This window comes from Dermacentor andersoni, chromosome 11 (genome assembly GCF_023375885.2).
Source record: "Dermacentor andersoni chromosome 11, qqDerAnde1_hic_scaffold, whole genome shotgun sequence".
NCBI lineage: Eukaryota > Metazoa > Arthropoda > Arachnida > Ixodida > Ixodidae > Dermacentor > Dermacentor andersoni.
Window position 1 is genome coordinate 76,493,355 of NC_092824.1, and position 121,896 is coordinate 76,615,250.

General features: G+C 46.0%; 2 protein-coding genes across 6 annotated transcripts; one reads left to right on the plus strand and one right to left on the minus strand.

The window, feature by feature from the left end:
• Positions 1–35,303: 35,303 nt before the first annotated feature.
• LOC129382068 (uncharacterized) lies at positions 35,304–41,812 on the plus strand. The gene is made up of 4 exons (XM_055065412.2): positions 35,304–35,656; positions 37,886–37,969; positions 39,194–39,289; positions 40,779–41,812. Exons 1-4 carry the CDS (start codon positions 35,457–35,459, stop codon positions 41,230–41,232), a joined length of 834 nt encoding a protein of 277 aa, XP_054921387.1. The 5' UTR covers positions 35,304–35,456; the 3' UTR covers positions 41,233–41,812.
• Positions 41,813–60,727: 18,915 nt separating this feature from the next.
• On the minus strand, positions 60,728–121,633 carry LOC129382072 (uncharacterized). Of its 5 annotated transcripts, none has more exons than XM_055065428.2 (8): positions 121,544–121,633; positions 105,201–105,298; positions 98,384–98,585; positions 91,558–91,609; positions 81,964–82,058; positions 76,572–76,657; positions 73,739–73,964; positions 60,728–60,856 (listed from the first exon to the last, which is right to left on the minus strand). In XM_055065428.2, exons 1-8 carry the CDS (start codon positions 121,556–121,558, stop codon positions 60,839–60,841), a joined length of 792 nt encoding a protein of 263 aa, XP_054921403.1. In that variant the 5' UTR covers positions 121,559–121,633; the 3' UTR covers positions 60,728–60,838. The 5 variants fall into 5 exon arrangements, with proteins under 5 accessions (XP_054921403.1, XP_054921404.1, XP_054921402.1 ...); XM_055065429.1 differs by lacking the exon at positions 121,544–121,633 and adding an exon at positions 113,634–113,833 and having other exon boundaries at positions 73,891–73,964; XM_055065427.1 differs by lacking the exon at positions 121,544–121,633 and adding an exon at positions 113,634–113,833.
• Between the last annotated feature and the right edge of the window lie 263 nt (positions 121,634–121,896).

Below are 121,896 nucleotides of genomic sequence, written 5' to 3' on the forward strand. Positions count from 1 at the left end.
GAAAGTATTTTTGGGGGCAGCGAAACTGACAGATTTATTATGCGCAGGGACCCTCATTTTAGTGCGCTGCTCGTACGCGCAATAAAGCACACTGCGAAGCGCATATTCTCAAGCGTGAGTAAGCATACCTCTAAAACCATCCGACTAGATTTATTGTAGAGACCAAGCGAAAATTTATGACACAACCTTCGGGAGCGCTACGTACGGGCCCCATATTCCCCAATAGAGTAGTGCAGCATATGAAGATGCAAGCAAGCGAAAGCGTTATAACAGTAACTGTAGCAACTTGGACAGTGCACTTTTAAAAAAACTTCAGCTATCTTCTAAAGCTACTGAGCTGCCCAAGGCTAGTTTTAGCTCATAATTTATTCGCTGAAGCCTTAATGCAGGTCAGGAACTGTAATTTCCGAGGGGGTTTGAATTTAATGCTAACAGGTAAGTATAATACTTTCAATAACTTTACCATTGCCCGTAGAATCACCGTGCTAAAGTCACACCAAGGTAATATGCGGGAGGATGAATTTTAATTTCACGGAACTTTTCAACCATACCTCCTGCAGATTACATAATGCTAGTGCTTGAGCTTCTTAAATAAATACTTTATGGTAGCTATTGCAATTTAGGAATTGTAGCCGAAGAGCTTCCATGACGTACCCCTTGAAATAAATTTTCAGATTGGCACCAGTTTGGAGAGAAGCACCATCAAACTCACCGTAATCATGCATTCAAGCACAAAAACTGAAACACCCACGTATATTGCTCAGCATTTTGGGAAACAATATCTCGAAGCTTTCGTCATTCCCGAGGTTCATTTCTAGTGTATACGTATTGCAGGATCACCGGCTACGAATCGTAAATTGCAATATGTGCCGTAAAGTGATGAAGTAATTAAATAGCGAATTTCCTTAAAAAGGAACAATCTGCGTTTAAATATCTAGTGCTTGTAATGTCAGCCCGTTCGAGTATTCCAGCTCAAAGAAAAAAAATTATGCCATCTGCCCCAGGCGATATTTAAAAATCGCATAAAACGTAAAAATGACCATTCCGTATATGCATATAAAGATACATCGCCAACTCTCGCTTAATGTATCTGCCCTTAGGCCCTACCAAAAAGAGGGACGCTCAAAGGAAAGGCCAGGATATTGCCCTCTATTGAGTTTACTGACTTACGAAACGAAGGCAAGAACAGGTAGACAAGGACAAATATATGGGGCGATTGTGCATGAGCGCTGTAGGTGCGCGCGTAATGATGAACAGAGAAACAAATCATAACAAAAGTCTCAACCGAAGATGTCATCATAAATTACAGCAGCCCACTTTTGACTCTCTGCCGCTAGTGATGGGTGAGGTCTTGGGCTGAGGATCTCGACCTGCAGAGGGCGCCAGAGAACATTAATGGCAAAACGCAGGTACCACGACAATCGCATTGGCAGTGGCTAAAGATTTCGTGTTCTCTGACGCCGTTTCCAAGCCATGACAAACCAACTAGTCCAACAATACGTTACTGTCAGTCTAATGATTTCGCCCTCTGAGATGGGCCTTCCACCAAACTGTCCAAAGGTTATTCATTGACCATCAAGCGTTCGCACTGATGATGTCAATGCTTTTTCATCTGTTTCTTAAATTATGATTAGGATCTTTTTTTTATGTATTATGAATTATCAAGAGCACTTGTCAGAAATGTCTTCTTCGCATTCTTGGCACCAGCGGAGAATATTTGCGTTATTCAAGGCGCGACGGCTAACTCCGGATAATGCGGCAAGGTTCGGACAAGTGACAATCTTGTCCAGTTTAACATGCACGTACGAGCGAGACAACACCAGTACCCGATTTGTGTGTCTCGTCCTTCCTGTTTTTCTCTGCATTTCGTAGTGCGCCTGTTTTTGTTTTTTTTTCACGATTACCCACTGACTAGCTCAGCAAGACTCTATTTCGATGTAACGAGTATTTTTCCCGATTGAACTTTATTCTCCTGGAGTACACTTACACGTTTTTTGCACGTGTATGTGGAACCTCTGTGGCCTCTTGCTTGTACACCTTGCACAGAAGACAACAAAGGCGGCAATATTGAACCCATCATCTGGACCGGAATTTTCTAATTCCTTTCGCTAAATTACATATATGCCACTCTTACCATCCACCGTGCAATATGCAGCTGATACCATTCTTAGCACGAGTGGAGCGTCGCTCTGACCACTGACGAAGCGTAAAAAGGAATGACAAAGGCATAAGATTTTTAAAGTCGCAGTTCCGGCTGAAATGCGAAGCATCCATTGCGGTAGCAAATTAGTAGATAGCTATACAAAGTAAGCATATTAGTTTTATCGGCCGTTAAAGCTTTAAGACATTCGCTTACTGACTCGATTACCGAGGTACACAGGAACACATCTCGCTCGATGACCGTGGAAACTCGCTGTCAAAACGCTGGAAGGAGTAAGCGCGGCAGGAGCAGCGAACAAATTTACCTTCGTGCTGTCGCTCGCTGCAGCGCGAACTAAACGTCAAAAGCAGAGCGCAAACGGTGCTACTGGCATTCCGCGTACTTTGTCCACATCGCAGATCCCTTTGAAGATGAGGACCTCGCGGGCGCGAACTTTGTCCACTTCGTAGATCACTTGCAACATCCCCCCCCCCCCGTGCCTCGCGCGCGACAGAAGACGGCGCGCTTCCGCTCCGCCTTCCTCAATCGCGCGCTTCGCTCAAGATTGAGTAGCAATCGTTGGCTGAGCCTCGCAAGCTTTCACTCGTACATACAGTGTATATATATAAGGCGCGCGGCGACGATGTTATCGTGTTTGGACTTTATGCGGAACATCACGGCGACGGCGACGACAACATAAATGCGCTTGGAGTGTCCTTATAATTTCTACCGCAATAATGAATCCCGGCTCTGGTACAACAAGTGCTTTTTTTAGACGTGAGAGCTTTCGGGATAGCGTGAGAGGAGGATTTCCTCATGAACGTGCAGAACAGTTATAATTGTGGAAGCGACCGCGTAAAGTGTTGCGCATCTGGCGAACTATTCGGGCATAAAATGATCTTTATTTACTTATGGGGACGGATATTTCTGAAATGGAAATACGCTTCAGGCTGAGCTATTGCAGGCCTATAGCCTGCCAAACTAACTATGCCTGTGGTACAACCACCGTCGCCACCACCACAACCACCACCATCATCATCATGATCATCATTATTATTATTATTATTATTATTATTATTATTATTATTATTATTCCTCCTTGTAGGCAAGTTTAGGCCTCCCCTTTCATATTTACCGTCGGACTGCCTTCATCCTTTACAGAGAAGCTATCAAAAATAGCGACTACGGCTCCAGACTTAAGGGAAGGAAGTTCACAAGGTGATGCAGATGTTTACTGCGAAACGATCTCCGACGTACTGCAGACGACTCAGTGGAATCTTTTCGAATCACCGTCCTCTCAAAGAATATGCGAAGTTGGACTTTTCTTAATTCGAGAAGGCTCTTGTCTGGCCGCGGAACATACGTGAACCGGAAGAGTCGCAATCTACCGAAATGTACTAAAGGCAGCCCGATTCTGCGCGGATTGTTGATTACGACGATGTTAAAGACAACATCGAAGTGAGTGCAGCGTTTGTCTTTTTTTTTTTCTTTTCAGGCTATGTAGAGTCAGGCGCCTGTTCACGAAGTCGAATCATGGCCACCAAGGCTCCATTATTTGACGCCTGTCATCCGCATGGAGCCAGACCTGCAGCAACGATGGTATGTTCGTGCATTCACGGTTCGCGCTATCGCTATGCATATCTGCAGAGTCAGGATGCACATCCCTTTGTGGAAGGGATGCCTGATTTGCATATCGCGCATGGGCGTGCACCTGTCAGAACGAAACACCATAGGCAGCGCATTTAATAACAGCGCCGCATAGGGCCTTACACATCACACGAGGGGGAACGAGAATTGAAAATAACTTGCTTTTCTTTTATTTTTATTTTTCACACTGAGCAGTCCCGGGGGCTTTCTTAACCGTGCCAGTCCGGAATTAAAATATTGGGCAAAATAGCTTTGAATGATTTAGAGAATAGCGAGACGTAAATGCTGTGCTCGAAATAACGACGAAAGCAACTCCATTGGTGTACTATGCGCGTCCTTTAGGAGGACACGTGCGCTTTTAGTGTCTGATTTTTCTGCACAGATTGTGATAATGTTGCTTGAGAACGCACGCAAACTCAATATGTGTTGCTGATTCCTGAAGTTACCGATCGCAGGTTGCGCAGGGCTTCCAGCTTTTCTGTGTTGGTATTCAGTGACCTTTAATAAAACAGAATAGACGTGTATGTAATGCACTCTGCAATGCTATCCTGCGCTGTTTCAGCGTTACCAAGATGCGTTGGGGAAAGCCCGTATAGTTATAACAATTTCTTCTTAAAAATGATTATGAGTTTAGAGATAGAATGCAAAATTTGGAGGATGCTTAAGCTTCCTTAAGAGTGGAACGCTATAGCATTCGAAGACCCCTGACTGCTTTTTATGCTTCCCGGCAACTGCAGCTTATGTAACCGTAACGTTCCCTGGGAAACGCTGGCGGTGAACGCTATGTACGAAGGCAAGCTTTCTGGTAGAAATGCGACCTCCTGCGGGGGCAATCTCCTCTTACTGTTTCACACTTTTAAATTTCAATTTGCGACGAGCTAACATAAAAGATGTGCGTTGTCGGTGGTTTTTATTAAATCATTCTGTTTTTGGGTTGCTGTACTCAAAATTCCGAGAAATAACTTTGTAAAGAATGAAAGACAAGGTATGAACACTTTGGTGGTAGAAAGGTGGTTGGGTAAGCGTGGTTTCAAATTCGGTGCATATTTTTCTTTTTTTTTTTGTATATCGTGTCGGACGTGGTTGTTGAACTTATGCCCATATATACGTATGTTTTTTTTTGTCCACGCCTGCAATAGCCTGCTAAGGCTGTCAGTATTAATGAATGAATGAATGAATGAAATTATGTTAGTCGAAGCGACGTCCAATGTCCGACGCCATACACGGGACGCCGACACCGGATTTCCTGCGACATGGGGGCGCTTAAAGCTATCGCGTTAAAAGGATGTGCAAATGCAAATGCTTTGCGCACGTGGTTACTATTTCCGACGCATGGGAACACTTACAGTCATGGAATCCACAACTTATATCGTGTTCTGGTGTTCTAAGCCAATAACGTTGGTTTAATTTGTTCCGTAGATTACCAATAAACTGGGCTGGTCGGCAGCTTGAGTACACTTGCACTCATAAACGAATAAAGTTCGAGAAACTTGCAGCTGAAATTATTTAAAATTCGTCCTTACACTTCGGCGCTCGTGTTTGTGCTTCTTTCGCTAACCCCTCGTTCTTTATTGTTATTTCTTTCGGCACTTCAGCGCTTCGCATTGCGAAAATCGCGCCATGAACTTCCACCTTCACCTGCGCATGCAGATATTACTTTGCACTTATTGTAATGCGGATCCTGTTTCAGGGTCGAGCTCACACATGCTGCAAAATGTGCGACATATTTTGTCAACTTCATTAAGCGTACCTGTTTGCCTATTGAATTTTTCCTTACCAGGTACCCCAGTAATAGAGGAAGATAGAAGTAACTCACATATAAACTGCAAGAAAGTAAGAATACGTGGGCGCCAAACAAGTTCTAAAAAGTTCACCTGTCGTTATTCCTCCACCTTTATCCGGCATTTTATAGACATTATGCGTTCTTTAGATAAGTGATTTATCGGCGAGACTCTGTCATTGAGTGATACATACAACTAAGAAAGAGTAATCTTACTTTACCTATGGTAATTTTTTGTCTAACAACTTTCGACGGCTTTTATTCACAACGAAACTTTTGTAATGAAAACAATAAAAGAAACACTAAAGAAATTTTTTTACGTGAATTAGAGATTTTTTTTTAATGTTCTTTCTCTTTCTCCTTTAATGACCGTCACCCATCCCGAAAGCGCGTTGTTATACACATGCACAACAGATGTCAGCACTGCAGTTCTTGAGGCTGACTTTTTCCAAGACAGTTGTTTGTTACGAACATCTTATCCAGATGTTTGGCAAGGCAATTGCACGAGGAGAAAAAACGATAGCTGGGACATGTTCCAGCAAGTTGCCGCAATTTTCCGATTACGCTAATGAAGCGGCTGCCGCTGACGGGGATAACTATGTGCTCGTCCAGTTTGAAGACGACACCCTCCTTTCCATACTTGCATTGAAGTCTTTGGTCGTTGAATATGTCTCGTCCAAAGTTCTATTGAACTGATATTTTTCAATCTGTAAAGAGCTCCGTCTTCCCTCTATCCGTGGGTATTCACTATTGGGAGCTGCTGATTAGAAAAGCTAATTAACGACTGCTGCATTTAATTACTTGATTGCAACAAGCTGGCGAATCTTAAACAAACAAATGAACGCCCTCTGAAGGAGTACGTTCATCCTATGGTTTTTTATGCCACGTGCAAGCAACGGACGAAGAAATGTTCGTTGTAACTTAAGGTGGAAGTAAACTGTTAGGGCCGACAATGGAGAAGTTCTGTCGCACTCCGGTGAACTGTGAATAGGCCAGTTCCTTTGTTGAATATACACAGTAGACGTAAATCCACAGTATGCATTTGACTTTATACTGCCTACACAAGCACGCAGGCCTTATACAGTGTCATGTATTTTTGGTTCTTAAGCTATGGGCAGTAAATCTCTAGGAAAAGCTCAAGAAGTGGTGTGATTTGTATGTACTCATACAGGCTGATCCCGGAAATATTTTGGCCATGTGAGTGAAGCAAGCTGTGGAATCGCTAGGTACTATCTCAAGTGAATGGCAAACTCTTCGAAGTGTGCTCTCTAGGAGCAGGTAAATATAGCACACGCCGGTTCGTCACGTGAACCTGCTTGAGCCAATATTGATCCCTCTGTCTTCTAGGATTTGAAAGTTTGGGAACATTTTCAGGATTACTATAGCGTTTGTTATGCTCATTAAAAAAGAAAACTTTTTTTTTACAGATACGCTGACATACTTAAGTGAAAGGGATCACAATCATGAAAATACTTTTCCTCGTTCAGTTATTCCAAACATGACTGATTTGTTATAATTCCTTTCTGAATATTCACATATATATGTTATAAGTATTTTAGCACCTTCCTGCCTAAGTAATTGCGTAACCTTGCAACGGGTGGAATTAAAATAGAATTTCTTGGAGCATTCTGCATTCTCCTTTCATAGTCACGGAACAGGCGCAACCTCATCTTCTGTATTCCTGCCACTCGGGAACAGGCCTTCGCAGTGACCCTCAGTTCATTTGATGGTAGTGTTCCTTCTATTACGGTTACTTCCAATACAGTCGCCTCTCGAGAATGTCTTGCGTATTTTGAGCGGTCAACGCGACGAAACGAGGGCTAACGCTCGCAAGCGATTTGGCGAGTGCCAAACCAGGTGTAGCAAAGGCCTGTGAAGCGTCTGCATATGGCGTTGAACGCAATCTCTAGTGGTCTAACCTAAAGCACCTTAGTCTAACCTGCTCTCGCTATTCCTGTGCGTCTCCACCGAACCCCTCGAAGCTTTAAAATTCAGACGCAGAGTAAACTAATGCGTGCCGTGAGATCCTGTACGACTACGGCACTTTAAGCTGTCAAGAGTTGCATCAGCACTCTGTTTGTGCTTAGCTGATTGCTAGCTCCTGGTCATTAGCTTCCCTAACTCGAGGAAAGCAGTTAAACGCTACTCAAAGACATCGCGTCCGTCTGCGTGGAATGAATGCAACTGTTTTTCCACAGCGTCAGCAGGAATCTTTTTATTTTGTTTTATTGGCACGAATAAATGCAGCGATGTTAGCACCAAATATGGAGCCGCCTACTTCTTTTACGTTGGTCTTTCAATACATTTTATGTGCATATGAGTAACGTTGTCGTTGGGAGCACTTATTCGCCCATGTGCTACAACGAAAGTAATGTTTCGAACTTAATCTTGTTATTATAAGGACGATACGCGGTTACCGTTGCGTAAGACAGACGTATTTCGCGCAATTAAAAAAAAATCAGTTAGTTAAAGCGGGCAGCATGCTATGCGTTGTAACATTTGTGGGCATTTGGTGTCTTGGTTCCTTGTCGTGAGCAGCTTTTAAGAAACACGTGTCTGGTAGGCACCACGGTTCAAGTATAGCTAAAAAAACAAAAAAGAACGGGGCTTTAAAACATCACTTTTGTGCGTACGTTGCATCCACAGATATATATTCAATGGTGGAGCCCTGGAATAGGGGCCCACCCTTGCCGGAAGAGGCTCCAAGTCGCCGGCGCCCAAGAAGACGACGAATACCTCGAGACGCTAAATCCTTGAAAGAACCAAATAATGTTTCTCTCTCTCTCTCTCTCTCAATTTCATCTGGCAGTTCACTAATATCTTCGAGGTGCTGCGTGATCCCCTGCGTTACGTTCTTGCGTGCATCACTGCATAAATTTTTGCTTCGAACAGCTAAACATGCTGCAGAAATTAATTTTTATTTCTTCTTTGTGGTGATGCTCGCGCTTTTGGGAATGTCAGCTGAATGCTCAAAATAAATAGACAAAAAAATACGCTTTAATCCTTGAGCCTCTGTAAAGCAAATGCTCGCAGCCATGAATTTAAGCAGTCTGGTTTCTTGCTTTCAGAGCAGCACGTGCCACTAGCGTTGCTGCATTGCCCGCTCGCGAAAACAGCCTGTTCGGGCATTCTTCTTCTTGTGGACTTTGAGGCCGTGCTTTGAAAGTGAAAGTATAAATAAGAGCTGGTGCACTTTCTGAGGACGAAATGAGGGCAGCCTTAAGGGTGTCCTAATTTAAATTCTTCTTAGCCGAGCAGGTAGATTGAAGCGGCGAAGTTGCTGAAAATTTTATGCAAATCTTAGAGTAACTGAAAGTACTGGTGTTCGTGAAGTAGCAAAAGTTCTAGGGAAGGGTGTGGTACGCTCTCACGCTCCCTTAGTCTTCTTAACCTGTAATATCTGCTTATGGTATAGCCAAAAATGGTAATCAGCAGAGCTTCGCAAGTAAATGAAACGGCGGTTTTCTTTCTTATTTTTTTTTTTGCTTCGGCTGAATCATTTGTAGCAGAGGGGGTTCAGGTTGTGAAACAAGGCGTAAATTTATTGCGGCATAATTTAGCCACCGAGTCAAGAATGCGCATACCAAATTGTAATGAAAGGGACAGCGCCTGTCTTGTATTCATGCGTGGCTCCAATCATTTGGCTCCAACCGGCGGTAGCCAAAATTATTCCGAGAGCACAACAGTGGGCTTCCTTTCCTTTGTCGTTCAACAATGGCATTACAATACTTTTAATAGGGCGCCTCTATTACTACATTGTTGCGGACTCAATGGGCCTTTATGGAGCTATTGCAGTGACGCAGCGCTGGTGAACGAGGTCTGCTGCACGGTTATTCATCTACAGCAAGGACTAGCCGCGTACATTGCCCTCTTCTATGCTTCTTTTCTTTCGATGATTTGTATCGCTATTTCCTTTCTATTGAGACGGCGATAAGTAGTCATCTAGGCCGCTCTAATACTCTAAACGTGTCTTCCTTTTTTCGACGGATGACAGGTTACCGCTCCCATTAGCTTTGAATCATGGTGTCTCTGGAAGTGCACCGTCTTTAAGATCCTTGTTGTGTAAGTACTGCACTACACACGGCTGAGTAGCCTCCGGAATGTTTCTGCAGCCGGCGCGTGTCTTTCCTAATAGTGACATTTTGCTCCCTTTATTTTTTTTACTCTTTTATTTGCTGCGTTATTTTCGCTTCGAGGCAGCCAGCTGGGGCGTCAAATGGCAGTCGATCGAGGCACGGCCCTCTGTGTTGTTGTACACACTTTTTCTTCCGATTTATTGTTTACCTCATTTGTGTAGTTGACGTATTTATTGAAGCTATAGAAGCTAGCCTAAGGAGCCTTTTACTGCATGAACTTTTCAAATCTGTCCGATATGAGGGGAGACAGTCGAAAACGACATGTCGCGTCCCCATGCTGCCAGGAGGTGAGCTTCACGGCCGATATGGACACTCTTTCTTTCTTTCTAGACGACGAAGTGTCTTCTTGACAGAACGCTTGTTTCTGTGCTCTCTGCATTTTTGGTGAACTCTTTGCCTTTCGGGGTGCCTTACCTCCCCGTCTTGCGACCATGGACGCGGAGCATGCCACAGGCCCTCCTGGCCAGAAGTCATCACGGCTGTCAACCGCAAGGAAGCGAGTTGGCTCCCCCAGCGACACCGAGGACACCGAGCTGTACTCTATGTCGGAAGACGACTCATCCGACGACGGCTTCATACCCGTCCGGAGTAAGAGGGCGAAGAGAAAGATCGCCAACACAGCGCCGTCACCTCCTGCGAGCACTACGACTATGAAGTCAAGGCCTGCGCGCTGGCCACACGTCATCATCTTTATGCCGGAAGAACCGTCAAGCAACCTACGGTTGCTGAACAGGCAAGCCCTATCCTTTTTTCTGGAACGTGCGGTGCCGGATCAAATTAAAGACATCAGAATAAACCCACGCAAGAATATACTCGCCATAGACGTGTACAACGCGAGTGCGCTTGGAACACTTCAAGAAATCACGGAGCTTGGCGGAATCAAAATGCGCCCCTTCATCCCGATCGACGACACATCGATAGCCGGTGTAATTTACGACATTGACATTGCCATTCCCAATGAAGATTTACCTAGCCTCATCAAGCCGGCAAACGAGGGCACGATCATTACGCAAGTGCGCCGTCTTGGGAATACGCGCTGCGTAAAAGTAATCTTCAAGGGGGATTGCATACCCTCCCACGTTAAAGTCGGACATTTTCGACATCCAGTTCGACCATTCATCCAGAAGCCGCTTCAATGCCATCAGTGCTTCAGGCTAGGACACGTAAAGGGCGTGTGTCCGAACTCGCTTCTGTGTCCCCGTTGCGCTGAACCTCATGCAGAAGTGACCTGCGGTGCCACAGTTCTGAAGTGCGCCAACTGTAGCGGCCCTCACGCAGCCTCGTCGAAAGACTGCCCCCGCATCAAGAGGGAGCGCGCGGTTCTGAAGCAAATGGCCAGAGACAATTCGGCCCACAGGGAGGCAGCCGAAGTAGTCCGGCGTCGGCGTCGACGTCGGCACCGTCGTAAGTCTTCAAAGAAGGCGCATGAGCGAAGCGATAGTACCCGCTCCACTACGGTACCACTTAGTCGCGACGCGATAGGGCCCACCACTTCCACGAGGGCATCAGATAAGACTCTTTCTTTAGAGGAATGGCCTACGCTACCGAGCCGCTCCCTTGCTAAGGAACCTCAGAAGGTAACGGCGCCACCGGAGCCTTCTCCGGCCATTGATGATTCACCTAAAACAGATCAAGTCATCTCGGTGCTACGTTCCCTCATGGAGGCCATCCGAACGATTTTAGTTGAGATGGGGACACCGTCTGCTCGAAGCGCACTTAAAGTGCTGGACGCCTTAAGCCCAGTGCTTGAATCCCTCAACTAGAAAGATGGCTACCCATACCCCATCCTTCCGAAAAGAAGTCAAGGCAGCGTCCGTCATGCAGTGGAACGCCAGAGGGCTAAAATCACGAATTTCAGATTTCCGTCAGTATGTGTACACCAATGTGTTTCCACTCATCGTCATTTGTGAGCCCAACTTGTCGAAACCAATCAGACTGTCAGGGTACGAATGTTTCATGTCATCAACAAATAGTGCATGCAGCAAAATCATCATTTTTGTTCGTCGTGAACTCACCTATGTTTTGCAACCGATTGCGCCCCACGACGACAATCAGTATATATGCGTCACAGTTAAAAAGAACAAACTCTTGTTTACTCTCATAGGCGTGTATGTATCGCCTTCCAACAATTTCGACACTAAAAGATTAGCGGATATCTTGAGTGTTTGCCCCGCTCCATGGGTCATCATAGGAGATTTCAATGCACACCATCCAGCATGGGGAAGTACAAAGACAAATGCAAGAGGACGAAGATTATCAAGCATCGCCTACAACTATGGCCTTACTCTCTTGAACGATGGTAGCCCCACCTTTCTTCGAGGCGTGACATACGGCAGCTGCCTCGACCTTGCTTTTGTCTCCAACTCTCTCACCAGATATGTGAAGTGGTTTCCAGATATTGAGACCCATGGGAGTGATCACATTCCCACCTATCTGAACATCAAAGGCTTGATGTCTAGATCTGGCCCACGGAATACCATTCGGACGATTCAATGGGCCAACTTCAAATCTGATATGGAAGATGCCTGCAGCGAGGGCCTGCCCTCTGGGTTAGAACAAACAATTAAAAATACGATGCGGAACGCCACTCGCATACTGACGATCTCTCACACGCGAAACGACTTCGACATAGAATTAGAGCGACTTCGCGCACTTCGTCGCCGGGCGGAACGTCGATATCGGCGTACAAGATCAATCCATGACCTTAGGGCAGCCAGGAGGATACAAAAGAAGATTCAGCGTCGAATGAATAGATTAGCGTCGGAACGTTGGGCAACGTTTTGCCAAACACTCGACCCCCGCAAGCCGCTGTCTCACATTTGGAAAACGGTGCAAGGTCTGCGTTGCCTTCCGGAACAGCGTTTTCCATTCAAGGCACTCGCGCTTTTCCAAGGGCGGCAAGACATCGATGTCGCAGAAGACTTTTGTGTGCGAATGGCAGACCAAGCGACACGCCCAGATCCTCCAGCCCGAGATGATGTCCCCCATTCCCGAGATTGCCGCATGGACCTTCCTTTTACAATGGAGGAGCTCGAGGCGGCACTAGCTCTCTGCAGGCGCTCATCATCTCCGGGTCCAGATGGTATATCATACCGAGCCTTGTGCTATCTCGGAGAATCCGCACGGACAGCACTATTGAGTCTCTACAACACCTCATGGCAGGAGGGAAATGTTCCTGACGAATGGAAAGTGAGCCGCCTGGTGCCAATATTGAAGCAGGGCAAATCCCCACTAGAGCTCAGCTCTTACCGCCCGATAGCGTTGGCCAGCTGTGTAGGAAAGATAATGGAACGGATGATCCTTGGCCGCCTGGAATGGTACCTTGAACACTACAAGATTTATCCGAGTTCCATGGCTGGTTTCCGACGTGACCGCTCTTCCATCGACAATGTAGTTGATCTCGTTTCATATGTCCAGCACGAAAGGTCCCGTAAACGTTTATCTGCAGCTTTATTCTTAGATGTGAAAGGGGCATACGATAACGTATTGCATGAGGCTATTCTCGACGCTCTTGTGACGGTTGGCCTAGGTGGCCGAGTATTTTTATGGATTGCAAGTTACCTATCTGCAAGATCATTCTATGTATTAACTGACGATGGCCCAACTACGCGACGCTATACCAGCAAGGGCGTTCCTCAAGGCGGTGCTCTCAGCCCGACGCTATTCAACCTCGCTCTTATTGGGCTTGCTGAACACTTGCCAACTACCACCAATATTTCAGTATACGCAGACGACATCTGTCTCTGGACTTCGGCAGTCACACGTCCTCAGATACGTGCACGGCTTCAGAGAGCGGCTACTTTGACAGCGAGCTACTTGTGTGAACAAGGTCTCAGCATATCGCCAGAAAAATGCGCCCTAGTGGCGTTTACTCGCAAACCAATGACGCCTTATGTCATCTCAATCAACGGGCGGACCATTTCCTATGTCAGAACCTACAGATTTCTAGGCGTAATTATCGACCGAGACCTCTGTTGGAGCCCGCACGTGGCTTACATGAAACGACGCCTAACAGCAACCTCCCAGTTGTTTAAATACCTGACAGGAAAGACGTGGGGGATGTCAGTAGACGCAATGCTGAGACTCTACAGAGCTCTCTTTCTCGGTTTTTTAAGATACAGTCTACCTGTACTGAACAACACCTGCAAGACAAATATTCGTGTTCTGCAAGCAGCGCAAGCTCAAGCACTCAGAGTTTGTCTTGGTTTGCCGAGATGCACGTCAACTGAGGCAACTATTGCGATTGCTCGGGACCATCCAATGCAGACTCACATCACGGTGGAAACCCTGAGAACGCATATCAGACATTTGGCACGGGCCCCCTATCACCACCTTGCAACACTACCTTCAGACAGGCACCAAGCATCATTCTCAAAAACTATTGTCAAGTACAACGACAAACTTCCCACGGGCTTCACCGCTGCATCTAAACCATCGATGCGCCCTTGGTGCCTTGTCAGCCCCACAGTCCATCTCAACGTGCCAGGAATCGGGGAAAAGTCTGAGCTGTCGTCGCCTGTGCTGAAACAACTGTCTCTGCTTCTTCTGCACGAGAAGTACGCAGACAGTGCACATATTTATACTGACGGTTCCACAAACATCCAGTGTTCGTCCGGTGCTGCAGTCGTCCCAGAAAGAGGTATTACCATCAGCTTTAGGACTGACCACCCAACGACATCTACATCTGCGGAACTAGCTGCTCTTCGAGCTGCACTTTGTTTTGTCAATCGGGAACCACCTCGACAATGGTCAATTTTCAGCGACTCAAAGGCAGCCCTACAATCTGTACTATCAGCTCTGCGTCGCGGGCCATCTGAACAGCTCGTATTCGATATTAGATGCCTACTTCATACATCACATGAGAAAGGACATCACGTGACGTTTCAGTGGCTGCCAAGTCACTGCGGCGTCATCGGAAATGAAGACGCCGATAAAGCCGCTCGGACAGCTCTTGAAGACACACAGGAAGAGGCCATACCACTTTCACGTTCCGACGCAGCCAGCAGACTTCAAGTGCTTGCACAGGAGATCACGCTCTCTCTATGGTGCACACCAAGCAGCCAGACCAACCGCAGCGATCATCAACACGACCTGCCCTCCTTGATGCATCTCTGTATGCCAACCGGACTCCTCCGAAGTGAGGCCACCCTGCTTTATCGCTTATGGCTAGGGGTGGCCTTCACGAAATCTTACTCGTTTCGCATTGGAATGGCCGACAACGCTCTCTGCAATGCCTGTCTTTGCGAGGAGACGCTGGAACACATTCTGTGCGACTGTCCTGAATATAATGTTCAGAGACAGTCCATGGCGTCCGTTCTAGCGCACCTTGACAGTAGACCATTGTCAGTTGCAACCATTTTCACATATCGCCGACTGAAGACATCGCAGCTGAAGGCGACGAAGGGACTACTTCGGTTTATGAAGGATACGGGCTTGGACAAGCGACTGTGACAGTGATGTCACGTACCACACAAGAGTGACAGACTGTAACCAACGATGTGTGTGCCGTGTTATGTGCCCTCTATCTCTTCTCCCCATCTTTCATCCCCCCATCCCCCTCCCATGTGTAGGGTAGCAAACCGGTTAGGCAAAACTGGTTAACCTCCCTGCCTTCCTTCTCCACTTTTTCCTTCCTTCCTTCCTTCCTTTCTGTTGCCTTGACCAGTGTCCGCAAGGCTCATTCTTTCGTTGCATTGCGCCACCACTGTTACGTTGACGTCACCAGCACCGCCTCTTCTCTTTTGTTTTTTTAATGTCTGCGTGAGAGTTCTTAGGGTACTTCATGGACTTTGTGGGCACTAACTACCTATCTGTGTATGTATGTTTGCATCGAACCGTATTCCCGCCAACCTGGGTCACTGTGTCGTTCGTGGTCGAATGGCTAGAGCATCGCGCTGCTTTGCTGAGAGAACAGGGTTCGAAACAAATCGTCAGAACAGCTTGAGTCACTGAGTTTGGGGCAATGTGTACATTTATGCTGCTCTTCAACGAATCAACGTAGATAGATAGATAGATAGATAGATAGATAGATAGATAGATAGATAGATAGATAGATAGATAGATAGATAGATAGATAGATAGATAGATAGATAGATAGATAGATAGATAGATAGATAGATAGATAGATAGATAGATAGATAGATAGATAGATAGATAGATAGATAGATAGATAGATAGATAGATAGATAGATAGATAGATAGATAGATAGATAGATAGATAGATAGATAGATAGATAGATAGATAGATAGATAGATAGATAGATAGATAGATAGATAGATAGATAGATAGATAGATAGATAGATAGATAGATAGATAGATAGATAGATAGATAGATAGATAGATAGATAGATAGATAGATAGATAGATAGATAGATAGATAGATAGATAGATAGATAGATATTGAATCACTGGGAATTACTGAGCCGAAGTTTTTCGTCCATGCGTACGCTCCCCCAAGAACAGCTGCCTTTGAACAACAGCCACAGCCGTCTGGCGGTAAAGTCATTCGGAACGCCCCTCACTTCCACCGTTGCCCGTCCCTCGAGAGTCCAATAAACAGAGTTGTTGCTTCCGGAAAGTGCATGAAATACTCAACGAATGCCAACACATTAAAATGTCGCCCATCGCTAAATATATAAATTTGTCTCTTAACATATAATTTGCTAAATATCACGAAAGAAGATCACTAAAGTGGCAACACTAGTCACTTGGAGGCCCTTGGTCAAAAACATCGCGAATCGGCCTGCTGTGTTGAAGGATCCGGGCTCAAAACCAACCATTGGACCAACTTCGCTCGCAGCGTATGTAACACCGGGTACGCGGCACTTCTCAGTGAACCTCTCTGACACCAACATGGGCTGGTTACTCTCTACTTGGTATTTGCCACTTTTCAGTGACTTTCTTTGACGCCAACTTGGGCCACTGGTGTGCGCTGCACTTCAATGAGCCTCTTCGATGCCAACATGCTCACTGGGCATGTGGCCCAGGGTATGTGCCACTCTTCAATGACCCCCTTTGACGCCGACATGTTCACTACTGGGCATTGTGCCCAAGGGAATCTGCCACCCCTCAATGACAAAAAAAAAATGCTTTATAACTTCTGCCGGCGCTGGTCGGAATCAAACGTGCGACATATATATTGAGACAGTCTTGTCTGAATATATAATCACACAGGCGCCACGCGCGAATTAGGCTGCACACCCGCTAGACATGCGCAGCGTGTGATGTAAAAACCGCGAGAAAGGAGCCTGTCTGCATACACGCCTTGTGACGCAATTTCGGTAGTGGCAGTTCGGTGCCTCGCTACATTGCTTGAATGATGGGCGCATTCACATCAGCCTTCATTGGGAGGCGAGTTCTGCGGAGATCTTTTTTACTTTTCAGAAGAGCAGCCCAAGTACAAATGAGTCGATTCATCACATGCAGGCGAAATCGTCTCCTTTCATCATTCTTCCAAGCTTTCTTCAAGTTCACGACCTACTCCGGATAGCAAATCTAACACATTAGCGTTGAGGGGAGCAAATAACCATGATAAATAAACGATGCCTTAGATGAAGTTCTTGCTCGCTTCTGGGAAAGATCGAGTGAAGCCAGAAGGCTAAGGTTTCTCTCTATCTGTTTTTACATATTGGAATATCCCATGTTTATTAGAAGTCATTGCTGCAGCAAATAAAGCATGTGGGGAGAGAGTTTGCCATACCATCAAATGGTATTTTCAGTCCGTCTTCTTCGTTGTTTGTATTTGCTTATGTGAAGTAAAATGCCAGTGCTAACAAACCTTTTTTTATGACGACGGTGTCGTTGATGATCTGAAACCATGGCGAATACCAAACGAAGGCGATTGCTCGAGATTAGAGTGGTGCAGAAAAAAAAACGTTAATTGATTGTATAGACTTTCAAAAGCGAACAATTGAAACAACGAGGAGCAGAAGATAAGAAGTGTGATTAGAGTCAGACGCCAATGATATAGTTTGTGCTTTTATTTAAAAGAAACGAAGATGTACAAAGCTCACACAGCGCAGATAAACCAAAAGCAGCGTCAGCAATTTAGTCGGCGGCATTCACAAAGGTAATTTTCTTTTGCATTGCATGCTTTCCTGTGTGTGTGTGCCTCAGCGGGGGCCTTCCGAAAGACGACAGTTTCAGCGACAGATCAAACTCCGCAGTAGTATTGCCAACGCACTCCTTTCGGGAGAAACTTGTTTATCAGTACAGTTCCGACTAGTGTTATCATTATCTTCCAAACCAGAAGGGTAGACCATGAGGGAATACGCAGGTTTCTTTGCTTGTGTTACTATTTTTCCTCGTTTTCACTTTCCTATGCCAAATGCTTCTATGATTTGCTTGTGTTGGCCTCGTTTTCATTTTGCTGCTCTCGGTGTTAACTTTACTGCCTCTCGTTTCCGACATAGCCACAACGTAAGGCTGCAGTACATATAAATAAAGTAAATAAGATGAAACTTACCCGAAACCTCTTGCGGAAGTGTCAACTCAAATTTGTCACGGCGAACTCGCATTCGCGGACAAGGGCGTTCATTGTGTGCGAAGCCTTAACAGGATAACGTGAGTGCACGTTTTCGGTGTGCCGGGGATTTGGGCAGTGCCATTCCTCCAGACGACGAACCCATTAGTGGGCCGCGAGTATTTGTGCCATCGATCCTTACTCATCCACGTGCCCTCTAAGTGACTTCCGTGCTAGCACGTGCCAGCCTTGTCTATAGATATCCTGGCGTTTACCGAGTTCGAAATCTGGGCAAACTGAGAGCCATTTCGCACACCCTCTCTCTCTCTCTCTGAACCGGTAATTCGTCCGTCTCTTTAACGGGTGCCGTGTGAGCACGTGGCGCTGCTTAATCACGCTCATTGGAGGTGTGCAGGCAATGCACAACTGCGCGGCAGGTCTCTGCGTTGGTACACAAACCCACCAGCTGTGCTTGAACTCGAAAATTGGAAAAACGTGAGTGACAAACTTAAATGTTCGTTTTTTTTTTTTTCAATGCCCACGTTTCTCGAAGCCCTTAATAAATTTCCGGGTTACGCTGCAAGCGCTCTTCTCAATCACGAGCACTGCGCCTTGTGCGCAAACCGAACTTCTACGCGCATAATTGCCCTTTCGTACGAACAATTACTTGACGAATGATTCCGTTAGTGAAAAGCATCGTCTGTTCGTTTAGTATTGCGCAGTTTTTAATTTTCACACTTCGATATTTTGAGAAGTGAAAACTACTTGAATCTCGCTTGTACTTTGTCGCCTATTTTCCATTCACTTCATTTTATTGCCTTAAGACCTCATCAAGGGTGCTACAATAAAATATGTTTCTTTTGTAAGCAACTATTCTGAGTTCTTATTGTCTGCCACCAAGTACCGGTGCTCTTGCCTGTATAAATGTTTTTTATTGTGAGATAAAGCAGGATTCCTCTTTGGCCGCTAGTTGCTACACTAAACAAACATTGTACACTTTAGTGACCACTAGACGAGAGACAAAGGTGACATGAAGAAAGCCGCACAGAAGAATATATGCCACTCAACTCGAATATGTGCGACCTGCGTCACATATCGTACAGACCATTAAAATGTGCGTATCTCCCCAACACAATGCACCTACGTCATATGTGTGCACCAACGCCTATTCATTACACGTTTTTTATACGCGAACATTCCGATAACCGACTTGCTGCTCCTCGCCTCTGCTTTATCGCCAGAATGCTCTTCATGTTGTCATACTCTGTGCGTAGTACAATTTATTGCTGCCGGAGAATCCGACGACAATATAGTTGTCAGCGTTTCAAACGTTACCGAATCTACAAATCTAGAGATTTTTGCAATCTCGACGTGTCGTGAGCTCTGGCTACGAACTTTTGTTTGCACGAGACTGCTTTAACGTATAACGTATAGCCCACTTATGCAATCGTCAGAGTTACGGCTATGATTTAAATAGCAGGCAGTTTCCCCTAAAGATTATTTCAATCACAGATTCGGAAATCTCTGTTTACAGTGAGAGAAATAGTCCATGATGATCACTCGTGAAATCGTGCGTGATCCCTTACGAAATAGCTCGAGCAGTTGAAGGTAAAAATTTGGAAGCTGCATGTATGCCGTCTTTATGCATTGCTGTTACTCGGACGTGCTGACCAGCTAGGTGCAATCTGTAGAAGCGCGCTGAAGCGGGCGGACTTAGCGATAACCGCTAAATCAGGAGTGGTAACCTGAAGATGTCGTGCTTTTCTACGTAACGACAATCTAGTGTTATTACGTTTTCAAATGACAAGCTTTCCTGGCGACAAACCTGACAATACGTTAGGTTCGCTTGCATGAATACAAGGAGTTGCTGTCGCTACTGTGAAGGGGGCCCTCGTAGACTGCTATCTCATCGCATCGATTGAAAGAAAAGACGCGAAACTACTGTCATGCCGTGTGCTGCGATGACGCGTCAACGCTCTCTGGAAAGCGACACCAGTTTCGATTTAAATCGCAGGATGCCGGATACGAGCATGCAAATCATGGTACACATATAGTGTCAGAACGATGCTGTAGGTAGTCGGAGGTACTACTATCGCGTTCATATAAGCGTGGCTTAGCAACTGTTGCCGAAGCCCAGTGGACACAATTGTAGTCGACTGCAGCAGTTTCAGAGCTAGGAGTCAAAAGAACCGCAATGCTACTGCAAATAGGTACTACAAAGCGAGATAGAAACGGCATTGCCGCGTGAAACTAAAGGAATGTACTGTTGGGGGAGTTGCTTTGACATAGTTCTATTTTTCAGAGCTATGACGAGACAACAAAACGAACAAAACTACAGATGAGACTTTGTTTTGCCTTGTCCGTGGTTTCATGTCCTTGCCCCCAATATAAGTACTTCTAGAGGAAAAATAAAGCGACACTCTCACGTGTGTCGCTCTGGATCTTACAGATGTTTTCCTAACTGTAGGTGTGAGGTTAAGGAGCATGTATTCTTGCAGCGAACAAAACATTTGATGGCCTGCGAAACTGTAAAAAGAAAGAAAAGTTTTGCGATTAGTCATGTTTTAGGATACGGAGGAGAACAATAGCTCTTTTCCATTTATTTTCGAACATAAGCTTCAGTTGTAGATTTTTTTTATGTATATTTAGAAATTCTAGCCGAGTTAGCCAGAATGACTTTGAACCTGTTGGTTGAAAACGCAAGCCAAGCTTCATTCTCGAAGAAGTAGCATGAGTTCACGAGGCTGCAAAAATAGCTTAAAACAGCTTCCGCGGAAATGCAAGAACGTCGCAGTAACAGGCGCGCCCTTCCCCATGAACTGCCTACTTTCTTTTTTTTTTTACGAGTGACAGCAGATACAGATTTGTATGTCTTTGAAATGAGGTCACAAGAATATGTTTCCTTTCATTTAAAAAGAAAAACATGCTCGAAGCGCCATCTTTGTCCACACTTACTTGGTTAGACTTGCCCACACAGTGACGAAACGAAGCATTGGTGTTTCAGTAATTAATAACGGGGAGTGCGAAGTTTCTCAGCTGACAGGTTGCATTAATATCTCTTGGTCGTCATCTCTCTTAGGCAAGTGCCGCTTCCACGTGGTTTACAAAAGTGCATTTCTTTGAGAAACGGAAAGGCACCGGAAGCCATTTCCTGGAAGGGCAAACAAACGCGGGAGGAAAGCAACCTCTTTCGTGATTAATTATCTTGTCGCCATCTTTTCATACCACGTCCTACGCTTTCGTTGCGTAAAGAGAAGAGTGCTGTAATCTAAGTTTGAGATAAGCTCCAAGGTCCACAAAGGAGACGTTGCTGTGCACTCGGGTGAAATACGAACATGTCTGTTTTTTTTTACTTTTTTTACATAAGTTTCTATAGTACATACTCTACTTAATACTTCCTACATGGGCATGCGTACTTCTTGTCTAAATGTTTTTAGTTTTATGTCTTTTTCGTTGGCTAGGCCCACAGTAAGTTCGTAGGTAAAAATTAAGAACTGGTCCGCTATGTGCACTTGGGATCGGTATATTTTTATACAGGCTGCTTCGAAGAATGTGGTGGACATAAGACGACAAAAAATAATGTTTTCTAACATCGCTGCACATGATGTTAAAAAGCAACTTACGAAGTTTACAGAAGGGTCTGTATGGATTTTCCATAAGTAAATTTTCTGGCGGGAAGTCTCTAAATTAAGTTTTGAGTGTTGATTCGCGGAATGGAACGGTAGCTGGCCTATATTCAAAATCGACTGCCCCTTTCGCAATTTTTGATGAACGTTCTTGTTGCAACAGACTCTACCAAGCTTATACCATCACTCTAAGCTTAATATGGGAAACTCTCTGGCTGCTATCAATCAGTTTCCGTGAAAATCATTGATAGTACACAGATCTGTGTACAATTTACCGGGGGTTCTCCTAGAAAGCATATGCGGGGACCTTCGATTGTTCTCGGTGGCTCCCCTTTGCTTCGTGCTCTGTTTCTAGTCACAGCAATTAAGTCTTTTACATTGGCTAATTGCACATTTTGTCGCGTAATATTCATCTATACTTACAAAACTGCATTACATGTTTCCAATATTGGTAATATTTCAACGCTACATTAGTCAAGTACAATAAGTAGTAACAATCATATTGCTATTTAGTGCACTGAACACAGAAATGAGAAAAATATAGCATGAATAATACTTATAATGACCGCAACATGATTTAGGCACAAACCATATTCGCCCTGAAGGCTAAATTGCAACGTTGGCTTTCGGAGCCATAAAAACTAAGAATATTATTTGTATATTTCCTTTGGTTATTTAAATTCTAAAACTTTGGACAATAGCTATAAAGAAATTAAGTGAATGTTTTCGAATGGTTGTCACTACTTTAATCGAAATGGTGTCTTTGCGCAAGGACACCAAATATAGGCAGCCGCTTACCGGGTCAGTGTATCTTCTGTTTCTTTGGAGTTCATTTCTTGTGTGTTTTCTCCTAATTAACCATTTTCTAGAACGGCAATAAATGAGTAAACGAGACAAGAAGACATAGATGAAAAGGACAGCCTGAGAAGAACAGTAGCAGTTCATTCGTTTTTTTCGTATTTTTTTCCGCGGACTAACATTCTGCGTTATACCATCCACCAACAAGCCCGACTTCCAGCGGTATATAAGGCTATATTTGGTCTAGGGCAAGATAGCAAAAACGCTGTTGTGTGGTAACGCAGGGCAGCGTTCTGCGCCCATCTAAGCAGATGGCGCTTGAAGTATAAAGTACTGACATTGACTGATACTTACCAATACTAAGCGGGCGACGCGGTTGTAAGTTAGCGCCGTGTGTGTTCCACCCTCTTTTCTGTGTCTTGTGTCGTTAGCGCTGTTTTTAAACACTATGGAAAACCACCAACTCGTCCATTCTGCCGATCATTGCCTGTCAGTACTTAGGTCGTCTTCTCGATTGTGCATGCGTTTCGCGGTAATTTTAGATTGGGAATCAAAATTGTCGTTTATGGCAGTTGATTGTTCTGGCCTACCATATAAGAGATTTTCTTAACACAGGAAACAGGCATTTGTCGAAGACAACGAATTAGTTAGCAATTAAACATGAGCAAAATGCGTGACGCAGTGAGTGAGTGAAGCAAGCTGCGGAATATTCGGAAGGTATTATCTCGAGTGTTGGGCATTCTTGGAGGGGTGCTTTCAGGCACGAGTAAATGCAGCAGATGCTGGTGTGTCACATGAACTTACTTAGAGCAATGTTACTCACTCTGAGTTCTAGCCGTTTAAAGTTTTGGCACATTTTCAATGTTATACTATAGCATTTGTCACTCTCATTAAGCTAAAAAAAGCACACAAGAAATAACGGGCCTATTTCAGAGGTAGGCGGAAAGACCTAAGCAACGTGATCATTACCATGGAAAAGCTGTCCCTCGTTCCTTTAATCCAAAGATGGGTAAAAGCAGGCAAGGAAGTTTTTTTCTCAGCATTCGATTACACACTCAAGACATGTTCTCTTTGACGTGGAAGCTATAGCTAAATTATTCCGAGAACACAACATATTGCTTCATTTTCTTTGTCGTCCACTTGTACCTACAGTACTTGTACAGTACTCCACACCTGTCACCTTACAACGAACATAGTCAGCGAGTGTTAATTCCGTTCGCTTAACATCAGGCTTGTTTTAGCAGTGGATATTTTACTGCCATTGTCGCTGCAAATTGGCAGTCGCGTAATTTTTTGCCACATCATTAAGAAGCTGGCGTCAAAGTCACTTGCAGGTAATTTGCTAAAAGCTTTCGTCTAGGACTGTTCCTTCCAGTACAGTTGCATGTCGGGGACGCATTGTGTGCTTCCAGTGGTCCGTGCGACGAAGCAAGGGCTAATGCTGTCAAGTGGTTTAGTCTGTGTGCGGCGTTTATCGCAAAGGCACGCGAAACAGCTGCATTTAGCATGGAACGCCATGTCAAGCCATGTATCCTGCTTTTCTCTATCTCTCTCTTTGTCCATCAAATCGTCCAAAGCTTTCAAATTAAAACGCCGGGTATGCGTGCCGTCCCAACCTGTACGACGTCAGCGCTTTCAGCTTCCGAAGGTTTACAGCAGAACTCCGTTGGCGCGTCTTCAATTATTGCAAGCTCCTAATATTTAGCTTCCCTTAGCCGAGTCAAATCTTCCAACGTTGCTCAAGGAGCTCGCATCAGTTCAGGGGCAATAAACGCGACTCTTGTTTCTCCTGCAACTTAATAAGCCTTTCTTTCGTTTTTCGTTGGGATGAATAAATAAGGAGGTACTGTCTGGTACTGTCAGCTAAACAAATACTGTCCGTTATTTTTTTTTTTTGTCTCACATGAGTTTTCTTTTTTTTACGTATTATGCCCGCTTGAGCAACGTTCTCGTGGGGTGGATTCCTTCTGCGCATGCAATGCACAAAAGTAACGTGTCGAATTTAGTTCTGTTACTTTCAGGACTACACAACTTGTCTTACGAGCGCGTAAACCCGAGATATCTTGCGCAACTTCATGAAGCAGTCAGTGAAAGTGGGCAGCATGCGAGTAGTTGTAGCGTTTTTCAACCTTCGCGTCGTGGTTTCTTGTCTTGTGATTTGATTCCAAGCGCCTAACTCTTGAGAATAACGCGTTGAGGACGTGCCATAGTTCAAGTAAGGCCAAAAAAAAAATCTCCATTTTGGGACATTGCATTTGTGCTTAAGGCAACGTTCGACCGAAACTTACTCAGCTTGATTCTGCTTTTAAAGAACATGTTCGAGGTGCTCCATGAACTCCCTCCTCATATTGCGGTGGTGCGAGGTAAGCACGTTGCAGAATATTGCCTTCTTTTCTTCTTTGTGACGCAGTTCGGCGCGATCCTGAAGGACCGCTGATCGCTACAAATAAATAAACAAAACATTTTTTTGATCGTCAGACCTTTAGTAAAACAAATGTTCGCACCCGTGAATTCCAGCAGTTCGGTTTCTTGCCTTCCAAGCAACTTGTGTCGCCAGCGCCAGCAATAAACTACTTCATCACTCGCACACGACAACAGCGTTTTTAGGCATTCTTCTCTTCGGGAAATTCCTGGAAATTTTCTTCGGAAATGAAAGCATAAATAAAAGCAGTGTAGCATGTCAGGATCAAATGAGGGCCGTCTTCTAGAGCGCCTTAATTTAAATTCTTGCTCGCTAGCCGAGCAGATTGATTGAAACCGCGAACTTGCTTCATTTTCTCATGAATGTTAGATCAAACGAAAGCACTGTTCCTGAAGTAGGAAGGGTCTCCGAGGGAACGGGTCTGGTACGCTTTCGTGTTTTCTTAGGCTGCTTCACCTTGATTACTTCGTTAGATTATAGCGAAAATGTTTGTTGCGCAGCAGTTTTGTGCAATGCAATCAAACTGCAATTATTTCTTTTATTTTATATTATAGATACATATATATATATATATATATATATATATATATATATATATATATATATATATATATATATATATATATATATATATATATATATATATATATATTATATTTTCCACCTAATCATTTCAACCAGATGTGGCTTAGGTTTCGAAACAACTTGTAGCGTTACTTTCGTAATAATTTAGTCACAGAATCAACCATGCGCTTGGGCAAATGTGATGAAACAGAAGGCACCTGTTACATGCACAGCAATAACACAACATATTGCTTCCTTTTCTTTGTCGTCCACTTCTGTCATTACAGTACTTTTCATCGAGAATACTTTTGGCAGTGCTTGCGCCGCGATCCCACACCGGCCAACTTTATTTTCATTTTTTTTTTTTTTTGAATTGCCGACCGAGAGTGCCAACCTTTTAAGCTGGCGCTTCTAGTACCATATGTTATTATGCCCGCAAGGGGTGTTTATGGGAAAATTAAAGTGGGACACTTCTGACGGGACCCCAGACCTGCAGGACGGTCAGCCAACTTCATCTATAGCTATAGCCGACGATCGTCCTCCTGTGTTCCTGCTTTCGTGTAACGTGCCCTGGTTCTTGCTCTGCAAACGCTTGTGAGCCTTCCTAGGACAATTTCTGGCACTCTCAATACACACAAAAAAGGAACACGGTATTCGGTCAACTGTTTTCTTGTTAAAGTGGGGCCTTTTATCGTGCTTTAGTAGCGGTACCAATTAAGAGCTAAGAACTGGTTTTGCTTTGTCGGTCCACATTCATTGCGCTGAGTTGGCGTTAGAGACCACCTCCTCAACGCAACCCCAAAGAATGGCCCAGCTGTTTGCCCTGTTATTGGATCTACACCACTCTGCCAGAAACAAGTTGCCCCTCATCCACCACCGTCGCTATATAATGGACTCAAGCACCAATGCGCAGTTGAGGTGCACCTAAGGAAGCCTAACCCGAAATTTCAACTAAACATCATGGCGATCATTTCTGTCGTCTTCACCATTGAAATGGGACGGTCATCAATGGTAACCATAGCGTGCTTGAGCTAGGTTAACTAAAACAGCATGCTTTGCGACGTATATTGCAGTCTAGCATCCTGCATGTCTACACTTTAAATTATCTCAGTCTCATTAAAAACTATATCTGCAGTATACTCCACAGTTACCTATGCCTGTAGTAGGCTCGGCTCGGCGGATCTCTTTCCAGTTATTTTTTTCTCACCGCTACTCTAAGTTTCTTGCTTGTGCCGACGGTTAGCACTCCCATCAGTTTTGACTTGCTGCGCTTGTACAAGGTGTATGTTTTCTACTGTGCGTCTGCATGCGCGTTAGTGTGTGAATGTGCGTGAGTGTGAGTGTGCGTGTGTGCGCGTGTGTGTGTGCTCACGTGCGCGTGGCTGTGCGCGTGTGCGAGAGAGAGACAGAAAACTGGGATACCGCTAACACTAGCGAAAGAAGCTGAACGTTCCGGTATAGGAGGGGAAATAAACGTTAATCGTATGACGTCAGGTCAAACAAATGACTGCAACCGCGCCTTCGAGCGGTCTGGTTCTTTATTTTCATAGGAAGACATGGCGCGAGCTCCAGAAAGAAGCCGCTTTATCACCCACGCGTGAAAATAACGTCTTTAGGCGTTCCTCTGTCCGGAATATTTGAGGTCGCGCTTCGAAAATGACAACAAAAAGTAATAAAGAAATGGATAAAGCAAAACAAGAAAGGCACATTCTGAGGAATAATAGAGGTCAGTCTTTACGGCGTCTTATATTGAATTCTTGTCCGCTGGCAGGGCGCATGGATTGAAATTGCGCGAAGTGGCTGGATTTTCTTTGGGAACGTGTGAAAGAAAGACAGCGTTGACAAAGGAGCAAAGAAGAGTTTGGTACGCTGTTGTGCTTATTTGGGCACCTTTACCTACAGCCTTCCTGTATAAGACACACACACACGCACAAAAATAATAAAGAGCGAGAGAGAGAGAGAGCATTGCTTTATACTATAAATGAAACTGACACCTTTTAATATCATTTCTAGGTTTCGCTTTATTATTTTTTTGTACATATGGTTCCAGTTTTAAAATAGCTTGTAACATTATTTGAAAAGAATTTAACCACGGAATAGATAATGCGCCTGCGAAAATGTGATGAAGCGGAATGCGCGTGTTATATATGCATGCGCTCCTTCATCAGGAGCTAGCTACAGCTGTCAGTCATTCATCTCACTCTATTCCAAGAGGTATATCATCACGTCCTGCTACACGACGATCTTATTTCACCATCGGGGTAGATCTCCCGCCGCAATGATCATCGGCACAAGGTTGGCATAAAAAAATGCAATACTAAAGCTGTTTTTCAGTCTTACCTTCCCCGGACGTCTGTCGAATCGAACCGCCTCCCTCCCGATACTGCAGCCATTGAAGATAATCAAGGATTTCGCGGTGCACTAACAGCCTTTGTTTGTTTTGGAGAATGATGAAATTGTTTTAACAAAACTCACTGTATCGTATTGATTATCTTTGTATCCTATATTACCCACTCCCCGCTGTAATGCCTTTGGCCCTGAGGGTATAATAAGTAAATGAATAAAAAATAAATAATTATGAGAGCGCAATAATGAAAACAGTTGAAATTTTGAGGTGAGTCAGTGCACTTCCACGTTTGCTTACAGCCTCCCTTTTCTGCCATTCTCCGTTTTTGCTCAATCTGTTTCTTACGAGCTGTAAACAAACATTAGATCTGCTGAATGGTCATCCAGGTTTAGCTGTTGTTATTGTTGTTGTTGGCTCAGAACATGACACGAGCCTACTAGAGGGATTGGCCACACTGGGTTGAGAACTGCCCCCAACAAAGCACACAGAGGGCTAAAAAAGCAAACTAATCATGCTAACATTGTCCTCCTCTTCTGTCTTTCTTTCGCGTCGCGTCTCGAAGTCCTTGCTGCGACGCAAACGCAAAAGGTACATAGGGCTGCCACAGTACGATGGTTGACTTTTTTAGGAAATAAACGAGATGTTTGATCAACTCTTTCTTCGTTATGTGGGGTCATTGGTGTTATTTTGTTGTAGAAGCAGTTAAAAGCTGGAAACATGTTTGGCTCTGTCCGTCCGAATTTTCGCCGTTACTCCGACGTCATACGACCTCCTCTCCCCCTCCAAACCGACTGGACCACCAGTTTGCCTTAGTACTTTATCCTGGCCACATGAGGAAAATCAAACTAAGCTTTAACCATTACCATCACTGGTGATTGAGCGCGTGCGCCAACAATAATGCGGAGATAAGAGCCGGATGATCTAAACACTGAGCTAGCGCGGTACAATTGTTCTAACAATATGACGCTGCAGTTGTTGGTTGGTTGTTGGTTGGTTGGTTGCAGTTGGTTGTTCATGAAAACATGACGGGCCACCGCTATCGCATTCTACTGCTGTTGCAGTAAGTAACATTATAGGCGTGGAATTACTGAAGTACGTTGATACTTCTCACAGTCATCACCATTATGAGATCATTCCCCTTGTCGTTTGGATGTCTGCCGCCGAGGTAAATGTCCGCCGGTCTCTGTCAGAAAAATCCCGAAGTCCTCGAGGAGTTTATAAACAAGTGAATAAAATGGAGTTGAGGTCCGATGTTCAACGTCCTAGCCACTTCTAGTAATCCACTTCAAAGAATGGAATTATGCTATGTGCCACAGTCGAGGTTTCAAAGCACTGCATTGCCTAAGAAAAACGCACGGTAAAAACGTTGCTTTCAGGAACACACCGTTGAAATTATAGCTTTTTAGGTTCTCATTGGCATTCCTTTTTTACGTTCTCCTCCATCGCTTCAATACTCTGCTGTTTCAGGCTGTTGGTAAGGTTTCCTTCCTCAAAATGCCATCTATCATCAATGTGCACCCGTTGTTAACTTCAGTTAACACTTATCGATGGAGGAGAACGAAAAAAAGGAATGCCAATGAGAACCTAAAAAGCTATATTTTCAACGGTGTGTTCCTGAAAGCAACGTTTGTACCGTGTGTTTTTCTTAGGCAATGCATTGCTTTGAAACCTCGATTGTGGCACATAGCATAATTCCATTCGTTATTATTAACACTTATTAGTTAACGCCAACAGCAAAAAATTATCAATTCCACTAGATTTCTTTTAATGAGTTGTTTATGCCACTGAAGCACTCCTAGCAAGCCCGTAGCGCTAATAATTGCAGAGTTTTCTTGTTAGCAGCCTTTAAACAGCACCTTGGAGACGACGCGTGTACCACGTAGTTGGTGCTATGACGTAAGTTCCAACATGTCGCCTCGCCTCCGAGATTTTTCAGTGAACCGTGAGCAGCCGCGGGCCTTGAATTATCTCGGAGGTCACATCGAGGAGCAACGCTTCTGGCGAGCCCTAATGGTGGCGTTGTTTTTTTGTTTTTTTTTGCGAGAGCAATAATCTGGACTCTCCAGGCGCATTTCCGCGATGGGCGTCGCCGTGAGGTTCCTTATAAAGTACAAGGGCGATAAAATTGTCCCTGAGTGCCGTATGCTTTATGTGCCAGGGAAAGCGTGCGATGGTGAGCCGGCGAAGCGGCTGAATCTCGCGCATGCAATGAAGGAAAGTGAGGAGGAAGCGCGCCGTCTTGCGTCGCGCGAGAGGCTGTGGGCGGAGGCCAGGGAGGAGGGCGCGTTCTACTCCGGGCTGCTGTATATTGAAAGCCACCTGCGACGGGGCCAGACACCGCCGTGCGCTGTTTTCGCGGCCTAGTTCGCGTTGATGCGAGAGACAGCAAGAAAGTCATTTAGCTCGCTGCTGCTGACGCGCTTCCTCACTCCAGCGTTCTGATAGCGACTTTCCTCGGTCATGGAGAGCGATGCGTTCATGTTTGCTTGCGCGCGCATGACACCATGCATGTTAATTTAATTAGCATGCCTATGTTGACAATTTTACACGGCTGTTAAAGCTGCTATCCCTACTTCACATAGCTGTCCACTAATTTGCTATCTCAATCGATGCTTCGCCTTGTGGGCGAAACTGCGACTTTTATTTCAGTTTCGGCATCAAACACAGCTTTTTAGAGCTTTTCGCGGCGCGTCCACTCGCCATGCAAACGTTACATTTTGCACGGAGGCTCTTCTCTATCTATACACTATCCTAAACAGGCTTCTTACACAGTCCAAGCATTCGTTGCAGTTGTCGTTTGACAGCGAGACATAATGCTGTGCGTGTATTTTGCAATTCTTGTTTGGTAAACGTACACAAATGTCACCAATGTCATGATGTTATGTCACCGTGAAATTTAATATCTGTGTTTCAAAACAAACGTCCCTCCCAGATATCTCAATGTTGGCTGATTCCTGCGCATGAAGAATCTACCCGCACCTTAATTATTTTTATCCCGCCGCCTACTCTGTCTCGCCTGCCCCTTTCTGCTTTTAATCCTGACAGGGACATTCCGTAGTTGTGTATGATCTCAATCCCATGCGGCTGCCTTTCCGTCTGCTAACTTTAGAAATGTGTCATTCCCATTTCCCCCATTGCAAACGCTCCTTCTTCGTTTGAATGCTTTTTTTCTAGCTCATTAGTTACACTTATTGTTAGTTACTACTGGCAGGATGTAGAACTGCGACTCGTCGCTTGAAAGTCTACCGTAGAACCATTCATGGATGCTAACGTAAAACACCTAAGTGCTTTTTTTTTTCGAACTGCTATTACTGAAGAACCGCGAAGGGCGTCTAAGCCAATGCATGGATGGGTTAAATGCGCCTATTGTAATTCGCGCCGCGCAGATGGCGACAAGAGCGGGAACAGCCATTTGCAGCAAAGAGGCGCGCCCTGGTGATGTTTGTAAGAAGACTAATTCCTGTCGTTCGGTGCACGTAGTCTCGGATTCCATGTCCCGGAACGGCGTTCCCCAAAATCGATGAACCATCCGTCGACGAATTCGCCCTGCGCGTTCGAGCTGACTAGAATGAGTTCCGCCACCTCGTGGCATCCGATTGTAGCTCAGCACGTTGATTCAGCTTCGTTTTGCGAGGTGGCACGGCAGTAGACGAAACTGTTAGCAGTAGCATGCCGCTGTGGTTATGTCCTACACCGGCGGTGTGCTCGTGGACAACTTTGTCCGCAAAGTCAGACACTTAGATCTTACTCCATCGCAGTGCTCGTCGCGTTCAGCACAAATGGGACGTTGCTCTACTGTCTACTAGTGCTGCCGAACCGATGGATATTTAGTTTTAAACTGTACAAATGTGTAGAGGATACATATCATCTCTATATATTCGAATATACTTTATCGTATTTAAGAATACATACAAAGCAACTAAACCACATTAACGTAAACATTCTGCAATTGAATTTACCATGGAACCCTCTTTCTGTCTCGTTAGTTCCAGCATCGCAAGAATCCATCTCGTATAATTACTAATTAAGCACCTGTCGCGACAAAGAATGCTAATCGCGTTACCATCGCTACTCAGCTCAGTAGTATGAATGCGCCGTCAACTTTTTTTCGTCCAATTTATTATTTCTTCATACATTCTACATTTCCGTTAAATAAACAAGTAATGCCTCATTTGCTTTCCTTGTTATCATTGTCCTGTTGGCTTCATCTAGTTGTGACTTACGAAAAACCGGGCCCCTCGGTTTCCCTTCTCCTCGATTACTTTCTAGTAATTCAATAATTGCTTGCGGAAGGTACTAATCGGTCACTGCAGTCCATGACATTTGTGTTATGAAGTAAGTGTAAGTCTAATCATTTACTTTCTTTTTTCTGTAATATGTACAAGCCTGGCCGGAACAAAAGTCTTCAAGACTGCGTGTGGGATATTGGTATGACTCCATTCTTGGCCAATGTCGCAGAATGATTCCATTAAGAGGACAAAAGGGGCCTTAAATATAATAAATTGATAGCTTCCCATCGAGAGCGGCCACTTCATGGATAGTATTTGCAGCAATGTCTTAGCAACGGTACTAGAAATAACGGAGGTTGCTACGGAGCTGCAACTGGGTTGCTGCGATTACTGGATGTATTATGTCGTGGGCCCGTAAGTTTCTTACCCTGCTATCTTACCCTACGTTACCCTGCTACCTTTGACAAGATTTCGAAGACAACAATTGGTCGGCCGCAAAAAAAAAGCCGCAGGCCTGCGCGGCCCACGCAGCAGTCACAGTGTATGCTGGAGGAGCGGCTCCTTAGGGGCTCCATTTTCGGTGCCACGCACCACAGGGGGTCTTCGCGGCGAAGTCTCTTCGTGTCGTTTCCACGAGAACGATCTGAACTGTCCGCCCGGCGTCTATTTCGAATACATGCAGAGTGTTCTTCAAGATTACATTTCATGACTTATGAAATCGCTAGGCGAATTTTGTAAATGACGTGAGGCGTAAAATGCTATGGAAGGTAGCTCGAAATCGCGCACCACAGGGGGTCTTCGCGGCGAAGTCTCTTCGTGTCGGTTCCACGAGAACGATCTGAACTGTCCGCCCGGCGTCTGTTTCGAACACATGCAGAGTGTTCTTCAAGATTACATTTCATGACTTATGAAATCGCTAAGCGAATTTTGTAAATGACGTGAGGCGTAAAATGCCATGAAAGGTAGCTCGAAATCGCAAGCGGTTTGAGAGGTAGCAAGCTAAAGACTAGCATAGCTCCCATTCGTACATGCCGAAGACGCGGCGCATTGCAGTGGCATAGCTGACGTCAAACTACAGTAGTGTAACCGCATTTCGCATCTATAAGCCGCTTGACATGACGACGGCGTTTACTTCATATTATATTTTGGAGGGTGGTAGTGGTGGAGAGGGGAGCAGCTCCTAAAACATGGTGCTGACGACAAAGAAGTGGGAAAATAGAGCTTGCGAAGCAATTAGCTATTACAGAGGACATGTCACATTGTAGCGACTGTGGAAAAAAAAAAGACAATGGCACAACTGTTGGTCCCAAAAACTCGTTATTGGGAGGACGTGTGCCCAGAAAATCAGGTGAGACTCATGCACACCGATAGTGGCGAGCGTGGTCTTCGATCGTCGAAAAATTTGATATGCGGATTAGACGCATCGGCTATTCTAAACATAACTAATTGAGCCTTCTAGCGTAATCGCTGGTGCCTGCGTAATTTCTGCAATGTACACCACTGTTCTCCTCGCGCACACAATCGGATTATACAAGGCTCGGCGACAACATGAACGACAGATAAAACCCGCGACAACATTCGAGAAAAGGCCGATACAGAGATGCCCGTCTTGCACTGGGCGTTTACTTTGAACATTTCGGTTATAGTCAGGGAAAGCCGGTCTCCGGGAAAGATAGATAAGGGGTGCTATTCTCGACACGCATGGCGGCTGCACGGCCGCCATTATCCGCCATGTTGACTCTCTGATTGGCTGTGGCGAGCTCACGTGCCTTCAAATTTGTGCCGGGAAACGGAAGTTTTGCGAAATGTCATTTTGCGTTTTCATCAAGATGACGAAACGTGACGTGGAGCTGCAAATTTTATGGACTAATACATTTTTTGGTCCTTGGCAGATATATTGTGATGTTAGCGCTTCAAAAAGAATGTGAGCGGTAGCGTGCAGAAGCCAGTGCAATGCATCTGCAATTGCGCGAATATGTGCTGGCGATCCAAGATATGCGCCATGCCAGCTTGCTGATTGGCTGAAGGAGTATCTCGTGAGGAGCGTCACAGGAAGGGCTGTTTCGTAAACGTCATTTTGACGATGCGTGACGTTGTGCTGGGCCGCCATTGCGGAGATTTTCCGCCATAATTTTTGCTGCGATGAGCCGCGCGAATTATGCTAATGAGCAGCCATATGCAATGACAGCCGAGAGGAATGCGTATCGCCACATTTTCCCCGCCGTTTGGCGCCACGAAAATATTTTGTTCATAACGCGTGCTCATAGTATTTGCATCGCTCTCGGGTAGTGTTGGCATTTGTGTTTGGGGCCATCATTTTTTAAAAGAACGAGTTTATACGAAATAAGATTGGTTGAACATAGCAAACTTTCGGAAATGTTGTCCACTTTTCACTGCTGCATTTGTATTGTAATCAAGATTAATGCCTTTTCGCACAATCAAAAGTTATGACAACGGCCTCTTTCTAATTTATAAAAAGAAATGTACGCAAGGCGGCGCCTTGAAGTTTCCTCCCGCACCAGCGAAATGAACAAGAGATGGCAGCGCCGGCGCTTGCGTCGCGCTAGTGGATATCTCTGGCGCGCGCAACGCTATCGGTGATATTCGGCCGTTTCTCAGCCAGCCGAGTCGGGCTGAGTCACTTGCGTTTCACGAAATTGCGATAACGTGGCCGAACGTGCGCGCATCACCACTGGTAGGTCGCGTATGTTGTCTCAAGCAAGAAAACAAGCGCGTTGGCGCCAACATGCGATGACTCATTCCATTTTCCGGGGACACGCATCCTAGCTATTGAAGCAGACGACGGCTTGTACGCAGCAGACGACGGAAGCGAGAAGCGTTTTCGACGGAATCATCATATGCTTTGAGATAGCTACTTTATTTTTACTGCGGAGGAAAACTGTTTTGCTTTACTTATAACGCTACATTCAGTGCCTTCATTTCAGTTTCTTAGGCGAAACGTCAAGTTGGCGTCACGTTACGTAAGCAAAACTGGGCCACCAGCGCCATTTTGTTTGCGTCGCGCCTACGTCATGCATCGAAGAAAATGGCGGAATGTCCAGAATAGCGCCCATGAACGCGTGGCAATATAGAAGCTGGCCTTGCCATGAGGCGCGCATGCGGACAACGTCCGAAAATTGTGCCGAGGGCTGTGGCGCCCTCTGCAAGGCGTGTGACAGAGCACCGAGTTGCGACTAGTTTCACACCGTTTGCTCTTTTTATCGAAACAGCAGTGACGCTCGCTCGTGTGCCCTTAGCGATAAAACTGCAGTCTTTTCTCGGCACGGACGCTTCCTCTAAACCGAATGCTGCTGCATGGTGAATTGTCAACCAGTAACAAACTCGTTGAAGACAGAGCGTGCACTGCTCAGTTGTGGTGTGCAGCAATGGCCGAAGAAAACACCGTGGTTCCGCCGTCTCCGACAAACACCACGAAAGATGACGCAGAGCCGAGTACAAGCAAAGCCGGAACCGAGGAAGCCTCTAACGTGGAAGAGAACTTCAGGTAAGGCCTGCCAGTTTTCAAATTTTCAAAGGACTAAGCTCGCTCAGAGTACACCTGGTACGCAGTCTACCATATTCAGATCAGTTTTAACCGAAATATCTTTATTTGCTGCAAACAGTTTCTAGTTTCTTAACCAGAAAGTGTCTTCAGTAATAAAGGTCCTGTTTCTTTTTTTTTGTTGGGGCTTGTCAGCGTACGGGTGTTTAGAAAGTTCTGCCATGTACTGTAGATCTTGCGTAAGTACTGCTACGTAACTTGTCAACATCCCAGAATCATGAGCAGTAAATTGGAAATTAAATATGGCTCGAACAGACTAGAAATATGTTGCAACAGAACTGCTTGTTGGCCTAGTTGGTGCTTGCCGAAAGACATGTTTAGTGTTCAATGAGTGTTCAATTGTGGCAAAAAACATGTCTTTTAACAGACTAGAACTTAGACGGCATACACAGCGGTCACCTGCTAAAGGGTTTCGCGCATGCGCAGTAAGCGACGTGTTTAGGGTCGTGGCAAAGCACGTCATTCACGCGTTTCTAGAGTACACAGTCTGGCCAGTCTGATATCCAGCGGTTCGTAGGCGGCAAGAGAATAAAACGAGGACAAAGATTACATCGTAGTTGTTTTTAGCGTTTGAACTCGCGCTTATTGCTGCTTATGTATAGGGCGACGTTTAGCTAATGTAGGAAATCTTGGACAAGTGCGCCAAGTTGGGTGGGTTGGTAAAGCGAACAGATTTTATACTCGTCTTAACAGAGTGGTCTCTTGAGATCGCTGGCTTTTTTTCTTAGTCTGTCTTTCTTCCACCTGTTTGTTATGCGCATTAGTCAGCTGCGCACACCGAGGCGAATTGCTAGTGGCCGGCGTAGCACCCCTAAGATGATTTTTGACTGTGGAATACTCTTCCCAGCGTCCAGCTGGCTAGTATTTAGTAACGGCACCGGGGGAAATTGAAAACACCAGCCAACGCGAGACCGCCGCACGTACTAATGCACGCATATGTACACGGTCGTCCACTTCCAATTTGAACACGGCTCCGGGCGGCCGGCGAGGCCGGCCGCCCGGAGCCGTGTTCAAATTGGAAGTGGACGACCGTGTACAGTGCCGTCCACTGCTGTGTAGAGCACGCGAACGGCCGGCTTTGCTCTCCGGGACGCCACCTGACAACGATTAATGGGTCTGAGACAGCGTGCACAAATGCATGCGCGGCCTAATAAACCTGCAAGCTTGCGCGTGTTGCATTCAACCAGAACAGATGTTCGTAAGCGCCTTTGTTATCTCGAAAAGCCCGTGAGTGCGCTTCATTCGTGGCGAAATGACCGGCGCGCGTTATCAGCCCATGCGCTTAATTCTATGACATTTGCCGTGCCGCAAGCGCCATCAGACCGAGTGCAGGCTAGGGAAAACAAAGGCGCTTTTCAACGTCGCTACTCGTCAAAAACAGTTTTGCATGTTTATCAGGCCGCGCATGCTCCTGGGCACGCTATCTCGCATCCAGCAACCGCCGTCAGGTGTCGCCCTGCAGAGCGAAGCCGGCAGCTCGTGCGCTCTACACAGCAGTGGAAGGCACTGTACAGCCACTTTGATAGTTCATACACAATTTGGCGGATGTGCGGCGCTGGCTTAGTCAAAGCTTGCCACCACCCTAAACGCTGGGAGGTGGCGCTATTGATGATGGCTATTATTTACTGACATCACCTTTGAAACGGGGCGGTGACAAATCGCCACCTAGCCTGCTCGAGTTATTCAAGTATGCCATGCGTGCTTGTCTTTCTTTGGTATTTGTATACATCTTATTCTTTTATCTCTTCCTCAAGACTTTACTACTTACTTGTATCGCTGCCTGTGTGTAACGAATCAGGTCGTATCAATCACTTTCCTGCATTTGTTTCACTAATACTCTAAATGTATCTTGCTTATCCCGACTACTGACCGATTGAGGCTTCCGTCCACTTCAAAGCTCCTAGTGGATGGCCTTTCTGTAGCCATCCGGGCTGCAGGAAGGTGAGTAAAACTTAACTTCATTGCCATAAATTATAACTAACTTAAGCAGCAACGCTCCTTGCTCGTTTGCTGTTAAAATATAAAAATGTCCTTAAACATGCTTGCGCAATTAAGTAAAAAAAAAAAAACTGTTTCCGTTGCTGCTACAATGAATAATGCCATCCGCATTAATATGCGAGTACATCACATGACGTTATCGGTAATTTATGTTGATGTGGCTCTATATACAAGGGCTACCGAAGAGTCAATTAAGGAAGCCGAAGCTTCAGAACGCCAGCTATCTGAAGAGGTGGGGCCAGTCCAGGCTTCAGAAAGGTGAGCAAAGCTTTCGTTCATAACTCCATTGCCTGAAGTCAGAACTAATTTGAACCGAGAAACTTCTAAATCGTTCGCTGTAAAATGTGGAAACTTTGCCCTCATGAAAAGGTGCGTTAAGAAATTTTGCTAGATAAACATGAGGTACAGGCAAAGCTTTTCAGTGAGGGTGGCATCTAATTTTTTTATAATATTACGGCACGCGGAGCAAACTCTAAAGACCACTCTGTAGCCTGGCACAGCGTGTGCGTCATCCAGCGGCGGTGGAAGGTGGGGGCGCCAGGTTCGTCAGGTTACGGTGGCGCAAGAACCAACCGACCTCATTATAGTCCACCGCCTGCACCGTGCTGCGGCGCCTTGACGCATGCGCATCTAATGCCAATCTAGGAGTCCCAGGACAATACTAAACTGCGAGCTCGCTGCATTGTGCAGGGGTACGCGCCGCCATAGAGCTTCATACATTGTGCGCGCCGCCACCAACACCGGAGGAAGGAAAAAGTTAGGAAGGAGCATAGGGGAACGCCGTTGAAGCCAAGCCTGTCGGCCCAACACGTGATCGCACGCGCAGCAGGTCAGCCGAAACGCTAGTGGACTTATAATGTTCCGGCGGACAGCACATACACCAGCAGCAAAAGTAGTAGACTCCTTTCCTTGCTACACGAACGAGGCCGTTTAACGTAGCGTTGACGACGCGCCCTCTTCACTTCGTCTTTTAGAGCGGAGCTCGTCCGTTCCTGCGTTTAACGTCGGCGTCCCTCGACGTAACCGAGCGAACGCAGAGCGCAGGAGGGGTGTGAAACACGCCGATAGCGAAGAGCGCACGAGGTGGGAAGCGGAGGAGGGTATGGCGACAGCGTCGGAAGAAAATGGTAGTGCTGCGCAAGACGGGCTCTGTGGCAACGACCACCAAGAGAGGTGCGAGAGTAGCGCGCTCGTGTGTGGTCACTGATGGTGCGTGCGTGTGTGTGGGCTGCATGACAAAGCGCTGCATGAGCGGAGGTCTGTCTGCGGTAGCTGCTGTGAATCGCGCCCATGCGTCACCCTCGCGCTGCCTCTCGCGATCTCCCGATTAGGAAGGCGCCTCATTTCGCTGCGTTTGCAATGTGCCGCACGAGACAACTTGTCCGCGACAGCCGATATATCGCATTGGGGAGTTTCGCATGAGGGAGTATCGTAACCATCTGTTAGTTTTGTTCTTTATTTTCTCTTTCTTTTTTTTTGCAGCCAAGCAGACTTGGCGTCTGTGGAGACTCCGAGCACTTCACGCGTAAGCCAGGACCTCATGGTGGTGGTTGCAGCTGCTGTGGCGGTCCCGATTGCGTGAGTGCGTTTTGCGCATCCGTATAATTGCTATGGGAATAAAGAAAATGTTTTATAACAAACGGTTTGTGTTTGCAATTCGCAATGGGGGAAAATGAACGAGGGGTTTATATATATGGAATATATCAGCTTTGTTACTCTAGCGTATTTAAAGGGAGCGTCGAATATTTTTGGGAAGCAGTTCGTTAAGAAGTAGTAAAGCACGAGTAATCGAAACAAACTGACTGGCTGTATATGTTTGGTAATCCAAAATTCACTGTGAGTAATTAGTCCTTGGCGCGAGAAGTAGAGCGTCTAGCAGTGCATATTATGATACTTCAGGACGTGTCAAGGATCTTCAGTAAGATAAGCCGTAATTTTTTTTTAATACCGGAGGTGTTAAATGTATGCAACTACATCATATTAAGTTTGTTTAACGTGAATAGCTAATGTAAACAGTCGAGTAAAGGAATTTTTTGTAAAACAAGTTTCCTCTTTAGTGAAGATGTTTGGTGCTACTAAAGCTGCGAATCTACACAATCAGTGGATTTTTTTCGTTGATAACTCATTGTAATGCTTTTATTCTTTTTTCAATATATGGCATTTGTTAGAAGTTAATAAATGTTCTGAGGGGCAAAAACACCGAGTTACTTTTAGCTGTGTCAGCAAAGACTATTTTGAATGTAGCCGCAGCAGCAACTTTTGCGAGGCTGTTGTAGTTTTGTTGTATAGTTCATTTAGCGGTATCAGTGATTCAATTCAGTGGAAGCGCGTGATTTTCAATACTTCACGAGTCTACGCCTCTCATTTAAGCTCTGAAAAGGTCAACTTGCTCATGGCAAGATTGATAATGGCGTAGATTTCAGTGTAAAATCACTATTCGCATCGTGTACATTCCTCGAGCCAACTGTGTTCCCTAGCCAATTTTAGGAAAAACAGTGATATTTCCTTTGAAGCAGTCATTAATGCAATGTGAAGGGTAATATGTTCCTATGTAACATGTGTGTTCCTGTGTAACCATTCCATTCCAGTGTAACCGCCAATTTGACTATATGATCGGTCAATTCTCAGAGGCTGCATGTCAGAACCCACGCGAAATGCACCTGTTAGACCAAATGAGAAGAAAGGGGGTTAACCAAGGGACCCGATTTTTATTGGTCATACCATAAGAAGCCAACAAACACTGACACCAAGGACATCATAGGGGAAATTACTTGTGCTTAATAAATGAAATAAAGAAACGATAAATTAATGGAAATCAAAGTGGATCATCAAACAACTTGCCGCAGGTGGGGAACGATCGCACAACCTTCACATCACGCTATTACGCATTACGCTGTTCAACCAAAGGAAAATATCATACGCGATCCGGCCAGCGGGTAGCATTTAGTGGCTCGGAATCTCGTTCAGACGACTACGCTGTTGCGTCCATCCACTTCGCTTTCGGTGAAAACGATGTGCCTATAATACTACTTTGAAATACCGAGACCGCTTATCCGCCCCCTTCTAGGAAAACTGATGGAACTAGCCAAGACCACCAAGGAAGCAGGCGTGTCGGCGATGAGTGCGGCGAGGTTATCGGCCATTCACACGACCTGGAAACTCCTCCTAGCACGCCGATGGCTGGGGGAGCACGCGTTTGCGAGGGATCTGCTGGGTCTTCGCCTCCGCATGACGTGCGGGTTCTGCGTCGCCGACGACCTACGTGCGAAAGGCTTTACGACTGCGAAGAATGTGCAAAGTCTTACGTTCACAGGGGCCGGTGCCTCGCCGTTCACCGCCGCAGGTACGCGTCCGAGTGTCTGTTTGAGTGCCCGGAGTGCGATTCTCACTTCGTCCGCAGAGCAAGCTTAGACAGACATCTCACGCTCGATCATCACAAGTGTCGTGTGTGCCCAGCCACGTTCCCGGAAATTTCTGGACTGGCAGCCCACCTTATCGCGCACTCGCTTGATTTTATGTGACCACGTTGCACGCGCGATTGGGATTTCCTTGGCGAACGGCACGTTTGGTAGCCCTTGCGAAGACTCGACATTTGTGGGTCCAAAGAGGTTTCTGGTAGGAATTCTGCGCTTGAAGGAACAAAATATCCAATTCCTTCCTCAAGAAGAGTGAAATGGTATTGCAAGGCAATGTCTGCCAATGGGTGTTACGATGCCCGGGCAAGCTTCCGGATGTAGTACATGAGCTCGTCGATGTTCCAAATGACAAGAATTTGTTAGTTAGGTGACAAGGAGCTGTTATTACACTTTGCTTTGCCTGCCTCATTCCATGTATCCCGTGCTCTGAACAACTGCTAGAATAAAAGGTTCCCTGCAAAGCTAACTGCACTGTTCTTTTTTTTATTACTCGTGTGCAGCCCAAGAATGCCTGCATAGAAATCATGTGTCACCACCGAATGAACTCCTTTAGGAATGTTTTTGACGTCTTTCATTCCGAAAATTTGTATTCCTTTTGTTATTGTTTTCTTATCTGTTAACGAAGTGTGAACCCTTATTATCCGTCGAGTAGAAAAAAGGCAATAAATATCTGATTAAGTATGAAGTTTATGTTCTTTGTCACGTTGAATACCTCATCTCAGTAAAACATTTGCCAGAAAGAGTCTCACGATGACTGTTTACGGTAATGCAGTAACGTAGCGACACTACGTATTGCCACCGTCCTAACAGGTCACGTGTCTCCTGCCTAGTGATGAAGCCGGAATCATTTCTCGCGCTTCTCTCTCTCTGATCACGCAGCGCCATCTAATGGCGCCCGCAAGACATCCACGCGTTGGCCTACGAGAAGAGACCCATGGCGCGCCAATGCGTGCGAACGCTTGGAATTGTTTGCTCGCCGGCCGCACCCATCGTGACTCATACTCGGGGACCGAAGTTGGGTCATTTAAGGGTGGCGAGCCACATACGGAGTCCTTTCGTGGCGCTGCCTGGTAAAGGGCCCGACTGGTGTCCCTGAGGAAACCGCTTGATGTGGCTTCTGTGCCACCCAGCACAGAAGAAATGGCAAATATTTTCCAATGTCAGATTCCGTTGCTCGACGTGGCCCGCCTCCAAATCGGCTAGGCAAAATGCAGTCGGGCTCCACTCTCGCACTTCAAACTCCGTGTTTTCAAAACGCGCAGACTTGGTCTAATACATTTCAAGATTTACAAAATTGCTGCGTGCATTCTGCAAATGGTTTGAGGCGTAAGATGCCATAGATGATGGCTCGAAATCGCAAGCGATTTCAGAAAGAGCCAGCTAACGCGTTGCGTAGTACCTGTTTGCACCGCGCGTTGCAATGGTGTAGCAGACTTCAAGCCATGTTTCAGCGTTACCGCATCTCCCATCTATACACCGCTGTTATGACTACGTATATTGTATTTTTTTTATTCCTAAAGTGCTGACGACTACATGATGCGAAAGTGGCACTTGTGAAAGAATCCCCCGAATTAAACTAGACGTTCTACTGCCGCCATTAGATATCTGCCGCAACATCGCTCTATTGTGCTTATTCCACAAATATATTTACACTAATAAACGAACTCGGTTACAGCTGCAAATACCCCACTCTTTGTCACGCATATTACATAATCAGTTCACTTTCATGCACATATACGGTAAAACAAATGCATTTAATTCATGTGCACTACCTCGTGCCATTCGTCTTTGGAATGATCTCCCTGATAACATAGCCTCCATATCTAACCCTGACACGTTCCGCTGCCAGTTACTGACGCTTTGCCCATTTAATACCGTTCACGAATGCCCCATCTAGTGTATTTGATTGCGTGTTTTTGCAATGTTGTACATTATTTTCATAAACACTGTTCCTTTTGCTCTGTTAATGGTAACAAGTGTTCATGTGCCGTCAGACATTGCTTTGAATATTGTATAACACGGCAACCTTTTATATAGAACTGGTTCCTGTTGGAAATAGGTACTTTTTATGTCGTTACTGTTTAAAATTCCCCCGTATCTTTATGCCCTGCCATAGGGCCTCTAAGGTTCTTTTGAATGAATGAATGAATAAATAAATAAATAAACACAGAGCAGATTTACAAGCCACTCTTGCCAAGAGGAGCGTAAGGTGACTGGGTGCGACAAACTTGTCTAGTACTGTGGCGCCCTCTGCGAGACGTGCAACGAAGCACAGTGCTTCTTCCTCGCGTCCCCGTAGCGGAAAACCTAAGCTCAAACTAATTGTTTAGTTCCCACACTTGCTTGGCACCGCATTCTGCTTGTCGTCGATCAGTAACAAAGACACAAATGACACAAATGTCATTTCTGTCACAAATGACAGAAGAAAAAAAAAACTGGCCCTCCCTTTCCGTCGAACTCCACCTTGTAGCATTTTGGGAGGCAGTCCCAGGTAAGCCCTCCTGCTTTTAAAATTTGATTTGAAGTCACTCAGAGTCCACCTGGGGTGTAGTCTGTAGCACATTCAGATTCGTTTCGACCGAAATATCTTTATTTGCGGCATACAATTTCTGATTCTGTCGGCGGTCATTTTTTTTTTCGCGTGGGGGTACCAGTGTGTGAGTAATTACAAAGTACTGCGATATCTTGCGCAACTGCGGCGACGTAACATGTCAATGCGCTCTCTTGCAGTAACCTCATAAATTAAAGTAAATCTCTTGCAGTAACCTCATAAATTAAAATGAATCTCTTGCTTGCAGTAACCTTATAAATAAAATAAATTAATATTCAAATGACCAGCGTCATATATCTAACAGGCTAGAGTTCAGAGTACGCGGGCATCGTGATTCGGCTGGAAAGCAAACTCAAATTGTGCTCGGTCGGGGTGCAAGCAGGATCTGTGCGCCAACCCAACGGAATGTGTTCTGCCTCCTTCGCCCTACAATACAGGAAAAAAGTTCTAAAGCAGGTATATTGGAACATTGCAAAAACCTTCGTCGTACACTTTTGTCACCTAACCGTCCACGCTTTCAAAGAACCTCACGTGAACTTTCAGACTAGCAGCATTCATTCAGCCAGTCGGCGCCCAGAATACCAAGAAAGCGCGAAAAATCAAAACATAATTGGGGAGAAATACACCCTTTAGGCCTACATTTTATACACACAAGTAAGCTTTACACGTGGTCGTTTTCCTGAAATCCTTTATTGCTAGTCAGAGCACCTACGCCCGCGTCAACGGGTCAAATTACTTTTCTCTTGCGCGCATACTCGCGTGGCTCAATGACCGTTTTTGCTTAGGACAAGGATTGATCCGTTGCCGATGTTGCATTACTGTCAAACCTGCAGGAAGGAAGTTGAACTTCTTTGCGAGTGTACTTGTTCACCTCATTAACGCACAGAATTTGTTTCGAGCAGTACTGAAAGGGAACATGGCAGTGCGTGGAAGACAGCATCAAGCCCAACTTGGGCCAATACGCGGCGACCGCTATCGGATGCAAAGCGGAAGGAGAGCTGGTGTTGAGATATGAGGTGGCACTGTCAAATCACTTTGTTTCTGCAGTGCGGCTTTGTTTCTGCACATCGAGAGATACGGAACGCGCGCCGGATCCTCAGAGCGAGACGGCGGCAAACGCGCGTGCCCGTCACGTGACTGCCTCACCGACGACAACCCGTCTCACCCCGAGGCGTAGAGCCGCGGTATCTGCTCCATCGAGGCGTTCTAGTGACGTGGCGTCGCGGCGATGTCCTCTCCCTTGGCCCAACACTTGGCGCGCCAAGGGGGCAGCAGGTGTTCCGACTCGCCTGCTCTGCTGCCTCGAGACGCGCTCGTGGCGTGTCAACGGAGCCAGTGGAAACTTATGGGCCGTTTCGCTGCTACAGACGCCGGCTTTTTCGCCCAACGAGCCATGTGATGCTTTCGCGTCAATAAGTTTATTGAGCGTAGAGCACAAGAGCAAGTGCTTGCTAGAAATTGGTAGTTTTGGCAAAAAGGCGAAGCAACGGCAGTGATTGCAATGTTTCTGCATTGTACAGAAAACGAAAGTAAGTCGTAGTTAGTCGGTACCGTGGTAACTGACGAAGCGAATTGTAGTAAAACGGTGAGCTTCAACGCGGAAGTTTCTTTGCGATTCCTCCCACATTTTCGTGACCGTAGGTGGCAGGTGTTCTTGCAGTCTTGCCGAGTAGCTGTCACCTAGAAAAAAATGAAATACGTGCCCGATGGTGATGTACATCTTCAGCTCACCAGCACAGCAGCCCGATGCACTAACCATTAGGCTCCAATTTATTCATTTTTCCTTCGTAAGCATATATTTAAGGAATGGAGCTGAGGAGTCTCCTCCGCAAGCATGGCGTCGCATACACATGCAGGACCCAATACAGTTCCTACTCATCCTTGAAACGTGTTGCTCAGGTCACTGTCGATCTTCACAAGAAACAGTAGCATGGTGGTAACGATGAGCACCTTACCAATGCAGAATACCAACCGAGACAAAATTAAATTTGTTCATGTAGACATTTAGTTGGCCGAGCATTTGAATCAAATGAGAGAGCAAATGATAAAGGAAAGGTAGGGAGGTTAACCAGTACTGAGCCCGGTTGGCTACCCTACACTGGGGAAAGGGAAAAGGGGACGGAAAGATTAAAAGAAGAAGAGAAAGTCTACTGGGTATATCGTTCGGTCACTCAGTACGGATCACAAACGCTGACTCAAACCAGTAGCCTTCAAATATCGCAGCAGAGCTTTTGTGACCTTTTGTAGCTGCGATATGCGAGGCCATGGTCCCAAGATCTTCTTCAAGGTGAACGGTGTTCTATCTAGCTGATTGAGAGCTGTGCAGAGGTCATGTCTTTCGTTTTGAAAAGATGGGCAGTAGCACAGTAGATGTTCTATAGTTTCCTCGGCACCGCAGGCATTACAGTCGGCGCTATCAGTCATTCCAATCAAAACCGTATATGCATTGGTGAATGCGACGCCCAAGCGTAAGCGGCACAGCATTGTTTCTTCATTTTGCAGAAGCCCTGGTAACAGCCGCAGTTGCATAGAGGGGTCGAGGGAATGCAATCGTTCTTGGGTGAATTCAGGTGTGTGCCACTTCTCTAATGTCATACGGTGTGCTACCTTGCTTAGGTGTTGGTCTGCGTCGGCCCGCGATAAAGGTACAGAAACAAGGGTTGCTCCTTCGTGTGCTTTCCTAGCAGCTTCGTCAGCGAGGTCGTTGCCGGAGATACCGCAGTGGCCAGGCAGCCACTGAAACACGACGTCGTGTCCTTTCGCTATCATACGATGGTGCATTTCTCGTATCTCCGACACTAGTTGTTCACACGACCCGCGACGAAGAGATGACAGAAGACATTGTAAGGCCGCCTTCGAATCGCAGAATATTGCCCACCGATTAGCGGGTTGGTTGTTAATGTAATCAACGGCACCTCGGAGGGCAACAAGCTCCGATGCGGTCGATGTTGTCATATGAGAAATCTTGTATCGGACGCTAATTGATCGTGATGGTATAACCACTGCGCCGGTGGAGCTGGTCTGAGTGGAAGAGCCATCCGTATATATGTGGACTCGGTCAAAGTAGAAAGTGTTCAAACAATCCAGAGCTGCTTGCTTCAGGGCCAAGGTAGGCAGGTCGGTCTTCTTCCTTATCCCTGGAACCGTGAGACGCACTTGAGGTTGTTCTAAACACCACAAAGCTGAGGTTGAACGTGCTGAGGGTGTGAAGCCCGATGGTAGACAGGCACGATGGATGCTGACCTCGTTGGAGAAGGACGCCTGTGATCGTCGTTCTGGCAGGCAGGCAAGAGAGCTTGATTGCATGCGTGAAACATGACGAACATGGACCCTAAGCGTGTCGATGCTAATGTAAGTCGCGATCGGATGGTCTCGAGCCATTATAATGGTTCCTGCTGTTGAGGCGCTCCGCGGAAGTCCTAGGCAAACACGTAGTGCCTGTGCTTGCACGCTCTGTAGTTCTCGAAGATTTGACTTGCATGTTTTAGCAAGCACGGGAGAACTGTAACGTAGCAATCCGATGAAAAGTGCTCGATATAACTGTAGCATGGAGCCCACTGAGGATCCCCATGTTTTCCCGGCGATAAACTTGAAGACATGAACAATAGATGTGAGCTTCTTCTTCAAGTGGGCAACATGAGGGCTCCAAGAGAGGTCCCGGTCCACAATGACACCCAAAAACCGATGATTTCTCTTGTAGGAGATAGGCTGGCCATTAATGCACACTGGATAATGAGACATTGGTTTTCGTGTGAAAGCGACTAACGCATATTTTTCTGTAGAGATTGTAAGGCCTTGTGTGTAAAGATAGTGAGATGCCTGTGTTGCTGCTTTCTGTAGCCTTGCGCGAACCTGCAGACGAGTGACCGCTGATGGCCAGATGCAGATGTCGTCGGCGTAGATTGAGACACTCACTGTTTCCGGTAGGGATTCGGCCAGCCCAAGAAGCGCGAGGTTGAAAAGAATAGGGCTTAGAACCCCACCTTGGGGAACTCCTCGGCATGTGTAGTGGTCGGTAGTGGGACCATCTTCCGTAGGTACGAACATGGACCTTTGTGTCAAGTAGTTTCTGATCCATCCATATACTCGCCCTCCTAGTTCAATTGTCAAAAGTGTGTCTAGAATGGGTTGATGGGAAACGTTGTCGTAAGCGCCTTTCACGTCCAGAAAGAGCGCTACTGATAATCGTTTCCAAGATTTTTGCTGTTCTACAGATGACACTAAATCGATGACGCTGTCAATCGATGAACGGCCTCGTCGAAATCCCGCCATAGAATCAGGGTAAATCTTGTGGTGTTCTAAGTACCATTCAAGACGCATGAGGATCATGCGTTCCATGAGTTTCCCGACGCAGCTTGCAAGTGCTATAGGCCGATACGATGCCAGTTCGAGCGGCGACTTTCCTGGTTTTAGTAGTGGTACCAGGCGGCTGCGTTTCCACTCCTGTGGGACGACACCATCTTGCCATGAACTATTAAAAAGGCTGAGGAGTTCTCTTCGTGCTTCTCGGCCTAGGTGGCGCAAAGCAGTATATGTTATGCCATCGGGCCCTGGTGAAGACGAACACCTACAGAGCGCCATAGCAGCTTCTAATTCTTCCATAGAGAATGGAGCCTCCATGCTGGTATCTCGTGGACCGGGGATGTCGCTTAAAGCCATGTCAGGGACTAAAACTGTGCCGCCGGCGATTTGCGCGCAAAATTCCTCTGCAACGTCTATCTCGCGGCGGTTTTGATAGAGAGCGAGGGCGTTAAAAGGGTGTCGTTGCTGGGGTCTTGAGCAAAGACCCCGTAGGGTACGCCACACATGGGACAATGGCTTGCGGGGTTCTAGTGACTCGCAAAAGCATTTCCATCTTTGATCCGCTAGCTTATCCATTCGGCGTCTTATCTTCTTTTGCATGCGCCGAGCTTCTCTGAGGTCAAGAATTGACTTTGTGCGCCTGTACCTCCTTTCAGCACGGCGGCGTATTGTACGAAGCCTTTCCAATTCAATGTCATTCTCTGTACGCTTTTTCGAATGTGTGAAGCAACGCGTGCAATCTTGCATTGCGTCTGCAATTATGTCTTCTAATCTGCGAGCGATATGTTTCTTGCAGGTGTCTTCTACTCGATCTTGAAAGACTGACCAATCGATTTGACGAGATACATCCGGTAATGCGGCGTCTAGACCATTGATTCTCACATAGGTCGGAATATGATCACTTCCATGGGTTTCAATATCAGTGAACCACTGCACGCTCGAAGTCAGGCAACGTGACACCAAAGTCAAGTCAAGGCAGCTACTGTACGTTGTTCCTCGCAGAAATGTCGGACTTCCGTCATTTAGAAGACACAGGTTGTGGCCTGATGCAAAGGATATTAGTGACCTGCCCTTCGAATTTATCCTGGAGCTTCCCCATATATGGTGGTGAGCGTTGAAGTCCCCTGTTATTATCCAAGGACCGGGAGTAGTAGTCATAATACCTTCTAGTCTTTTGCTGTCAAACTGACTTGTTGGGGATAGGTAGACGCCAATAATAGTAAAAGACAGCCTCTTCTTTTTCACACTAACACAGACGTATTGGTTACCGTCGTGTGGCGCTACGGGTTGCGAAAAATACGTTAGGTCCTTGCGAATATAAACCAGAACCTTACTACTACGGGCACACGTTGTTGAAACAAAAGGTTCATATCCTGATAGTCTTATGGAGGCTGATAAGTTCGGTTCACAGATCACCAGTATAGGAAAGTGGTAGTCAAACACGAACTGTCGAAAATCCGAAATACGTGACCTTAGGCCTCTCGCATTCCATTGGAATATGGAGGCACTTCTCACATCATCCCGGAGCGATCGCTGTTGCTGTCGATGAGCCATGGTTCTGCTGTAGAAGTTCTCAAGCACTGGACTTCTGAAGGCTCGCTAGAGCCGGATTGATGGCATCCAGCACTTGCAACGCACTTCGAGCTGTTGGTGTCTGTATCTTGTCCAGAAGAACACGAATAGCACTCACCAGAGAGCTGATCATGACAACAATTTGTTGATCTTGGTCCGTCAGTTTTTCAGGAACAGTCGAAGTGTCCCTTGCTGTAGACGTCTGATTTCGCTCAGTAGGAGCATGTAGCCTCGGGAGTGCAGGCCACGCGTCAGCAGCAGGGCTGTTCGTTGCATCTTTGTCCTTTGAGCTGACTGCGTTTGGCCTGGGCGGAAGAGTGGGTGGCAGTGTACGTGGTTGGCGCTCTGCAGAGGCTTTGGAGGTTCGTGATCGACGTCGGCGACGCGATCGTCGCCGCCTAATAGATGTTGCTGCTTCTCGGTGAGACGAGTGGTCTCTAACCATTTTCCTCATTATTGCCATTTCCTTGCGAACTAACGGGCATTCCTTCGAGGAGGCATCGTGAGGGCCGCTGCAGTTTGTGCACTTCAGCACACTGGCTTCGCACGTGTTAGTGGTGTGGGGCCCAGTGCAGCGAGAACAGACGGTAGTGTTCTTGCACACACTACTCACATGCCCAAACTTCATGCACTTCCAGCACTGCAGCGGTTTTGGTATGAAGGGGCGAACTGCGTGTCGGAAGTGGCCCACTTTTACATGCGATGGTAGGGATTCGCCTTTAAATATGATTTTGACACACCGTGACGTGCCGAGACGAAACGCGTTTGTGATGATGGTGTTTTTTGTAGCTGGCTTGATTAAGATCGACAGATCGGAGTCGGCAATGGTCTCATCAACATCGTAAATTACGCCACTACTGATTTGTTTGCCCAGCGGAATATGTGGGCGGACTTTCATCCCGTCAAGCTCCGTGACATTGCGCAAGGAATCCAACGCAGCCGCGTGTTCTACGTCAATTGCTAGGACGTTCTTACGGGTGTTCACTCTGATGTCTTTGATTTCATTCGGAACCAGTGCCTCTAGATGTGAAGACACGGCTTGCCTGTTGAGGCGTCTCAGGTTGTCAGTAGCGAGAACTGGCGTGAACAGGATGGTGAGCTCCTCGGTATTCCGCGAAGATCTCACGGTGGACTCACTCGAATTCGAGGATGCGCTGAGAAACCTTCGTTTTGCTTTACGACTCCGCACCAGCTCGAAGGCGTCGTCACAAGAATCTTCACCGCTGACATAGTACTGCATGGTGTCGTCGCTGTCAGTGTCGCTCTCGGTGCCGTTGCGCTTCCTGGAGGCAGCCGTCGCGGGCACTGCCGAGTCCGGCGGACGCGCGTGAGACTCCATCTCCATCGCAGTTAAGGAGGAAATAGCAGTTCACTGGCAAAGTCTAAAAAAATCCACAAAATAAGTAGAGCTGGAAGACTCGGTGTTCTGCCTGAAAGGCACTTCGTCTCTTGAATCAAATGAATTGCTGATACAAATTATAGGCTCGGGCATTTCGATCTAACAAGCGTATCTTTCACAGGATATACGCATTGACATGTGTAGAAACATATCGCAGCTTAAATCGCCGCAACTATTTGGCACATGACATCACGCGGAATGAAGATTTAGAGCAGTTCTTTTTGAAGAGTTTGTTGAAGTGCAACACGAACTTTGGCGTCAGCACCGTAGAAGTATTTCGACAATATGCGCAATATACAGCCCAGACGGGTCACTGCTCAAACCAAATGCCGTTAGAATACATTAACGCATAAAATGGCGTATAGGGGTAGCAATTATTTCACTTAAGCACGTGTAGGTAGGTACCTTTCAGAGTTTCGCCGTTTAGACACGAAATAAAACCCTTTAACTAAACTTGTAGCAGGATCTGCAAAATTGATAGTCCTGAATTTCAGTGTTTGGACATTGCTTTCATAGCTTTGTCAAAAAAGAGTAATGTTTCTTAAATGATTAACCAACGCATGGCTATCTAAGTCTCGTGTGTGCGTGCCTGCTTGCGTGCATATATATATATATATTCTCGCCAATTTTCAAATAATTTGTTGAAGTTCTTGCATGTGTTGTGCCCTCCCTTTGTCGTTGTTTTTTGTGCTTCACTTGCAGTATAGCTTGTGCTTCAATTGCAACGACAAGGCTGGATTTCTGTCCTCAGATAACCCTTAATTGCAAACAATCTCGTTCACAGAACTAAACTATTGCGTTTATTGCTTTGTTTTTATTTTAATGTGTTACAATTTGTCTTTAGCTCTTTAGGTCATTGATTTACTAAATTGTCTTTAGCAGCAATACGAATAACAGAGCTATTGTCCTCCCCCTTCGGAAGGCTGTTGAAGCAAGCAAAGACGAAGAAAACAGACAACGTGTCTGCGATAGGTTCGGCAAGGTATTCGGCCACCCGCCTGACCCGGAAAGGCCTTTCGGCATGCAGACGGGCGACAGTTCATACGAAGAATCAGGCAGAAATTCCTGCAGGCCTCTCAGCACGCAGACGGACGAGAGACCATTCGTATGCGAAGGATCTGGCAGAAATTCCGGCAGGCCTATCGGCACGCTAACGGGTGAGGACTACTCGTATGCAAAGGATCTGGCACAAATTCCGGCAGGTCTTTCGGCGCGCAGATGGGCGAGAGACCATTCGTGTGCGAAGGATCTGGCAGAAATTTCGGCAGGCCTATCGGCACGCTAACGGGCGAGGACTATTTGTATGCAAAGGATCTGGCAGAAATTAGGGCCGGCATTTCAGCACGCTGACGGGCGAGAGAATATGCCTATGCGAAGGATCTGGCACAAATTCCGGCAGGTCTTTCGGCGCGCAGACGGGTGAGAGACCATTCGTATGCAAAGGATCTGGCAGAAATTCCGGCACGGCTTTCGGCGCGCAGACGGGCGAGAGACCATTCGTATGCAAAGAATCTGGCAGAAATTACGGCAGGCCTTTCAGCACGCAGGCGGGCGAGAAACCATAGCTGCATAAGAATCATTTGTCGTCGGTGTGTGAGCTTTTAAACTTTTTTTGTGGTGGGCATTTGATTACCGCTTGTATTCTGTGTTTTTTTCTCCTTTTGTTAGCCGGGCGGAAAAAGGCAATAAATATTTTATGAAGGATGAAGTGCCTGTTCTTGTTTCACTTCAAATCGCGTATCTCATAAATACATCAAAGCTCATTCCTTCTTGATGGTTCAAATATTGCTACATTGTTCGACAGTAACTTGAGCTTGCCAAAGCATAAATGATATTCGCAATATTAAGTACAACATAAGCGCTCACAGATTATATTAATGCCGGCGTGGCAGAGGGCGGAATATGACTAATTACTCGGCTGAAGAGGAAGCTTTAGCTCCGGCCCGACCCCGTTGCCGCCTATTCAAATATATGTAAAACGCAGAAGCGCTTTTCTGAGGTAACCACTGGGTCGATTTTAATGAAGTTTGCTGCATTTGAGAGAGATTTAAATTTTAGTAACTGTTGGAAGCGCAATTTCTATTTCGACCTGAATGTATCAAATGGAGTTTTCAGAGGTTCGTAAGTTTGCAAAACATAGAAGCACGAAGGTTACAAATTCGTAGCTCTGCACCGAGAACACATATCGCAGTTCTGTAAACTCCATCTATTAGAGCATTCAAAGCGGACAAATTTGATGTCACTTTTTAGGTTACTTTAATTTGTTATTCTTTACAAGGGTCTTGTACCCGTTTTACTCGGAAATGGTCTATTTGAATGCCAAGTATAATACACAAATTTTGTCTGCTTTAGATGCACTATTAGGTGCAATTTACATAATTGTGGTTTCGTTTTTCGTTGCTGAGTTACACAGTTCTAAATTTGATAGTTTAGTCTTCTGGAAAATTTCTGTTCTCATGAATTCTTTCTTTCAGAAATATCGACCTAAATCAGGAAGTAAGAACCAACAGTAAATTGTTTCTACCTTTTTCTTTTAAATGCAACAAGCCTCATCAAATTTGGTGCACTGGGTGCCAAGAAAAACTATTTCTCCTTTCCCATCTGTTTGGATAGGAGGCCCCGAGCTAAAGCTTCCTTTCAAGATGTTCGCTTAACCAAGTTACAGAGAATAACGATGCGATAATAATCAATGCAAAATTTCTCATTATTTTGATCTAGATGTCTTGTAGGCAGGCAGCGTCTGGTTTCAGGAGTGGTACCTATAATGCTGTATGAGTGTCCGTGGGTGGGCCGTGCCACAAAGCTGAGCTTGTGGAGTACTACATACTTGATCCTTAGTGCTCCTATGAAAAGACTATGTGAACTGCAGAGCTGACTTTTATGCTCATTTTGAATTTATCGACATAATGAGTAGATAAAAGTTATTATAGACGGGCGTCATATACTAGAACATGTATTCACTGACGCTTTAATTTCTGCCTGATTGCAGATGCGCACAGCGGAATTAGCCCAAATATTTGCATCTAATTTTTAGACGTTATCGGTGCCAGTCTTGGTGAATATTGCAATTAGGCGAACTTGTTGCCGAAGTCTCGTGTATCTAACGATATCTAATTATATTTAGAATACAATGCGTTCAAGAATTGCCTACGTTGTCCAAATGCTGCGTTTTCAGCTCCCCCGACTATTTATCACGCTATAGCCCACGAAAATATTTGTCATGCCACGCATGCATTTATGCTACATGCTTCCAACGTACTATCAAACCAAGATACTAAATATTTCAGTTAATCAAATCTTGTTTTTCAGCCGCACTTTAACTTCTACGCAGAACAACGTTCATGATACTGTTTCGAGCGATACAATGATCGCTTGGCAAAAGAAAAAAAAAAGAACGGGGAGGGGGAAAATACGGCTTATGCATCTGTGTTGTCTTAGTAATTATATTTTAAGGTGAGAACCTTACATGCCCCATGACGCGAAAATTTCGCCGTCCGTGCAGCGTTAACATCCGATGGCACCAAAACCCACGTGACCAAGTTACTACGTCGCGTTACCGGCGCTTGAGCTGATGCAGCTCGCACTGTGAAAGCGATGGGGTCGGACGGACGCCGTTGCCTACACCCAAAAAACCGACCTGGCCCACCTCTTCAATTAGATTAGTGTGGATTAAAGTGTATTGAGATGAATTAAGACTGGAACAAATTAGAGCAAGGTGGATTAAGGTAGAGGTTTATTGTAAGGTGATAACTTTGAGAAGTTATTATTTGTTCACGTTCAAATGAGGTGACTCGCGTTTTTTGGTTGCTGCAGTGCATGATGTTGGTTGACTCAATTTGAGTCTGTATTAACTAGGTATTTGTATGTTAGCGCATTTCATGTCATCTGTTGAGTGAAGTTTTTGTCCCGCATGCGGAAACATGTGTATATTGGATTCTTTCTTGTTTGCGGATATGTTGAAATTTGATCTGTTTGCATTTTTCTGCTCACTTGCGCATGCGCACATGCCTGTATCTACACATGTTTAGTACGGTTTTCTTTCCCGAACTGCCTTGTGTTCCGTGCCACAGACCATTGTCAAGCCGACATGTTGGTTTTTCGCTTGGTCTCCGCGGCATATTGGCGACTAAAATAAAGTTTTCTTTTGATTTGAAATGCACTGATAATTATTGTTTTTGACTAATTACGGCCACTTTTTATTAGAGTGTATGTGCGTCGTAGATAATCATGAAGTACTACTTGCCGAAGAAGTTGAAAAAAAAGGGGGTTAACCGAGGGGCCCGATTTTTATTAATCATATCACGAGAAGCCAACAAACAAACGCTAAGGACAACGTAGAGGAAATTGCTTGTACTTACTAATTTAATTAAAGAAATAAATTAATGGCATTCAAAGTGGTCGAAAAAACAACTTGCGGCAGGTGGGGAACATACCCACGTCTTCGCGGTACATTTGAAGCATCGCACGCGTAATGCGAAGACGTGGGATTGTTCCCCACTAGCAGCAAGTTGATTTTTCAACCGCTTTCATTGCCATTAAATTATCATTTATTTAATTCAATTAGTACAAGCGATTTCCCTTATGTGGTCCTTGGCGTCTGTTTGTTGGCTTCTCATTGTGCACACGCAGACGTCCTCTAGACTTACGAGCAGCTGACATACCGTTACTACTGGCTAGGAATGTTTAGCTCCGTCCAAAAACGTGTTCGCTCGTGCCCGTAGTGCTAGCGCCTCGTCCGGACCACGCTTTATCACAGCCGCTTCGGTACCTTCCTTTGTGCCTTCGACTGTGTGAGGAGTCACCTTCGTGGGCCGCATTCGCTAACACCCGTGTGTATACGATGGATCGTTGTCGCAGTTGACCATTTTACACGGTACCCTGAAGCCGCTCCTCCAGCTGCAGCCATCGCCAGTGACCCTGCATCTTTTCTGCTCCACTGTTCGCTTCTTCTTCCTCGTCCCATCTCGGGAACTGCTGAGCGACCGACGGCATTTATTTTTCCCGCCGGTGCTTGAAGCCCTGTGAGTGGGAGCCGCTCGGGCTTCCAGCTATTTCTATGCGTCCCTTGGAAATTGGCCTACGCGAGCATCAGCGTGATCCGGTATGAAGGCGCTGCTGCGGTACTTAAATAGACACGGGACTTTCTGACAAATTCTGACTGTACAGTGTGTCTGCTGTGACGTGACACTAGGAACGCCTTTGCGGGCTGCGTGACAGTGCCCACAGAAACAGTTCGTGTTACGTGTGTGTGTGTGTGTGTGTAGCTTTATTTTTTATATTTTTTTATCCTTCTCTTCCTGACCTATCACATTCACTTGCCCCTCCCCCAGTACAGGGTAACCAACCGGAGATAGTGTCTGGTTAACCTCCCTGCCTTTCCTTTACCTTTCTCTCTCTCTTTCTTGCTATGCGTCGCTTGAATGCTTGCTTGCTTGCGCCTTACGCTACCTGATGAACTGTTTGTATTGAAGAAAGCAAGACGACGATGAAGCAGCCAAGCAAACCGCACTGTTGGTGGTAGCCATGCAATCCGTTCTTGTGCTTGCCCGAATTTTTGGCCCCCTGACGCCCGCCGTTTCTTGACGGTCGCCTTTGGCGCTCGTCGTCGTTCCTTGACGTCTACACGTCGATAAATCACCTGACATGTCGAATACACCCGTTGACAGTTGTTGGCAGCGCTGGGTCTTCAACAATGTCTCGACCCTGAAACTCCGCTCTCGGACTCTGCCACTAGTCACACGTGACTCTACCCAGCACATCCTCCATTGTGAAGGGGAGGATTCATCGGTCCAGCAGCTAGCCTAAAGTGTAAGCGAGCATAGAAGTGACCCCGGAGCAAGAACAGCTGGAAGCCCGAATAGCTCACACTGACGCCAAGCACTGGCGATCTGAATGGCTTTGTCGCTGAACTGCAGCTATCGTGCAGCGCAGCGACAAAGTTCTGTCGTCAGACCGTTGACGACCGAACACCATAGGCTCTATAACTGTACCTTGCATCGTGTTCTTATTAACCTTTTTCGTTTGGTTGAAGAGCTTGGCGTAAGCTAGCTGGCACAGCCTATCTATTTCAGTCGGTGTCTTATCGCATGGTACCGCTTGCTCCGTCATTCATGCAGCATCATCCCTGGCGTTGGCAGTCGCTTTGCAACAGCCGCGCTCTGGATGGCCTGTTTCGAGCACAGCCTAGGCTCGGTGAGCCTACTGCCGTCGAAGTAACGTAGCGCCTGGTCCGGACGCCGCAGATAGTCGCGTCTAGAACGCAGCGGATGTGCGCCCACTACGCAGGCTGTCAGTTCTTGGAGAGCAGCAGCAGTGAAAGGCGCCAGGCACCTCGGGACACTTCCGTGAAATTGGGCAATCCGAGCTTTCTTCAGCGCCGTCTCTTGAACGCATTCCAGGGTAAGCAACATTTATTTCCTCTCTCCTACCGCTAACATTTCATTTACGTTGGCGAATGGTTTTAAGTGCGCAAGTACGTTGGCTTTCGTTGTATAGTGCCGTAATGACTCTTATAATCGTGAAGTTAGGTTTAGGGGCGGAGCTTTTCTGGTAATTAAAAAATTCTGGGGTTTTACGTGCCAAAACAACTTTCTGATTATGAGGCGCGCCGTAGTGGAAGACTCCGGAAATTTTTACCATCGGGCTTTCTTAATGTGCACCTAAACTTAAGTACACGGTCGTTTTTCGCATTTCACCTCCATCGAAATGCGACCCCCGTGGCCGAGATTCGATCCCGCGACCTTGTGCTGAGCACAAGGTCGCGGGATCGATTCCTAACACCATGGCCACTGAGCAACCACAGCGGGTCTCCTGGTAAATTAGAATGAAGTTTGTTGTCGAGATATTAGTTCTGTCAATAAACGTTGCTGTAAATGCTCCCTAATGTCCTCCCCAATAAGAGCAGGAATTTTTTTTTTCGGTTCATTTTTTACGAGTAATGTTAAGCCGAATACCCATGATGGCATCAGATGCCTCGCTACAGTATACTTGCGTATATGTCGAGTTATTTGACCATCTTGCTTTAGCGTTTAACGGACCCTACAGCATAAAAACCGCACTCTTGTAATTCTAACCTTGTCAAAGTTGGGCTTTTAACATATAACACATGCTTGTCTTTGTCGGCTACTTGTTGATTCCCGTTCTAATGTATGATATGTTAATATGGAGGGAAGGATTGGATCCTATCAGGTTAGGGTAAAACCACATATGCATAAGGCCTTAGGTTATATTTAGCGACAAAGAATTTTGGGAAGAAAGGATGAATAACTTTGCTCAACTAAAAATTGTTGGTGCCTCAGTGAGCATCTCCGTCGAAAGCTCGCGGGTGTGTTACTTCAGCCAGCCATACATGTAATGTGCTACTTTACGCATCGTTCGTCAGCGATGGGCATTGTACCGTTTGTGTTTTCGTAGTTTGTGAAAATGAAAAGCCAAACACGGGTAATGTAACGGGCATTATTATTTGGTTTTGAAAGAGGGGTCGCCAAAAATGTGATGCCCGAAAACAGTGCTACCTATGCTAGCATAAAATGAAAACACATAACTGAACGTGACACAAACTCCTACTCGACGAGCTCTCACCGTCATAGTAGCCGAACTGCGTTAGGAGTAACGTGCGAATAAGGAACTCATGCAAAGCACGTCGCGGAGTTCTGAGTCATACACTCAAACCTCTCCCATCATTGAATAGCAGCTAAATCACTTATTGTCATTTGGCTCAATGCCAAGCACGAGGTCGCCAGATCAAATCCCGGCCACGGCGGTTGCATTTCGATGGGGGCGAAATGTGAAAACACCCGTGTACTTAGATTTATGTGCACGTTAAACAACCCCAGACAGTCCAAATAATTCCGGAGTCCCCCATTACGGCGTGTCTCACATTCAGATTGGTTTTGGCACGTAAAACGGCATAATTTAATTTCTTAATTACAATATCATTATGACGATGAACCGCAATTACTTGGCCACTACTAAGGTGAAAGCGCGTGTGAAGTTTCGTAGTACCTGTCGCATGATTTATGGGTGATTGATGGTCATGAAAACGTACTTATTATCGAGCAGTGTAAACCTACATAAAGAAAGTACCCTTTTGTAGTTAGAAATAGGTGGTGATAATTCTTTTATATTTGAAGACGTATATATAGCACGAACACTACAGAAACAAAAAGCTTAATGAGTCTAAGAACTTCAGGACACTTTCTGGGAAGGAATTTCTGAACGCACCAACACGAACACAAGTCGAAACACTCGTCCAGGATCAGCTCTCTACGGCAACTTCCGTCGTTTCGCAGCTGGACCTTGCAACTTAAACGGCTCAGCCTAACCCGACGCTACCATTTTTTTTGGTGCTGCCATAGGTGGCAGCACATTTCGCAGGCGAGGTTCGTTCGCTGATGAGAAATAGGGCTATCGCGCTAAGAAACAGGCGACAACCTTGGCCCACATCACCGCTTTTGGAACTCGTGTGCTTTGCTTCATCAGTACGCCACGAGTATTTTAAGCTGATGCAAATAAATTCAGAAGTTTGGGTTTACTGAATCGTGGAATTAGCAACGGAATAACAATGTGATAATATACAGGGTGTTTTTTTAGCAGCACCAAATTAAAAAACAAAATGCCTGTGGCAGATTGCGCAATTGTAATCCTTGATCCTAACAACTCAATCAGGTGGCCATTTCCTCTGCAAAAAAAAAAAAAAATAGAACATACTTAAACAAATAATTAACATAACTACGTCAATATTTTTTTTAAATATTAACATTCCGGCCATTATTTCAATCCACTAAATATAGCCGGCGAGTTCACAAGGTGCATTCACTTGGAAAGAATTCTCAAGACTGCACCAGTTTCGAGATAATAATTTTCAAAATGTCCGCCGAAATGCATTGGCGTTCCAGTTGCTTGCTTTAGGAAAACGCTGTTTTATTCATTGAAAACCATTGCATTTCGCCGGACACACTTACGGAAACCCTTCTGGAGCTTTCATTTGTGTTCCCTACGGTGAACATTGCTGAATGCGCTTGAGGAAAATGACGATGAAAAGGCTTCTGTACGAAGGTCGCTCAGAGTTGCTTATTGCGTATTTACCTTTCTTTTAGTGTCCGTGGTTAGCTTCTCAGCCATGTCACAGAAATTATGACGACTCACAATAATCACAATACATATTGTCTCTATGTACTAAATGCGATAAAGTTGCGTTAAATGCGCCCAAGCTACGTACTTTTATTTTGAAGTGCTGGAGCATCCCATCGAAGAAGCATAACCTCAGCTGATGCTTCGCGCTTAATGTAGTGAGTCCTCATAATTTAAGAGGCGTTAAATATGGGCCTATTACAGTCAGAAATGTGCATTTTGTTTAATCAAAATAAGGGAATTGAGTAAGCGTTATTCCATGATTCAATAATTTTTTTCAAGGAACACGAACAAGCTAATTACTGGTTTCAGACGTTACGAGTTAGTAAATCCTTTCCTTTTTTCGTCATTGCCGCCGAAGCAGTCCGCATTGCCAGCACCCGTCAAGCATACGTCTAGCAAAGTAATTGTGTGTGTATAACAACGCCGTCTACATTGAAGTGAAATGGGGCCACGTGAACTACCCACAGAGTTCAACTTACCTGAAAATGAATGCCTGTGATTTTCCTCTCCCTTGCCACCACCACTGGAAAGAACTAACAAAACACAGAGCGCATACAGAAATGTGTATACACCGCTGAGTGAAGGCAATGCCTTTCTTTTACTGGAAGCTTCTCCCGCTACGATGTAGGAACGCACGTCAGTAACGGCGATAATACTTGATTGAAACAGGAGTATTCGTTTATTTGAGGAAACAGATTTTGCTAATTACGGGAACACTGGAAACGAGTGAATGCAGAGAGTAAACTCGTCTTCTACGTGTATGGTACGTCCTGTGACAAAAAAGAAGGAAAAGGGTCATAAGGATCAAAATTTTGGCAATATTTATCTAAACATACAAGCGGCATCACAGAGATCAGAACATCTGGCACAAGCATTGACGATCCTTTGGCCATTGCTAATAAATTTAACGCCTTTTTTTCAATCGGTGCTTACCATAAACGCACCGCACGCTCACTTGCAACCTTACACGCTTCGTAATCCGACGCCCGAAGTATATTTAAGCAAAAACGGCATCCTTAGTCTTTTGCGTAATCTAGACATAACAAAGTCATCAGGTCCGGACAAAATATCTAATGTTTTCCTCAACAGATACGCAATCTGGGTAGCAGAGTACTTATATGTATTATATAAAACATCGTTAGAATCATGTGTGACACCAGACGACTGGCGCTTTGCAAGGATAGTTCCGATTCACAAATCTGGATCCCCTTTAGAACTAAATAATTAGACTAGTTTCCTTAACATCCACAACTTGTAAACTGCTAGAACACATTTTATTTAAAGCTATTATAACACATTTAGAGAATAATCATTTACTTCATGCAAATCAACATGGATTTAGGGCTGGTTTATCCACAATAACACAGTTAGCTGAGATAACGGATGATTTTATGAATGCACTTAATATGAGGGGTCAAATCGATGCAGTGTTTTTGGACTTTTCCAAAGCGTTCGATATAGTTCCGCATGCCGATTTAGTAACTAAACTGCTCTCTATGGGCATTGAACGCAATATCTTCCGTTGGATAGAATCTTATTTGTCCTCAAGAAAACAATACGCTGCTGTTAAAGACTGCGGTTCTGGTACACTGGAAGTGCACTCAGGGGTGCCACAGGAGTCAGTTCTCGGTCCCTTGTTGTTCTTAGTTTATATCAATGACATCTATTTATCTGTTCAATCGCCTGTGAAGATCCGGTTATTTGCGGACGATTGTGTTGTTTATACTAATGTAAATCATCACTCCGACCAAGTAAGAATTAATGATGCGTTGCACTCAATTAGCATATGGTGTGAAACATGGGGATTGAAGCTAAATACTTTGAAGACGGCAGCTATTACATTTACCAATAAGAAAGAACCCTTAGATTTTGCTTATATTATTAATTCTTCTATACATAAAACCCAGCGAGTGAAGTATTTAGGTGTTACACTCACAAGTAATTTAAGTTGGGAACCCCCTACAGAAAACGTTTGCAGCAACGCGTAAAAAAAGCTGGCATTTTTGAAACGGAAATTGCGCCGTACCTCATCGACCGTTAAGTTAACAGCCCACAAAGCTCTTGTCAGACCAAAATTAGAATATGCGGATTAGATCTGGAGCCACCATCAAAAATATTTAATCAAGAAAATAGAAAGAGTGCAAAGTTTAGCTTCGCGGTTTATATACTCCACATACTCGCGTTTTTCTAGCGTGTCCGTTCTTCGCGACAGAGCGAAATTGAAAAAACTAGCTCATCGCAGAATTGTATCTCGCATCAAATTTTTATATAAGCTGCACCATGGTCACTACAAGATAACACGTGATTGTTATTTACCTGAGCCCCCCATGCGCTCTGCTCGCAAAAACCACAACAAAACAATTGAGCAACCATTTAATAATCTTAAAATCCATCAATAGTCTCTTTTTCCCCATGCAATTTCACTATGGAATAAAGTACCCGAAGAAGTAGTTAACGCTAACACAACAGAACCGTTCGTTCAGCTTTCAAATAACCTTTTCTTTGACCTCTAAATTGCCGCAATGAAAGCAGTTTCTTTTGCGTTACGCTTTTTTCATTGTTATTTCGTTTATATATTGCACTGTTGTATGTACATGTTTTGTTGCGTTCTTAATTGCTAATTGACATTTGTAATTTACGTTGCTGCATGTACTCACTCCTGCTTGGGCCCGAATAGGGCCTGCAGTATTTGTAAATAATAATCAATAAAAGTTACCGGTGAGAACATACGAAACTGTTTAGACTTGCGCAAAGTACTAGCTTGCACTGCCTGAGTAAAAACTTGACTCGTACTAACCATATCGCAAGGTAGCTTAACCGGAAGTTAGTATGGTTAGTGCATGGATTTCCATAAACTTCCTCCTTTCGGATTCAGACTGCTTTGTGACTTTGCAAATGCACGATTTAAACAAAAATATTGGGTTATATGCAGAATGATTGGCTATAGAATTGCGCGCGTACGCCGACATATATTGCCCTCGTGCAATCAAACAAATTATTGTAATAAAGCGCGGTTAGTCACCCAGCAATGATTTGACCCAGCAAACGCTTGTACTTGTTCGATTTGTACATAACAGTTCCTTCAGGGATGGATCCCAAAGCAAGCAGGGCTGCAATTTTGTAGCGATGCATTCGTTCGATTCTATGCCATTCTTGTAACGAACGCGGGCAGAGCATCATTCTCATCACTCACGAAGCGCGAAAATGAATAGCATCGGAAAGGGCGCCGCTACAAAATCTTGGCCCTAGGTTGATTTCTTTGACCACCTGAATTGTTGGGCGCAGGGACATGGAAGGCATGCTGAGCCAAGCTGGCCACTAACATCTGGGCTCTACATCTATATGGATGATATGAGACAAAATACATATGTTTCACAGGCTTGAACCTCGGGGCCTTCCAGGAATTCGCGTAGCCACTGCCATTGTTACAAATGCGTGCGCAATCTTCAGAATTACGACATTTGCCAAAAATTAGGGGCCACACCGCACATTCTCCGCGTGTGTCGTTTGGCGAGGCTGTATGATGCGGTTCCCCTCGTGCTCTTTAAACTCCATGCCTCAGAATGGCAAGGGCGATAATTTTTTTTTTTTGGTTGAAGTGAATGTTAGGAGAGGTTGGCGCCTTTATGTGGTGGCACCCGGTACTCCTCGTCACTTGGCAGACGAAAAAATTTGCGCAAAAAGGGAGAATGACGACACTACATATAACACTCAGTAGAACACCGGATCAATAAAAAATATACAGTCCAACAGTACATGAGTCGCAAAGTTCTATGCATTAGTTCAGTCCACGTACGCATATATAAAGTCCGAGGTTTTGAACAGCCAAAACACGCAACAATTGTAGTACACTCCAAGTACAGGACAGAATTATACATATTGTGTAAAAGTTGCGATCACCACATAAACCAACTATGAGCCACGAACAACGTTTATGTAACTCATTTAGCGTATTCGGATCATCCAATACTTAATATTTTCCCAAAATGTTCGTGTCCTCTAAAAACTTTTTCAGAGCAAGAAGCGCTCTTTTTTGAAGGCCCGCAGTTGGCCATGGGCCAAGTATCTTTTTAGAGTGAATGGTCTTCTGTCTAATATAAACAAATTATCTTGCAGTACCGTTCTTTGTGTATCGTATATCGAGCACTCGAGAAGAAGATGATTCACATCTTCGTCTGGATGGCCACAAGAACACTGCGGACTAGAGACACGTTTTATTCTGCACAAGAAGTGTTTCGTAAATGCAGTACCAAGACGCAGCCGGTGTACCAAAGTTTCAAATTTTCTGTTGTCTCTTAGAGCTTCCGGCATTGATAATTTTATACATGGGTCTATAGAGTATAACTCCGAGTTTTTAGTTTGCTGGTCCAACCAGGTAGTTTTGCTGAGATGACAAGAAATCTGTCTCAGGATCAGACGGACTTCAGTACGCAATAGGGGAAGATTGGTTGTCTCTGCGTTATTGTGCTCTCGATTCGCAGCTGCGTCCGCTGCAGTATTACCAGGAATATTGCAGTGCCCAGGAATCCACTGAAATGCATTTGCCTGCGCACCGGAACTTTTGCCATGGCACGAAAACTCCGCCGAGCAACATGTAGGTAACGTAATCGGTACACTTTTGACAAAGACTACGATAGACCTTCCATGCTACACTTCACTACGGAGGCCCGTAACTTCATTGCAGCTATATTTATTGTTTTAGTGTGCGTTTATAAAAAATCATGCCTGCCAGATCTATGAAACCTTCAATATGCGCATGTCATAGATAGTGTAAGCTGTTAGGCGGCCCCTTCCCCAAGTTGCCGCAATATCCCCCAATCTCCCCCGACATCCGTGAAAATGCATGGAGTTCTGATTACTCACCGCATGTTGACCCTTTGTTCTTTGTGTTCAGGCTTCGGTGCTGCCACCGTAAGGCGTATAGGCTGTTGACTCTACTGTATCCGGTCAGCCCATAAAGAAACCGGGACACTTCCTATAGCCTTATCAAGGACAGATGCTGCGAGGGGTCTTCGTTTACTCGCTCAAACCAAGACTGAAACCTTGTGGAACACCCCCATATTCCCGAACTGCCGTCTCCACCGGCTAGATCCTACATTGAAGCTGCAGATTCCATCGAACTTCTCCCGCCGTGATTACGCCGGCACTTTACTGTGCCGCCTCTGGTTAGGGGTGGCGTTTACGAAAGCCTACTCATTTCTTATTGGAATGTCCGACACACCGATCTGTGACTCGTGAAACTGTGAGGAGACGATCGAGCACGTGTTGTGTTGTTGTTATCTTTATAACAATGAACGCGACGTTCTTCGGAGGATGTTACACCGATTAGATAACAGGCCATTTTCAGAGACGAAGATTCTCGGACCATGGCTCCACGCGTCGCATGTTTACAAAGCGACATGGGCACTGCTACGTTTCCTGAAAGCGACTGGCCTCAGTGAGTGATTATGGGCGAAATTTATGGACATTCTCACTTATTCACACCGATAGTATCTTCTTCTCACCCTCTCCTTTCTTTTCGTCCCTTAAGCCCCTTCCCCATGTGTAGGGTAGAAAACCGGACGGGTAGAAACTGGATAGAAAACTGATTGATTTCCCTACCTTTCTTTCCTTCTTTTTCCTCCTCCCCCTCTGATGAGTATCTCTGTGAGGCACGTAGGTGCTGTTGCGGAGGGACATGAAATGCAGTCGGCAGGCTTTCTTCATTCTATAGCCATGCGACGAAACTAAGGACGTGCTTATGCATTCCCGTTTCATACATCTTTCGGAGCGTTTACATGAACCTGGCACATAGCGGGTCCTATCAAGTTGTCGGACTGAGCTTTGCATGTCGCGTTCATGTACATGCTAACCGGTGAAGCTGAGCTAGCGTCTAATCGAACGACGACCCATGAATACTTTGTTTAGCGCAAAACAACAGACACAATAAAGAGGACAGGACGAGGCGCAATACGTGCTCCTTGTCTTGTCGTGTGTCTTGTGTCTGTTGTTTTGCGCTAAACAAAGTATTGGTGGATTCGCACCAACTAGCCGGCCAACGCATTGTGCCGAACGGCGACCATTAAAGCTGCACGGGTTAGGATGACTCATCCTGTCCTACATGACAACCCTCACGTGAACGCGGAAGGGTCATTTCGGTGGTTACCAGCGCTGAACGGGACGCCATGTTTTATATTTTCGCTTGTCATAGCCTCTCGCACGAATCTTGACCCATTCAGGGTACGAGGTCATGTAAATGGCGTCGCGACGGGCTATTTGAGTCTGGCTTTGGCACCAACAGCTGTTCTCGAGTTCACACGTAGAAACGTAGGCTATAGCTATACCTCCCGATCTACCGAGGTCAGCGCCTCTCGAAGCGTTTCCGCTGGTTCGAAGCATTTTTTTTGGCTTATATATTTTAAGTGCCAGTGCTCCACTGTAGCGCTTTTCCTTCGTTAAGGGAACGCGGTGTGTGTATGTGTATCTCGGGGGGAGCGGGGGAGAGGGGGCGATGGCTCAGTCATGTTAATATGAGCTGCAACGCCGTGCCCGTTGTCGAAGGGGCTCGATGAAGATGGCAAGGATGATTCTGAGGATGATTTATTGGCTTCCATCTGAAATTGGCTGGTTACATATGGCAACCCATCCTGATTGAGCTAATCATGCATGCTATACCTGCTTCTTATTCTAGCAGTTTTGCATACGTCCCCGTTATCTCCCTCAAAACTTATCTATCTAGTATCGCTTCCTAAGCCTGTAATGGATCCGGTAGCACTACTCTCCTCCCTGCTTTCTTTTTTTCGCCTATGCTCTAAACGTCTCTTCCATTTATCGGCAGTTCACCGGTTGATGTTTCCGGCCACTTTAAATGCAAGTGTTTCTGGAAGATGTATGTTACCTATGGGTCTTACTGGGTGAATGCCTTCGCAGTATTTCCTGATGGATGGATGGATGGATGGATGGATGGACGGACGGGATTGAATGAATGGACGCGATTGAATGAATGGACGCGATTGAATGAATGGACGCGATTGAATGAATGGACGCGATTGAATGAATGAATGGAATAGAATGGATGGATGGATGGATGGAATAGAATGAATGGATGGATTGGGTTGAATGAATGGATGGATGGATGGAATAGAATGAATGGATGGATTGGGTTGAATGAATGGATAGATGGAATTGAAGGAATGGATGGATGGAATTGAAGGAATGGATGGTTGGAATTGAAGGGATGGATGGAATTGAAGGAATGAATGAATGGATGCATGCATGCATGCTATCAACGTCCCCTTTGGAATACGCCGGTGGGTTGTGCCACCAAGCTGTTCTTACTATAATGACCAATGCCCTACCTATGTAAAAAAATTAATAATAAAAAATAAAAGTAAAAACAACACACAAAATTCCCATCATCAATCTTCTTGAACTCCTATTCGGAACTTTGTTTTTGTACGCCTCTGTTGTTTATCGTTTCCCTACATATCGTCCAACAACCTTCCAATCGCCTCTTATTACTCTTTACTGCGGACATCTTTACTTTCCCCCTGCTCTCGCTGAACCCAAGGGCTTCAAGGAGGCCACGGGTGCCTAAACCGACCGCTGGGCAGATACCTTCTAATAAAACATGCTCCATCGTTTGCATTTCGTTTTTTCCTCTTCAGTAGTTCGTCATGGCAAGTTTCTTTTCCATTGCCGCCACCCATGAGATTATTTCAGCCTCTCTGACTTTCCGCTTGACGTTCTTTGTTGGTGTGTTGCTCACCCTACACGCCGCATACTTGATGGTAAGTTCGTAGGTCTTTTCCTCCACTGTGAATCAATGTCTTCCCTGTACAATTACCTCAACACTGTCCCAGCCCATTTACTTTCTCCCATATTCCTCAGTCGTTCTTCATAATCAATTTTAATATGAGCTTCCCTCACTGAAAAACTTGTCCAGCCCATATAACCCTGCACAGTTTCACTTGCAGTCTTCCCGTGGGCGCCCAATGTGAGGCGTCTCGCTGACATTTGGATGTCATCGAGTGCTTACTGTACCCCCGACTTCAAGCGAACAACAGCATTTCCAAATGTAAGTCCTGAAACCGTCACAACTTTCCAAGTACCCCAGAGCACCTCGTACCTTTTGTATCCCCATAGTGCCCTGCGTTTTATTATGGCCGCATTTCTCTTCCCTTTGACGCTTAATGTTTTTTTCCTGTGTTTCCATATATCTATTGCCTTCGTTCATCCATATAGCAAGGTGTCTATATTCTTTTGCCCGAGGTATTTTTTACGCTGAATTGACACTGTCTGTTCACTATTTTCATTCAATACTATCACACCGTATTTACTACCGCCAAATTTCAGACCTAAAGTCTCGCCTTCCTGTCCACAGATATTAGCCAGAAGTTGCATATCACTTTGCTTGATAGCTAGACACACAATGTCGTTCGCATAAAACAAATCTGGAAGCTGTTGGTCGACAACTGAGATAATAATGAGATAACAAATTAATATGAGATAATAAACACGATATTACTTCCCTCTGGCGTCCTTCCCATCCTTACCATGCACATACATCATAAACAGCACTGGGGATAAAGGGCACACCTACCACAGTCCCTTGTTGATATCAACTTTCTCCTCGCTCCTCATCTTCTCCCATAAAAACGGTATATTCTATGTAAATCTCTCTTAACAGCTATATCCCCTTTGAGAACATGTAAAATATTGCTGTGAACGTTGTGATTTGCTCTTCTAATGTCTAAAAAAAGCCACATGTAAAGCACTCCTTTCTACTCCGCATGTTTCAATACACTGAGAAGGACAAACAAGTGATCGCCCAGACACCTATAGATTGTGTAGCCATTCTGATGTTCTCCCAATATGCCATTATATTCTTCGCCTATGCTGGCAGCTTTCACTCAATCGCCTGCATCGCTAACCTGTATGTTACCGATGTCAACGGTCTATATGAGTGAATTCTACCTTTAATATGAGTGAATCTTTAACACGAGCGAATTCTCTCTACTGCAGCGCGGTGGCACCGCCATGCTGAAAATTGGAAAACTAGACACCGTTTTAATTACCGCTATTGAATATCCAACCACTTGGGTGGTATGCCGGGCTGCCGTGCTGTCTTGGAGTCTTGGAGCCCTTCAGACCATGCTGCAGCTCATCCTGAACGCAAGTGCACACTTGCGTCCTATATATATATATATATATATATATATATATATATATATATATATATATATATAGCAAGGTTATGTTTCGTTGGGACCAGTGCACAAGTTTCCGTGGAGTCAGTGGTGAATCATTATACCCGGTTGGTGTGTGTACCGTGGATGTGTCTTTGGGTGGGAAAGTCTTAATTGCAGAGTTTACTGTTCTTCCTCGCTCCTCGCATGACGTGATTCTGGGGATCGACGTTTTGCAATTGTGTGGTGCGAATGTTGACTGCCGGACGGGAGAACTCAGTGTCGACACCAGGGTTTCACCTGTGCTCTTTGAAGGTGAAGCTTGCCCGGAGAGTGTGCTGTGCGTGTCTGAGGATACAGTTGTGCCCGCCTTATCCGCGATGCGTGTTGCCGTCGCCTGTTCATCTCCGACTCCTATCTGGTTCGATGCTGCAGTGGAACCTGTACATCGGAACTGCCTCAAGAAAGACGTGTTAGTTCCGCACTGCGTGGTCTCAGTGACCAATGGATGCGCGGGGCTGTGGGCGCTAAACTGTTCGACTGAAGCGGCAGTGCTACCTCAAGGCCCAAAGATTGCCACGTTTCAGGAAGACACGCCCGTATCGGTGGCAGTACTTACAGAGCTCCCCGATGGAGGAGCAACCAGTGTCTCGAGCCCCGGGAGCTCGAAGATACTTTCCATGATTGATAAGTCACCCAGTGATCACGAGCGTCGAGTTTTGATGGCCCTGCTTACGAAAAATACCTCGGTATTCGACTTTGTGCAGCACGATGGCGCGCCATCAGTTCCTGCGTCCAGAACTCGTCGCCGCATCAACACAGGAGCCGCCCAGCCAATCCGACAAAAACACTATCGTGTATCCCCGTCAGAACGCAAGATAATCAGCGATCGGCTCCAAGAAATGCTATGCAAAGGCGTCATTCGAGAATCATCTAGTCCTTGGGCAGCCCCCGCGATATTGGTGAAGAAGAAACACGGTACGTGGCGGTTCTGTGTTGATTACCGTCGCCTAAACGCCGTTACTAAGAAAGATGCATATCTGCTCCCACGAATTGACGACGCCATCGACTGTCTCTTTGCGGCATCTTACTTTTCCTCAATCGATTTACGGTCAGGTTACTGGCAAATTCCTATACACAAGGACGACAGAGAAAAGACAGCATTTGTAACACCCGACGGACTATTCGAGTTTAACGTGATGCCTTTCGGGTTGTGTAACGCACCTGCAACGTTCGAAAGGTTCATGGACACGATATTACGCGGCTTAAAATGGGAAGTTTGCATGTGCTACTCAGACGACGTTGTGATCTTCGGGCGAACGTTTAGTGAGCACAACAAACGTTTGGATTTGGTCTTGAACTGCTTGGAGAAAGCGGGTCTTGTGGTCAATTAAAAAAAAATGCCGTTTTGGCGAGCGACAAACTCTTGTGCTAGGCCATCTGGGGGCTAAAGAAGGCGTCCGACCAGATCCACAAAAGACTGCGGCCGTAGAAGCATTTAGAGTACCCAACTCTGTCAAGCAATTAAGAAGTTTCTTGGGCTTGTGCTCCTATTTTCGCCGATTCATTCCCCGGTTTGCTGACATGGCTCATCCCCTTACACGCTTTCTTCAAAAAGGCTTTCCCTTTGAGTGTACTGTAGATGGCGACTCATCGTTTCGCCAGCTCAAGTTCCTGTTGACATCCCAACCAATTCTTCGCCCCTTTGATCCTTCATCACCAACTGAGATCCACACCGATGCCAACGGCGTAGGCATCGGTGCTGTGCTAGTTAAGCGTGTTGGCGACAGTGAGCACGTGATCCCTTACGCTAGCCGGTCCTTGAGCCGCTCCGAGCGCAACTACACAGTCACCCAACAAGAGCGTCTGGCGGTCATCTTCGCCGTGCAACCGTTTCGTTCGTATCTCTATGGACACCCCTTCACTGTGGTAACAGATCACCATTCGCTATGCTGGCTTGTGAATCTGCGGAATCCCTCAGGACGACTAGCGCGCTGGGCCCTCCGTCTACAGGAATACGATTTCGTTATTTGCTACAAAAGTGGCCGGCGACGTGCTGACGCTGATTGTCTCTCTCGGATGCCACTTCAAACAACTGAATGTGACGCAGACAATTTTGGTGAATACATCGCTTTTGTTTCCCCAGAATTTCCGGATATGGGTACCGTCATATCCGAGCAGCACAAGGACGAGAGCTTACAACCGCTCTTCGCGGCAGCACAGGAGTCACCTGCAGGCAGTCGCTTTCGCCTACGTGATGGTGGCGCGCTGTGTAAGAAGAGCTACTCGGCCACCGGCGTACGCTACCCTTTAGTTGTCCCCAAGAACCTTCGCTACCAAGTATTACACGCCATGCACGATGACCCAACTTCCGGTCATCTTGATTCCACACGTACACTCTACCGGGCTCAAGAACGTTTTTACTGGCCTAAGATGCGGAAAGATATCGAACGGTACGTCGCCAGCTGCTCTCAATGCCAGCGCTACAAGCGTCCGCCACAAGCGCCACATAGCCTGCTTCAACCAGTTCCCCCATCTAGCGTCCCCTTTGAGCAAGTTGGTATAGATCTTCTGGGCCGTTTCCCGCGATCCTCCAAGGGTAATCGTTGGGTTATCGTTTGTGTAGATCACCTTACCCGCTATTCTGAGACCGCCGCATTGCCATCGGCCACAGCTACAGAAGTTTCTATCTTCTTGCTGGCTAACGTTATACTCCGACATGGACCTCCTCGCATAGTAATCAGCGATCGTGGGCGACAGGTTACCGCGGACGTGGTTGAAGAAACCCTTCGTCTGTGTTCATGTAGCTTCCGCCGTTCTACGCCCTACCATCCACAAACTAATGGTCTGGTCGAGCGCACAAACTGAACGCTTGCCAACATGCTGTCCATGTAACGTCGATTCAGCACACAAGAATTGGGACAGTATCTTGCCTTTCATTACCTATGCCTTCAATACGGCGAGACACGAGACCACTGGTTACTCACCATTTTTCCTTCTGTATGCTCGTCCGCCGCGCTACACCCTCGACACCATATTTCCCTACTTCGCTCATGACAACGAATCAATTGATGAGATCCTATATCGAGCAGAAGAAGCGCGACGCCTCGCTAGGCTACGCACCCTAGCATCGCAGGACCGGTCCAAGATACGCTATGACGGGCGTCACCGCCACGTTTACTTCGATCCTGGTGACCTTGCGTGGCTCTGAACGCCGTTGCTGAAGCGTGGCTTGTGCCAGAAGTTTCTCGCCCACTACGTCGGCCCTTACGTCATTCTGCAGCGCATCAGAGAAGCGAAATACCACATTGCGCGTCTCACGAGCAGTGGACGACGCTCGGCCAAGGCTGAAGTGACACACGTCGCGCGTCTGAGGCGTTACAACCCACGAGATGGCTGACTCGCCCGGCGGGCTTCGTCTGCCAGCGGGGAAATGTCACAAGCTGTCATGAACCACGCCTGCCGCGCATACGTCCGGATGAAAGAAAGAAGAGAACGACGTTAGCCAAGCTGCCGCGAGAGCGCTCTTCAACAGCCGTGCCTATCAACCAGATTCATCTGGCTCTGCATTACACACCTCGTGTGTAACAATACATATCTATATATATATATATATATATTGCGACGTGATGCAAACACCATGATTCAGGCGGCTGCGTGCGTGTGAGTGCGTGCGTGCGTGAATAAACTTTTATTTGGTCCAGCAAAGCGCGATAAAACGCGCACCTGGCTAATCCCACGACGGGACTTACAGATCAAGTGTTGTGCCTATCGCAATAAAATAGCGCCGAGTGTCACGGGACACCCTCTTCGAAATGAGTGCGCTTTGTAATGTTTGTGCGTAAGTTACGCCGTGAAAGGCCCAGGCATTTTTCTTTCTTTCTTTTTTTCTTCCCACGAGGTGTTGCACACATCGCAGCAGGTATAAATGATGGCGCCTTTTTTAATGCTAACCAGTACAAGCGCATTAATTTCGGCGCGAGGAAGCAAAGAATGCAAGCAAGCAAGAAGAGAAAGAAAGGAAGAAAGGAAGGAAGGACGGAAGGAAGGAAGAAAGGAAGGAAGGAAGGAAGAAAGAAGAAAAGGAAGAACGAAAGAAAGAAAGGAAGAAATAAAGGAAAAATGAGAAAGTTTGCTATAAATAATACTAGCGGGAACCCGGGCCGGTGTTTACAGAAGTTGCATGGAGTACATGTTGCATGCATGCAGCCGCAAAAGGATTTCCGCGAAATTTTCTTCTTTTGGCTTCCGACCGGTTTGAGAATTGCAAATTCAGCATTCGTCAAATATGCATTGTGTCATAAGTACAACGATTTGCTGCTATTATGCGTGAGCGTCGACATACACATTGCCTTAGTTTCCTTAAAAAAATGATAGCAATAAAACACTGCAGGTTGCGCCAAAGTAACGCCCGAAGCCTTGAACACTAAAATGGGAGAAATCGATGTTCTCACTACATCGAAACTTACTAGAAAAACAACTTACCGCATCGAAATTTATTATGTTCAGTGCTTCTGAGAAGTATGCGTTAATGTAGTTCGGTTCGTGGGAATCTTGCAAATAAATCATCGGGTCGAAATCGGTGCTTATGATGTACTGCCGAAATGAGAGGCGAATGGTGTAATGCAGTAGCGTACCATTCGGAAGGTTTCCATGGCTAAAATGATGGGAAGTTTTTGCACCGTTCGCGTGTGTCAATTCGAGCGAGTTTCTGCATAAAAAAAAGAGAAAGACAGAATAAGAAGTAAGCGTAAGCTCTGACCCAACAAAGTGTACTGCCGTCTATTATTTCATATTTCATTGCATATATTAGTACGGTACGAATTTGAGACCCAGAGTTAATACAAAAGTAGCAATGGAAACGTGGACGTGCGTGTGTTAACGCAGGAACAAAGAAGCGTTGTCGAAGAGGTGAGGTTTCATTCACCAACAACCCTTCCGAAAGTGATTGATCGATTGAAAACGCTTTCTTCTGCCGCGAAAATTTTACGAGTCGGAGGGGAAGGCGTAACTGTCCTGCCGCCCTCTGGTTTCCTCCGCTGCCAGGGCCCGACTGGGGATCTGTTGCAGCCGGTCAGGTTCATTGATCTGCAATTGCATATTGGTTTCTGTGCTTCTTGCGCATAGCGGCGACGTTAAGGAATGTCCACTGCGGAGTCAGGCACTAGCTTCTCGAGAGAGACAGTACTGTGTGACGACTTTTTATTAACCTCTTTCATGCCAAATGTGGTGACTGCGTGCCACTCTTCGATGAACGTCTTCGCCGCCCCCTTGGGTAACTAGGTTTGTGCCACTGTCGATGTGCCACTCTACAATACCAAATAAAAAGATCCCTTAAATTTACCTGGTGGTTAGCGGAAACGGGCCCGCGGTGTCACAAGGGTTCCTCAAGGGCAGCAATATCCGGCGCATTAGCAAGCTGCGCCATGAATTCACTAGGTATGGGCCGCGCTTCAGTGTAAACCTATCGCCTTCTTGGGTTACGGAGTATGTGCCACTAATTTTCCGGCAAGCGAGGGAACAGGTCACATTGTTCCCACGCAGCAGCGTACCACACCTCTCGTCTCGTACGCAGCTCGCTGACTTCATTGCAGTGCTAGTAGATTTTGCAGCCTGTCGAGAAGTAAGAGTGAGCAAAGAGTCCAGTTCTCACTTTACGCGTTTCCCAGGGTTAACGCGCAGCAGCGCGCCATGCATTTCGGAGGGCACACGAAGAATTCGCGGCCGCTTTGCTAGATGGCGCTGGGTGTTGTTAGGGAAACGTGAAGGAGGTGTCCCACTGCAGTACACGTCTCATAACTACCTCGTTCGACCATGGAAATGCGCTGTGTCGATATATAAACCCCATGCTAACGCATTACGGCCGACAATCATTGGGTTATTACACTACTACCATTACTTTTCCACATAGTCCCCTCACCGATTCAGGCATTTGTCCAATCGTGGCACCAAATTTGTGGTGCCCCTATCGTAGAATTCGTCCGGCTGACTGCGGAACCACCGTCGGACTGCAGTCTTTGCTTCATCGTTGCACGTGAATGGCTGTCCTGCCAGGGGCTTCTTCAGCTGACCGAAAACCTAGAAATCACTAGGGGTGTGGTCCTGACTGCATATTGTGCGTGGTCCAGACTCTCCCAGTGAAATTACCGGAGCTTGTCGGCGGTTCTGATTGCCACGCTTGGTTGCTCGTACGCCATGGACGTGTCAAGCACAACCGCCATTTTCAACAGCTGACAGCAGCGGCAACGATGTCAGGCAGCGGCGCTACTCCCTTTGCCATTGTTTGACGAGTGGCACGCACTCTTGCCGACAGAACATCTTTCTTTGAAGGTTAGCGATACAACCCTGCAGGATAAGCAAATTTCTGTATCCTCGAAGAAGGCCGCCCACATCGAAATACGCCGGTAACGCTTACGAGCAGTTGCACCCACGGTCCGCGAACTTCGCCACACAGATTAATTCCATTCCTTAATATTCCAGTCACTACTTTTGCAGCCTGCCACTGCATACGCCTTCAATCCACGCGATTCAATCCAGCATGCTGGGAGCGCAGCGCGTTAGCGACAACTCAGCTGCATTTCCGACAGCTGATGACATAGGAGCAACGTGGAAGCGGCGTCGTAGTGGCACGCTGTCGCTGAGGCGACGTGCGGCGCGGCCGATAGCGCCATCTCGTTTCTCTAGAGCAAACTGCTCTGCGAAAAGAGTCAATGCGGTCCAATCTAACCACGGCGCTCGTTCGCAAATTCGGCGCACGATTTTCCCTAAAACCCCGAAGTTTCTTTTACACGGCCACTGACGCCTAAGTCACGCTAACCCCTATTTGTCATTATCACTTAGTATGCTTTAAATGGCCCTTGTGCAGCACGTGTGGGAGAGGGGGGGATTGTGGGAAATGTGCATTCATCAGTAGAGCAAGTTTTGAGTATTATGATACATTTGAACACAAGTTCTGGCACGGAAAAAAAGAATTATGAAACAGTACAACATAAATACACGCGTAGCCAAACAGCACCATAAAAGAAATAGGTATCAGGTGTTAGTACACTGCGTAGTTCTTTACCAAGTCTTAAGCTTTTTTTTCTTTTGACCAGGAAAACGTGACGGCTCCTCAAATGTGGCGACGGAGACAATCAACTGAAACGTTAGCCTTGCAAAAAAGGAAATAATAATAACTAAAATGAATAAATAAATTACAAAGTAAGTAAACTCGCTATTTTTCAGAGTTGCGAAAGGGTGAGTTCGTGTTTTTTTCACCATGTCTTTTTACTGATGTATGACGTGAGCATCGGACTAGTACAACAAAGCTATTACTCACTCCTTAGTGTTGTCCACCAGAGCGCATGTGTAAACACCTACGGTTCCCACTGGCACCCACAGATTGCTTAGAGCACACTGTACTCCCTGTAACAAACCGGTTAGACATCTTTAAAAAATGTTCGTTTGCGTCTTTCGTATTGTCATTGTATAAGCTTCTAAGAGTTACGTTAAATGTCGTAACTATTATTTCTTTTTCTTATTGAGGTCACTGTCTCTTGTGAAAATTGTGCCTGTAGTATGTACAAAAGACGCATAAATTAGTACTAAACTTTAAAAAATCTATAACAACACAAAATCCGTCCAAACGTTCCAAGATTTACGACGTGATAGCAGGCTATAGGCAATCTTATTTTTAAATGGAGAGTGCTTCGCTTAGACGGCTCTGTAAACCACGGCACCTTCCAAGGTTCGTCCTCCGCTGGCCAGCGAATATATATATATATATATATATATATATATATATATATACACAAATTGAATATATATTTGCTATGTACGGAAGGTACTCCGCTCTGTACCTTTCTCGTGTGGCCGCTGTCCCTGTTGTTTCTCGTGCAGCCGCCACAAATTAGAAGACGACGCACCATCTATAATAGCTCGGGTAGACACTCTCGTGCTGTGTCGTTGAGGCCCTTCGGGACTCAGCTAGCATGCAGGCGCCCGCGTACTATGCATCAGGTACACGTTAAGGAACCCCTGGTGCTCAAGTGAACCCCGAGAACCCCCCCCCCCCTCCCTACCCTCACTACGGCGTGCTTCGTAGTCATATCGTCGTTTTGGCTAGTAAAACTCCTGAATTAATTTTTTTTTTTCTAGCACAGCGCAGCGCCGCCTATTCTCGCTTTTCGGATCTGCAGGCACCAGAGTCGCTTGGAGTGTCCGGTACCCTCCTTAGATTCTGTACGGTTCCAATCGCGTTTGATCTGTTTCCTTTTTAACCTGTAACTGTTATACTGTTGTTTCTTCAAAGACAAAGCTTCAAGTGGCGCGCAATTTAGAAGCTCAGATGTGGTCGCCATCGTCCGACAGAAAATGTGCACGACGACACAGCGGTAAAGACACCCGCCTTTGTGGCCCCGTCGCTATGGCCTTAAGCTGCTTAGCTGGAGGACGTGGGTTTGATACGGGTCATGGCGGCCGCATTTTCAGGGGAGTGAAATACGAAAAGAGGCGTTCGTGTACCTAGATTTCAGTGGACTCAAAAGAGAACCTCAAGTGCCTCACCCCGCCCCCGCCAAAAACAAAATCTGTAGTCTCCCACGACGGCGCGCCTCAACATCACGTTCTGGGTTTTTGCACGTAAAGCTCCGGAAACTAGTTTTTTGTAGTTTTGTTCTGTTCATTTCTTTTTTTCCTTTTTTACCTCGAATAAAACGCGAGTGTTCAGGCTGCGTGCATGCTTCTGGCGCTCGTACCCAACAAGTCTTACACCTAACAAGTCTCGTACCCAACAGGTCTCGTACCCAACAGGTCCCGTACCCATCTGTTGGGTACGAGACCTGTTGGGTACGGGTGACGCTGGCGCCACCCGCAGCCGACTGCACCACTACACTATAGACAAGTGTGATTCACGTCGTACGAGAGAATTTGAAAAAAAAATTCTGTGTACCCCAACTCTATGCTGGTCTCGCGAAGCGTGAATCATGGTACCCAAGCAAGCTATTAAAGCTGGTACGCCGGAGCTACTGACGTCATCTGTAACTCGTTTCTTAATTTTTTTTTATTCTCCCTCCCCTAGAGAAAACAATCTCTGCCAGCAGGGTTGACTTCCGAGGTGGGTCGGCACACGCGAATCGGTCGTTGCGCGCAATTCCAAGGTGCCCTTTGGACGGTGATTTCGACTATACCTTAATAATGAGAGAGAGAGAGAGAGAGACAGAGACGAATAGGAAAGGTAGGCAGGTTAACCAAGGACGTGCCCGGTTAACTAGGATACACTGGAGGAGGGGAGCCAATTTCTAGAAACCCTAGCGACAATACCACGCAAGAGCCGGGGTGTGTAAACCCCTCACGGTTTGAGAACTTCCCGAAGACGGCAACCGTGTGGCTCCAAAGACAACAGCTGTCACCTCGCGATGTGCTTGACTGGCCGATTGAAATTCCCTACTATCTTCAACGTTGGCAGGCATTTCAGCCTTTAGCAAACGCGAAATCGATGCACCATTCCGGCTCCGCATGGGCGCTGTTCTATTGAAATAATCAAAGCTTTCAAGAGCATTACGGATATTTTCGTACAGTTTGCGGGATACTTAACGATACGGTAGTATTTAATAGATCAACAGTTGCATACGCAGGAATTTGACGTCACGCAGAGAATATCATTTGGAAAGGTTCTCCTTACCTCTATGTATGAGATACGAGGGCACTTAAGAGGAAGCTTTATCTCGGGTGCTCCTATCTAAATACATGTAAAAGGAGAATTCGTTTTTCTCGGCAACCACTGCACCAAATTTGACGAGGTTTATTGCCTTTAAGAAACAAACTTAAAATATAGAGACTGCTGGTTTCGAATTTTTGTGTTAGGTCGTCAATATTTTATTAAAAATTGGCGAAAATTGAAAATTTTCAGAAAACGACACTATCAAGTTTACAACTCTAACTCAACAACAAATAATGATAATACAATTTTGTGAATTGCATCTAATAGTACATCTAAAGCGGACAAAATTGATATGTTACACATGACTATAAAAAAATTTAGTAATATGAAAATACAACTCTTGCAGAACCCTAGTAACCAACGTAACAAATTCACGTAAGACATACCGAATTTGTCCGCTTTGAATGATGTAATGGCTGCCGTTCACAGAACCGCGATATCAGTTCTTGATGCAGAGCTATAAATTTGTAAACATTGTGCTTCTATTTTTTTTCATACGGTCAAATATTTGAAAATCTTTTTTAAGGAAATTGAAGCCCTAAATCGAAATTCCGCTTCCAACAGTCACTAGAATTTAAGATTCTCTTTGAAATGCAACAAATGTCATTAGAATCAGTCCAGGAGTTATCTCAGTAAACGTTTTTGCGTCTTACATGTATTTGAATAGGCCGCGTCGGAGTTGGGCCTGAGCTAAAGCTTCCTCTTAACAAGACGGTATATAAAGAAACAAGTAAAATTTCATAAGGTCTCCATTCATGTTTAGCGGTGTGCCAATGGTGGCAGCGTCTTTTGATCCCGTGAAATTCCAAATTCAAGGGGGACATTAAAGCAGGCCAAGCGCGTCAGAGCTGTAGGAATCGCAAATGTTGAGCTTGGTTATTCCTTACTAAGCCAACGGTAAAGTTGCGAAGTTACAGAGCCCAGGAAGCTTTCTCTTGCTAGTTGCGCTAAACCATTTCATGATTCGTCTTCAGGTATACTCGCCTTCAAATTAATGGCTATATGCCAAGCAAATCAAACAGAATAATAATTCTTCAGAAAAGAGCAGTCCGGTTAATTAGGAAATTTCATCGTGGAAGTCACGCAGCACTTTTCTAAGAGTGGTCTTTGAAGAAGTATCACTTATTCGATGCTGAAATAATGTCGTACATAAGGGGAAAACACGGGGGAAGCGGGAGATGGAAATTCCAGATGATAAGCAAAACGAGGACAAGGTAAAAGCAGGAGCTAAAGTTTCGACAAGAGGATTTGTCTTATTCAAGGAGACATGTTTTCGTCGGAAAAGTATATATAGGTAGGGTTCCTCTAAAGAGGAGTGGGAGTAAGGCGGGTGGGTGAGGCAACGACCTAAGGTGTTATTAGCAGCGAGGGTGTACAATTAAGTATAAAGGGGGTGCTATGCCCATGGCCGGTTACAGGGCCGTGTGTAGGCCGGCGTGTCAATGTCTATTAGCACCTCTATTATCTGCTTCCCTGGAAACCCTTCCCTGGTATGAATTTATGAGATATGAGTTGGCATACTTTCGTACATATGCCCGTCCGGGAACACGCAATAAAATCTTAGACATGTTCGCTTCAACATTAAAAATGTCACAGCTTCGCCGGAAAGGCAAACCATCGCCTGCTATAGCAAGTTGCCAGATAGCAATACGAAATAAAGATAGTAGATTTAGCGGTAGTACAAACTTGGATACATTCGCTTACCAACTGAATTATCAAGCATGGTGTTAGCGCGCACACGTAAACATGAGCACGTCACACTCGATGAGCGCAGACACTCGCTGCCAAAACATTGGTGTGAGCAAGCACGGCAGCAGCAGCGAGCGAAGTCACCCTCATGCCGTCGGTCGCTTCAGGCCAAGAGCGGCCAGAACACAACGCGCGCAATGAGGCATCTGCAGATCCCTTTCAGCATAGGGCGCGTGCCACCGCACGCGGCCGCTCAATGTAGCCACTTGTTGGAGGAGTCGAAGCCGCGCCGCCCCCCTTGCTTCTGCGCCGCATCCCCGCTTTCCTCAATGTATGACGCTCCAGATTGAGCATTGACCGTTAGTTTCGCTAGCGTGCTTACACTTACGTACACGTACAGCATACGACACGCGGCGACGGTCTCATCACCCTTGGGCTTTACACGGAACCTCACAGCGACGGCGACGACAAAAATGCCCCTGTAGTGTGCACATAAATGCTATCGCGATAAAAGTAAATGTTCTTGGCACTTTACGTGTAAAAACCAGAATGTGATTACGACGTAGAAAGTTGGGCGAGTTGGATGATTAAGAGGAATGCCTTCGCGAGAACTCCCGGTTAATTTTGACCACATCGTGAATGTGCACCCAATGCATAATGTGCGGGCTTTCTTTTTTTCCACCCACGTCGTAACGTGGCAACCAGCATCGGGGTTCCCCATAGCCTTTGGACTATAGAAGATTTCACCACAGAGGAGAAACGAAGCAGCATAAGTATCTAACGCCAAACTGATGACGAGCACCAGACTTTCCTAGAAATTGTGAAGCAAAGCAAATCGTTTGTCAGTCCCACCAAAAAACAAACCACAACTGTGGACATTCAGATGTTCGTCGTAGCGTAGCCTACGTGTCATAGTTAGTGTGCCATTTATTATAACATAATTATGTGTGTATATATATATAATATGCGCCCTATCAATGTGAGTAGTGCATGCGTCATAGAGCCATTGTCAGGCAGAGACTGTCTACCTTGTAGCCCTGTCATCCAAGACCAAGTGGCGTCTGAAACAGTGTCGTAAATAAATAAAATAAAAAATTTCCCTGCATCGCAATGTTACTGTGTAGACGACGTGCTGAAGTGTTTAAATGTAATGTCATTCTTGCGTGGCATGACAGTCTGACTCTAATTCAGGCTGTCTTTCGTGATTTCATCGCAGCCGCCTTTTCTTTCGCCTCTGTTTATTTCGGCCGCTTGTATCATTTGCCAATGTTGGCCAAGGTATTGGTTTATGACACCAACAGCATCTTATACAATAACTTACCCAGAAATTTTTCGGCCGCGGAACAGCCTCGCCAGTGAGGCTCATTCCCAGAAGGATTTGACCCTCGGCTTTGATGTGGAAATCCCATGCGTAGTCTGGGAAATAGGAAAGAAAGTTAGGAGTGGCGATAGAGAGCCGTCTCAAGAGGACCAGCATGCTCGCATGCTCGCGGCAAGCATGTTTTATGCTAGGCAACAGCCTGCTATGGAAGAGGGTGTGAGCGAAAAATATATGTATATATAATATATATAGGCTTCGCAAAAACCCTATTCGATTACAGGCTGTTGCCTAGCATAAAACAACCTTTACAGGAGCATTCTGATCCTCTTGTCAATAATAACATCGACTTACGAGTAAAGTGCTCAGTATGCTTAGGCGGATTCGCGCTGTGGCTTTGGCACTGTCACCAGAGTGCCGTCACAGTATCGCCTGGTGCTTGCGAATAACCCTCAAACCGGTTTAACCGGTTTGAGGGTTATTCATTATCCGGTTTAACCGGAGGGAAATGAATCCAGTCTCGACATCTGGTTATCCGGTTGTCCGACTTTGAAGAAACGGATACTTAGGATATAGGGTTCAAATACCTGGTTAGCCGGCTGTTCCAATATTCGGATACAGCAATTCCCAAAGAAAAATTTAAAAAGAAAGAAAGGTAAGCAGGCTAACAAGAGCAGATATCGGATTTGCACGAGTGGTAGCAAAAGTAATTGCAAAGATATAAGACCAAGAGAGAGACGGAGAGGTAATTTCGGCAGAAATACAGAAGAACAAGTTATCCGGCTATCTGAATATCCCGACACTATTAAGCGAAAAAAAAACGATAGAATAACCGATCACTTCGGTTATGCGGTTTGACCAGCCTATGCATAGACTGGTCTGAACGGAGCGGACGTGGTAACCGCAACCTTAAATCCATCGAATCGTTTGTTTGGGCGCTGGAAAAGAGCGACGGTTTTTCCTTCGGTCTCAGTGGCGATACCATGGGCGGCGAACCAGACCATGCGACTGTCCTGACACGCATTCAGTGTACCACTAAACCAGTCTGTCTTTCATTGTTTCGCCTTGGGGTTTTCTTTTTTTGCCCTTCATTTTGTCAAAAAGAAGAAAAATGCTGAGCACGAACAGGCTTTTCTTAAAAAGGTCAAGAATTCCATATACCGATGATGCGGAAGGTTGAGTTGGAATTTGGCTGTGAACTTTTGTTCAAGTCCCACAGGCATTGGTCTACATGCTTGGTCGCTGTTTCGATGCACGCTATATATTTAGGGTTCTGAACGATGCCAGGTGAATTTTTTTGTTACAACACCTGAATATTTCTACTAAGGTGCCGGATGTTGGTTGCAATCACCGCTATCTGATAAACAGTTTAATTGTGAAACGGGTTAACCAGTCAGTGTTCGGCAAGAACTGATTCCTTGCCAAGTTTTTGCTGCATTTGTATGGAAAATTCGGAGGCCCATATAAGACCATCCAAAATTCTGAGGTTGACGCCACTGATAAGGGGACCTCCGCAATCGTTATCGCTCAACGACGCCGTGCGCCGGCGGTCTCGGTATGGAATGTCAGTCAAGGAACAGGCTGCAACGCAACCTGTGTCGAAGTCCCAGCTTCTAGATCTGAAACTACTTATCAGTTATGAAATAAAGGTCACCTTAGGTATGAAGCAGTCGAAGGTATAATCGTCTCGCGTGACTTTTTCAGCCAGTTATCCGTTTTTTTTTCTCATGTCGCGTTTGCCTCGCTCCACGATTGAGGTCGGCTAAGAGTGTGTGGGGCTAAGGCCCCTTAGAGATGGGGATCATGTTGGGCTGCAACGATGGAAGCTGGTGACGTGGTCCAGCAACGCCGCTGGCGTGAGAGCTCGAAATTGAGTGTGTGACTGGACCATCGGCGATCATTCATCCCTAATACCAGCCATCAATCCGACACCTGAAATCGGTGACAGCCTAAAGATTAAAAAAAAAACTCAGACTACAAAAATTCAGTGGACCTGCCCTTCACATTTGCAAGAGAGTCCAGCCACCTGGAATCCACTCACAAAATTTAACAAATTAAATTATGGGGTTTAACGTGCCAAAACCACTTTCTGATTATGAAGGCCGCTGTAGTGAAGGACTCCGGAAATTTCGACCACCTGGGGTTCTTTAACGTGCACCTAAATTCTAAGTGCACGGGTGTTTTTTGCATTTCGCCCCCATCGAAATGCGGCCGCCGTCACCGGGATTCGATCCCGCGACATCGTGCTCAGGAGCCCAACACCATAGCCACTGAGCAACCACGGCGGGTATTCCACTCACAGCTTAACGACACCGGTCTGGGGTGCTATAACGTGAAGCTTTTCCCGACTTTTCTATTCCATTTCGGCAATCAGCCCTCCACGATTGGCAAAAAAAAAATCTTTTGGGCCACTCTCATTTCGCCTGTCTATCATACGACGTCATGAAACCGTCATAGCTCCCCAAGTGATATGGTGTGCACTCATTATGTGTAATTAGACTGAAGGAGCAAAAATAATTATTTCTGATTCGGGGCCTTTGCGTCATTGGCCCTCTGCTGTTCGCGATGCGGCTATGAGCATGAGCTAACGTGTCTCACATGTGCTCCTTGATTTCTCGGCAAAAGGCCCGGTAATTCACCCCAGCTCATGCAAGTTCTCACACAACGGCATCCGTGAAGTTACTAGGACCATGTGGATACAAAAATTTTATATGGGAAACCATTTTTCTCCAATTTAGGATTTTTTCTACGAGCACTGTGTCGCTGCGAGCTAAGCCTAAAGAAAGCAGGGCCTAGCGGCCGTGCTTAGGCGTGCTCCGGCGGGGCCATCGACCTTGCTGGGGACCTAGGGCGAAGTGCGTCAAGAAAATGGCGTCCGCTATGCGTGTGGAAGTGGAGGATGAAGAAATAATGCCGGAGGAAGTTTCCACGAAGATTGGCTGGCGCGTCGCCGGGGAGAGGAAGACCCAGGAGCGAGAAAGCAAGCAACTCTAACGCCGGTCGACGGGGGGCCGGGGGCTGCCGGGCATCGTCGCCCGCAGTGCAAAAATTTCAACGCCAAGCTACTCAAGGCAGCGGGGATGCCTGTGTTGCCGAGGCAAGATATCAAGATTGTCATGCGTCCGAGCGAAGGTCTGAACCTTGGGGAAGTATCTAGATTCGACATCAGCCGAGCCATCGTCGCAGCTGCGAACGTGAGTGGCAAAGAGGTGACGCAAGATGTTGTCTGCCCGAACAAACGGCAAACCATAGTCGTTATCAGTACGCCTAAACGAGAGAACGCAGACCGCAAGTAAGAAGCCTCACTATCAACGGCATCGCACAAGATTTCCGCGCCTTCGAGTCCGCCCCCCACGGCACCGTTAAGGGCGTCATCAGGGTTGTCCCGATGACGGACACTATTCAAGAAATCAACGACTACATCGTTCAAGAGTATAATCCCACTGCTATGCAAGCCAACCGCATCGGCAAGGCGACAACGGCGCTCATCGCATGCGACGGCGACAAGGTCCCGACTACATCAGATACGGCAACCTGCTGGTCGAGTGTTCGCTGTATCACAAGCAGATCGATATGTACTACCGGTGTGGTCGCCTCGGTCGCCGGATGGACGTTTGTCCTAACCCCGAAGACAAGATATGCCGTGGTTGCGGCATGAAGAATCCCGAAGAAAGCCACGTTTGCAGTAACCCCAAGTGCAGCCTCTGCGGGGGCAACAACCTCCCCGCGGGCAGGAAGTGTACAACGGGATTAAAGACGGCATACGTCGTTCGTAAACGGCGTTCGGAACGTCAGCAACGAGAACAGGTGCAGCAGCAGGGGCAGCAGCGGAGGGTGCCAGCGTGGCAGCAGACAGCGTGGCAGCCGCCGGGTGGGCGTCGCAGCCACTCCCAGGGAAGGCGAGGGAGAAACACGAGCGACACCAGGTCACCGTCAGCAGCTGAGGCTCGCAGGCGCGAATCTCGTTCGAGGTCCATGTCGAAGACCCGGCGGAGCAACGGCGCCGAGAAACAGGTGGGCTGGGCAACGGGGTCTGCCGTCGCTCTCGACAATAACAATTTCCCTTCCCTCCACTCCTCGCGCCCTTCCAAAGACAACGAATGTAGACACTGTTTGGAACTCAAGGATATGATAGAGAGGCAGAACAATCAAATCAATAGCCAAAACAATCATATAAAGCCAACGATGGATTGTAACCAGACGCTCAGTAGAACAAAGAACAGTGATAATGACGTCGGTGCAGGTAAAAGGAAAGTACCCAAGAGAGACACCACCAGCACTGCTCCACCGGCGACGAAGCTGATCACGCCACCAGCGCTTATCACGTCACCGGCGTTGACGCAGACAGTGACGCAAGCTCCATAGACGGAAACGGCAGTTGTTACCATGGAGGAAGAGGAGGCAGAGGCCGCCATTCCTCCGACAATGGAGTCGGTCATGAACATGCTTACGCAAATCTCCAGCCTAGTTTCTCAAATGTGTGCGCAAGTGAACAGTCTAAAAGTAAGAATGGATAATGTGGATGCCAAATGCACCCAACTCTCCCTTAGTCATGACGTCGGATGCAAAAAATGAGCCTCTCACCGTTGCCAAGGTGAAGTCATCACAAATTAATCTACGGGTCAGGCTGCGAGAAGTTGGTTTCGTGCGCAAATCTACCGCTCAAGAAGTAGAAAATGACGAAGACTAAAGGAAAGGAGGAAGAGACTGCGACGGTATTGCGATGGAACTGTAGGAGTATTAGAAACAGATAGGGGAGTTATAACTATACGTTGATAAATTGGACGAGAAACCGGATATAATAGCGTTACAAGAGACCAACGGCCGGGCCAAGCTCACGGGATACATTACGTATACGGACCCTAGCGACAAGGGTACTGTGGTCTTCATCCGCAGCAACATGGTGGCCACACTGCACGTGACCGCTCATCGAGGCTGCGAACATACGCTAATCGAAATTGAGAGCAGAAGAGTGGGGGTTGACAAGAACATTGTCGTCTTGAATGCTTATTGCCGACCGTCCAGCAGGGTCATTGACTTTGAAGGCACCATGTTGGACTGTATTAAAGAAGCAAGAACAAGACCGATTTTAGTGCTAGGAGATTTCAACGCCGCCCACACGATGTGGGTTTACAAATATTCGCCCAAAAGAGGAAACCAATTGGTAAAAGCTATAAAGGATCACGACATGGAGGTGGTTAATGAACCGGGCGTACCGACCAGGACAGGCACTAGCACGGTCAGAGACACCACTCCTGATCTGACGCTAGTTCGGGGGAACCTCGACGTAACTTGGCGTAACACGGGGAGAAATCTTTGCTCGGGTCATGATATAATTTGAGTAACCCTCGGGGAGACCGACATCAAGGCGAAACTGGGTCCAGCCAACATTACAGACTAGGACCGGTTACGTAGAAGCACATACAGTAAAGGCGAGGACGAGGACCAAGACACCAATACGTATGAGGCGTGGGCCAAAAAGCAACGCGAATTTCTACAGAAATTTACGCAGGAGAGTACTATGACCACGCAAATTCCCTTCGTAGACAGCAGGAATAGCCACATGTTGGCGGCAAGGCACAGATGGAAGAGGCAAAGACATAACTTGAAGCTTCGCAGACGTATACACGCGCTCAATAAGCAGGTGACCGAGTATGCGCAAAAACTATGCAGGGAAAATTGCATGAAGGTGTGTGACGAACTGCGAGGCACACTGTCTACGAAGAAGACTTGGAAGCTGTTTCGGTACCTAATAGATTCGTTAAAAAGAAAGAGCGCATGCGCTCGAGACCTCACAAGAACGATCAACTGTTACGACGGGGACGGGCAGAAGCTCATTCGTGAACTCACAAGTAAATGCCTGAAGACCGAGAAGAGCGGTAACCCGACTCACGAGTATGAAGGGAATAGCAACGTCGAGATAGACGAAGCCTTCACCGAACTGGAGCTGGTTGCGGCCATCGACTAAAATAATCAAGGCAGCCCACCGGGAATTGACGGCGTTGCGTACAAGATGCTAAAAAATATGAGCGACAAAAGCCAAGCTGAACTGCTCAACCTCGCCAACGCGTCCTGGGAGAAGGGTTAAAGAAGCGGAAGTGCATTTCATTCCCAAGCCGGGGAAACCACTCCCCGTCGACAATGTGCGCCCCATCTCCCGTACGTCGATTGTGGGGAAAGTGGTCGAGCGTATCGTTTTCAGGATACTACGAGACTTTGGACGTCACTGATCAGATGCCACCGACCATGTACGGATTCCGGAGGCACCTGAGCACGCAAGACGTCTTGATGCAACTACACGAGCTCGTCATCAAGCAAGCGAAGACTCCTACACGAAGAGCTATCCTGGCGCTCGATCTCAAGGGGGCCTTCCATAACGTCACACACGAAAGTATTCTCCGTAACCTGCGCGAAATGGGGTGCGGAAAGCGAACATTGAAATTTGTGCAGGATTTCTTAGGCAATAGAACGGCAACGATCAAAATGGGAGAGAAGTCGAAACCGACAGCCCTGGGAGAGAGGCACCCCGCAAAGATCGGTTCTTTCGCCGCTTCTCTTCAACCTGGCACTCCTCCTTCTCCACGCTTTGCTTCAAGACATAGAGGCCATAGCTCACGCTCTGCATGCAGACGATATCACTGTGTGGACGTCGAGGGTAGGGTCGGAGAGTTGGATGGAGGAGACCCATCAGAGAGTGGCAAAGACCGTGCACGAGTTCGCTAAATCGTGCGGCCTCAGTTGCCCGCCACAGAAGTCAGAGTTACTCGTTATCAAGCCAAGAAGAAAGAAAGGACATCAAGAGAACGTCCGCATCACCATTTATGGGACCCCCATAATGCCAACCACGCAAGCACGTATCCTCGGTGTCATCTTCCAGAACAATGGCAAGGTGGGGGCGCCGATCGACAAAATCAAGGTTTCAACGGAACAAATTTCGAACATGATCAGAAGAGTCACAAACAGACAAAGGGAATTGAAGGAGGACGATGCACTGACGCTCGTCCAGGCCTTCGTGACGTCGCGCATCGTTTACGCGGCGCCGTACCTCAAGTTACTCAAGAAAGACAGCGACCAGTTGAACGTCATTATACGCAAGGCAACCAAGATGGCGCTGGGCATGCCAAAGCATTCTTCGACCGAGAAGCTTCTCGGCATGGCCAAGCACAACGTCGTTGAAGAGTTAATAGAAGCTCATCTGTCTAATCAAAGAGTTCGACTCAGTCAAACATCGGCGGGACGTCACGTTCTTGCAAGTTGGGCTGGCAAGAGGCAGAGCGGAAAGAAACGGGGCCGTTACCCAGGTTATGGGCGCATAATATCGACAGTAAGCCACTGCCTCCAAACATGAGGTAGGATCGTAACGACGGCCGCAGAGCGGCTCGTATAGCTGCCTTGACGGAGGCTTTAGGTCAAATAGTAGAAGAGGAAGAGGGGTCACTCTCTTCGCAGACGCTTCGTTACCCAAGTTTTCAACGAAAGCCACGCTACAGTTCCGAAGGGGGATGTGCCCGTAACCTGCGCCTCCATGAAGACATCTTTTCCGGAGGTGGCAGAAGAGGCCGCGATAGCGCTAAAACTCGCGCAGCCCAAGGTGGGAAAAATTGTCACTGACTCGCAAAAGGCGTTTAACAGCTACAGAAAGGGGTGGGTGTCACTTGCGGCACTAGATATTCTCAAGAGTAAACGCGACGTACCTGAAAGGAAAGTTGAGTTGATATGGACACCGGCTCACTTTGGGCTGGAGGTCAACGAACTTGCCCACCAGTTCGCTCGAGAGATGGAACACCGGGTAGAGGAAAGTGAGCCACAGTCCATAATTAGTTATAGGGACATTACGAACCAGTACAAGACGGAGAGGCGCCGTTACCCCGATTCTCACAAATCGCTTACCAGAGAAAAGCAAGCGATCTACAGGCAGATACAGGCAGGATCCTTCCCACACCCTTACCTTCAAAACAAGATGCACCCGGAAAGGTACGAGAGGGAATGTAATTTCTGCAAAACTCAGTTAGGCGCGCTCCAACACGTCATTTGAGTATGCGATTTCAACAAGGCAATCCCCCCACCTCTTAGCGGCCCCGCTACCCTACCTCATCCCTCATCCACCCTTACCGAGCGATGAGAGACCTTGCTAACCAGCCCGGCCCTGGAAGACCAGCTCGTCCTGATCTCCAGGGACCATGCGGCTAGGGAAGCATATGGGTCCCGTGAAGAGGGAACCACTTCCATCGACGGCGTCTAAGAAGATGTCCAGCTCGGCACAATAAAGTTGTTTCTCTCTTTCTCTCGCCCCCTCTGCTGTTGGTTAGAAGTTCTCGGGCATCGCCCACTTCGCCTGACTGTCACGCAATATCGAAAAAACCGCGAAATCTCACAGCATTCATATGACGTTTGCGCATTAAAGATGCAATAATATGCTGAACAAAGCTGAATTTTCTTCTGAATGGCGCGGGACAGCCCCGTTCAGAAAGAAATAGAAGACGACTGCGAGCCAATCGCTCAGGCACTGGCTACTCACAGCTGCTGGAGAGCATGGCTTTATTTGTGTAATAAAACTGTATTCATGTATGTATTCTTGTATTCCGGTAGGGCGCGTAATGGCAGAACACCTAATGAGGAGGGAAGATAACCGATGGTCATTAAGAGTTACGGAATGGATTCCAATGGAAGGGAAGCGTAGCAGAGGGCGGCAGAAAGTTAGGTGGGCGGACGAGATTAAGAAGTTTGCAGGGACAACATGGCCACAATTAGTACATGACCGGGGTAGTTGGAGAAGTATGGGAGAGGCTTTTGCCCTGAAGTGGGCATAACCAGGCTGATGATGATGATGATGATGATGATTCTGGTAGGGTAATGCTGCAGGCTCTTTGGGGCGTCTTTCGGCCCCGATCAAACACGCATGTTTCCTTCGTTCCAAAGGCAGCCAGCTCATTGAAAGACTTCCCGCGCGCGTCAAGCACCTCCTTCTCGCCCTCTTTTGTCGTGGCAGCGCCGTGCCTTGAGGTCGCTGTGTTAGACTGCGCTGTCTCCGGGAATGGCCCACATTCCTCGGAACTTCGCTCGAAGTGCTTTAATAATGCCATGTTGGTAGCGTGCGACGTTCTGCCGCCCTCGCAACCAGCCCTGATTTGTGCGGTTTTAACATTTCTTCGCCAGAGTACAGATGTCATTTTAACGTAGACTACATGACCTAGAGATTCGCGCGTAAGAAATGCGAAGCACTTTGTCGCAGATCACGGTAAAATCCGCGTTTCTTTCGATAACCCCCGTTGACGGCGTATGCAGAACCTAACGAGCGGCATCTCGTTTAATTGGCGTCGAACAACCGCGGTAGAAGTCGTGCCATCGCGGCCGTACGATAATCTTCACCGTCGTCGTCTTTATTCTCAGGTTACCTGCGCCCAAGCTCGCGTCGCACACCCACAGACATTGCGTGTACTGGTAACTCTATGCAAAACGTGCAAGGATCCTCGGCAGCCGGCTACTGCGATATGTTTCGCGTAACATCACTTCTAGCAGTGCGTGAGATCTGCGAGCTTTTTGTCTTGATCCATTTTGGTGCAGGTACCCTGGAAAATGGTCTGAACGATGACTTACCTAGGGTGTTTTCTACGTCGACCTCGTAGAACGGATCTTCATTCAATAATGCCTGAAAAAGACAAACGATAACGAAAAGTACAATATTGCCGAAAATAAAGGTGTCAGAGCCTTTCAGCACTTTCAATGCATCTCTTCCGCTTGAAACAGGTATATGAATGAGGTCCCGTAACATTTCGTTTCTTTAAGAGTTGTCTCAGAAAGCGGCATGGTTCAGTATAGCTAAAAAGCGCTATTGGATCTTTGCCAGGTCCCGGCGCACAAGCCTTACGATGATTCATGCATGGCATTTGCCTTCCTGTGTAAATAAGACAGAGCTGCGGACAAATTACAACCACCTGGGACTATTATGTCGTGTACGAAAAGCTCGTTATGGTAACGTTTTTTTTCTTCCTTTCTTTTTCTTTTATTATTTTTTTTAAATTCATGGCCAGCCGAATACGGTGATCTCGACCGGAAGTTGAATGCACGACCTTCTTCCAAGCAAATAAATTATTCGATTTGATTTCAGTTGATTCTACTAAGCGATAGCACGCTATAGACGCGGAGAAATAGTGTCTGTTACAACTGTTACAATAGCGTCTGTCGATATTACAATTATATATAGTGCGAGCGTAACATCGCAGATTGCTGCGAAGATATCAGGGTGACTGGACGGGTTGAAAATAATTACTGATTACTCTTGTGCCATTCACGCCTTATAGAGGTCCTCTAGTTTGCCTTGCTGTTCTCCTCGATGAACTAGCAATGCGAGGCACGGTGTATTCCTTTCGTGGAATTAGGAAGACTGTTGTGCTTTAACGAACGATATGTGTTTCATCTGTGTAGGGTAAATACACACTGCGTGAGAAGTTCTTTATAAAATCGTTCCATGGTGTCATGCTGCCATTGTCCGCAATGTTTCCAGGAGTCCTGAATAATTCTACAAGACACCAAGTTAAAATTCTGTGAAAAAATTGGGGCATGTGTAATGCGTGGTGAAACTATCACGCCCCTGGCTTAATTTAAAACGTCGCATATAATTACGGAACCCTCGTGTCTTCCTATTTTCGTACGTTATACCAGGTTTGCTTCTTGTTCTTGCGTTTTGCTCTGTGAACTAAGCATTACCTTGTTTATATTCGCCGAACATAATTGGAACGTTATGGATGTGTAGGCAAAGTTTAAAATGTGGGATTTTTATGCGGCCTTTGCAAGGTGTCACGTATTCATGTGCTTCGGAGAGGTATGAGTGTTTTTTTTTTTGTATACTTAGCACAATATTTACCCAGCTTCCATGAGATAACTGCAAATGCCACCAAACGTCCAATTGATCGAATGTTCCAGGAACACTGTGCCATATTTGCGTGCGAAATTCAATGCGGGTGCACTAAATACAGCTTTTGCGAAAACATTCCTTTGGCAAGTGCTCTAAAGCGTTAAATGGCCATATTGCAATATGCTTTTCAGTGCGCCGAGGGTACAATAAGCGCTGTGAATTATATACTTAGATAAAATAAAAACAATGTTATTTGGTTCACGTACGTAAACGCCAGAGCGTGAAAGTAAATTGCAGATTTTGTTGTAAATCACAAAAATAAAGCGATCCAACGCGTTGTAATAAAATCTCCCAAGAGGCGCTTAATTTAGCGCACTCACCTCGAAAAAAGACAAATGTCACTAAGAACGAGTATAAAGAACGTGTCGGAACTCTATTGGGAAATTACGTACGAAATTAAATGCACATGTATCAAATAGTGTCATTGCAAAAAAAAATCTTTAATGAAGTGCTTGAACATGTAATACGGCCACATTACAGCATATACATTTTTGCCTCACGCCAAGTCCATATTTGACAAAACTGAAATCACTAACTGTGGGTAATGTGTGCACAAACTTTAGTTTGCACATCGTAATGGCGGCCTGAGTAATAAATTTCGCACTCAAGTGCTCCGAAGCGTCTCAGAATTTTCAAAGCGGTGCATAATTTAGCCCGCTGCCGTGGCATCAATACGTGTGCCAGCCAGATCATATTTACGAAACAATGTTTAATTAGTGTGGATATATACAGCCTTTGTAAGATATTCCCTTCGCAAGGGATTGAAAGCGTTAATGACCATATTACTCTTTGGTTCTTCATGTCTTCTGGTTAATTCTCTTTTACGCTCTTATTCGGTAGAAACGACAGATTATTCGTGGGTTACGTGCGGCCAGAGTTCAATGACTTGCGCATTGAAGTGCTCAATAGCCTTGTGACTGTGCTTTACGTGTGGTGCCACATTTAGCATGCAGCCTTGTCATAAATACTAGTGCACGCAAATAACAAGCTTAGCAAAAGTAAGAAAACCATTGCGATAAATCCGTATGCTAAGGTAAATGGGCTTGAATCAAATACAGCCTTTGCAAAATCTTTTCTTAAACAAAAGTAAGCAAGAAAATGTTGCCTACAAATCAGCGCATTGCTCTAAACTTATATGTGATGGCAAAGTGGGGCATTTTAACTTTAGTGTTTGCAAAGAGGTTTGCATTTATAGAATAGTAAGCACTGCAAATTATTATTGAACCCTTGTTTCCTTCTTTTCTTTCCTTCAGTCTTTTCATGCATTATACGCGGTTTGTGGTAACTTTTCCCGGTGTCCTCAGTGAACTAGACTAGGGTCCTCAATTATATCAGCTGAAAGTAAAAGTCAGGTTATGGGTGATATCTAGGCAAAATTCAAAGAGGCGGGCGCAGAAGGGGGTGGGGTTGGGCTGGTGGTGGCTGACTGCGACCTTTGCTATAATTAAATATGCCAAGGCCGCTATGCTTAATGAGTGTTTTACGAGAGGTGCAGAATTCCGCCCGGTTCAATGAGACGTCTATAAGCTCAATGGAGCTCAAATTTTGCGACGATGGGAAGAGGTTGCGGAAGAGGACATACGAGGGAAAAATTCCTAACTTTTCTGCGAAGTAAAGGGTACGTGGATGAATTGCAACCTTTGTAAAAGAGGAAAAAAAAAAGAAGAAAACTCCTTGACGAGTTCTCCAAAGTCATAGCTGCGTGTAAGGTTGTAATCTTATGTGAGCAATATCTTAAAATGGGATATTTATAGGGAATTCCCCATGGCAGACATGGAGCACTTCCGGCGAAATATTTTCTGTTCTCTTTGGAGCAAGACTGTTTGGATGGCAGATCTGGAACAACACACGAGTGTTCCAATGGCATGTTAAGAGCTCTCGCGGAAGCGAGATCACTCCGTGGAGCAAGCAAAACTGCTCTTCAGAAATCGCCGTAGTGGACCGGAACTCTTGGCCAAAGTATTTCCTGGTTCTTCCCAGCGTGCCTCTGGGCCTCTGTTTACGTCATTATCGACGGCTGCAAATGACGCCGCTTTATCGCGCCGTGCGCGTTTGGTCTGGCTGCTTAAGAGCGCGACAGCTCTCGACGTGAAAGTTGAAATTCGATCATTGCAAGGTTGAATTGTACTGCGACTCTGATGCCACCGCTTACCAGTAAGCATTCAAAATCTTGTTTTGCCTTCCTGCTGTGCGACCAAAAATAGTCGGTTAGGTTTAGGACGTCGTTCCCTACCACTCACTGTGCAACTGCACGTGATTTTCAAGGATGCGGTGGTTTGAGGAGAGCGGACTGTTAACTACTAGCATAGCATCCTAGGAGGCTATGCTACAAGGTACTCGTCGTGATACAAACACGAGAACCAAACATTGCTCCGCCCAATTGGTGGGACTGGCCGCCCTCATCATTGGTGCTATCAGAAGGCTAACTGCTGGCGTCGGTTGTGTTATATCTACCTCCACAAGGGCCGTGGAACCGAACGTTGTTGCAATGTAGCCTACTAGGTTACAACTACTACAAACATAGCGTAACTACAGTGGCTGGAGCGTCACCGTGGAGACAAGCGACCGGGAAGAATAGAGCCGGCCCTGGAGTATGCGGTCCCACCCCTCGCGCTTCCTCTGCAGAGCCTCGCCCCCACCGTGCCAGCCGTGCTTTCCGCTTGAGGCTGGCTTCCCTGCGTACAGACGTTCGAGTTCGACAGTGCCCTCTGGCTTCCTAGAATATCAGCACTCGACATTGTGCACGACGGCGTCGTCATCATATGTGTCCCATTCGCGTCGTCTCTCGTCCATCCCTGGGCATGTCATTCCCCCTCTCCCCATGCATTTCATTAGGCTTTTAGTAAGTCGTATCTTCAAATATACCTGTACATGTCGCCTTCCAGAGCGTCTCTTTTACAGACGCTGACAGCCGTATATGCCAAGACACAACGCGGAAGTGAGCAATCTTGTAAAAGCTTTGTCTCTATATTACTTTTATTTTCTGTGTGCTTTTAACGTGATAGCGTTGAGTACCTCGCGTCGCAGAAAATCCGGTGTCGGCGGTGTTGTCCGTCAGGAAGAAAACATCCCGAACCATGCCCCCATAACTACGCAGGCGCTCCGCGTGCCGCAAGAGCTTCACTGAACTAAATGAATTACTCGAAGTAAAATGCGTCAGAAAAATCGCAAAGCACGGATTACAACCAACAAGCATGATAGTGTCGGATTGTCATTTGAATTTACGAGAAAAGAATTTTCCTTAGGAGGATACTCGAGCACAAGCACGTTTTCCAGCGTTTCAACCCTTCATCGAGGGGCGCGCCCTTTCGATTCCTTTCAACAGCATCCAGATGACACTCGTCTCCACGCATCCGCAGCAGCGGTGCAAGGAGGCAAAAGAGGAAAAAACAAAACCTGAAAGCTCGCCTTCGTACATAGCTTTCGCCACCAGCGTTTCCTGGTAAACATTAAGGTTACATGAGCTCCAGAAAAGAAATGGGCATGGGCAGGACATGTGATGAGGAGGGGAGATAACCGATGCTCATTAAGGGTTACGGACTGGATACCAAGGGAAGGGAAGCGTAGCACGGGGCGGTAGAAACTTAGGTGGGCGGATGAGATTAAGAAGCTTGCAGGGACAGCATGGCCGCAATCAGTACATGACCGGGCTAGATTGAGAAGTATGGGAGAGGCCTTTGCGCTGCAGTGGGCGCAACGAGGTAGATGATGATGATGAAGATAATGATGACGACGACGACGACGATGATGATGAGGATTATGATGATGGTGAGCTCCAGTTGCCGGAAAGCATGAGAAGCCATCAGTGATCTTTGAATGGTAACGCGTTTCACTCTTAAAAGTCAAGCCTAAGCCTCCTACAAGAATTTTGTTCTTCTCATTTTTTTTGTACGCTTGCTCGTACCCACCCAGTTTATCACTATAAAACCTAGAGGGAAATCTGACGCCACCGTTTATGCGATTTTTCTTATGGACGCTGTGCTGTCGATCTATGTGTCTGGGAGGCTTGTGTTGGCTGGTGTTGCAAGAGGCTCCATCTAAAACATGGCTATGGCTATACAAATAACGCGTTCCTAAAGTAAAATCTTTATAACATGTTTTCATTCACGCGTAGTACATATTCCAGTGACGTTTACTCACCTACAATGCATAACCAAGCGAAGAAAAGCAAGATCATACAACAAACTGTTCTAAAGCGAGCGCGAATCTTTGCCGTCTGTCCTTCAACTTAAGCTGGCCGCTGATACTTTCTACGTTTCACATAATTGCACATGCAATAACAAGTTCTCATAATTAAACAAAACATGTCTTTGTGTAAGAATAAAGCTAACACAGCAGATCCCGAAGACTGTGCAATGCCGGCCCCACCCGCGGTGGAGGTGAAGCAGGCGTTAAGCACTCCTCATACGTGGGTCGATACCGAAGACAGTGCAATGCCGGCCCGACCCGCGGCTGAGGTATAGCAGACTTTAAGCACTCCCAACACGTCGGCCGACCCCGAAGATTGTGCAATGCCGGCCCGACCCGCGGCTCAGGTATAACAGACTTTAAGCACTCCCAATACGTGGGTCGAAACCGAAGACAGTGCAATGCCGGCCCGACCCGCGGCTGAGGTATAGCAGACTTTAAGCACTCCCAATACGTCGGCCGATCCCGAAGATTGTGCAATGCCGACCCGACCCGCGGTTGAGGTGAAGCAGGCGTTAAGCACTCCCCATACCTGGGTCGATCCCGAAGACAGTGCAATGCCGGCCCGACTCGCGACTGAGGTGTAGCAGGCTTTAAGAACTCCCCATACGTGGGCCGATTCCAAATATAGTGCAATGCCGGCCCGACCTGCAGCTGAGGTATAGCAGACTTTAAGCACTCCCAATACGCAAGGGATGGTGGGTGAGCTCTTTATCCGGTGGCATGCCGCACGCGAGCGTCTTCTTGCTCTGGCGACAGGGCTTGTGGTACAATTGCGGTTTTGGGGACATCTCTCCGCGCCTTAGAGGCGCGCTCGCTCGCGGAATCAGTGGCCCACTCCAAATCTGTTGTTGGCATTCCATATTATTGTAACTGAAACTGTTATTGCAAGAGCTCCACATAAACAGCTCAGCTGAAAATTGGGTTGTGATTCCGGAAGGTCGCACAAATCTGCAGTTAGTTTTTCTTTTTCATTTATTTATTAACCTGTAAAATAACCCCTCTGCAACTTTTGCCTACATACACCCTTATTATTTCTCCACATATGCGCGAAAGTGCTCACACTGCGACTGATATTTTTCGGGGAAATACGTAATAACCAGCATATAACGTTTCTGAGCTCTTGTAGTGGTTTTAATGGCTTGGCCCTAAAACACCTGCATTCGTACACAAGAAACACGATGTAACTAAGCGTGTAATTATTCTTTTTTTCTTGTTCTGAGGCACTTTTCGCTCACTAAAAACAATTTCTAAACGCAAACTCGCTCATTGTTAAAGCGGCATCTGATTTAATGGTAATTAAAGCAAGATAATTCTCACCTGAAATACCGCGTCCGTTTTAGCTCTGATGGCAAGCGTGTATAGGGTGTCTTCCGGCACAGTACGATTAGAGCCCGTATACTCGCCTACTTTGAAACGTGTTTTTCCAGCGTACCATATGGCTTTGTCGCGAAATTCAGCCACAATTCGCCATTGCTGGCCAATTTTACTCGTCCACTGTGCCCCTATTTTTGCATGGCCTCTGAGGAAGAAAGAAAGAAAGCCAAAGTTATAGGGACTATAAAAGATGCACAAATCAAGATTAAATTTCTTTAGTTTCGGTATTTCGCTGCTATACGAACAGATAAAATATTTGCTCAAACCTCTATTTGCGTACTAGAGGAGAAACTTGGGCGTGTCGGTGCTGATTCATGTTTCGGAAATTAGCCGCGCAAAACAGACAAGGTCGTGTTCTTCCTATCCTTCGTCATTGTCTGTTTTGAGCTGTTAATTTCCGAAACGTGATTCTATCTGCGTTGTTTCGCGCTAAGAAGTTAATTACCAGAACAACCCGGCGAAACCCAACTCACGATGAATGTGCACCCACTTTCAGCAGTGTGGCGACATACCCGTATTGCCACCTCCAAAATGCTGCTGGGGGCTCCTGTCTCGCGTTTCTCACTAGGCAGGTTGTGCAACCTAGCGGTGCGGCCACGAAGTACGAGTTTGGCGCGTGCGCAAATATGTATTCACGCTCAATTGTCTCATTGTATATGACGCGGGCTCTATTTCGTCTGTGTATGTCTCTAACGATTTCCCGGCAGCCTGGGCCACTGGGTGGTCCACGGTCTGTTGGGTAGAGCATCAGGCGGCTGGGCTGAGCGAACCAGGTTCGAAACCACCCATCAGGCCAACTTGGGTTACGAAGATGTGACGCTGGGTATATGCTGCTCTTCAATGGACATGTTTTACACACACACACACACACACACACATACACGCACACGCACACACGAACTTGGATCACTGGGCGTGGTCAACTGAGTATGTGCCGCTCTTCCGTGAAACACTTTGGCATTAACTCGGGGCACTCGATATGTGCCGCTGCGTATGTGCTCCTCTTCTATAAACTTAGTAGACGCCAACTTGGGTGGCTCGTCATGTGCCACTTTTCGGTGAACTGCTTCGAGGCTACCTTGGGGTACTCGGTTTCAGTTAGTGGGCATTTGCCATGCTAGAGTGAACTTCGCACCTTGGGACAGTCGGTATGCGCAGCTCGGTATGCACTGCATTTGAATGAAACTCTTTGACGCCAACTTCGGTCACTCGGTATGTGCTACTGGGTATGTGCGGCGCTTCAGTGAACCTGTTTCACGCCAATTTGGGTCCTCTGCGTATGTGCCAATGGGTATGTTGTGCTCTTCAATTAACCTCTTTGACCCTAACTTAGGGCACTGGTTGGGTCGGCCCCTCGGTATGTGTTCTTCAATGAGCCCTTTGACGCCCACATGGTGTCGCTAAGGCTGCGTTCATGGCATGGAATTCACCAAGCCCTTCGACTACTGCTTCGGATTGCAGAAAATGAAGGAAAAAGGGTTTATTTTGCTTAGCTGCATGGCTCCAGTTAAAGAAGCCTATTTAATGCTGGAGCAAGTTAAACGTTGAAGTTCACATCAGCACCCTCTCTCCTATTCACGAAAAGTCTCCGCTTTTATTACCACCGTCTTCCCTAGGTGAGTCGACTAGGGAATCTGAAGACTGTCCAGCAGCAAATCATAATCGTTCACTCTGTTGCGATACCACGCCCATGCTCTCAACAACCCCCAACTCTGAAGAGACAGGTCTGGAATCGGTGGCGAGAAAGCAACCGGTGACACCCAGTTAGTCGTCGTTGCCCCCCTTCTTTTCATACTTTTCTCAGGGTTCTAGGTAATGGTGGTAGTTTTATACGTGGCGAATGTCAATTAACGCCTTTGTGGTGTTGAGACGAAACAATGGGTCACTGAATATGTGCTACTGTGCATGTCCCGCTCTTCTAAGATTATCTGTGAACCGTTACGATTCCAACTTTCTTCACTCAGCATGTGCTACTTTGTTACTCGCTGTATGCTAATGGTTATGTGCCGCTCTGCAGTGACAGCAAACATATTTTAATATTTCTTGGCGCTGCGCGAAATTTAACCCGAATCTTATATATGAATGCAATCATTATGAATATGCAGTAAAGTGGTGGCGTGCAGCAGAAGTACAACACCGGTCTTCCAATTTGAAGGCCTGTTTCGAATCCTTGTCCAGTCCACTAGACTTTTCAAACTAGGAGCGGCGCTTGATGTTGAAAAGAAATACTGAGAGCCAGTGCTGCTATAATAGTACAAGTGCAACCAAATTAGGACGGCACACTAAGCTTAAACGAAGGTGCTCCCTCACTCGAACAAGAATTGGCCTCTCTGCTGCAGTATTCCGCCACTACCACCTTTACCACTCTTTTGATTAAGGCACGTCCCTCGGTTCCCAGCAGCTGCGGAGCACCTGACCAAGGCGGTGGTCAGACCTGCCACGCGGCAGAAGTTGCAATGATCTGGATTCGGGCAGTCCGCCACTGGGAACTGAACCTTGCAACGTTTAACACGTGAAACCTTAGCATGCCTAACTCGACATGCATATGTATATCATATATCCATCCAAGACATACATATCCTTGGCATTGCCTGGGATATCATTCGCCTTGCTGAAATTACAAGAACTGGTGAAGTTAATTCAGTGCTGACTAAACACCACGTCCTCTGCTGCTGATGTCTTCTATATAAGAGAGAATACAGGGTAGGATTTCTAATTAATAATGAATTATGACATAATGAATAATGAATAATGACATATCGTGCAGCTTTGTTAAATTCTACAGCCTAATGACTGGGTAGCTGTCATTGTACCAAAGCTAAATAGGGGATACGCAATCATGGTGGCACTAGCAGACGTTCCAATCTCCATTTATGATGAAGAAGAAATAGAACAGTTTTACGAAGACGTTGAATTACTATTGCAAAAGGTGCAAACTCAATATCCGAGGTCATGGGTGACTACGATGTAAAAGTGTGTGTGGGGAGGGGGGAGAACGCCTGAGGACAAGCAACTAATTGGTATTACAGCATCGATTTTAGGAACACTAGAAGAGTGGTATTGGTATAATTCATGGAAAGGAATATACTGACTCCCAATAATAAATACCTTCTTCACGAAGCACAGAAACAGGAAATACACCTGGAAAAGCGCTAACGCCAAAACAAGCAATAAGATAGATTTCATACTCTCTGCCGATACTAGCACAGTGCAGGGCCATAGATAAGGGAGGCGTAAGATTGCTCTCAATTAGAAGAAAGAAAGAGTAGAATTAGCCAAGAATACGCAAATCAACCCAGACGCCGTACGAGTAAAACCACACTTATTCAGGCTGGTCCTCACAAGCAAATACGCGGCTTCAGAACAGGAAGATGAAGGTAACATGGAGGTAATGGAGGTAATCCTAACTAGGCTGATTTCAGCAAGTGAAATTCAAGTTGGAGGTAGGGCTCTGAGGCAACCAAATAGTAAGCTCTGCCAAGTACCAAAGGACCTTATAAAATAACTACAAACTCTGAAAGTGTCTAACTTTACAATAGGATAGATAGAATCCACGGCACTGTCGAAGCTGATAAACTAGAAGTGAGTGATATTCGAGGTTATAACGTGCAAAACATTCAGGAAGCAATACAAGATGTCCGCAGCATGAACTCGTGCCAGGAAAACTCGACAGACGACAATGCCAGAGGTATGCAGGGAAAAATAAGCAGGGTAATATCAGCAATATTGGTAATATAGTAAAATCTCAAGAGGAATTCGATACTTACGTGTACAGTACCCAGAGCCGCCACGCAAACTTAATTTGAAGCAGGGATCAATTATCATTCTTAGATCATTATTAGAGATGAACTTACAAGGGCCTTCCACTGCGTGTACCGGGGAAAAGCGGCAAAAGGAATAACAGTCCATCTAATCAAAGATGGAGGAGATAATACACTTTAAAGGCTAGCGGCCCCTAACCTACAAAGGGCCGCTGGCTTTTCAGTTCAAGTCGCGTGGCATTGAGTATACTCAGTGCCTGGAAGTGTGCCGATAGCTGGAACAATGCCAGCGTACTAATCCATACGAAGACATACATCAAATAATCCAATTATAGGCCCACTACCTTGCTTTCAGTATTTTATGGAAATTCACCAAGATAATTCCCAATCGAATCATGGCAACACTTGACTTCAATCAACCAAGAGAGCGGGCTGGATACCGGAAGAAATATTTTACAGTCGATCACGACCATGTCATCAAACCGGTAATTGAAAACTCTGCACAGTGCAATAAACCCGGATATACGGCTTTCATAATTTATTAAAAACATTTGATTCAGGGCATATACCAGCAGTCATAGGAATCGAGTTACCAAGGAGTACAGCAGGCATACATCACTATCTAAAGAAATATCTACAAAGACTTACAACTACGTTAATTTTGCACATAGTGAAAGAATAAACAGTTCTTTCAACGACGCCGTCTGTCTGCAGAGCGACCTGACTACAACTCTACTCAGGCTTCCCCCTTTTTCCGGAAACAGCGAGGCTGTTTATTGCTAGGTTCCGGCTTACCTCGTCTCCGTGGACATGAACGAACAATTGTTCATACGTGTACCCATGCCTAAAACACATATGCAGTGGCGGATATCCAGCGGAACATACATCAATGGGCAACACATCCAGTGACCCAAGTTGGCATCACACACGTTCACTGAAAAGCGGCACATGCGGAGTGGTACATAGCCAACCTAGCGGGAAAACGGTTACAGACAAACACAGACAGGCAGACGTGTTTTCATTTCGCGACATATTGGCTGGCGCGGACAATCTGTTTCGTGCGGCCCGTTGGACACGCGCCGGTTCTCGCTAATCTGGAGATCGCGAGAGGCGTCGGTGACGCGTGGGCTCGTTTCACACCAGCTGCCGCAGATAGGCCTCCCAGTTACGCTGGAGCCATCTCGTGGCCATCGTCGCCACACATTTCTCCTCACGCTTTCATCATACCCTCCTCCTCCGCTTTTCTCCTCGCATCTTTTGTCCCCGGCAGCGCTTCGGGTTCGCTCTTTCGTCTTTCGTTGTGCTCGTTCGCTCGGTTACGCCGATGCTCGCCGCTGGAAAGGGCGCCCAAGAGCTGCGCTCGAAAACTGCGCAGATCTTGGAAGCTGTGTAACGAAAGCTGCTGACTTGGCGGGCCTGTTCCTGACATCAGCGCAACATGTGTGTCCAAGTAACAATATTAATGTTGTTTGGACCGCAAGCGGATCCTGAAAGCAGTGTATTCTTGTTCTCTTAACAATTGCAGCCACTCGAGTGTAGTCTGTGGACCAAGGATGCACGTGCGCACCATTCGCCGAAGAGCGGAGGCCGAGGTCATTGTAGTACTGACGTCGAACGAAATTGCGCTAAGTTAACGGGGACGCTGAAAGGCTGGCAAATACGGCATTCCTTCATAAATCCGCGTGTCTTTTCTCACCGAGTGACTTGCCTGTGACATCGCTGAGAATTTCGGGGAGCGGCATTCCTTATGGCAGCTTGTGTTGTTCGTCGGTCCCTCTCATCGCTGGCGCAATGAGTATGGTGTACTTGCTTCCCCTTTCCACGAGCATGTCAAATCGTGAGTGTAGAGCATGTAGGTTAAACGTGTGCGACGCAAGACACAAGGACAAGTGTCAATTCGGCCCATTTATAATAAAACTACAGTTGGCATTTTGCACTTGCGCTTTTCCTTTGTCTGGTTCCCGTGTAACCTTCCAGTTCTACATTTACGATTATCAATCGCCAACTTGTCCAATTAGCCATCCTGCTAAGTATCTCAAAGCCATCGTTTTACTCTATAAAGTTGTTTTCTATCTCTCCAAGGCGGCGCGGTCGCTTTGTGTTAACCTTCTCCTCCTCGACGTCTGTATGACCAACGGACCGGCCTAATATGACATGCACTGTTTCCCTATGAAGTGATCACGGGAAGACGGAGGGTGTTTAAGAGATCTCTGTGTGTAGTTTGTACTCTCCCAGAAATATTTAGCGTGTGCTGTCCTCATGTAAAAGAGCTCCGAGAGCAATGTAGCTGCATGCTACCATGTTATGTAGTACTCGACGTAATGAGTTAGCTGACTATGTTCATACCTAGAAAAAAAAATAGAAACGGTCGCAGCAACCATGCACGGGCCGTTAGCCTCATTCGCCTACGATGCAGCACTTTTCCTCAAATCTGGCTTCAGGTTATGTGAAACACTTGGTACAGAAAAGGATCATTCGAAGTAAATGTTCTGCAGAAACCATCCATGATGACGGCCAGAGTACGCGAACAGCTTTCTGAATCCCCTGAATTATTTCCGAAAGTTGTTTTGACAACGTTTCTTCCCGTTCCTATGCCGTCATTGCTGCATCCCGTAGATGCGGAGCCCGTGTTGCATTTCCAATTTCTGTTCCTATTCTGCCAGCCGTCGCAGCGGCATGCACGGCCACTGCATTACCGACACAGAGGGTTAAAGCTCTCCTGTGACGTCGGCGCCTCTTTGACCAATCAGGGAGCTGCAAAAACACCGCCACCATTCCTTCTATCCCGTTGATCCAAATTATCCCCGCTGGCTCCACCTGCGCGACAGCCCTCTTCTCCACACCTCGCTATACTCTCTCGTTATTCTATCAGAGCGGACAGTCCGCCCGCCGGCATTGGGGAAACGGTGTAAAAATCAAAGAAAGCTATTCGCTTTTGTTTAAAGGTCCCTCGGTTCACCAAGAGCTTCTGCTGGTGTGAAACATTAACGGGCGCTTACGATTGGTCCTTGTTGTAGAGGAAAAGGCGGATTGTGAAGCCCACGAACAACTGGTCTGGCCCAGTCACCACCTTCTCGTCTTTATATTGCGCGTTGTCCTGGACAAAATAGGAACGATACATCAGAACACAAGCATACCACAATATAAGAAGCAATGCCTTGTAATAATAGACAGTTTTAGTACAGCGTACGTTGCGTACGTAACGGCATTGCGTACGCAAGATCGCTACGTCCTGCAAAGTGCGCATGCGCCGAACGCAACACGCACGGTGTGTGAGGCAAACGCGGCATCTGCGTATAAGCATGCATCCGATTCTTGTGTGCGTACGTGGGGAACCATGTGTGCTCCTCTCGTGGTTCTCGTTTGTTCGGGAGTGCACGAGACAAAAGAGTTTGATATGTCGCGCGCCTAGGTGACAAGGCGTCACAGCTAGGCATGCGCCGTGGTAGCGGCGCAAGCGTTATCACTCTGTCCTTGGTTGTGCTTAAAAGCGCCGGCATTCAAGCTGGAACGCGCTTTCATTCCTGTTACATAGAACCGGGCAGTTCGTCCACCGCTGGTAAGTTGACGGCTAAATAAAGCCTTATTGTACTCGCTCCACCGTTGCACTGTCCTTCCGTCAGTCACGACAAGTTTTGCAAAATGACGGCGCTGAAGGCGACCAACGGAAGGCTGTACTTTTTAATGGCCTGCGATTTGGCTTTGCCGCGAGAAGTGAACGCACCGAAGCCATTTCCGGATCCAGCACGGTGGGAATTCATAGCAAAAAATATGAACTTTGTTTTTGAGAAAGTATTCAGTGTACGCTGTTCGCGCGAAAGGCTCGACCTCCTGTTGGCGCAGTTCGTCGCAAATGACCGTGACAGCATCAGAAAGCGAATACTCGGTTTTTATTTTTCTCGATATGATTCCTGCATTGACGGTAATAAAATTAGTCTCTTAAAGACCTAAATATAGTTCGACGTTACGTGAACGAGCCCACATGTAACATAACCTTGGCGAGATCAAGAGCGTCTATAGTTCGACCGATGGCTCGACGTACGGGCGGACGCGGCCAACGCGTTCCCACGCGCCCAGAGTCTAAAAACGCTCGCCCGCTTACGTACGTAAGAATTTCGCAGTACTGAAAGCCCTGACGTGACACGCGCTCCTACGTTCCGCAAAGCGCTTGCGTGCTGCGTACGTATCGTCATGGCGCTGTACTAAAGCTGTCTAGTAATTTAAGTGGAGATGCGTGCCAACACGCACTGACCAATGTTGCCTGTCCAGCGGCTTTGCCGCTGAATTGAGCAATCTTTTGCGCTGCAAAGCTGGAAAGCTTGTTTGTTTATTTGTAAAGCAAAGTTTGTTTATCTATTAGCAGGATTTATTTGGAAACGGTAAATGCTGCATCAGCTACGCGTTGCCCACGCCCGTTGTTCGCAAGATCGGCTCGATGGAGGTCTACGGGGTCTGCGGTGGCATCCATCCTATATACGCCAGATAACAAATGAACACAGAGGACGCGAGACCATACCTGGGTGAAAGAGAAGGCATTTTTCTGTAATATACTACCCTGTAGTTCAGCCTGTTTTCTGGCAGTTATTGTAGTTTGTGACAACCTCTTTTTTTTTTCGTTCAACAATACGTTTCCACGCATCAAAGCCGCACAAAAATGCGCTTAATAATAGTGATATTTTATATATTTTATTTTATAAACGCGAAACCGTCGCACGTGGAAGCTGCGTCGATTCAGCGTCTGTTCCGAGCAAACAAACGCACTGTTAACTCTGCCGGACTACTTGCCGCGGTAACACATGTGCAGCAGCCACGTGCCCGTAGCTTTCCCTTCATAGCTTCACAAGGTTGCCCACCAGTAAAGAGGCTGACTGGCGATCATGTGCTCTTGTTCCCTTTTCAGGTCATTGTTCAGTATCTTTGTCTTCTGCATATAAAACAGAACACACTTTTCCACCCCACTCTTACACTTTCTCTGTTAAGGTCCTCAAGCATTTGTTGTAATTCGTCCCCAGTGTTGCTGAGCAGGACAATGTCATCTGCAAACCGAAGGTTGCTGAGATATTCTCCGTTGACCTTCACTTCTGCGCCTTCCCAGTTTAATAGCTTGAATACTTCTTCATGATTCTATTGCGCTTAGTGTTACACTGACTATTTCAAGTGAAGGACAGGCCGTGGACACACGTACGTACTTAAAATCGTCAGAGTAACATTAAGCGCAGTGTAATCGTGAACGTCCACAAACTAGCCCCCTTCATTGCTTTACTACTTGAATACTTCTTCCAAGCATGCAGCGAGTAGCATTGGAGAGATTGTGTCTCCTTGCCTGACCCCTTTCTTTATAGGTATCTTTCTAGTCTTCTTGTGGATAACCAACCTATCTGTGGAATGTTTGTATTTCCCAAGGTATTCACGTATGCCTTATGTACTCCTTGATTATATAGTGCCTCTAGGAGTGCTGGTGTCTACTGAATCAAGTGTCGTTTCATAATCTGTGAAAGCTATATAGAGAGGTTGATTGTGCTGTGCAGATTTCTCGATTACCTGATTGATGACATGGATGTGATCTATTGTAGTGTATCGTTTCCTGAACCCAGCCTGTTATCTTGGTTGACTGAAGTCAAGCGTTGCCCTTATTCTATTGTAAACTATCTTGGTGAATATATTATGCATTACTGAAAGTAAGCTAATGGGTCTATAAAAACTTTTCAATTCGTTAATATCTCCCACTTTGTGGATTAGTATAATGTTGGCGTCCTTCCAGTTCTCGGGAGCATTTGAAGTCGTGAGACATTGTATACAATGGTCCGCAAGCTTTTTGAGCGTGATATGTCCATCTTTCATTAAATTTACTGTTATTCCATCATTACTGCCGCTCTTCCCCGTGTCATATCTTGAAAGGCCCTTCTGACTTTATCGTTACTTATAGAATTAGCCTCTCTATATTGTTCACTGCTCCTTCGAATGAAGGTAGCGTGGCTCCTCTGGCTACATTACAGGTCAGCATAGAATACTGCCACTTCCTTTACCACATCCTCTAAATTACTGATTATATTACCCTGCTTATCTTTAAGTGCATACATCTTGGCTTGTCCTATGCCAAGTTTTCTTCTCACTGATTTCATGCTGCGTCCATCTTTTATGGCTCCATCAGTCTTTCTCACGTTATAATTTTGAATATCCCTTACTTTCTCCTTGTTGAGCAGTTTAGATAGTTTTGCGAATTCTATTTGATCTCTTGAGTTGGCCACATTCGTGATTTTTGCATTCTTTGTTAGGTCCTTTGTTACTAGGGCGAGCTTACCTACTGGTTGTCTTGGTGCCTTACCTCCCACTTCAATTGCTGCTTCTGAAGCCGGTCTAGTTCGTTCTTTACCTCTGTGTTCTTTTCATCCCTCTGATCTAAGGCTGTAGATTTGTTTGCAAGTACCAGTCTGAATTTGTCTGCTTGTACCCTCACTGCATCTAGGTTGGTGTGTTCTTTCTTGACTAATTTTACTTTCCCTCTTGATACAGAGAGAAACCCTAGACATCAGTAATATATGAGCTCCGCATTTTACTCTACCTAACACTTCAGCATCATGCACTGTGCTGGGATCGGCAGAAAGCATGAAACCTGTTTGATTTCTTGTTTTCACTATTAGGGCTTTTCCAGGTCCTCTTCCTGTTGCTACGTTTCCTGAAAATGGTATTCGTTATTCGAAATTTATTCCTTTACGCCAATTCTGCTTTCATTTCTATTCTTCCTGGAATCGATAGCGTAATTGCCTATTGCTTCCTGACCAGCCTGCTTTTTACCCACTTTTGCATTGAACACGCCCATGACTACAGCATGCTGAGTTTGCACCTTTCTCAATTGTAATTCAACATCTTCATAAAACTGTTCTAGTTCATCAACGTGACTGGAGGTTAGAACGAAGGCTTGTACTACCTTTATTCTATACCTCCTACTTTATTGCGACTACTGCTACCCTCTCAGTAATGCTGTAGAATTCGTCAATGTTGCCCGCTATGCCCTTACGGATTAGGAGTCCTACCCTGCACTATCCTACAACTATACCTATTTTTAAATATTACCATTTCATAACTTTGTCCTTAAAATATTACGTCTTTACACGACCGCACCACTTCTCATAGCAAACTGGCCTATAACCACTGTGTTCTTGTTCAGTTCCCCGTCGTTGGCGCACGCAATTTTTAGGCAATACCGCAGGCAAGTGGAAATAATATGACCTTCACTCGAAAGAACAGACTGGTTGGCTATTTGGTAAGTCATCGTGCACAATTCAACACAAAGTAAACACGCTAAACTATGCAAGGATGGGGTAAAGCGCTGTGTTCCGTCCTTTCTTTCTAAGTCCTTGGGGACATTTTTCACTGAAGTGTGCCTGATGGTCTCCTCTGTCTGATGATGATGCCTACCATCACAGCAAGTGAGCTCAGAACCGAAGTATTTCTTCGCTAAGGCTTGGTGTTTATTTTTTTACGAAAGTTTTCAAGAACGAGCACATTAAAAAAACTAAAGCACAGTGTTTAGAAATGCGTAACTAAGCATAAAAACAGATATCTTAACTAAACCTGCTATAACTCCTGAAGCAGACAAATGTAATATATCAACGTTACGGTAAATCATTACCCTGTTTACAAAAACTTTGCAAAAGTTTCTCAGGATATGAATTGTTGGTATACATCAGAGCGGCCTAAAATACATAAATCGTATGCAGTTTACAGAATTATGATATCGCTTTCCGTTGCTGAGTTACAGAGCTGTAGTTTTGATACTATGACTCCTCTTTTTTTTAAATTTTGAATTTTTCAACAACCTTTATAAAACTAGACGGCCTGAATAAAAGGTCCGCTTCCTGCAGGCACTACATTTTAATGTTTTCTTCGAAATTCCGCAAGCCTAATCAAGTCTGGTGCAGGGATTGCCGGTAAAAAACGGTTTCTTTCTTTCCATGTGTTTTGGTATGCAGGAGCCGCCACACTGAAGCGCAAAACGCTCAGGCGCGACACGTGCAAATTGGGGCGTCGGTTTGTCCCCTCCTTGGCTGACCTCCACAGAAGGCGATTTAGCACGACGTGAGAAACGCGAACTGCGAATCATTGGCTGAAACAAACATGCAATGATGTCCTCTTCTATTCAAGTGACGTAGACTCAAAGTGACCGTTATTCCATAACTCTTCGCTATTTCCTATAACTGTTAGTTACTTTCCATTCCATAACTCTTGGCGCAGGGGTCCACCTGATGCTGTTAGGCCAATAGCGACTAGACGCAGCGTCGGCGTCGGCTAGAGCGCGCGAGGCGGAGGCGGCATTCTTCAAAGCGTGGCGCTACTTTATGAATCTTAAGGGGTTTTATCCTTAACTTATTCGTTTAAATAGTATATCATGTAGAACCCACGCACTGCTGTGATTCGAGGGAGGCGAAGCTCCGCTAAACCGGGAGGGCCAAAGGGCGCACTTGCGTTAGAGATACGCGCATCGGACGTCGGTGATGAACGCGCCTCCCAATTGTCAGACAGAGCGGCGAAGGCATCGGTCACAGCGCCACCGCCAACCGTAGCACGCTGTAAAAATAATTTACGCCTTTCAACGCAATGTGTAAATTGGTCTGCAACTCGCATCAGCAAACCCTTCGGGTGTAAGGGTGTGAGTTAAAAACCAATTCACAGCCTCATTCACTTTTAAGGGTCTAAGTTGCTTTATCAATGGTGCAAGAGTGTTAGACAGATTTACACCCTTATTTACCTTCGGGGGTGTAGATTAATTTACCGAGGGCGCGCGGTGACGAGACATAAACCGATTTACGCCCTCGTTCACTTTTGAGGGTGTAAATTATTTTACAGAGCACGTCAACCTTCGGATGCACCAAAGCTCTCGCGCGAGAGCGCGTGCGTGTGATCGAAACGTCGCGCTTTTGCATGCCTCGCGCTACTGCTTGCACGTGCTCTCGCTTGCACGTGGTGCTACGAGTTATGACGCGTTCAGCAATCGTCTCAAAGAGCTCATCGGCAGGAGGCCTTACGCGTGCGGTCTTTTTTCTTTCTTTCTTTTTTTTTTCCTTCACGCTTTCTTATGCTGGGAGAACGCTGTCCATTTTCTTCGAGTGAGCTGTTCGGCGAGACCGCAGCAGCGTTAGCAGTAGCAGTGGACAGCAGCACAAGATATGCGGTCAGCAAAGTCCACGAGGGTTCGCTAGGGAAGTATCGCATTAATCCAAAGCAAGACGTGCGCTGAATGTCTGATACTTAACGCGCACACAAAAATGGAAGCACGGCAAGCAGAAAAAAAAAAAAAAGCTTTATGTCTGAATATAGGCGCGAAGAACGTGAGAACATGGCTGCACTATCAATGATGTTTAATTCCCAACAGAACCTTTCTCTGTGAGTGCCGACCTCTGGCTCTCTGACTCCGTTCTTCTGACCAAGCAAAATTAGATTTCTTCTTGGCGTTCTGCTGAAACTCTTTGTACAGGACATATCCGCGACGTCAAGACGCAATCTGCGTCCACGTGAGCGATATCGATCAATACAAGTTGCGGCGGTGAGTCCTTACGCGAAGCATTCTTAGCATACCATCCCGGACTTCGCAGACCGTCGGATACGCACAAGTGGCAGTTTTTCGTTAGGCCAATGAGGCCAGAATCAAACGGTCAAATGGTTGTCAACTTACCAGCCATCTTTCGCGTTGTACTTATCGGTGCGTACACCGCTCTTCGCAGTTCTTCTCGAGGGCGAACATCAAACGTCGCCTTGTTTCTCGTCCAAACGCGCCCTCGACGTCTAACCATGCGTACTTGAATGAACATCCGCTTGCATTTTGACCTATCGTGTGAATGGCGGGATGCAAAACCTAAGCGTTGCTTGAGATTGTGCGCTGCATACGTTGATGGTGGAAACAATTGGGTCCATCGCATTTGGTTTTATGGCATTGCACTAAAGGATGCAGCTGCACCAGAATGTCACTGCTTGGTTAATCGGTAACAAATCAGTGGTAAACAGCGCTTAGGCAATCTTAGCCATTCCGCAGAGCCTATAATTGTTCAATTTTCTTTCAGCAATAACCTGCGAACAACATCTAAGGAGAAGATGCGTGCACATGGTAGTTAGCGGATACGACGGGAGTCCCAGCACGTTGCCTCCGAGATTCTTTCAGCGCGCCGCGGGCCGCAGCGAGTGACGCTTCATCTCGGGGGCCATAACAAGCAGCCGCACGTTCTGAGTCATGCGTCATTGACGGCATGCCGTAATGGTCGCTTTTTTTTTGTTCGTGTTGTTTCAATTTCGTAAAAAGTACGTCTACATTTGCGAGGAGTTCGCGACGCAACCGCTTGTATTTCAAACGTAATACATTGCACAGATGCTCCTCTATATCTACAGTACGTAGATTTATCTTTGAAGCTGGCCTTGAGAGTGCTTCACGAAGACTTCGTTTCGGATGGATTTCAACATGTATGTGCCATCTGCATAATTTTGTTCTGTCTTCCACGGGCTCTTCTAGAAGGGCCTGCGTTAAGACGACGTCCACTTTGTTCGACTTATTAAGAATCGTCATACAGTGTGATACCTTACGCGTCCATTAAACGCGCAAAGAAGGCAACTTTTCGCGTCCCGTTGCATTTGTATGGAAACATGCTTTTCGTATGCAACAGCCGAGCACATGCTTGTGAGCTTCACAGATACCTCGAAGTGCTACACAAGCGCCATTGGGCGCATCAAACTAACTTGCCTACCACTTAGCACATAGAAGATCGACCACATTTAATGCACCTTCATTGTTCTTGAACTGAAATATCGACTTGAACAGCAGATGAACGATCACATAACCGAACTTCCGCTGATATAAATATATGACGCTTAGCAGATGCTGTCGCCTTTGATTGGCGCCGGCTACTCCTTTTTACATACAGATATTAAAAATAAATCGCTTAAACGCCTTTAAAGGAAACGTCCCCTCCAATACCGCAGTAACATAAGTAAACGCGCATATACTGTTTCTAACGTAACAGACCTACTTAACCGGCTCCTTCGGCCCTATAGCTATTGCAGCGCCTAAATGCATTCCAGTCTGTTGGGTGTTTACTCTGGCACTATAATCAATCGAGGGTTTAAGTATCAAATTAACTTTTACGTCTCCGCTTCCCACTGTGCGCTGTAGGATCGTATACATTAGGTTCATCTGCAATGAACCCTGATTTCCATTTTCCACATTCCTTAACGTACAGCGCATCGCTCTTATCGTTCGCCTCCTCAATTTCTCTTGACGCCTGTTTGTAGAGTAGAGTAGAGAGAGAGAGAGAGAGAGAGGTAAACGCCATGGGAAAGGAAGTGATGTTAACTGGATGGAATCCGGTTTGCTACCCTGCACGGGGAGAAGGGTAAGGGAACATGAAAGACGGAAAAAGGGAAAAGTAAGCATCTCTACTGCTTACGTGATAGAAATAGTGGTGTCCCTCCTTGTGCATGATGTTGAGCATATATTGGAAATAATCCTTCGGAATGCCTTGGAGCTTGAACATAGCCATGTCTACTTCGGTTTAGTATAGACCAGTGGGCGATTTGCAAAAAACGACCAAGAAGCGTTCGGGGTTGAGTAAACTCCGCTGGCTGTTCGTGGAAGGTTCTGGAAGCAGCGCTCGCGCTCTCTTGGCAACAGCACACAATGGGGTAATTTTTCTGTTTGGATGAATGAGCATAGCTTCTCGAGCCCCGTAGGTTCCTTTAGTGCATTGTGCAAGTCTAACTGTGCGACAGGCTCATCAATTGACGCTAACCCATGGTAGTGGACGCTGCCATAACTTTTCTAGCTGCGAATAGCTCGATCTTTTTGCCGTACTTCGAGCGCCAAATTTACTGATCGTTCATAGCCATAATGATGTCACTTCTCGTATTTGCGCATTAGAACCCATGATACTAGTATGGCACTAATTATCAGTATTATTGGACTATAATGTCTCGATTTTAATTTATGGCGCAAGGTGTAGAACTTCCAAAATCATCTGTCTTCCTTTCGTTATTTACTTTTCTTTCGATGATTTCTTCATTTATCGAGAAAGAACGCTCTGACAGGCTTTCACAGCACGAAAATCGAACAAATTCTGCAATTAAACGCACATTATAGACTCTGTGCGAAACAAAGGTCTCGTAAAGCGGGTAATTTAACATTGTATTACTGTTTCTCTTGCGCATTGCGTTTTAGCAAAGCGATCACGTGCCTTCCCGGCCATCAGCAAGACACGGAAACTTATCACGCTCCCCACGCGATCTACACTGTAAACGAAAATTTGCCTGTTTGGAAATATTCGTGGGTTTTGTGCCCCAAAACTGTCCATCCCTGAATGTTCACTCCCATATATGTGGCAGTATAGGAAAATGTCAAAATTTTACTGCAGTCGCTACCTGCCGTAGCATAAAAGCCAGGTGACGTGATCTTGTTACGTATTAAAATATTCTGTTTTCCTTTGTGGAAACCCAGTACAGGCGGTTTTAAAAAGCGCCCCTCACCGCATGACCTTAGAGATGGCACGCCGCCTGCCAGGTTAGCATATTAGCTCAGGCCCGCCGAACTCGATTGGTCACGTGGCCGCTTCCCCAGAAGCTCTTCGCGGTGGCGGCGACTAGCGTCACTGCTCACGGCTGAGGGTTCTTTCACGTATGTGAACTGCTTCAAGCGCGGCAGTTTCGTTGGATGGTAATTTCTTTGCCTACTGCCTTCCAAAAGGTGTTTTAGGCTTGCCTTACGCTCACTGTCTCTCAGCTTCGTGTGTGTTCGCTGTTATCACTTCGGCGACAACGATGAGTTGAGTGCAAGAGCAGTGCTTGAAATCGCGGGAAACCAGTTGCGTACGACGCCGAAGCTGACAGACGATTCACGATGTCGGCCCAGGTTTCTGGAATTGTTTTCGCGTTGCGTGTCCACAACGTTTGTGTTTGAACGCGTGAATTGCGCCTTTTATAGTCACGTGAGCATACTGACAGCGTACAACGTACGCTGTGGTGTTTTAACCTTCAGCCTTGCAATGCCAGAAGCAACCACTGCTCGAGGAACGGAGTCTGGGCTAGTCGCACATGAATGCCATATTCGGATTTTCTTGCGATGCTCTGTTGCCAGTGAGGCTGACCAGAGTGCAACTTTCATATTTATCTTTGTACTAGCCTCCTCGCCCACAATAAATTGTATATCATACCCCAAAAAATGTCTTACTGAGCCAGCTGAACCTGACCGTTACCGCGAATATCTATTTTCACCCCGTTGTTATTGCTTCAACGTGCTGCTCTAAGCATGTGCGCACACTGACTCAGAAGCATATCTGCTGGCTACGATTGTGCGAATTTGTTCGACAGAGCAGTGACATAACTTTGCTTTATGAAAGACAGGCAATCAATGTGTGCCGAACAAGTAGTGCGCTCAAAAAACATATGTATGTCTCCGCACTTTTTCATGTAACATGGTTTGTTACGTGTCATGTTCAGGTGAAATGAAAATTTTTGTTTTATGCAAGGACTATATGTGCATTAATAAATGTTTTTTTATGCAACGACTAAATATGCATTCGTAGGTATACCGTGGGGCTATGTGGACTTCTTCCATCACAACATCATAGATTGCGATGGAAGAATGCTCCACGTTGGCGTGTCCTTAGCGCTTTTTCAATCGATTGTCTTGTAAACGCACAGAAAGTACGGAGTGCAGGATCACCGTGGTAGTGCTTTCCTTGATGTTAAGTATTGTTGTCTTTGACAGCCTGTAACTTTCCTCCAGCCTGTAACCAGAGCAGGATTGGCCAACCTGGTGCAGTACTTGGTCACAATCTTCTATATGAATACAACAATCAAACCCCGGCCCTCAGACCCAAGCAGCCGCGAAACAACTGACCACGGCGGCGGTCAGATCTGTGACGCAGCAGAGGGTGCTAAAAATCCCTGGTTCCGGACAGGCCGCCATTGGAATCTGAACCTGGCAACGTTTAACGTTAGAAAGTTATCTAGTGAGGAGAGTCTAGCAGTGGTATTGGAGGAATTAGAGGGTAGTAAATGGGATATAATAGAGCTCAGTGAGGTTAGGAGGACAAAAGAAGCATATACAGTGCTAAAAAGTGGGCACGTACTATGCTACCGGGGCTTAGCGGAGAGACGAGAACTAGGAGTTGGATTCCTGATTAATAAGGATATAGCTGGTAACATAGAGGAATTCTAGAGCATTAACGAGACGATGGCATGTCTTGTTGTGAAGCTTAATAAAAGGTACAAATTGAAGGTAGTACAGGTCTACGCCCCTACATCCAGTCATGATGACCAGGAAGTCTAAAGCTTTTATGAAGACGTGGAATTAGCGATGGGTAATGTCAAACCCAATACACAATGCTGATGGGCGACTTCAATGTCAGGGTAGGCAAGAAGCAGGCTGGAGACAAGTCAGTGGGGGAATATGGCATAGGCTCTAGGAATAGCAGGGGAGCGTTATTAGTAGAGTTTGCAGAACAGAATAATATGCGGATAATGAATACCTTTTTCCGCAAGCGGGTTAGCCGAAAGTGGACGTGGAGGAGCCCGAATGACAAGACTAGAAATGAAATAGACTTTATACTCTGCGCTTATCCTGCGATCATACAAGATGTGGACGTGCTCGGCAAGGTGCGCTGCAGTGACCATAGGATGGTAAGAACTCGAATTAGCCTAGAGTTGAGGAGGGAACGGAAGAAACTGGTACATAAGAAGCCAATCAATGAGTTAGCGGTAAGAGGGAAACTAGAGGAATTCCGGATCGAGCTACAGAACAGGTATACGGCTTTAACTCAGGAAGAGGACCTTAGTGTTGAAGCAACGAACGACAACCTTATGGGCATCATTAAGGAGTGCGCAATAGAAGTCGGTGGTAACTCCGTTAGACAAGAGACCAGTAAGCTATCGCAAAAGACGAAAGATGTGATCAAGAAACGCCAATGTATGAAAGCCTCTAACCCTACAGCTAGAATAGAACTGGCAGAACTTTCTTAGTTAATCAACAAGCGTAAGACAGCTGACGTAAGGAACTATAATATGGATAGAATTGAACATGCTCTCAGGAACGGAGGAAGCCTAAAAGCAGTGAAGAAGAAACTAGGAATAGGCAAGAATCAGATGTATGCGTTAAGAGACAAAGCCGGCAATATCGTTACTAATATGGATGAGATAGTTCAAGTGGCCGAAGAGTTCTATAGAGATTTATACAGTACCAGTAACACCCACGACGATAATGTGACAGAGAATAGTCTAGAAGAACTTGAAATCCCACAAGTAACTCCGGAAGAAGTAAAGAACGCCTTGGGAGCTATGCAAAGCTGGAAGGCAGGTGGGGAGGATCAGGTAACAGCAGATGTGTTGAAGGATGGTGGGAACATTGTCCTAGAAATACTGGCCACCCTATATACACAATGCCTCATTGGAAGAACGCTAACATAATCCTAATTCATAAGAAAGGGGATGCCAACGACTTGAAAAATTATAGACCGATCAGCTTACTGTCCGTTGCCTGCAAAGTATTTACTAAGGTAATCGCAAATAGAATCAGGAACACCTTAGACTTCTGTCAACCAAAGGACCAGGCAGGATTCCGTGAAGGCTACTCAACAATAGACCATATTCACACTATTAATGACGTGATAGACAAATGGGTGGAATATAACCAACCCTTATATATGACTTTCATTGATTACGAAAAAGCGTTTGATTCAGTCGAAACCTCAGCAGTCATGGAGGCATTACGGAATCAGGCTGTAGATGAGCCATATGTAAATATACTGGAAGATATCTATAGCGGCTCCACAGCCACCGTACTCCTCCATAAAGAAAGCAACAAAATCTCAATAAGGAAAGGCGTCAGACAGGCAGATACGATCTCTCCAATGCTATTCACAGCATGTTTACACGAGGTATTCAGAGACCTGGAGTGTGAAGAATTGCGGATAAAGGTTGATGGAGAATACCTTAGCAAGTTGCGATTCGCTGATGATATTGCCTTGCTTAGTCACTAAGGGGACCAATTGCAATGCATACTCACTGACCTGGAGAGGCAAAGCAGAAGGGTGGGTATGAAAATTAATCTGCAGAAAACTAAAGTAATGTTTAACAGTCTCGGAAGAGAACAGCAGTTTACGATAGGTAGCGAGGCACTGGAAGTGGTAAGGGAATACATATACTTAGGCAGGTATTGACCACTGATCCGGATCATGAGACTGAAATAATCAGAAGAATAAGAATGGGCTGGGGTACGTTTGGCAGGCATTCTCCGATGATGAAGAGCAGGTTGCCATTATCCCTCAAGATAAAAGTGTATAACAGCTGTGTCTTACCAGTACTCACGTACGGGGCATAAACCTGGAGGCTTACGAAAAAGGTTCTACCTAAATTGAGGACGACGCAACGAGCTATGGAAAGAAGAATTATGGGTGTAACGTTAAGGGATACGAAAGGAGCAGATTGGGTGAGGGAACAAACGCGAGTTAATGGCATCTTAGTTGAAATCAAGAAAAAGAAATGGGCATGGGCAGGACATGTAATGAAGAGGGAAGATAACCGGTGGTCATTAAGGGTTACGGACTGGATTTCAAGGCAAGGAAAGCGTAGCAAGGGATGGCAGAAAATTAGGTGGAAGGATGAGATTAAGAAGTTTGCAGCGACAACATGGCCACAATTAGTACTGGAACGGGGTAGTTGGAGAAGTATGGGAGAGGCCTTTGCCTTGCAGTGGGCGTAACCAGGCTTATGTTGATGATGATTACGATGATGATGATTATGATGTATGATAAGCCGAACACCCATCATAGCATCAGACACCTCGCTACAGTACACTTGTGTATATGTCGAGTTATTTGAACATCTTGCTTTAGCATTTAACGGACCCTGCAACATAAAAATAGCGCTCTTGTAATTCTGCCCTTTTCAGTGTGGGGCTTTTAACATATAACACATGCTTGTCTTTGTCGGCTACTTGTTGATTCCCGTTCTAATGTATGATAGCTCAATAGGGAGAGAATGATTGGATCCTATCAGGTTAGGGTAAAACCACATATGCATAAGGCCTTAGGTTATACTTGGAAATAAAGTTGTTTCCATCCACCCATAGGTTATATTTAGCGACAAATAATTTTGGGAAGAAATTATAAATAACTTTGCTCCGCCAAAAATGTTTAGTGCCTCAGTGAGCATCTCCGTCGAAAGCTCGCGGGTGTGTTACTTCAGCCAACCATACATGTAATGTGCTACTTCCGGCATCGTTCGTCAGCGATGGGCATAATACCGTTTGTGTTTTCGCAGTTTGTCAAAATGAAAAGCCAAACACGCTTAATGTAATAGCATTATTATTTGGTTTTGGAAGAGCGGTCACGAGATATTTGATGCCCTAAAACAATGCTACCTAAGCTACACTCTCAGACAAACGTACGCGCTTTGCGGTGTATATCTGCCACACAACGATCATCATCATCTGCCTTTTGCGTTTCCTTCCTTGAAAACGCCGCGCCCGCTACTTTGCTCTCCGCTCTCGGGGATGCAATGTCATGGTGATAACGCGCATGCCGTTCGTTACTACGAAGTACCGGGCTCGCAGCGTTAAAGAAAGGAAATGTAGGCCAGACAGATGGCGTTTATTGTTGCGTGGCAAGGTACAACCCGAAGGGTGTAATTTTGTTTTAGAGTGTAGAAATAAATGACAAGAAATAATCGAACGTGACATCAACTCATAGTCGATGAAGTCTCACTGTCATAGTGTAATTGCGTAAGAAGTAACGTGTGAATTAACAACTCATGCAGAGCACGTCACGGTGCTCTCAGTCATGCACTCAAACCTCTCCCATCATTGAATAGCAGCGAAATCACTTATTGTCATTTGGCTCAATGCTAAGCACGAGGTCGCCAGATCAAATACCGGCCACGGCGGCCGCATTTCGATGGGGGCGAAATGCCAAAGCACCCGCGTACTTAGATTTATGTGCACGTTAAACAACCCGAAATGGTCCAAATAGTTCCGGAGTCTCATTACGGCGTGTCACATAATCAGATTGGTTTTGGCACGTAAAACGCCATCATTGACTTTCCTTATTACAATATCATTATGATGATGAACCGTAATTACTTGGCCACCACTAAGTTGGAAGCACGTGTGATGTTTCGTAGTACCTGTCGCATAATTTATGCGTGATTGATGGTCATGCGTTATTGGTGGTCATGAAAACTTATTTATTGTCCTACAGCGTATACCTACCTAAAAAACGTGCCCTTTGGTGGTCAGAAATAGCTGGTGAGGTTCTTTACTTATTTTGAAGACGTATATAACACGAACAGTACTAACAAAAAGCTTAAGGACTTCAAGAACTACAGTACATTTTTGGAGAAGGAATTTCTGAACGCATCAACATGAACAGAAGTCAAAGCACTCGTCCAGAATTAGCTACGGCAATAGCAGTTACCAATGCAACAGGTGACCTCCAGCAGTGCGAGAAAAGACATCGCGTGAATGTTGCCGCACATGCTCACATCTAGCCAGTTTCGCACAAAGTGTGATCGCTTATATCCAACGCTGTAGACACTAGCGTTATTATTACGCTGCAGCAAATTGTGCGTGGTTAACACTTAAGCAAGCCCGTTACTTAATTATAAATTGCTAGGCGTGAGCGAATGATCGGAACTTTCGAATACCTTATCCGGTATTGTCGACTTCGATTCGGTCTTAGAATTGTCACTACTCGTGAATATGAATATTTCTCGAATCCATATGAATACGTAGAAACACATGGTATATTCTTACTTCTTCATTTATTTATTGATACTGCGGCCCTGTTTCCAGGACCTTAGCAGGGTGCATAGAAAGTGAAATTGAAAAAAATATAAGTACAAAGTACAGCGATACATAACACAGGTCACTCGCGATGTGCAAATGCAAGCAGTTACTGAACCACACACAGTAAATCACTCGCTACATAAACATAGGTGCGACTCAAATATTGGCAGTGAGCATTGGGTCACAATGTCATCAGTAAGATTATTCCATTCAACAATGGTTCTAGGAAAAAAGGAAAATTTGGAGCAATGTTTTTAGTAATTAACGGTGCTATTGGTTGTGAGTGTCGATGACGTGTAGCATAACCGGTGGAGAAAGTGATAAAGCGCGATGTATCAGGGTTGTAGTGCCCTTTTATGAGTTGAAATCAAAAATTTTAAACGGCATTTTAAACGTGTGTATTTGAATAGCCAGCTCAATCCAGCACATGTCCTTGTGAACGTGGCTGGGCCATAGATGTTAGCGCAGAAGTGATGAACTACTCAAAAGATTCCTCATCAAAATACCTCGCATTTTTGAACTTACACGATGCTCAAACATTAAATTGCAGAATGCAACGGGACTTTCCGAGTTGTGAGAGTGGGCGATAACAAGGCGGGTGCTGGCTCTCCGTTCTGTGGAGGAGTGGAGATAACAGGAACAAGATAATAATTTACAGACATAAGCAAGTGGTGGCTAATCGAGCATGTTTGGTTTTTGGGAGAGCTTGAACTCTTCAACTAATCTCTCTGGAATTCAAAAGAGGAGGGCGAGCGAAAGAAATATTCCTTGCAAGATTGTTTGAGTAATTATTTCTTATTTTTAGTCCACTTCAAGACAGCATAATTACGTAAATAAATGACTGTTTTATTTCCCATGTCCTTCACTAAGGTCGCTGC

Excerpts from the sequence above, each read along its gene's own strand:
- LOC129382072 (XM_055065427.1), bottom strand. The coding sequence starts at position 113,726 with ATGGCTATGTTCAAGCTCCAAGGCATTCCGAAGGATTATTTCCAATAT. Across the intron at positions 98,586-105,200 it reads CTCTACAACAAGGACCAATC|AGGCCATGCAAAAATAGGGG; the intron begins GTAAGCGCCCGT and ends TTTCTTCCTCAG. Across the intron at positions 82,059-91,557 it reads CGACGTAGAAAACACCCTAG|ACTACGCATGGGATTTCCAC; the intron begins GTAAGTCATCGT and ends CCTATTTCCCAG.
- LOC129382068 (XM_055065412.2), top strand. The coding sequence starts at position 35,457 with ATGCTGCTGCATGGTGAATTGTCAACCAGTAACAAACTCGTTGAAGAC. Across the intron at positions 35,657-37,885 it reads AACGTGGAAGAGAACTTCAG|GGCTACCGAAGAGTCAATTA; the intron begins GTAAGGCCTGCC and ends TCTATATACAAG. Across the intron at positions 37,970-39,193 it reads CCAGTCCAGGCTTCAGAAAG|CCAAGCAGACTTGGCGTCTG; the intron begins GTGAGCAAAGCT and ends TTTTTTTTGCAG.